General features: G+C 39.0%; 1 protein-coding gene across 1 annotated transcript; it reads left to right on the top strand.

The window, feature by feature from the left end:
* The first annotated feature begins 34,655 nt into the window (after nucleotides 1-34,655).
* On the top strand, nucleotides 34,656-133,990 carry LOC119777212 (teashirt homolog 2). The gene is made up of 2 exons (XM_038276017.1): nucleotides 34,656-35,360; nucleotides 130,206-133,990. Exons 1-2 carry the CDS (start codon nucleotides 35,321-35,323, stop codon nucleotides 133,244-133,246), a joined length of 3,081 nt encoding a protein of 1,026 aa, XP_038131945.1. The 5' UTR covers nucleotides 34,656-35,320; the 3' UTR covers nucleotides 133,247-133,990.
* Nucleotides 133,991-144,179: the final 10,189 nt, after the last annotated feature.

The raw sequence follows: 144,179 nt of genomic DNA, 5'->3' as shown, positions 1-144,179 counted from the left end.
TGCTCAAATTTTCTCGACGTATGTTGATGTCTTCAGCGTACTTCAGCGTGCTCAAGACTTAAACAAAACATACCCATAACTTATCCAATGTATGCCAGTGTTTTTGCCAGTTTTGTTTTTTTGTATGTCAGGCAAACACTGGTCTAAATTGTCAAGGTGTGACAGGGGCTTTAGACTCGGCTTATCGGTCAAATGGAAAAAGCCAAAACCTGATTGTTAGCGGGATAACCCGGTTTTCAGCACAAAAGCGGCTTTAGAAACAAGCCCCCAGGTGACCTCTGAGTTTCCCAGTCAGAACTTTGACATGAAGGATGTTCTTGTCATATTTCCAAACTTCAAACTCTGATAATCCATATTTAGAGTGTGAAAAAAACCCACAATAAGTCATGTGGGTTTTATACTAAATAAAAACACCAGCAGGGTTTGCTAATGGAGCTAACCTTTTAATGGAAGCTTACTACACAAACTTCAACGCCGACCCTTATAGAGCAGCGGGTGTTCATCAAAGCAATGTTGCTCTTTATAGCTAATGAATAAATCCACAGTTTCAGCTCTTCTTTTACAGAAAAAAAAAATATTTACATATTCATTGGAGGCTTGAGAGTCTTTTGACTAAGAATACCAGCAGCAACAGTAAGCAGAAGAGCAGACTTTTTTTTTTTTGCTTACAAATACAAAGGGAAATGACTTGAAAGGAAATAAGCAAATGAATGCAATGCCTCATTAGGCGGGTTTTATTTGACCGTGGCCAATTAGAGAGCATCTGTAATTTAAAACAGTCAACCCAAAAAAAGCCTCCACAAAAGAATACATTTCTCTCATGGGACGCTCGCCTTGTTTTCAGTCAAATTATTTTCCCACCAGTGACATTTTCTATTTGAGTGCATATAAATAATACACAGGGGGATGCAAAAGTTCGGAGTTTGGAGTTTGTGCTTTTAGATAAAAGCATTTGGTCTGAGGGGTTTCATGCAGGTCAAGGATGCACGCTACAGCTGATTAGCCTCGCTTGTTGTTCTGTTTATTTATTTATTTATTTTCGCCATTGCTTTGTGATCGATACCTCTCCCTTCGTCTTAATCAACGACCCGCTGAGGTATTTGCAGGCTCTTACCTCCACGACACAAAGGTGGATTCTGACAACAGAGCTGCAGCTCACAGCTCGACTGACAGCTGGTTTAAGCGCCAATCGCACCTGAGTGCAGATTAGCGTGGAGCTCCTCACAAATAGAGGCGGCCATGAAATATTGATGCAGTGAAGTTGTTTTTTTTCCCCCGTTTTTTTTAGGCTTGTGTGAGTTTGATCCACATCAAAAGATATGACCAAACCAAGATGCCGTCTGCTTGCTTTGCCTTTCAAGGGGGGAGCCTGGTGAAAAATAGCAACATCTGTATTGCTTATACTGGTTGTTAAGCATTGGAATAAAATTTTGTGCAATATGCATAAGCAAATGCTGGAATAATGAGCCATCTGTACATGTGGTCCCTTTCTTGGAGATGCCAAGAACGGCGCCATCTGTGATGCAGCTACCAGCTGTTTTCCTTCTTATTACATGTTTATTAAAAGCTGAAGTTGTCCTCTTTGAGAGGAGGAAAAAGGGAGCACGGGTGGCATTGTTGGTTATCTGATTGCCTCCATCTCCATTAGAAACAGACTCAAGCTCCTCTCCTGGTTCCATAAAAAAACGCTCTAACTGTTTCAGCAGAACAGAGGGAGTGCTAATTAAATACTCCTTTCTTTTTCATCTGCGACTCGCAGGAAATTAAGAGAACAAACACGCGGCTGACTGGCAGCAAAGCAACAAACATGAAGGAGGATGAATGAATCTAATCCGCCAGGACTGGAGATAAATAAATAAATGATGTCACCTACCCCACCTTCACTTAGCCCTTTGGGCTTGTTTTCAAAAATCCCTCAGCGGGGTTCGTGCATCTGTTCTATTTGCATTGTTTTCAATTTTCAAAACCTATTAGCGAGATATCGATCGACCGCAATTGAACATTTATGCACAGCAGGCAACCTACATCCCTCAAGTCGGAATCACATCACATCTGCCATAATTGAGGGTGGCAGAACTGCAGACCACCCTCTGCAACTGTCAACAAATTTCAGGAGCTCAAGCTAAGATGCGTCAGGGATGCATCCTGAGCCCGAGTGATGGACACTGAGAAGGAGAACTGGAAATGTCCATCAGCATCCTCTGCCATGAGCTGAACAAGACAGGTCAGGTCTGAATAGACACTGACAAACCCGGGGTGGACACAACTGTCGACGCAGACTAAAGCAATAGCAAGGGACAAGTGACAGGCTGCTCTGATGCCTTACCTAACTGCGGCACAGGCGCACGGAGAGTCCAGGGCGGTGCGTGGCCGTTTGGACCTTGCAAACCAGCAGGCCCGACACCCTGACCATTTGGAGTAAAGGTAAGAAACACACTGGACATTAATGCTAAGGAAAAAGTATTTGTTTCCTCACAGGTTTCATCTGATCTCTGCATCCTCAGCTCCAAAGCATCTGTCCTGATACCCACATCACTGAGCCTCCATCAGATCATTAACACACCTACTGTAAAATCACTGGAGCACTGGTACCGCTCTGCATTCTATAATACATCATCTAATGTTAGTAAAAGCGAATAAATAAACTAGCATACAGTTAAACTTTAATATGGTCTATTTTCTTTGTCAGAAAAACCTGCAACAGCAGAAAAAACAGCAAAAAAGCCATTTTTTCTTAAAAAAGGTGCATTTTTTCTTGAATTAAGTTAGACACTTTGCCAATGGAACAAGACAATTAACACTTAAAATAAGAAAAAACAATTGCATTGTCTTATTTCAAGTGCATAATATCTAGATACCTTATTTTAAGAGTAAAAATACTCATTCCATTGGCAAATAATCTTATTTACCTGCGCAAAGTAAGGATAAATACCATTAATTTAAGACAATTTTACTAATTTTGAGATTGTTTCTGCAGTGCAGCCAGGGGCCCATCAAGGAAAGTGGGGAAATTTTGAATGTCTACTACTGTATGTAGTTGTATCTGTCTATATGCAAAAGCTATTAAAAAAAAACTACCTTTACCAACATTAGACTTTAATGCGTTTCTCTGTTCTTTCTTAAAAGCCCACTTTTTAAAAACCTGGGCTTCCTGGTTTTTCTTGCTGCAAAGTCATTAACGACATCACGCCATGAAATCTGATGGTCGACTTTGTTTTTGGCACTGATCACAGCCGATCCACTCAGTCTTTATTGCTGCCCCGGAACAAAGAGTGATTGGTTCATTTGAGCTTCGAAAGCTTTGCTCTGGAGTCACTAGGAGAGTTCCTGCTGACCACAACGTTCAATAAAAATAGACTTCTTTTTCCTGTACAAAAGTAATGTGTATATATATATATATATATATTCATTTTTACGCACAAATTTATCTTAAAATCAATAATAAAGAATCTGTTTTTAAATTGTCTTTGGGGGCCCTAAGCAGCTGCTTAGTGCTATTGTCCCTGTCGCTGGGTCAGTTCCCTTCTTATAATCCTGTGGAACTTCGCTGATCTCACATTGGAGAAATTTACCTCTGCATTTAACCCATCCCCTTGAGGAGCAGTGGGCTGCCATTGTGCGGCGCCCAGGGAGCAGAGTGGGGTTAAGGCTCTTGCTCGGAGAGCTAGAGTGGCAGTCTGTGCCGAACCTCAGGATTCCAAGTTCTATGCCCTAACCACTAGGCTGCCACTCCACCTAAATTCAATCATCTTCTTTGTTTTGTGTTGACATCTTGGTGATTGTTTCCACACCATGCAACAAAGCGGTTCACTAGTTCTCTGTACTAAGCTTCTTGTCCATCTTTGCGGCACCGAATGACTGCAGAATTTCTGTAGGTACCATTACTCTGCCTGGTACTGAAAGTCGGAGGTATACAGAGTACAAAAGAATGGAGAGAGAACCGTCCCCTGTGGTGCTCCAGTGCTGCCGACTACTTGATTAGACAGTCGACCCTTCAATCTAACATACTGTCGTCTGTTTGTCAGATAGTTTTGGATCCAGGTGATTGTTGATGCCTCCACCTGGGTCTTTCGAAGTTTCTCACAAAGTAAGTCAGGCTGAATGGTGTTAAATGCACTGGAGAATTCAAACATGATCCTCATAGTGATGTCTAAATGACAGTGGGTTTGTTGAAGCAGGTGTATGACGGCATTAACAACTCCACGGTGATAAGCGAACTGCAGGGGGTCCTGGTAGCAACTTGTCTGCTTGCTAAGGGGAACCAGCAGAAGTCTCTCTAGGACCTTCATGATGTGGGATGTCAGGGCAACAGGTCTATAGTCACTGAGGACTGTTGGCTGAGTCTTCTTTGGCACTGGAACAAGGCAGGAGGTTTTCAACATAATTGAAAAAAGCTAACCTGACTCCGCCAGATGGATTTGCTCCGCATATCCATCTGGACACCTTCCATTGAAGTAATTTTGGGAAGGGGCGAAAATACTGGTTAGCTGATTGGCCTATGTTGGTGATAGACGGGCCAAATAAACCAATCAGATCAACGAAGCATATGACGTACTAACAGAGCGACGACGAAAACACAACCACAAGCCAGGCTACTCTTGCCGAAACCAGTCGGGTAAAGAGCAAAAACATCTTTTCCTCTGAGAAAAGCCTCCAGAGCAGTGTTTTGCTCTTCTTTCAGTGAAGAAACATTCTGTAATTCCGATAAAACTTGCTCGATAGCCACGCTAATGCTATTTTCATCGGCTGAAGCCGCCATGTTCTTTAGACTGAACTGTCGCGCTTCTTGTTGCGTCACACCTCAACCCGCCTCAAAGCCAACGCTGATTGGACGTTCGTTTGGTGAACGGCTCCAAATTTTCTTTAACGGAGAGTCTCCAGACTGATCTGCGAGTGAAACCTTGAAAGCTCGCGAGATCAGGATGGTCTCACGAGGCTAGGAAAAAGCCATGATGCCTAAAATAAAAATTGTATTTTGTTTTAATTAGTGTTGCACCGATACCAGTATCGTGCAGGAACCCGATACTGCACTAAAATGATGGTATCGGTATCGGCGAGTACCAACAAATAGTGCACTGACACCATTTTGAGAGCAAAAAGTTTGTTCAACTATTGTCACCCATACAGGCAGGCAATAAAAAGTTCTACTAGATTCACTTCGTATTATTTTCTTTCCTGCATCACAAAGGTAGGCAGCAGCTTGACAAAGCCATGATGGTGATTCTTTTACATCCAAGTGGTATGCAGTTCTTCATTTATACACAGATACAGATGGTATCGGTATCGGCCATTGCTGCACAGCCAGGTATCGGGGCCAAAAAATGGCATTGGCACAACACTAATTATAAGTTGAAAGAGGACTTTTGTATTTGGATCTTCGGGTCGTCTTTGTCTGATATGCAAATTTGTTTGATGACCTAAAACATTCAAGTTTGACAAAAAAGTAAAAGCCCGTGAGGGGGGGCAAATATTCTTCAGCTCCCTGCGTGTGGTAAAAGGTACGATGAGAATTACAGGCACAGAAGAGTCTGAAACAATGAATTGATATTTATGACAATGCGTCCATTTCTGAGCTAAGTGCATTCACTCTGCTCAGTGCTCAATAAAACAAACAAATGCCCTCCATTCCTCTGTAAACAATTACATGCCAGAGATTGTAACCTTATTGGATCGAGAGAAATGTTTGAAATAAATCATTAAAGCGGCTGACAGCGCATTTATCTTCACTCTTGCTTTAATGCTCTCTGCACAACACAGCGGACGAAGTCAGTTAAGACTCTGAGGGTTTTTTTTTTTTTTCCTTTTCTTTGGAGCAAGACGGGCCCCAGTGTGGCTCAGTGTGTGTGCTTGTGAGAGCACCGTTGCGTGTGTCTATCCTCCCGTGGAGCCATGTTCTCAAAGCTCTTCATTTTGAAATCAAGCATGAATAATTAAGCTATTTCACAAGGCTGCTTTAACAATATATTACATGAGAAGAAATAGGTCAAGCAGGATGATAAGAAAGGGGGTTTGCATGGGCGGTGTTAGGTTAAATTAAAAAGGTGAACATTTCCCCCTTCACGCTTGCCCCATGTGCTTTTACTCAGTCTGCAACCAATTCCTTTTCCTGCCAGAGGAAGCTTATCTGATAAGTTGTGTATTGTACAGCTACGTGGGTCATAGTGTCATCTCACCACAGATGGAGCCCCCTCTGGACATTAGTCTGCTTTATAGGGAGTTTTTAAAAGACCAGAACAAAGCGGCATAGAAGCGTGATGCGTAAGGACGTTGATAGCTGGTTTTCAATTTTTGTTCAGAAACAAAAATCTTAAAAGTGTGACATGCAATTTTAAATTACACAATGCTGCCATTGATATGTTTCAACCAGTTGGAAGTCTTTCCTCAGATTGTGTTTTGGTTGTATTATAGTAGCAGCTAGGCTCTTACCATTGCTCAGCTAATAACGCAGAGAGTCTGCTGTACAGTTTGTTCTGATTCCCTTTTGTTTTTTGTAATTCTTTATTTTCTAAGCAGTGGCTGTGTGTTTCCTGGACGGGGCCGCCTTTTACAGCTTCTTTTTGTATCTCTGCTTCTGTCTCCTTGAACCCCAGTCGGCCTCGGCAGATGGCCGCTCACACTGAGCCTGGTTCTGCTGGAGGTTTCATCCTGTTAAAAGGGAGTTTTTCCTCTCCACTGTCGCCAAAAGCATGCTTAGTGTGAGGGATTGTATTTGAGTCAATGAGTCGATGCGATCAACTGGTTTTCCTTAGATATAAAACTTTGTATCAGTTTGACTGTATGATCTGGTTGAACTGTAAAGTGCCTTGAGATGACGTGTGTTGTGAACTTGGTGCTATATAAATAAACTGAATTGAATTGAATTGAATTGAATTACAAAGTTAACAATACCCACTTTTTTTTAAACTAAGTTAAAACAATGAACACATAATTGCAAGGTCCCAGCAGCAGAGAAAGAGAGGGGATAGAAAACATTAAAAAAGAGGCATCTACATAAACAACAACTAAAGGGAAATCAAAATGAATTTTATAACATTGTTTTCTATACCTGAGAAACCTCAGCAAACTCTGGTTGTAACCCCCCAAACACAAGACGTCATTTATACGTTGGTTTTTAGGCTAAATCTGGTCGATTTGTCATAGTCTTGATTTAGTCCAGGAAAAGTTGTTGAAATTTGGATCTGATTTTGTCCAAATTTAGTCCAATAATAGACGATGAATAGACGTTTCTCTTTGATGATCTAAAAACCACGTCTTTTTCTTTTTCACTTTTCAATTTCCAAATGTAGACGTTGTTTAAATGGAAGTCATGTCGTCTTTTCAATGTCTTTTTAACCGTTTTTTTCTCTTCAGAAAAGGTTTAAAATATCTGACCTCCTTCCTGTATAACTTAGTTCTGATTCTTTCAATCATAGTAGAGACCATCGCCAATCAGTTACCATGGAGACCGAACAGAGACTGGGAATCAGACTTTACTGTCCAAGGTGTCACAATGATTAAGCATTCACTCTTTTTTCTTTTTCTTTAATATTTATCTAAAATTATCTACTTTTTTATAAAAAAAAAATAAATAATTAGAAAACCAAATTTTCTAGTTTTTTTAGGTTTTATCCATTTTTCAAAATATAAAATACTTACAGTTATGGTTCTCCTCTTTTGAGACTCAGAATTTTTAGTTTTCAGTTAGTAGTTATTCTGTTTTGTTGAACTTTGGTTTATTTTCTATCATATTTAAAGCAGTCTTTAGTTACTCTCTGTTGCCCCCCTCTGCTTGTTTCCTTTCCCCTTGACTTCCTTCTAGTCAGTTCCACTAAGCCTAGTAAACAAGCCCTACCCACCAGCGGGCAAAATCATTTTTCCCTGCGAGTGGTCTAGCCTCAATCAATGCCCCAGGCCCTAGAACTGGCGGGCCAATCACAATGCAGAGATGTGTTTTTGATTTCTGGATGGAAAGCGGGAGGGGTGTTGAGGGCGGGACGACGAAGCTGGCAATCACTATTGAACAGTTCTCGTTTGACTCAGCTTTGGAATCAGTTTTGGAAGGATTAGACTTGAAGTTTTCGTTGAAACGTGAGCAGGAAGAGGCTCTACACTCGTTCATTTTCAAGAAGGACGTATTCGGCGTTCCACCAGCTTCCTGTCGCGCTTCCTACGTCACACTCAGTGGCGCTCATTGGTCAGAGCGTTGGCCAAAAGGCACAGAAATGGTTTGAAAAACAACGGGTTGTTCTCATCAACAATCTTCCGATGTCTCATTCATCGGGGCCAGACTAAACTATACATTTAATCTCACATTTAGTCTGGTTTATCAGTCTGGATTATCAGGTAAAGTTCCGCTCACACCTGCACCATTCCTTTGTTCTGTTCGCCTTATATACTCCACCTCTGCAGTCACTCAATGCTGGTTCCTTGTTGTTGTTTAGTTGCTGTTAGTTGCTTCCTGGTCCCTGGCTTCCCACATGAGTTTTCGTTGATGCTTTCTGGTTTTTGGTTCCTACCGTAGTATTTTGTATTTTTGGATGTCTGCCTCAGTTATTTATTTAACTAACAAGAACTCATCTCTGCTTCACTGGTCTGTGCAACCAAACTGTGACACAACTTCATTGGTATCTTCAATTTACTTTTGTTCAGTGGAAAATGATTTTTAACATATTTTACGGAATAATTCATGATGAAAAGCAAAATACAACACGGATCACGATCCATATTTACTCTAAAAGTAATTAAAACAAATTTATTTCATTGTTTTGAGGGGAAATCTTAATTTAAACGTTGGTTTCTGCTAGTGAATCTCATTAGGATTATTAAAAAATAATACAAAGCAAAAACACTCTTTTTTATATAAGTTGAAACTAATTTACACCCTTCCCAACCACTAAAGAATATCTTTAATTGGCTTTACAGCAATCTAAACCTTGAAATATTATTCTGATAATTTATTATAAGTTTTTGATATGGGAAAGCCTCATTGCCATAACCCTAATCACCAGATTCTTCTATATCTCAGATCAAAATTAAAGAAGTCCCCTAAAAAACATTAATATTTTCATTGGTAAAGATAAATGATTATTTTAGGACTAAACTGACCTGTGGTTTAAATAAATTGGGTCTTAATTTTGGGTTATGACACAATAATGACTATATTGGAGGTGAAAACTATATATGTATATCAGGTTTATATGCGTTATAAACATAGAAACTGTTTAATCTTGTTAATTTTTTTGTTATTAGGTTAGGATTCATTTAATTTTGCACATTAAATTTTCATCTCTAACATCAGAACTAATTTTCTCTGCCTTATTTTTTCAATTTATTTTTCTTTATGACATAAAATTAAAATAACTTAATCTGTATCGCTTTTCACGAATATCCTGTAAGACTGCAGTGCATGCTGGGATTGTTCTGCTTTTATAAATGTAACAGACATAAATATATATCTCAAAGTTTCCTTTCATAATTTAAAGAGTTATTTAAATAGTTTAGGATCAAGAACCAAAACAGAAGAGAAGGAGACGACGTATTAACATCTGTCATGAAAAGAGCAACAAGCAGCTGCTTGTCAGCTACAGACATTAGCTACAAACAGTGCAACAAACATCACAATGGTGTCTGTGTCTCCATAGTACCCTATGAAACTGTGGAAACAGAGAGTTGTGACTGATGTGAAAAAGCTGCAACGATCTCTGTCATCTGTTCCATTCAGCCCTGAGGACAAACATGCTGAGTCCCACAAAGCTCCTTTAACGGCACTTTGAACAGCAGCAACACTCAACGGCTTCTTCATTCTCACCAGCTTTCACCTTAAATGTGTTCTTCCTACACAGGAGGGGGGGGGGCATGTTTCTGTGCAGAATCACACATTACTTCTTTGTGTCCAGCGGGACATATGGTGCCATTTCACAGATATCAAGAATATATTTCCAGACGCCACGACTTCCGCATTTATTCTAACGCCTGGTTTAAGATTTTTATCACCCTCATCATCCTACTCACCATCATGATCCTAAACAAACACGTAAAATCTTGTTTTGAATTTGCTCTTTGATTAGTTCTGACTCGGGTTGCCAACTCCCTGCAACAAAAAAGGGACACCTCATGTGTGTGCCAGCTGACCTGATTGCCTTAACCCCTCCTGGTGTGTTTTTTTTTTCTTTTTTTAGTCCCCCTTTATGGAAAAGGATTAGGGCCAGTGGAAAAAAAAAGTTAATTGATTTTTAAATTTTATTTCAGTTTAGTATGGGAAAAAAGTCAGAATTCTGAGAAAAAAGTCAGAATTCTGACTTTAATCGCAGAATTCTGACTGAATTCTGACAATAAAAAAGTCAGAATTCTGCGATTAAAGTCAGAATTCTTAGAAAAAAGTCAGAAATCTGAGACTAAAGTCAGAATTCGGAGATTAAAGTAAGAATTCTGAGATTAAAGTAAAAATTCTGAGATTAAAGTAAAAATTCTGAGATTAAAGTCAGAATTCTGAGATTAAAGTAAGAATTCTGAGATTAAAGTCAGAATTCTGAGATTAAAGTAAAAATTCTGAGATTAAAGTAAAAATTCTGAGATTAAAGTCAGAATTCTGACATTAAAGTCAGAATACTGAGATTAAAGTAAAAATTCTGAGATTAAAGTCAGAATTCTGAGATTAAAGTCAGAATTCTGATATTAAAGTCAGAATACTGAGATTAAAGTAAAAATTCTGAGATTAAAGTAAAAATTCTGAGATTAAAGTCAGAATTCTGAGATTAAAGTAAGAATTCTGAGATTAAAGTCAGAATTCTGAGATTAAAGTAAAAATTCTGAGATTAAAGTAAAAATTCTGAGATTAAAGTCAGAATACTGAGATTAAAGTAAAAATTCTGAGATTAAAGTCAGAATTCTGAGATTAAAGTAAAAATTCTGAGATTAAAGTCAGAATTCTGAGATTAAAGTCAGAATACTGAGATTAAAGTAAAAATTCTGAGATTAAAGTAAAAATTCTGAGATTAAAGTCAGAATTCTGAGATTAAAGTCAGAATTCTGAGATTAAAGTAAAAATTCTGAGATTAAAGTCAGAATTCTGAGATTAAAGTCAGAATTCTGGCTTTTTCCCGATGTTAAACTGAAATAAAATGTAAAAATCAGTTAACTTTTTTTTTTTTTTAGTGGCCCTAACCCTCTTTCGTACCCCTTTGTGTGTGAAATGATTTTTTTAAATATTTCACCCAAATCTGCAATGAAGTAGATAAATATTTGTGAGCGACATTAACACGTGGAAAACAAATTAAAACTTTGCTAAATAAGATAACTATCTTAAACATAAGCCTGTCTTGTTTAACTTCAAACGGTAAAAATTTATATAAAACCATAAATAAATAGTGCACTTTTTTGGTGCAACACCAAACTGTGAAAACTTGTAAACATATTTGTGCCTTAAATGCAATGACTGCAGGCTACAGTTGTAAAACAGAAAAAAAAAAGAATAAGCTCAATGCCACATTATCTGGTGTTAGCCCTACTTTTCCACTTGTATTTCCTCTGAGCTCTTGCAGCAGTGAGGAGTTGTCCGCCCCCAAAAAGGACGTCAGCATTTAAATTACTCCGTTCATCTCCGTACTGCTCAGCTGTCTCCCGCTATCTTGTGCAACACTTGGCAATGGGATGAGAGTATTCTGGATCGTTACATATATGTTGTCAGCTCATTGGTCACAATGCAGGACAGGGCCCGGATACAAGTTTACCGTAAGTTTTGTATCTAACGTGCCCTTGTTCTTAATTTTCCATTAGCTTTTTACTGACTATTGTTTTACTCTCACTGTATCTTTTCCACTAAATATGGGACAAGATTTTATTGGTCATTTTGTTTACACAAGTGTAAAAACAAAAAGAAATTTCATTTGGAAACAGCTCTCTGGACAATTTCATCATTCAATTTTCAAATATAGACCTTATACAACATTAGCACAAATCATACCGGCTTTTATTACTTATTTTATAGTGTAGCATGTTCCAAAAGGCTTTATCAGTTAATTTGAATAAAACAGGGAAAAAAAGTCAACAACAAAAGGTATGAAAACAACTGATCCATGTAAAATTAAACAATCACAGACATTTTTAACAGAAGCAGAGTCTTTCTATAAGCATGAAAATGTAAATTTTAGATGCTGGCCAATAAAATTTGACATTTGGCTAACATCGGACCGATATCCCATAATAATATCGGATCGGGAGATCCCTAGGATCATGCTTTGTTCTTGGAGGAATGATACGCACATATGGTAAATGAGGAAGTGAGGTGGCTAAGTGCCTAGCAGCAAATTATTAGAAATACAGAGGAGAAAGGTCCAACATTCTATTGTGAAAAAAAATAGATAATAAATTTCAAGAGGGATAAAACTGGAACAATGCTAGGAGTACAGTATGCAGCAAATCATTGAAAATAAAGAGGAAAAGTCCAAGATTCCAATGTGAAAAAATGCAAAAAATATTTAACCCTTTAAAGCCCGATCCAAGAATAAAACGAAACAGAAAATTACTTTTTTTGGTTTGAAGTCCTTATTTGGCCTTTTAACAAAATATGTAAAAAGAAAAAACAGAAATACATTTTTGATATTAATAATTTATTACTATGCGATAAGTCAAGATTATTTTTGTGTAGTCTTCTACTGGCTGTTATCAGGTATATCTGATTGTGTACAATAGGATTTTGAGCAAAGTTTTTACCATTAAATTATGCAAAAGGTGTCAGACGCAAAACATTTCAGAAACCGTATGTATCAAATATGATACATTTGGCATTACAGGGTTAATTTCAAGAGGGATAAGACTGGAACAATGCTAGGAGAACAGTATGAATGTCAGTGAAGATAAAGCTGTTGAGGCGTTCAAATATTGAAGTAAACTGTCATGAACTTAGCGCCGATGGCTGGCTTATTTGCTCATTCCATTCACCTGTCTACCTTTGCACCCCAGTGCTTGAGGGAAAGAACAGGTCAGGATCAGGAAATCAGAGTCACCAAGAACTTTCTCACCACTGGCTGGAGAGAACAAGCTAATCTGACCCTGATAAATTGATGAAAGCTGCTTAAATAGAGGCAGGAGCAGGTGGATCAGATGAACAGTGATGAGAAACTGGGCGGAGTTAGACAGGTGAATGGAATGAGTAATTAAGCCAGTCATCAGTGCCAAGATCATGACACACCTAATTGCTTTTCCCATTTTGAAGTACAAGTTAAGGAAAAAGAAAAGAAAGAACATTGTGATTTAAAAGTTTTTAATTTTTAGATTATTTGTAGCGCTAAACCTATTTATTTTTTTTGGGTTTGTCGTTTTTATTTTATTTTAATTAACTTTTTGGTTCACACTTCTTCACCAGGGGTCACAATAATTATGGAGGACTCTAAACTTAGAGAAAACAAACTTACTGTTGTGAATATGTTGTATAAACCACCACCATACTCTCATCATGCAGCGTCTTCATCAAAGCTTTGCTGCCATGACAGATTTTCAGAAGCATTAATCATTTGTTTATACGGTACACGGATAAATCTGATGTCGTCTAATGTTTCCCCTCTTTACTCCTCAAACATAAAGCATGTTCCTATTAAGCTTCCATCTGTAAATTGCTGCATTGTCATCCTGCTCAGATACTTTTTATTTTTAACTACTTGTCAATCACACAGCTGGAACCCGCTGATTTCTTTTTAATAGACAATGAATTTTTACCAGCTCTTTGTTTTTAGTTTTCACAGGCTTTACAAACTGAAATCAAGCTGCTTCTTTTAGCTTTAGGTGTATATTGTCGACACTTCTTTGAATGTTGTGAAACCAGACTTCAATCACAGGCTGTCGGCTGTACATAAAAATTCCTCTTTAGAGTAGAGGCAGGTTGGATTTGTTTGAAAGCTTTCCCTCTTTGATTGTGACAAAGGTATTATAATTAGACTCCCTAATGTTATGCGAATAAAATTCGATTGCGACCGCGTAATGTGAGGAGAGCCGGAGCTAAGAAATGTAAAGCTGTTGCGATGAATTTCAAATGAATAACTGACCAGAGAGGATCCTCTAAAAGGCTTAATGAATGTTCAGGATTCAGAGAGAGCTGGGGAAATGTCCGATGTGAGATGCTCTGTGACGTCTAGCATTTGATAAAGTGCTGCAAAAAAACATAACTGCTCTTATATATTTTGGTTTTCTCTTTTAAAAGGGGTGATAGAATAATTCTATAGGGTATTTGGTCCTTAAGGCCTCTGAATAGGGTGTGTAACATTAGTTGGGCTAAAAATGGCATATTTGCTGTTCTATGAGCCCTAATGCCGCCTGATTTAAAAGCCCTAGAATGAAACGACAGGTTTTCTTCCTTTTATGGTATGGTCATGAATATTTAGATGAGCTGTGAGCTGATTGGTTGGTTTACAACGAGCGAAGCTGCTGAGCAAAGACGCATCATAGCAACAAGCACTCACTCACTGAAACATCAGATTGTTGATATGGTAGGGGGACCAGACGTCCTTTTTTTCCCGGACATGTGCTATTTTTCATTAGCCTGACGTAGTCCTCCTCAATTCTAGTCAGAATATGAGTCTGATGCTGCTCCACAGAGCTGTGATTATGGGGCGTGTTTTGAACGAGCCAGGAAAAAAAATGCCTCTGCACTGAATTGGATAGACCTACAACCAATAAGAGCAACGGAGTGCGTGACGTGTGTTAAGCGACGCAAAGTTGTTGTCAACAAATATCAAAGCGTGCAGTTGCACGCCTAGAATAAGAAGATGAGCCTTGATCGCGTTTCTCTGTTCCTCTTTTAAAATTAATTTTCTGTCGATATCTTCTAGAACAGACCTAATAGCAGAATCTACACACCTCAACTCTCCAGCGGGAGCCATTGTTGTTGTCACCCAAGCGCGCATTGGTCACGTGGTTGATTACGTTACTGTTGGTCATCTGTCCATCATCGTATAAAGCCCGCCCTGACAATTTGATTGGCCCACCAGATATTGTGCTATAATACTCGCGCTACTGTTGAGCAATGCCAGACCGAACTTCCCGACCTCAAACGTTGTGGGCGGGACTAAGTTCGGAATGGCACCCAGGCTAGTTTTTCATACCTAAAAAAAAATGTCCGGTTGAAATTTCAAAATCGTCCAGGATTTTGGTCGACTACAGTGCAGCACGTAGTCGAAACGCACCGGGCATTCCAAACGAGCCGTCAGCTCCGGGGCTGGTCTGGGAACCACGGTGGACGGGGGCAGGGAGCGACGGAGCATCCGAACCCGACCTGGTGACGGTAGCCTGGACACAGGCGGCCCCCCGCCAGTCTTACTGGCCTCTGGCCCCCCTCCTCCAGCTGAGGACGGGCGGCTCATGGCTCTCTGCTGAGGTCCGGTCCAGTCAGCGGCCCAACAGTCGACACTTCATGCAACAACATTCCTGAGTTTACACCAACTTGGGTCTTTGTTTGGATTCGTCCGTTTTATGGTGGAAGTTTAGCATTGTGAGATTTGCAGAGAAAGGAGGTGTCAATGGGGTTTGAACTGCTCTGTACGTCCATTTCACCCACTGAACTATCGTTATTCATCTATGACAATGGAAACTCGGTTTTGCTTTCTATGAACCCTTTAAAAGAGGAACTATTTGTCCACACCTGGTCTTATATGAAACCTGTTAAATTAGGTGCTTTCAAAGTGGGGATCAATGGACACCAACTGTAGAGGCATGGAATACTTTTCCCAATCATTGTAACAGAATTTTAAAGGTATATGGAGTAGATATCAAATAAAGTTATTTCAAGGACGATGGAAATACCACAATACAAAATACAGTCAGTCTAACCAACCCTAATGTACCGCTGATTTTTTGGGGTCCTATTCTTATCAGTACTGACAGATAAGACCAGTATTTAAATAAATAACAAATAAAAAGAAATCTTCCACAATTCTGCATTTAAATAAAGAGTAAAGAGTAAATATCACTGATTACTACTCACCTCTGTGAAAAAGTAATACTTGCTAAAAAACATGTCTTTTGAATTAATTTTGTCAGGACTCCTGTTTTGTGTTTGTGTTTTCTGTGTTTGTCTCCTATCATCCACCAGGAGGCGCCTGGTTGTCCTGCTAACTGGATCTCTCGGACCTTCCCACCCTGGAAGGATAAATTAAGCTTCAAACTGAGCTGGGATTCAAACAGGAGGTTTGGATCCACTTTCCGCAAGAGATCGTTTGAGCTTCTCACTGAGAAAGGGATTATGCTCCACAACGACCCGTTCAAGTACCGCAGGAAATCTGAGTGGCAGTCAGTATCTCCGTTCTCCAACTATCAACCGCATTCTAGGTAAACCCTGTTCCGCCCTCCACCGAATCAGACCAACACTGGAACCACAGCACACAGGCAGGAGTCAAGAACACAACAACTTCACTGGAAACGTGAGTCGGCAACCAAAACCTCTTCTCCAAGTTTCACGGGTCAAATTCCCCACTGAGCCTGAACTAACCGCTGTGTCTTCCCCTCACTTTGCAGTTCCGGTTGAGCAGTGTTCAGAGCAACACTTCTCCCCCTGTTTACTTCTTCAATAAAACTCGTTAAACCTTTTACCTGGACTCTCTGTTCGGTTTTCTGCATTTTTGGGTCAGAATTTGAAATATCATGACAAATTTTAATCTTGTCTGATTTAAAAAAGCCTTAATAAAATAGTCAACATAGTCAGATTGAAGATGTAATGTTACTCCTTAAATGCCTGGTGTCGCCAATTTGCATCATACCTCAGTTTACACTAACTGTAGGTGCAATGTTGAACTTTATAACCTTGATTTAATCTAAGAACTGACTCAGAGCTAAAGACATGAATTATAAGACATCTGAAGTTTTATAGAAGCATAGTTTTTTCTGCTATGAGGGTCCAGTAGCCTTCAGTAACAGCCTTTATCCACCGATGGAGAAAACATGGGGATCTTTCAAAGGATCCATGCTGATTTTTACTCCAAGGGTGGATGGACGGGTCAACCAGGAAGTCAGAGGAAACATCAGAAGCTCAGCAGGCCTCACTTGCCTCCTTTAAGATCAGAAATAGAAATATCTTTCACTGTCAAACAACGGGGAAGTTCGGTTGTCATCTGTCAAACATTCGAAAGATCTGGAAGAAAATAACGTCCAGTGGAGAGCTCCAGCATGAAAAATTACTGATGACCACAAAGAACGAAAAAGGCCCATCTCACATCGCAGCAAAAAAAAAATCCCGATGATCTCAAAGATGCTTGCTAAGAATATGCGGACCGACGACAAAGGAAGAGCTTCTTAGCACTTTCTGCAGCATAAAACTTTAAATATTTTTGACGAGGAACAACATGCAGATGGCGAAACGTGATGGTGGGGGTGTAATAATCTGGAGAGGATTGGTATTTATCCATCTACTTTTGTTGTTTTGCTCTTCTTCTGTTTGGAACAGACAGCTGAGGCTGAGCTGAAAGCTTTTTGTCTGCATGATTCTGCAGAAACAAAAACACTAATGAAGATAAAGACTTGTCTGCAAGGAGAGGCCTATATTAACAGACGCACATTAACTTTATAAAACCACACAATTTAAATCAGCTGTGGCTCAGAGAGTATAGAATAATCCTATATTTCCCCTCCCCAACCTGTTTTGCACACTGCTGGTCAGCTGAATGAAAAAAAGGCTGCTTCTCTGGCTTATAGTAGTAGCCATTCAAGATTTACCCATCTTCCTTGATGGGTCCTTGGCTGGTCCCCTACAGTTCCTTTTCAAACATCAATCTTTGCACTAAAATATTCTTTCTTCCATGTCAAAAAAATGCACGGCCAGGAAAAGGAGGGTCACTCCATTGGCTGGAAGTTGGAGGGGATTTTGCTGGGAGTTGCAGGGAAGTGTTAACCTGACTCCGCCAGATGGATTTGCTCCGCATATCCATCTGGAAACCTTCCGTTGAAGTAATTTTGGGAAGGGGCGAAAATACTGGTTGATTGGCCTATGTTGGTGATAGACGGGCCAAATAAACCAATCAGATCAACGAAGCATATGACGCACTAACAGAGCGACGACGAAAACACAACCACAAGCCAGGCTACTCTTGCCGAAACCAGTCGGGAGAAGAGCAAAAACATCTTTTCCTCTGAGAAAAGCCTCCAGAGCAGTGTTTTGCTCTTCTTTCAGTGAAGAAATACTCTCCGATAAAACTTGCTGGATAGCCATGCTAACGCTAGTTTCATCGGCTGAAGCCGCCATGTTCTTTAGACTGAACTGTCGCGCTTCTCGTTGCGTCACACCTCAACCTGCCTCAAAGCCAACGCTGATTGGACGTTCGTTTGGTGAACGGTTCCAAATTTTCTTTAACGGAGAGTCTCCAGACTGATCTGCGAGTGAAACCTTGAAAGCTCGCGAGATCAGGATTGCTCTTCTCCCGACTGGTTTCGGCAAGAGTAGCCTGGCTTGTGGTTGTGTTTTTGTCGTCGCTCTGTTAGTGCGTCATATGCTTCGTTGATCTGATTGGTTTATTTGGCCCATGTATCACCAACATAGGCCAATCAACCAGTATTTTCGCCCCTTCCCAAAATTACTTGTACGGAAGGTTTCCAGATGGATATGCGGAGCAAATCCATGTGGCGGAGTCAGGTTAATAGAGCGGGGACTATATAGTGAACTTTATAGTGAACTCAGTTAAATTACAGTTCGGACAGATGACCTTGGGTAATACTGAAGGCACTGTTGTATATAGTGCAGCACGCCATGTCATCATTCTTCACCTTCACTAGACGTGGATATATACTTTAGTATATTCTGCTGGAAAATGAGTCTTATATTTCCTTTTTTACTCGGGGATTTAAACTATTTCACAGGATGCACAGCTTTGAGTGGTTACTAGGTGACTGTCAGAAAGTAAACCCAAACTTATTGGCTTATTTTTCTGACTAGACCAATCAGCGTGCTCTCGGGCAACCAGTCGCCTGGAACGCTCATTAAACAGAGCATCGCTTTGGACAGATATGCTGCACAGGTTTCACAAGCAACCCCCTCCCCACACACCCCTCTCTCTTGTTGTGCCTGCGCAATCGAAATAGTTCTAATCTGCACATGATGCACGAATTATTGTATTGCCTGCATGCACTCACTGGCATGAAAAAAAACACCACCTCGCAGGAGACATTTGGGAGATTTGCGATGTCTGAACGAAATCTCTAGCTGAGTGGGTAGCTAAAGAAATTAACCGCTAAAGTTAGCTTGGCATAGCTACTTTATATAGAAGATACTGTTTAAAAAAACAGCATTCTGCACAAAAGGCTGCTAAAGACTGCTGCTGCATTTAACAGACGTAAGGCTGATTTATAGTCAGAAACCAAATCGTCTGCATGTGTGTCGCAGTTAATGCAGATTTGCCCCGCCCCTTCCGTAGACACTCTGCTGCACCAAATTGTATGTGACCGTAGACAGTGCCGCAGACAGGAGGCCTCTGATTGGTCAAATCTACATCCGCTCTGCACTATGCATACTTCCTGTTTGGTACTTTACCAGCTTGTTTAGTTTGTATGACCGCCATTGCAGAAAATGACTCGTGAAGATGGACCAGCTAGAAGAGCGAAGTGCGCGAGAACGCTGGGACCCTTTTTCCACCTGGATCCCTGCTCTTTATACCCCCATGTCCCTCCATTGTCGCACAAACTTGCCCCTTGCTTTTTTTTTTCCCACATCCTCTCGCCTCAGCCGAATCTAGACCCACAGCTAGTTCGTGATTGTCCCTCTTGCGTTGTGGCGTGGAATAAATTAGCGCAGACCAGGCGAAATTTGGGCAATAACCAGCCCTTTAGTCTGTAGTTCGTAATCTGATTTCACCTGATATCATAATTTCATTTTATAGATAGTTTTACATTAATTGCCTTAACCACTAAGTTATTTTAACAGCAATAGAAGATTTCTTTGCACTTCCGGTTTTTGTGATGTCAAAAAAAGCATTTCAAGAAAATCCCATAAGAAGCCAAATGCCTACTGGAGAGTTTGCCAGAACCACACATCTGTAATGAAAGGAAATGTAGCCTTTTCACAATTGTTCAGTTCCTGATGACACACTGAAAAAGCTTGACACATTTCACATCAAATTTTCCTGGATACAGTCTGAATTCCTTGTTAAGAGCACATGAGAGCTCATATTCATCCAATTAAATTTGTCTGAAACGCTCGATCGGGAGGAGACAGGCACAAAATGTCAGAGACGAGGAAGAAAGGGAATAACACAGCTTAATTGCTGCATTGTCCTTCTCCCGAATGCAACAGCTGAAAGTGAAGACAATTTCATCTGGTGCCCTTACTGCATTAAGACACATGTTAGAAATTAAGGTAGTCTTTAAAAAAACAAAAAAAACTATTTGTTTGCATCTTGAAAATGCAAAATAAAGACATCAAGCACTTAAGAAAAAAAGTTCCTATGAAATCTTAGATAAAAGCCTTGATTAACATAAAATGTTTGCATTTATTCAGGAGGAATGTTGAAAAAACCACTTCCTTATGTGAATTTTCTTGAAATTGAAAACAAAATTTAAAACCAGGCTGCGCTGTTGCCTTGCAGCAAGAAGGCAAGAAGTTAAATTCCTAGCACATGGTCTTTCTGTATGGACTTTGCATGTTCTCCCTGAGCATGCGTGGGTTCTCTCTGGGTACTCCGGCTTCCTCCCACAGTCCAAAAACATGACTGTTAGGATAATTGGCTTCTCTAAATTCTCCTTAGGTGTGAGTGTGTGCGTGAGTGGTTGTTTGTCCTGTTTGTCTCTGTGTTGCCCTGTGATGGACTGGTGACCTGTCCAATGGACACCACTTCTCGCCCGTAAACAGCTGGAGATAGGCACCAGCACCCCTCGTGACCCTGCTTGGGATAAGCTTGATAGAAAATGGATGGATGGATCAATCAGCCTGGAGGAAATTTGTGCCAAAGCCGCTAAGTTGGTTTACTTTGGCCGTATCTCAATATGCGTACTTGTGTGTTCTCAGGCTTGTGACACGTCAGCCTGAGCACTGTTCCAACTGACAAGTGCTGAGTTCGGCTGCATCTTTCGAAGGCCGGTGTCAGGGTTTCGTTGTGGTTTGAGGACCCAAAATGCAGAGGCAGAGAGGCTGAGGAGATTTCTTGCAGTTTAATGGGGCAAAAGAAAACAAAGGCAGGGATGCAAAAATCCAACTAGTAATCAAAAGCAAACCAGAACTATGGAGACATCTGGGGAAACCAAACACGAGGAGCCAGGGAGAGACGAGGTAGGTGGACAACGGCATGGGAGGACAGCAAAGACAAGGAACCAACAAAGAGTGAGAGCAGAGGGAGAGCATATATAGCTGACAGAGACAAAGAGAGGGCTAACGAGCTGACAAGGAGCAGGTGTGAGAGGAGACAACGAGGGAGCCATGGGGAAAGGAACACACACACAAGAGGGCAACAGAGAACAGAAAAACATGAGAACTAACATACAGGTGCTGGTCATAAAATTAGAATATCATGAAAAAGTAGATTGATTTCAGTAATTCCATTTAAAAAGTGAAACTTGTATATTATATTCATACATTACATACAAACTCATATATTTCAGATGTTTATTTTGTTTAATTTTGATGATTACAAATGACAACAAATGAAAATCTCAAATTCATCATATCAGAAAATTAGAATATTGTGAAAAGGTTCAAAATTGATGGCCCGTGGTGCCACACTCTAATCAACTAATTAACTCAAACCACCTGCAAAAGCCTTTAAATGGTCTTTCAGTCTAGTTCTATAGGCTACACAATCATGGGGAAGACTGCTGACTTGACAGTTGTCCAAAAGACGACCATCGACACCTTGCACAAGGAGGGCAAGACACAAAAGGTCATCGCTAAAGAGGCTGGCTGTTCACAGAGCTCAGTGTCCAAGCACATTAATAGAGAGGCGAAGGGAAGGAAAAGATGTGGTCGAAAAAAGTGTACAAGCAAGAGAGATAACCGCACCCTGGAGAGGATTGTGAAACAAAACCCATTCAAAAATGTGGGGGAGATTCACAAAGAGTGGACTGCAGCTGGAGTGAGTGCTTCAAGAACCACCACACACAGACGTATGAAAGACATGGGTTTCTGCTGTCGCATTCCTTGTGTCAAGCCACTCTTGAACCACAGACAGCGTCAGAAGCGTCTTGCCTGGGCTAAAGAGAAACAGGACTGGACTGCTGGTGAGTGGTCCAAAGTCATGTTCTCTGATGAAAGTAAATTTTCATTTCCTTTGGAAATCAAGGTCCCAGAGTCTGGAGGAAAAGAAGAGAGGCACTTCATCCACGTTGCTTGAAGTCCAGTGTAAAGTTTCCACAGTCAGTGATGGTTTGGGGTGCCATGTCATCTGCTGGTGTTGGTCCATTGTGTTTTCTGAGGTCCAGGGTCAACGCAGCCACATACCAGGAAGTTTTAGAGCACTTCATGCTTCCTGCAGCTGACCAACTTTTTGGAGATGCAGATTTCATTTTCCAACAGGACTTGGCACCTGCACACAGTGCCAAAGCTACCAGTACCTGGTTGAAGGACCATGGTATCCCTGTTCTTAATTGGCCAGCAAACTCTCCTGACCTTAACCCCATAGAAAATCTATGGGGTATTGTGAAGAAGAAGATGCAATACACCAGACCCAACAATTCAGAAGAGCTAAAAGCCACTATTAGAGCAACCTGGGCTATCATAACACCTGAGCAGTGCCATAGACTGATCGACTCCATGCCACGCCGCATTGCTGCAGTAATACAGGCCAAAGGAGGCCCAACTAAATACTGAGTGCTGTACATGCTCATACTTTTCATGTTCATACTTTTCAGTTGGCCAACATTTCTATAAATCCTTTGTTTTTATTGGTCTTCAGTAATATTCTAATTTTCTGATATGATGAATTTGAGATTTTCATTTGTTGTCATTTGTAATCATCCAAATTAAACAAAATAAACATCTGAAATATATGAGTTTGTATGTAATGTATGAATATAATATACAAGTTTCACTTTTTAAATGGAATTACTGAAATCAATCTACTTTTTCATGATATTCTAATTTTATGACCAGCACCTGTAAATCTAGAAATTACAACAAAAAAAGGAATTAAACCAATAAAACTAGGAAACATAGAGCAAAGTAAAGCACAATAGAAACAAGACCATGACAGCTGGATTCGTCTGCCGATTACATCACAGCGTGACGCCGTAGCCTGTTCGGGTTGGAAGACTCCTCGTTATGAGGCAGACAAACGCAGCCTTCTTTTAGCCCATTTTAAAGGATGGGTCCGGTGTATCCTATGTAGCCTTGGGTATCCCATGATTCATTGCGAGTCCAAGCAAACCGCCTGCTCAGAGGAAAAAGGGAAATGACGACAAACCACTGAATGAAAAGAGTTATGATTTATTATTATCTAGAGGGCATAAATAACAGGAGGTGACTTCAGAGCTACCCAAGTTTCAGAAATTGACAAGTGTGAAACTATATGCAATATGTGTATTTGATGTTTCTTTTATTATGTATTTTATTTCCTCTTTTTAGCACATATAGCAGAAGAGGACAATAAAATCCAATCTAATCAAATCTTAATGACGATATAAGTAATGAAACACTTTATACTGTTGATTCATTTTGGTTGTGACCCCACTGGTCCAGTTAGCTTATCCTGTATTTTAGAAATCAAGCCAAAAACACTCTAAGAAAATCTTCATATCAGTACTACTTGGTCGGTTTTAGATACCACCAAATCATGTTTTGTTTTAAATTTCCTTTTCCAAAACATCTTCTTTGTGTCAAGGTTGGGTTTGGTTTGGAGGACCCAAATGCAGATGCAGAGAGGCTGAGGAGATTTTTTGCAGTTTAATGGGGCAAAAACAGTAAACAAAGGCAGAAATCCAACTAATAATGAAAAGCAAACCAGAACTATGGAGACATCTGGGGAAAACAAACACGAGGAGCCAGGGAGAGACGAGGTAGGTGGACAACAGCACGGGAGGACAGCAAAGACAAGGAACCAAAAAAGAGTGAGAGCAGAGGGAGAGCATATATAGCAGAGAGAGACAAAGGCAGGGCTAACGAGCTGACAAGGAGCAGGTGTGAGAGGAGACAATGAGGGAGCCAGGGGGAAAGGAACACACACAAGAGGGCAACAGAGAGCAGAAAAACATGAGAACTAACATTAATCTAGAAATTACAACAAAAAGGAATTAAACCAATAAAACTAGGAAACAGAGCAAAGTAAAGCACAATAGAAACAAGACCATGACACTTTGCTTGCAAAAATAATGTAATAAAATTAACTCCGTATGCTATTTATTGTCTTTTCTATCAGTTCATAAAACAAAATACATAATATATATACATACATAATACATAGAACACATAATAACATATGTAGGATTTATGCTGATATCCTAGCAATATTTAAAACTGCAACATTGGTGTCAGAAGTAAAAAAAAAGTTGTATTGACAGAACCCTACTCTGAAACTGACCAGATTTTATTTCTTTAAAGCAGACTGGTCTGCTCTCAGAAGTGAAGTGTGAAGGTCAAGCAAAGCAAATAATATTTTCTCACCCTGAATGACCTCTCAGGATAAAAAACACATTTCCAGTAGGCTTTGAATCTGTCCCAGGATGCCCTCTGGACACAGAGCAGGTGGTGAGAGACACAAGGATGATAAGATGTCTGGAAATGTCTCCCACACTCTGTTGCACCATAGATGCACAAAGCTGCGCCTCCACAGATCCTTCCTTCCAGATATTATAACCTGATATAATCCTTCTCTCAATACGCCCTAAATTATTACAACTATTACAAACACTGTGACTTATGTCTTAAAAAGATTCATGACTTTTTTTTTTGTTTGCTTGCTTTTCAACATCTCTGGAAGTGTTGCTTCTACTATTATGGCAACTTCTCACATTTTTCTGTTAATTTTTTGCTGTTTTGCTATTTTTAACTTCAACATTTTACATTTTTATACCTGAGTTTTTTTTTGTTTTGTTTTTTTTCTACTGTGCAGCTTAACGTCTACACTTTTGTTCTTTATAATTTATTTGGTCATTTGTTTAAGTCTTACACTGGGAAAAAATCCAAATCTAGATAAGTAATTTTTTCTTAAAATAAGTGAATTTTTTCTTGAATTGAGGAGGTAAAAGAGACATTTTACCAAATGGAACAAGAAAAATAACTTTTAAATAAGTCTTATTTCGAGTGCATTTTATCTAATGATCTGATTTTAAGAGCAAAAATATTAATTCCATTGGCAAATCATCTTATTTACCTACTCCAATTAAGGATAAATACACTTAATTTAGGACATTTTTCCTTATTTCTAGATGTTTTCTTTCCAGTAGTGTATGTGTTCTGTCTACTTGTTTTTGTCCCTGCCACACCCACATTTCCCCAATAAAGGTTGTTATTATCTTGCCTTACCTTATCTAGTTGTTTTATTGTCCTTCTCTTATAAACATAGAACATAAAAACCACATCTACATAAACATATTGGCAGCTATTGGTGTCCTGACTCACTTGCCTCAATATGACAACACTAACAAACAGTGGTTACTTGAATGTCTTTAAACATTTTGGTACAGTTTTGTTTTTAGCTTACAGTTGTAACTTTCTGACGAACCCATATGTAAGGGTAGCCACTCTGTTAGCTTTAAAATAGAAGATTAAATGGAACTTTAAAGACTGTTTGTCAGATTGAGAGGAGGGTTTGGAGGAGCCAAATGCAGACACGGAAGCTGAAGTGGTTCTTTCAGTTTTAATAATTTAAAAAGGTTGCAACTGAGGCAAAAATCCAAAAATAACAAAATGCAGAAAACCAAAATCTGGAAGACGTCAGGGAAAAAACACACATGAGGATCAAGAAACAAGGAGGAACTGCACAGGGAGAGTATATATGGGAGACAAAACAAAGATTGGGCTAATGAGCTGAAAACAAACAGGTGTGAAGGGAAACACCTAGAAGGGAGCTACTGAGATTGAGACATGGGGGCAACAAAGGGTAAACAAGAAAAACATAAGAACTCAAAAATAACTAGAAACACAAAATGAAAGCAATGAAAATTAAAAAAGAAAACTAAAACAGATTCAAAACCATGACATTGTTAGGTTGAGGGAAACTTCCCTACAGTAAAAAAGAACTAAAGACTCGCTCATCTTGCTAACTATCAATAAAAGGTCGACTTTGTTTGCACTTCAAAGCAACCAGAGCAATCTAATCTAGAGCGTCCATGAAACGCCCCTCATAACAACCGCTCACCCTGATAAAGATGCATAAGCAGCTGTAAATAAATAAAGTCCTCTTTTATTACAGCTGCATAATCCAACACTGAAAGTTTAGATAAAGTTCTCAGCAGTTTACTCTGGAGATTCATGTTGTTTGTTGATTTTTTTTTTTTTTTTTACAGTCCTCCTCATAAAGTCATTTCCAGGATATCAGGCACAGCCTTAATTGAATGGAAAGTTCTCTTGTCTTTATTATTTTGATTATCAGATAAAATAACAGGCTAATATTCAGTAGGTAGTGGATTAAATCAAGAAACATTTACTGATCAAACCCAAAGCTTTCAGTTACATGTAAAGAAATTATTAGGGATGACTCAGTGAAATGTTTTATTAACATCACATTTTCTTTCTTAATAAATAAATGTCTTTAAAGAAAATGGTAGATGTTAAAAATATACACTTCGGTGTGAAATCAATGTAGATAAAAGTTCATTAGCGAAGATAACTGTCAATAATAATGCCTGCATAAGTGTCTGAATTTATAAGTTTAAGTTGGTGTGAATATATTGAAGATTTGTTTTTATTTCATTTTCTAAACTCATACATATGTGCATTTAACCTCAGATGTTTCTCCACCTTTTTTCAGTGATGTTTTTTCCCCCTCTTATCAAAGATGGCTTCCTTCCAACGGGTTACTTCACTGTCACTAAACATATATGCCTTATTGTCAATAAGTGGGATAGATTTAAGAGTATAAATCACAAATGTTAGGTTTATGGGTACGAACCTCAGATTTACCAGTATGACGTATCAATTTTCCAATTTATAAGTTAATATTTATAATGTAGTAAGTTAAATATTTACAAATACGGATCATAAATTTATAAATATAAATCAAAAAGTAGGATTATAAATCAAATCTATAAGTAGAAATCAAAAACCTATTACTAAAAATTATATACAAATCACAAATTGACGAGTACAAATCTACAAATCTACAGCCCATGATGAAGAGATTTTCTTACATCCCAGTTGTTGGGAGTAACGCACCTGAAGACTTTTCCCACTCAGCAATAAATTCAGAGAAAAGGAAGAAACCATCAATTGAACATTATCCCTGTGTCCCAACATCCGCCCTAACCCCTAGATCCCCCGATTAATTATATAGAGCACGGACTTTTTAGTGAACTCAGTTAACTGACAGATGATCACTACTTTTCACTCCCAGTTGGTCATGTGACTCCGGCTCCATGCATAGTTCCTGCGCCATCTTTGATATTTGTCACTGCTACAAATAACTGGGGAGTGGCTGCTTAGTGCTTACGGTATTGCGCATGAAATCCAGAAGTTTTTTTTCTTTTTTTTATTGATAATAATCAGGTTACCTTTAAGAAATTCAACAAACAAACTTTATGCATTTGAAATAAATAAATACATGTATTAGTATACATTTTTTCCCCCAAAATATATTTATTCAAATTTTAACAATTTAAACAAACATCTTGAACAATATACAGAATGTAATCACAGCAATATTTACGTTACTGTTCAATTCAAAATAAAATACAGACAACAAACTGCCTCATACAACATTTACTCCAATGCGACTGATCACATTTCATACTTAGCCTCTTATAATGAAAATTAAAGTGGAGAGTATTTGTCCTCCAATAAATTGTCTTTGGAAACTGCGGTTCACTTGTTCTTCAATCACTTGCACTTTTTATTTTTTTTTTATATTCAGAGTCTTAACATAATTAATGGAGGAGTTCCAAATAGATTCAAACAGGTCCTGTTTGTCCTTTTATATATATATGTTTTTTTCTAGAGGGAGGACAGATAACATCTGCTGCAGCCATTGGTTTATTCTCGGTCTGTGAGTCTTTTTCCAAAATATAGATATACATTTCTTCGCAATAAGCAAACTTAAGTTTATAAACACTCGTTCATTTTTTGTGTAAATATGTTTTTCAGGGAATAATCCAAACACAAACAACCTTGGCTCAAAAATGATCTGTTTAGAAACTATGTTTTCTATAGCACCTTGTATTTCTTTCCAAAACTGTATATTTTCTCTGCAAGTTCTGAGTTTGAGCCCCAGTCCCACAGCCTGCCACTCTGGACCCTTAACCCCACACTGCTCTCCGGGAGCCGCACAGTGGCAGCCCACTGCTTCCCAAGGAGATGTGTTAAATGCAGAGGTGAATTTCTCCAGTGTGAGATTAATAGAGTTCAATTATCATTATTATTATACAACAAATCCCACGTTGCAGATAAATCCCCTGAATCTGGGATATATCTGCTCGTCTAGCGTTCATGGATGATCGCTACTATTCAAGATGTATTGTTGCAAATCACTACTTTTTTATCCACTAGACGTTTCGGCACTCATTTAAAATGGCGTAATAGTGCCCTATATAGTGATTAGGGCAGATGTTCGGACACAGCCTGCATCTTTGCTTGAATTTAGTTTTTAAAGCTCCAAACTTCAGATACATTACCGCCACCAACTTCAGTGTATAAATTAGTGATTTATACACGGATTGTTTTCAAAGTTGCTACTTTGCAACTTGTTTTTGTAACTTCAAACCTTGTATTTTGTTGCCACAGGTGGGTATATGCCAGCAAGGAACAATTACAAATCCTAAATTTATTCATATTTAACATCTACACATAAGTTTTTTTGACAGTTATCTTCCCTTATATCCTTCACATCGTCCACTCTGTCCAACATCGGAACATTTTAGGCTTTAAAGGTGCGTGCTTGTTTTTTGACAGTCATCTTACGCCATATAAATGAGGCCCAATCCATTTTTTTGGAGTCAGAGAAGCGTCTCTAATGAGAGTGAGGAAATCCACAGGTGCCTCCCTCCAAAAAAAAAACATTAACAAGAAACATCCTAACGCAGTCAGGTATGCAAGCATGTGTGTGTAAATAAAGCTCATCAAGACTCAAAGGATGACAGACTCCGCCATCTGCACATGGATGCCATGCATGAGTGACTGGTAAAAAGTTTTACATGCCAGTACTGATGAGAAAGTCTTTATTTTTTTATTTTCACAGCTTGAGGTGTAAAGGTGCGGAGAGGCAGATGTGGTGAGGCTACGGCGTGGGTGTGGGTGGCAGTGGAGGGAGGCCTTTCATGGGAAGATAAGGTGAGGCGGTGGTGGGCACAGCTGTCACGGCGTGCGTATGCTTTGTGTACACACAGGGTGTTAGGAGCTGTCAAACAGGTAAGGCCTGAGCTTAATCTGAGCCATGATTGATCGAGCGAGTTCAGGTGGAGTTCACGGGAGGTCTCCGGTATCATTGGCGAAATGAGTGACAGACACAAAATAGGGTGATGGAATATTATCAGGAAGCCATTTGTAATGCGGGGCGAGCCTGGATCTCTGAGGGGTGTTGTCTCTCTGAAATGAAGTCATCCATCACCTCAGCTTCATATTTGATTAGGTCATGAGAGGCTTTTAAAAGAGGAATAGAAGCTTCATGGGGCCAAAGCCACTGATGGAGGATGTGGATTGAAAGAACGTGTTGAAAAGAATGTTATTTCAGGTGTAAAAAGGTTGAATAAAACATGCTTTTAGATTAAAAGAAAGGTGTGAAGTACACTATAGCATGGGAAAACAACATCCATTTTCCTTTACTGCATCCTTTCTTTGTCACTTCTAGTAAAGGAGATCAAAGATTAGTTTTTTACCGAAGAGCAAAACCTGATTTATTTTTTAATTTAATAATCTTACGTTTTTGTCTGATTTGTAACATAGTAAAATAAACAGTTTAAATATTATACTCTATTTGCAGCACCAGCGCAAGAGTTACCATTAATGATCAAATATTCATTTTGGTGATGTGCTGATTTATTTAGAATAAACTGTAAGTATAAATATGGTTCTTGAAAATGTGTTGCAATGTCCAGTTTACCTGAGGGGGGTGGGGGCACCACACAAAATAACGAAACAAACCCAGCCCCCCAAAATACAGGGTAACAGTTTATCCTCTTACACCCTAAGGGGGTATAAATAAATTTCTGCCTGACAAAAACACACAAAAGTAAGTAACTTATAGCCTCAAAGCTATTAGATTTAATAAGAAACTTTTGGTACGTCTGTAAAGGTAAGATGTCATAGAATGGTTTTCTGGTGTCAGCACCATTGTAGCTTTGAGCCTGCCTGAAATATTAGGGACAAAATACAAAATATTTTGCATTTTTTGAACCTCGCCAAAATTTTCTTTGAAATAAACATTGCAAAACACTACCAAAATATTATTTATAGCACAAAAAAGTAGTACAGACTTTCAAATCTAAATGTTGTGTAAAAATATACCAAATCTGGACTCAATCAGATGAATCATATTTATTTTAGAATGGTATTAGTGAGAAATTTCTTAGGCGGAGAGGCCATTTTGGCACATTTATCCTTAAATGTCACCAAACTGTGCCAAATATGTTTTTTACATCAATACTGGGGGTTTGGTAAAACTACGAGGTCATGTAGCAGCTGGACCCGCCGGTGGGTCCGTAGGGTTCACGGGGTTATCAGATATTATTCAACAGTTGAATCAGATCGGGTATCGTTATCGGATTGGATCGGAAAAAAAATGGATCGCTGCATCTCCAAGATTAAGTGAACAAACTTTGTGTTAGGAATCCAGTTTGTGTGGTCTGTTTGTGTCTTTCCTTTTTTCCACCACTAGGAGGTGCCCTGTCTTCTTTACGCCTCCCTGCACACCTGCGGCTCATTGGACCATTATCTGGAGGAGTATTTGAGCAGTGGGCTGTCACTACCTCGACGCCAGAGTGTTTGCCAGTTTTGGGTACTCTAGCCAAGCTGAGATTAGCTGAGTCTAATCTAGTGTTGCTCCTCTGAGACTTATGTACTTTGTCTTTGTTTCTTCGGCAGGAAGACTTCCTGTTTAACTGGATACCTGGACCTTCTCCCCCTGGAAGGTAAAGCCGAGTTCACACTGAGCAGGGGAAAACCTCCACATGATCCATTCAAGTTCCCATCAGAAATCCGAGTGACAGTCTGCTCCATTACTCATCCGGGTCCAACGTTTGTCTTCCTGTCCACCCTCCAACGTGTTCACCATTCTCTGGATTATCCCACACAGACTGGATTCAAGGAGTGACAAGGCCCCCCTCAAACGTGAGTCCCTCACCAGCATTATCTACAACATCCAAGATTCCTCTGCATGTGGGTCAGATTCATAAAACCGATCATGACACTTTGCATCTCTGGAAACCTCAGATCTATCTGTCTAAATATGACTGCTGCTAAAAGTAAAACATCTAAACTTTAAAACCATTGAAAAGATTAAAAGTTAAAATACAAAATTAAATTTGTCCAAAGGACCTGTCAGTATGGCATTACATTTATGTCATAACCAACACGTGCAAAATAAACATACTCGCATGTATGTTAAACTACTTCTGCGCATGGTTTATCTACCGCCGCGCGAGAAACTTCTGCTTCAAGAGGAGAAAATCTCTCTCCGCGCGCCCCAGCTCCTCTACGAGCGCTCGGAAGCTTACCTCACGTAGTGCAAACGATAGAGAAAGCGCTGCGTCACTGTCCCGCCTCGAGCCGTGTCTTAACTGACGAGCTGTCTCTATCTTTTCTCTATCGTTTGCACTACGTGAGGTAAGCGGAATTCACAACCCCCAAAAAGCACAATTATTTCTCATGGAGTAGGGCTATCTTCGAATAAACAGACGTAGAATGACGAGCTGTCAGTCAAATGCTTCCTGACACTACTTCCTTTGAGATCGTGTCTGCAAGGCCCAATCAGGAGGAGGCTTACAGTTGTCTCCGCCCAACCTGTCAAAACCACTTTTCCTCCGCACGAGGAGAAAATCGGTCCGAGCGCGGAGATGCTTTCAAGAGGGCAGCCGTCTTCGAGCGTGGATAGAAAATTGTGCGCGCAAGGAGATCCCTGGCGCGCGTGGGAGAGGCTGGCGCGCGCGGAGAGAGATTTTCTCCTCTTGAAGCAGCAGTTTCTCGCGCTGCGGTAGATAAACCATGCGCAGAAGTAGTTTAACATACATGCGAGTATGTTTTTTTGCTCGCGTTGGTTATGACATAAATGTAACGCCATACTGTCAGTGGTGGTTTCTGTTCCACTGCGTTTCAGCTTATGTTGTAAAATGTTGTAATGTCTTTAGGACAAGGGTCATAACAAGGAGCCTTCCTAGAACTGGTGTTCTGTCAGACCAGCATACCCATAGTCAATACGCTTGTGTAAGACGTCAGATTTGCATTTATTCTTTTAGTTTTGTACGAAAGATAGACTTTAAACTACCTCAACGGGCGTTTATCTATTTGGTCATGTACAAAAAAATAAAAAAATACAAACAGTTTAAGGTCAGATCGCCGTATGCTTCCAAAAACACCAGAAAGTAAGTAATTAAATTGTTTTGTTGTACATGAATAAAGGGATACATACCTGTTGAGGTAGTTTAAAGTGTCTATTTTCTTCATACAAAAATAAAGGGATAAACTAAAGGGATAAGCGGGTATTAACTATGGGTATGCTGGTCTGACAGAACACCGTCATGGCAGCAATTTAGCACCTTCTGTTTCCACTTTTTCCCTCCACCTTATTTTCTTTTAATATGGTTGATTACAGCCGCCTGTAAACTACGGAGCCCCCTAGGGGACATGGGGAATTTTTCTTTCTTTTGCGTTCCCTCACAAAAGTATTGCGTTACCTCGCAAAACCTTTTGCGAAATTTTTGCGTTCCCACGCAAAACATTTTGCGTGAGCTCTGTGGTTATACAGTGCAGACACTCAAAAATCGCCAGACAAACCAAGGAACTTCTGGTGATCATACTACAACGGCTGTTTTGGAAAAAATACACCTTTATATAACTTTTTGTGAATGAAGTACACAGAGATGCTAGGCAGATGGGAGTTCTTTATGAAGTAAAATAGGATGATATTAATGGTTAATTATAACAAAAAATTTCTAAAAAAATAAGTAAAGGTGTATTTTTCCAAACCAGCTGTTGTAGTGCGATTACCAAGAGCCCCTTAGTGTGTGTGGTGATTTTGGAGTCTCTGCACTTTATGGCAGTGGAGTTATTGATTTTTATTTGCAACATGTTGCTGCTTTTTTACCATTTGCAGACGGCCCCTAACCACTCGCCTGGCCGCTGCCTGTGCATAGAGATCAATGTAATACATCCAGCTCAGAAAACGGCTTGTTTTTCTCGAAAATAACGCTTTTTGATGCTTATAATACGTAGTCTGTGCTATCAGGTCATGAAAGAGGTGGCATTTGTGTTTCAACAACCAGTTATTGATCCCGGAAGTCTGAATCTGTGAATATCTTTCTAACTTGACCGAAGTAAGGTTTTTCGCAAAAGGTTTTGTGAGGTAATGTAAAAGGTTTTGCGAGTTAAAGCTACAGTGTGTAACTTTTAGCGACATCTAGCGGTCAGACTGCAGACTGCAGCAACATGAACATCTCCCCCCCACCGCTTCTCCCCCCCAACAGTACGGCGAGCGTTACGGGACAAAATGTCTTCCACGACGTCCGCATCACCTACCTTCTCAAGTGATGAGGTTTGTTTACATAGATAATTTTACAGATAGTATTTCATTAGTCTGTGTAGGGTATAGATTTCATGTAGACTTAAGATAATAAATATACCCGTTATTTTTTCTACATCGTTGTGACGTTTTGGCGATCTCGCAATCGCTAGTTTGTTGGCTCTGCGCTGCCGTAGCGCAAAGATGTCTGCCTCCATGGCTGCGAGACCCGCTCCTATGTAATTATAAATAACGAATTCTAAGGCAACGCAAATATTAAGGTTAAGAGGCTGAGCTCGTAGATGATGATAAATAACATAGTTATCTATAATATATTACATTTCTGACTGTATATCCCTGTAATTATTACACACTGTAGGTTTAATGCAAAATTTTGCAAGGTAACGCAATACTTTTGCGAGGGAACGCAAAAGAAAAAAAATTCCCCATGTCTCCTAGGGGGCTCCGTAGTAAACAGCCAGTTTATAAAAAAAAAGAAAAACAGGTCTTTGGAGACTATAGACTAACGGTGCCTCTCTTGCTTTGACACCATATTTATTTAGACCACACTTTGTCCTTCCACTAAACTTTCCTTTAATATGGTTGCAGGATTTTGTGTACAGCCACCATCTGTAGTGATGTGTTCAAATGTTTCCAGATTTCCTAATAAATACTACCGGGCTCGTATATGGAGTTGTTAATCTATATCTTATTCCTTAAAAATGACTAAATGCTTTAAATATTTCTGCATTTTCCACTTTTAAAATAAACCAACTTTTATTTTTTTTATAGAGTAATTTCCTCAATTCCAGCCTAATGTTCATAGAACAGGCGTGGGATTCATTCATGATTGTTGGCGGTCCTTCAAACTTCCTCCAGAGAGCAAAGCGGAAGCTCTAAAGCAGGAAAAAAGCAGAGTGACAGAAAGCAGCGCTCTTTTCTCTGGCCTCTGTTCCTTTAATAAACTCATGCTTATCTAGTGTAACAAATGTCTCGCTGCCATCATCAAGTCCAGGCGAGGAGGGAGGAGTTTTTAATGTTCAGTTTGTTCTAAGGATCGATGTCTGCTGGCATCGCCTCTCCCCCTTCTCCGCCTGCACCGTGCGTAATAATCCAGCGAACCATTAACCACTGCGCCTCTTTGCTTCCTTCTTCTTACGCGCAGATTTTTTATCCACGGAGGCAAGAAAACAAGAAGAGCAGAACCAGCTCTGCTGCGGACTGACTGACTGACACACGTCGATCAACACGCAAGGCACTGATGGACAAAAGCGGATGGTGAAAAGAGCCCGGAGGAAGCGGAGGAAGAGGAAGAGCCGCGGCTGATTCATCCGCTCCTCGCTTCTTTTGAAGGAAAATAAACAATCCTCGGATTCTTTTCTTTCCAAAAAAAAAAAAAAAAAAAGGACAAAACAATAAAAAGAAAGATCGAGGAAGTGTGAGAGGAGCAATAAGAGGCAGACTGCGCGCTCTGTGCTCCGGGTGCGTGTGAGTGCGTGAATGCGTGGACTGTCGCTCACACCGCATTCAGATTTCACCTGGACACGCAGAGAGCCGCGACTCCAGAAAGAGGAAGAAAAGCAGAAATGCCGCGGAGGAAGCAGCAAGCGCCCAAACGGGCGGCGGGTAAGAAACTACTCTGGCTTTTTTTTCCTTTCTGTGTGGAAAACCGCTTTTTAGCAAAATTCCAACTTTAATCCAGTGGGACCCTCCGCCTGCCTCCCTCCTGTGTGTCCCAGGACCCCCCCACTCCCCCCAGCTAAGCAGGAATTTGGTACTTTATTCAGGACAGAGTTATATAACAGTAAATAACCTGAGCGCAGACTCTGAACAGCTGTCTTTCCTCCAGATGGGACCCATCAGGGGTCCTTCTTCTACCACTTTGGGCCCCTGAGGTCCGAGGTGTTGGCTGCGCTCAGCAGAGGACCAGTTATTCTAACAAATAACAACGAGATTCCCACCGTATGCTCAGCTGGACTTAAAAAATACAAATTTATGTTTGCCATAAAACAAAAAAACAGGTATAAGGTAACCCTGTGCGCGTTTAAATGAAGAAATACGGGAAAAACTGATTTATATTATATATTTTAGGATATAATATATATATTTTATATTAGCTTAATTAGAAAAAACTTGACCTAAAGAAACATTTTACAACCTGCTTGTTTTTAATGGTTTTATATGATCAGAATAAGCAGTTTTATCCAATATAAGCCAACCTTAACCCAGCTGTTCATGGTGCTTCCCAAACTTTTCTTGATTAATTTTTAACAAATTTAAGAAAAAAAATAAACTTTATCAAACCACGTCTCATTTAAATAAACTCCTTTAACTCTCTATTGAAAAAGTCTAATCATTATAACCATCCTCATTGTCAGTACCTTTTAAAATCGTTCATTTCTAGCTAACTTCAGCTGTAATTACACTGAACCCCCCATAGAGGGCGCATCTCTTAACTTTTGGAGCCAGTGCCTCAACAGTGATTTACTTCCTGACTTTGGTTTTTGCTTGAAAATATCTCCGAATGATGTATGACAAGTGTAGTTGCTTTTCTTTTAGCCAGCTGACTGGCAGTGAGCAGCAAAAAAAAAAAAAAAAAAAAAAGTAGTAATCTTTTCTACATCTTGTAGGAACGATTTAACGGACATGTTTTAGCCGTTTGGAGGAAATTTGTGTTATTATGAGACGTGATACCTGGGCCGTGTCTAAATAAGGGTTAAAAAAACATCCATTGTTTGTTTTTTTCATTTTTAAAGCTACAAGCAGCTACGGGGTATTGCTTATCCCACTGATCAGAAACTTTTTCTCACCTTTAAAGGATCGTTTAAAGAAAAAAAAGTAATCTCTGTGTGTGTTTTTTCGTTTTGACCCGCATGAAGTGCAGAGGAGGGGCTGAAAGATGTGCTGCTGCCACTGTATCCATAGCAGTTGAACTCTGTATGAACTCTTCATAATCTTATGGACAAATGGAGAATGGGTTGCACTCCCTCACACACACACACACACACACACTTACTGGAGGTCTATCCAGGAGAAAAAAAGTCAAACACACCTCCACAACATACAGGGGGGTTTGTTTTCCTCTACAGAAGGTCACATCATTTGCTTGTAGAATTCATCACCTTCATCCTCTGATGCTTATTCTGTGATCTCCTGTTTACTCCGACTGAAAAAAATGCAGAAAAAAAATGACAAACCTCAACATAAAACCAGCTCTTTCATTTCCTGTACTCCCTTTTTATTTTTTCCTGAAAGTTCCCTTCAAACAAATAGCTTCAGCAGAGACGGAGCTGCTGGATTAAACCCAGATTGATCAAGGGCATTCTGGCGCTATGAGGATGCAATTACTTGGTCATGGTGCGCTGAGGAGTTATCAGTCTTTATTACGGCTGCGGATGTAGCAACCAGATGGCGATTGTTCTCTGCCAAATAATAGCATCTCTTCACAGCCGCTTAAGATACCGAGACCCTTATCTGGTCGACACACTCTCCGTTTACGCGCATTTAAACGGTAAACATTTCTTCTTCTTTTTCCCACACCCGAGGCTCGGAAAAGCCTCCTTTTTTCCCTGCGAAAACAATGCCCCCCAGCTTTTATTCTGAGAACTTTTGAGAAGATGCCTAAGTGATCCCTTTACACGCTCTCAGCTGCCTTTCGCCTGTACTCTGGTAAATGTGTCAGCCCTACAGAGAAATAAGCCTTCCAGAAGAGTTTCTTCATTGTTGAGGTAATTGTCTCCTCTTTGACAGGCACATTCATCAGTGGCTTAATGGTCAATCAAAAGTTGGCAGGCAGAGTGTTTTCATTCTTTCCTATCCACTACATTAGGAATACTTAATCAAAATGTCTCCCGGTAATGGCTGTGAAGAGTTCATGACTGACTGATCCGTTGTCTGTGGCGATAGAAAATTAACAGCTCGGCACCGGAGAGATGTGGGCCCGCAGATAAACAAATTGTGCATTAATATTTCATCTTCAAGACCTGGGATGTGCTATCAAGCGGTGGAATATTCCTGGGCTGTGTTGTCATTTTTCTCTTGTCCTTTTTTTTTTTGCCCCCCCACCTCTCCTGTATACTTGAAGGCTTTTTGCAGCTGTAACTCATTTCACTTGATGACTTTACTGGGGTTACAGAGAGTGACGACAAATTGATTACCTGGCAGAGCAAGAACGGATCGAGGAGAGGCGCGGGCTGACAGTCATGTTATAATAATATGTTTAATGATGTGTGGAGAGGGGAACAAGGAGAGAGCTGTATTGGAATAAGAGTACGGTGCAAAGAAATAGGTTTCATTTTATTTATATATTTATTTTTTTGTTGTATTTTTTTTAAATCTTTCCTTTTTTTGTTGTTTTTTTTGGCCAAAACAATCACAAATCCATGTTTAGACATTTATCATCAGGGATTCCAATTTGCTTGTTTAAGACCAGTGCCAATACCGATTAGTTTTACACAAGTTTAACCGATCCCTGAAATGTGCTGCCAATTTTTTTATTTTTTGGGACATTTAAAAACTCAGTTTAACAAAAATATTAACAAAAAAAGAGACTTATTAACGATAGCAGAAAAAGGAGGGCAGCGATGAAAGCCATACAATAATTAATCAGCGATTGTGTCCACGTATCGGCCGAACTTGATAATCCAAAAAAACATGCTAATATCGGCTAAAAATATCGACCGGCTAATGCGTCTGTCTGTTTCTAGTCGGAACCTCCTAACACCATTGGGTCTTGGGACACTAAAGATTAACAGATACAGCATTTTTTTTAAATACCGATTACTTTACCATCAGTCTAACGATCCCTGATATGTGCTACCAATTTTTTATTTTTTGGACAATTACAAAACTCAGTTTAACAAAAAATATTAACAAAAAAAGAGACTTATTAACGATAGACCGCAGAAAAAGAAGGGCAGCGATGAAAGCCATTCACTAATTAATCAGCGATTGCTTGCATGTATCGGCCGAACTTGATAAGGCAAAAAAGCATGCTAATATTGGCTAAAAATATCGACCGGCTAATGCGTCTGTCTGTTTCTAGTCAGAACCTCCCGCCACCATTGGGTCTTGGGACACTAAAGATTGACAGATAAAGCATCCTTCTTAAGGCCGACACCAATTACTTAACCATCAGTCGAACGATCGCAGATATGTGCTGCCGATTTTTTATATTTCAGGCAAGCTCAATTTAACAAAAATTGGTAAGAAAAAAAGAGACTTATTAACGATAGACCGCAGAAAAAGAAGGGCAGCGTTGAAAGCCATTCACTAATTAATCAGCGATTGCTTGCATGTATCGGCCGAACTTGATAAGGCAAAAAAACATCCTAATATCAGCTAAAAATATCGACCGGCTAATGCTTCTGTCTGTTTCTAGTTGGAAACTCCCATCACCATTGAGTCTTGGGACACTAAAGATTGACAGATACAGCATTTTTTTAAAGACAGATACCGATTATTTTACCATCGGTCTAATGATCGCAGATATGTGTTGCTGATTTTTTATATTTTGGACAAGCTCAGTTTAACAAAAATTGGTAAGAAAAAAAGAGATTCATTAACAATAGACAGCAGAAAAAGGAGGGCAGCAATGAAAGCCATTCCATAATTAATCAGCGATTGCGTGCATGTATCGGCCAAACTTGATAAGGCAAAAAAAGCATCCTAATATTGGCTAAAAATATCGACCGGCCAATGCGTCTGTCTGTTTCTAGTCAGAACCTCCTAACACCATTGGGATTTGGGACACTAAAGATTGACAGATACAGCATTTTTTTTAAAGACCGATACCGCTTACTTTACCATCAGTCGAACGATCGCAGATATGGGCTGCCGATTTTTTATATTTCGGTCAAGCTAAGTTTAACAAAAATTGGTAAGAAAAAAAAAGAGATTCATTAACAATAGACAGCAGAAAAAGGAGGGAAAGCCATTCAGTAATTAATCCGTGAGTGCGTGCACGTATCGGCCGATGCCGATAATGCAAAAAACAAAAAACATGGTAATATCGGCTAAAATGTTGACCGGCTAATGTGTCTGTCTGTTTCTATTCAGAACCCCCCACACCATAGGGTCTTCTGGACACTTAACATTGACAGATACAGCATTCTTTTTATAACCGATACCGATTACTTTACCATCAGTCGAACGGTCGCAGATATGTGCTGCTGTTTTTTCGTATATTGGACAAGTACATAAATCAGTTTAATAAAAATTGTTAACAGCAGAAAAAGGAGGGCAGCGAAGAAAGTCATTTGCTAATTAATTACCGATTGCGTCGACAAATCGGCCGATATCAATAAGGCAAAAAACCACGCTAAAATCGGCTAAATATCAGCTGGCCAATACTGACCGATACAGCGTTTTTTTAAAAGACCGATACCGATTACTTCACCATCAGTCGAACGATCGCAGATATGTGCTGCCGATTTTTTATATTTCGGACAAATACATAAATCAGTTTAACAAAAATTGTTAACAGCAGAAAAAGGAGGGCAGCGAAGAAAGCCATTTGCTAATTAATTAGCGATTGCGTCGACAAATCGGCCGATATCAATAAGGCAAAAAAACACACTAAAATTGGCTAAATATCAGCTGGCCAATACTGACCGATACAGCGTTTTTTTAAAAGACCGATACCGATTACTTTACCATTAGTCTTAACGATCCCCGATATGTGCTGCCGATCGTTTTGAGGCCAATTGTCTGTTACCTTTTTTTAATTTCTATTAGGGATGCACGATATAATCGGCCCCCTATCGGTATCGGCCTGTATCGGCCTTAAAACTGAATATCGGACATCGGCCACCCCACCGATATTTAACCCGATATTTGATCAGCTTCTGAGTTTCTAAAGTGTAAAAAAAAAATAAAAAATACTACTTCTTCTTCTTCCTCAAATACTTCTTTCTTACAGACTTAAAAACTTCTAAAGACGAGGGAAAAAATATTGATACATTAAAATATCACAATATCTTTATATGCTGATATATTGCCATTTAAAAACACAATATTAATCTCTTTTACTAATGAAATATTGCTATATGTCATTGTTATGCTACGAAATCCCCCGAAAATTCACCAAATTTTTCCATATTTTTATATGTTGATATATTGACGCGGTATCGATCTATTTTACTAACAAAATCTCACAAGAATTTGCAAAATATCACGAGAGTTTGTAACAGAACGATGAAATTTCACGAGATTTTGAAAGTAAAATAGATCGATACAGCATTTTTAAAAATCTGTTTGATATCAGCATATGAAAATATATTTGAGTATATTATTTTTCAAAGTGTCAGAAATGGATAACAAAACTGCTATTTTAATGACTACTTATTTTTGTCCAGCTTTAACATCGGTATCGATATCGGTTATCGGCTACATGAGTTTTAAAATATCGACATATCGGATATCGGCCAAAATCCCAATATCGTGCATCCCTAATTTCTATTCACATAACAATGACACAATGACAACAAATGTTGCATAAGTCTTAAACAACAACTCAACCTTTATTAACAAATGAAAGCAAACATTAAGAATTCTTGTTTAATAGAGGAAGCAGCAATGCGTGCGTCTTGCGTCTAACAGGATCTAAAATTAATTGGCTGCTACAACCCATACTCCCCCCCCAACCAAAATTTGTCATGAAATGAATCTATGTAATATGAAATAAATATATCTAACTTTAACCCATTGATAGAATATCTGATTTAAATATTAAATATGCAATTATATTATATAAATGTCCCATTGGAGAATTAAAATTAACATATAAAATCATGCATTCCATATCTATATGTCATTCAGTCTTTTATGCCAAGTGTATTTGGATTGGAGAAATGAGGTTTTAAGGCCTCTACATCATCAATGGGTCTGATTATACCTGACTTATATAATCAGACCCATGTAGTGAATAAAAAACGGTTAATAAATCGCACAGAAATGCTGAATTTATCACAAATGATATAAAATACATTTTGTATTTAACTTATTCAAATTGTTTTTTTTTTTAGTATTTAAATGGTTTAAGTTGACTTTAATGAGTTTGACTTTAGTTTCACCACAGGTTAATAAAAAATAATAAATGATTAATTACTCTACTATTGTAAATATATATATGGAGTGAAATAAACTACATGTTTTTTTAGGGGGGTCGTTTTTCTTGGGGTCACAGGCTGAAATGCTGCTAAAAGCCCCCCCCAACACACACAAAATCCCAAATACTTGTTAATATTTGTGAATGCTTGCACAAGTACAGGCCATTTATTCACAGATCTAGCTCCTCTGCAAACATGCTCTGTATGGTAATTTAAAATGCCAATTACTCAGCGGTGCAGAATGGGCAGTGCTAAAGCTTTGCTTTATTACAGGGCAGGCATCACAAAGCCAGAGGCTAACAGGATGCCGAGTCCAAGATGGAATCTCTGTATCAGGTTTATATATGGCGTAAACACCGAGCCGTATAAGTGCTCGGGATGCATTTTTGAGTGAAGGGGGCCATATGTTATCCTATGGTCGTGGGAGTACTCTTTTTTTTTTTTTTTTTTTTTTTTACAATAGCTCCGTGCTTCAAGCCGTTAGCCCAATTTGCTGTTAACAAGATAAATTGGTGAACAGACAAAGGCATTAAGTGTTGCAGTGCCAGCGAGTGACTGACAGCAGCTTGTGGGAATTGGCTTGCAGAAACTCCTCCTAAGTGGTTTGTTCAGGGAAAAAACATCCTAAGATCAAGGCAGATGTTGTTTATCCAGTTTAAGTAGAAAAAAGTTGGCTCGGGAGGAGAAAATCTATGGAAAAAACGTAAAGCCTTTAAAATATTAGAATGGAACTTATTCAGGAGGCTCTGCTTTTAGGTTCAGGGGTTTATTGATGGTCAGAGGTTTGCTGAAAGGAAAGGAGATAAACAATTTCTCTAAAGGTTTTTTTTGTGTCCTTTTTTATTCTTATTTAAAACTACCGTAAAACCCTCTACATACCGCCTCTTTATTTTAGAGGGTTTAATGTTGCACTGGAAAAAAGTCATTATTTCTTAAAATAAGTGCATTTGTTCTTGAATTTAGAAGGTAAAAGACATATTTTGCCCATGAAACAAGACAATTTACATTTAAAATAAGAAAACACAATTACATTGTCTTATTTCAAGTGCATTTTATCTAAATATCTTATTTTAAGAGTAAAAATACTCATTTAATTGGCAAATCATGTAATTTAACTACTCAAATTAAGGGTAAATTCACTCAATTTGAGTAATTTTTACTTATTTCTAGATCGTTTTTTCAGCGTGATTTAAAATCCTCGCTGCTGCTGAGCGAACTTTTCACTCATCTCTGAATAATTTTCCTTTAAGAGACTATTTATGTCCAATTTCTTTCTTTAATTCAACGTATTTGCTTGAATAAAGGCCGGTATGACATCCTGACAAAAAACAACAAGTAATCAAACATATATTTATATGGTTACATTTAATTTTTTTTATTTCATTTTTGATTATGAGACAAAGATGCACATGTAATAAATGTAATTAATTAGCTTTAGCTTTTCTGTTTATTATGAAGTAATTGGGAGTCTAATAAAATGAAATTAGCTGGTTATTAGTCCCAGGTTACTAGCCTGCAGTCTGCTGCTTAACAGAAACACAGCTAATAGCTTCTCTCCTGTAGTTTTTATCTTATTAAGAGTCGCTAATAGTGCCGATTTCTTTTTCTTGTTTTAATACACCTTTATTGTCGGTGTATAATTGATGGGAAATATTGTATTTCTCATAAAGGAAGGAAGGATTTGCAGTCGTCCTTCAGCCAGCTGAGCGGCAGCGCGCAGGGAGAGATGCATCGCTTTCTCCTCCTTCCATTCAGACCAAACTCTGAATGATATTTCATACTCGTTAATATTTTCCATCAGCCTGACCAGTTGAGGCTCATTACTCTGCGTTCTAAAACAGACCGTGACCAATCACAGCGCGGCAGGTGGGCCCCATAATGCAACAGAGGTGGCTCTAGACCAGATTTACTAGAGGTCCAGGGCGGGACCAGTTTTTATTTTTATCTTAGGGTCACAAAAATAAAGAATGAATGAAGAAACAGGGAAATAGTTTATTATTTAAATTATATTAGGAGAGCCACAGAATCAAAGACCCACCAGTGGCTCTTCACTGCATGAAGGGAAATTTCCACATCCTTTAGATTAATTGAAATTTTATGTTCAATTTTAATATTTGCATTTTAGGCTTAAAAAAATGTTAATCTTACCATATGTAAAATTGAAAATACCTACTAAAAGTTAAAATAATAATTGGAATATTAGGTCCAATGTACTTTCAGAATTCAGGATTATTACATATTTTTGGGTGTATTTAAATAGAAATGACTGGTTTTAATCAAATCATAATAAAAACGGAAATAAAACTGATAAAACTGGCAACAAATGAGACTATTTCTTTTCTAAATCTGGTTCAAAATAACATTAAACAGAATAGAAACCGAGATCCCAGCTCAATATGACTGAAGTTAACAAATTCATTTTGATATCATAATTAAAACAGATCTGTAAAGACAGAAAATAAATTGGTCTAAGAGAGTTATCAGTCACCATGTCTGTTCCAGCAAACGTCATCATTAGGATTTTTTTTAGCATTATGTCTTCAGTATGGGGGCCATAACAGGCTGTGGCCCCTGTTGGCCCCTATCCAGAACCGCCAAAGTCTCTAATCTTGACAGTCAGGATTGCTGTTGCAACAGAGCAATGTTTGATTGATATTCTCCTTTATTACTCCCTGAAAAACCTGCTTTATATTGTTTAAATCAGCAACTGGCTGCTATAAGAACTCTTCTTTTAAACAGAATAGGTTCTGAATGGTTCTAAACTCTGTTCTGAACCCCAGACTTCATCCCACCTTTGAAATCGGGCTCCTTTCCGGGATAATATGCAGTGAAGGCGGGCTGGCCATAGGAAGCAAAAAATGACAAATAAGAAGCATTAAAAATATTTGGATTAACATGAAATAAGAAGCAAACTTTGGTTCTCATGCTCTGTTAATTTGAAATGAACAGGAATAAAAGCGCTAAAACATTAGTTTTAGTGGCCTTCGACTGAGTTTTCTGAACATTTTTGGTTACTTTCAGACCAACTTTTATTTCATTCTTATATATTTATTTAACATAATCTTATTTTAATTGTAAATTTTTCGCACCTTTTTCCAGTCTTATCAAGATCAGAGATGCTAGTTCAATTAGCACACAAGTAAACACAAAATACACACAAATAATGAATTATTATTTGTAATGTGCAAATAATTTGGAAATCTAAAGTTAACAAATTTAACAAACATTTTTCTTTAGTATTGATATCATTTCCATACAGCGGATGAGTATCAATGTCAATCAATCAATCAATCAAATCTTTTAGATTTTTTATAGGCTACGTTTGCCTTCGAATTTATTGGTTTTAATGATTGTCTTTTTACTCTGTTTTTAATGTTATGGTCTTTTAACCTTGTTTTAATTTTCCCTTTTTAAACGGTAGCACTTTGAGATTTGAATTCAAATGTAAAGTGCGTTACAAATAAAATTCATTATTATTATTATTATCAATGTTGTACAGAGTATCTATGTTTTTTAGTGTATCGATATTTCTCAGGGTATTGATATTTCTCAGGGTATTGATTTTTTTCAGGGTATTGATATTTCTCAGGGTATTAATATTTTTCAGGGTATTGATATTTCTCAGGGTATTAATATTTTTCAGGGTATTGATATTTCTCAGGGTATTGATTTTTTTCAGGGTATTGATATTTTTCAGGGTATCAATATTTCTCAGGGTATTGGTATTTCTCAGGGTATTGATATTTCTCAGGGTATTGATATTTCTCAGGGTATTGATATTTTTCAGGGTATTGATATTTCTCAGGGTATTTATATTTTTCAGGGTATTGATATTTTTCAGGGTATTGATATTTCTCAGGGTATTGATTTTTTTCAGGGTATTGATATTTTTCAGGGTATTGATATTTCTCAGGGTATTGATATTTTTCAGGGTATTGATATTTCTCAGGGTATTGATATTTCTCTGGGTATTGATATTTTTCAGGGTTTTGATATTTCTCAGGGAATTGATATTTCTCAGGGTATTGATATTTTTCAGGGTATTGATATTTCTCAGGGTATTGATATTTCTCAGGGTATTAATATTTTTCAGGGTATTGATATTTCTCAGGGTATTCATATTTTTCAGGGTATTGATATTTCTCAGGGTATTGATATTTCTCAGGGTATTGATATTTTTCAGGGTATTAATATTTTTCAGGGTATTGATATTTCTCAGGGTATTGATATTTCTCTGGGTATTGATATTTTTCAGGGTATTAATATTTTTCAGGGTATTGATATTTCTCAGGGTATTGATATTTCTCTGGGTATTGATATTTCTCAGGGTATTGATTTTTTTCAGGGTATTGATATTTCTCAGGGTATTAATATTTTTCAGGGTACTGATATTTCTCAGGGTATTAATATTTTTCAGGGTATTGATATTTCTCAGGGTATTGATATTTCTCTGGGTATTGATATTTTTCAGGGTATTAATATTTTTCAGGGTATTGATATTTCTCAGGGTATTGATATTTCTCTGGGTATTGATATTTCTCAGGGTATTGATTTTTTTCAGGGTATTGATATTTCTCAGGGTATTAATATTTTTCAGGGTATTGATATTTCTCAGGGTATTAATATTTTTCAGGGTATTGATATTTCTCAGGGTATTGATTTTTTCAGGGTATTGATATTTTTCAGGGTATTGATATTTTTCAGGGTATTGATATTTCTCAGGGTATTGATATTTCTCATGGTATTGGCATTTTTCAGGGTATTGATATTTTTCAGGGTATTGATATTTTTGACAACTCTAAACTCTGATCACACCGGCACATTTCCTGACCACAAAAAACAAAACAAAAAACAAACTAAACATCCGAAGGATGTAAAATTCTGTAGCCAGTGTGAATGGAGATTGGATTTTTTCCACAGTAAGCCTGAGATTTTTATCTTCTACAAAAAAATGGTTTAAAACTGCGAGTTCCAACAAATCTGTAAAATTTACGCTTCTCTAGAACAACTCTACCTGGACCTGTTATATCTAATCCCATTTTAACATCTTACCACCAATTATTTCTATCTTCAGATGCATTTCAGTTTTTCCTGCATGTATTATTGTTATTATTTCTACCATGCAGATCAATAACAGATTTCGTCATTTGAATTTATTTCATTTACCTTAAAGTCCAAACTTAATCCACGTTTTTAGAGCCTGATTTGCTGCAGAGATTGAGGGAAACGCAGGTTAATCACATTCAGCGGGGGTCATTTTAAGAAACACATCAAGTTGACCCATTTCCTGATATTACTCAGATCTTTTGTTGTTGAATTTAGGATCAAGATGTTTTTCTTGAATTATTTATTTTAGTTTTCTCATTTTCTTTCTTTTTTTTTTTTATTAGGGAGGAATCTTAACTTTAGGAACGACTGCAGAGCCAATGTGAAAAGATGATACCTTTCTTTCCTTTTCATGTTTTAATAAATCAGAATTTGGGGAGTAATAAATGGGGGAAAAAACCCTCAAACCGTCTTGGCCTTGAAAATCCCGTCCTGTATTTGTTGCAGCTGAGGCAGTTTTTTAATACATTTCTTTCTTATCCCTGCGGAATAATCTGCTTAACAACAGATCACATCCCTTCAGGTTTGTTCGTCTATTTCTCCGTCTTTTTTTTGGCTTTAAGATAACTTTAAATAAACTAACAGAGGGGTTGTTATCATTAGCAGTCATTACATTTCTGTGTTTTCTCTGAGCTTCATCTCTCTGAATTCATGTCAACGGGGCAAACGCTTTGTTTTGATCAAATCCAGCCTTAGAATTTTCTGTAGCTTGTGAGCAAAAAAAAAAAGCCAACTTTACACTTTGTTGCAATGCTTGCAACTCTCCAAGTTTCAGGCGCTCCCATAGAGACGCTCCTTTATAACTTTCTCCTCATCAGCTGGTTTTGTGTCTGCAGCAGGAGAAAAAAAGAAAGGTGCTGCAAAGAGCAGCCTCATGTAGGTGACACGCTTAGATAAGCCTGGTTTTGTTTAATGCGTGAGGCGGACCAGGCGGTCTGCCGTCCGGGTGATAAGAAGCGAGACTCCCATGGCCTCCGACGCAGCAATCCCACTCACTTTTCTGTAAAAATAAACAAAAAAAAAACGCAAAAAAAAAACAAAAACGCCCATTTATGATGGGTCTAGAGGCAAGTTTCCTTCTCCGTGTTGCACCTCTCTACAGCAGCCGCTCATTCACCTCTCCTTCCCTCTGAGACCTGTACTAGTTTCCAGGCAAATGACACAATTTGATATGCCGTCGGAGGTGATTCATGTGGATAATGTTTCCGTGTGATCATTGCTGCAGAAAAGCCACTATTTCTTGTTATGTTTTTCCTTTTTTCCCCCTCCCTCTCTCTTTTTACTCATTAAGTCTGACAATAACTGGAATATTGGGAGAGTTTATTGCGGGGAGGCTGAAACTCATTATTTCTGCAAGACATTCCAAGTACAAAAGAAATTATGTTATGGTATTTTGTCGAGGTCCCTACAGATATAATGATTTACAGAGGAATATGGGGAGGAGACTTTATAGCTTAGATGGTTCATTTATGTGGATTTAGAGGATAAGAGCGCAAAGAAAGCTTGCAGTTAATACAGTAGCGCAGTGGGCCTGCTATTGATTTCCACCATGCAGGTACGATGTGTTTTATGGTGAAACTATGCTTTGTGTTTTTTTTTTCAAAGATATGCATTGTCCTCTACAGTTTAAAGCTGGGTAATTCACGTCCTTAGCGGTCATGTCAGCACCTAATCTGCGTCCGTACAAAGCAGAGACGGTTTAAGTGAAAACATCCGTCTTACGGTGACCGACATGCATAGTCAGGCAGGGGCCATATGGTTTGGAGGTTTTCTCGAAAACAATCAGGGCGGGATCAGGTTAGCCTAACCGGAGATGACTTTTTGAAATAAAAGTCCTAAGGAGCTTTAAAAAAAGGGGGAAAAAAATCAGGGCTCTCTGATTTCAGGGGCTGAGTTCCTGTTCGGCTTTCGGGTCGAAAGGAAGAACGAAACATAATCTGGATTTTAATCTCTGAAATAAGCATGGCTGGTTACCGGTATGAAAGTATGCCAAACATACGTCGTTCTTCCCCTTCAGAGAAAGTTTTCCTTGGTGTTTTGATGTTGCTTTGAACTGCCTCCCCCACTCTGAGGTAAGGCATGTAGAAAGTAAAAAAAAAAAGGAAAATGAGGATCATGATGACTGTGGAAACTCACCTGTAATGAAAATATGACCTCCCTGCAGGACAATAAAGCCATATCTGTTACAGTTTTGTAGCAGGTGAAATAGTGATGTTATATTATCCCGTTTATTTATTTTGCATTAACAGACAAATGATGTCAAAGACAAATTACAGCCTGCAGCTAAACACACACAAAGCATCCTGATTTGGGACTGTTGATTTTTTTTATGGTCAGAGAGAATACTATTAGCTCATTTATTAGCTTTTACAGACGGTATATCTGCAGTTCATTTATACTTAGAGCTTTTATTGTGAAGGTTTGCTGCAAGTGTCGACTCAGTTCATTTGATGAATTTATGTTATTTTCAAATTAGATGCTCATCAAATTGAGCGATTTCGGCCATAAGCAGGCCTGTGGTTACAAAGCTAGTAAGAAGTAAAACAAATAAACAAAACCGCACGATTTGAACAATAGTGAATTACTTTGCAGCTAGTGGTGTCTGGTGGCAGTGGATTATATATGTATACAGGGGTTGAAGTTAAGGATTTTTACCACTTGCCCTTTGGGCAAGTGACTTTCACATTTCATTTGCCCAGAAACAAATTTTACTTGCCCAGTATAATGTTAAATAAATATAGTTCCTAATATTCATAATAGTATAATATCCTTCCTGCACATTCTTTTCAAACAAAATTTTGCTTTAAACTGTTGTGTGCTTCCAAGTAGTAAGCAGTTCCTGATATATACACACACACATCAATTTCAAACAGATGGTATCGGCCAATACTGCACAGCCAGGTATCGGTATCAGGGCCAAAAAATGGCGTCGGCGCAACAGTAGTTGTAGCCTCCCTGAGCACTTAGATTATTTTACATCACTGTTATTAAACAGAAATGTAAAACAAATTAGCTTAAAATCAAGCTAATTAGATTTTCAAGTGGTTATTCTAACAGTCACAAAGGTGAAGGCTACAAGTTTGCTGTCCTTCTGTACTGCTTGCTAGCCAGTTGGTGTGTCTGCTAAGGCTAATGCTAAAGCTGAACAAACCAAACATTTAAGTTAACCAGTTTAAAAGGAAAGTAGCAACCTCTGTGTGGTTTCTGAATTGTTTGCTTCCCTAATTTGGCTTTAAAATTTGACAGAGTTTCACCCTTGTTTTGCTTATTTTTGCCTCGTAGCTCGATCGTGTAGCTATTAGCATTAGAAAATGCCTTAAATACATCTCACATGATGTCGACCAATTATATCTATTGGTGCAGAATCCTTTATGTCAACGCAAACGTCGTAACCCTAAGTAAATATTTATCTATTTTGGATCTGTCAAAATACATAAAACTATTATTTTTATATATTTTTCCCTCAGTAAAACTGATTATTTTTCAATACTACATGATCTGTTGTTGTTCTTTTTTTTTTTTTTTTTATGTGTGGTGTTGACGGAAAACCTCTACCTATTATAAATTGGTAATAATCTTTTACAGTTTTTTAGCACACCTCAGTCTTACACATTTCTTTTACTCACTGCAAATAGCGTTACCGCTTGAACCTAAAGATGATGAAGCACTGAATAATGTCATAAAGTGAAACTTTTTTTTTGGGAGGTTCAGACAGGATGATAAAAGGCATGAGGAGATCTCTGCTAATGATTCGGTGCTCTGTCAGATCAGCATACCAATATACTGGTCAGATCACCATACACTTAAAAAAACCCGCCTAAAAGTAAGTCATTAAATAGTTTTTATTGTACATGACTAAATGGATACATATAGAAGTAAATCTGTGTCGCTGGGATTTGAATTAAAAATGTCACTAAAATTTAAAATTTAAATGCTGTATGTTTGTACTTACTGTTTCAGTGTTAAAATATATTCAGAACACATTTTTTACCTAAAGAAATTCATTGTCATTATTTCTACACAGTTGAAATTTCATGTTATTTTCTCTTCAAGCTTAAAATTCACATTACTATTTCAAAGTGATAAAATTTTCAATACTTATTTTTCAGTTCAATTTTTCAGTGTTAAAAAAATCTGCATATAAAAAAATTCAACCTTTCAAAATTCAAACTCAATATTTTCAGCCTCCTGAGATTCAACTGGCTCTATTTCACCGTCTTAAATTCGGCGTCTAAATTCAGTGTAAAAAGGGAAGGGTTATTTCAGGTCACAGACATTAGCAATGGATTGTGGCATCCAATGCTTACCGTTACGTTTTCTCAGTCACGTGACGTGAAGCTTGCGGCGCTCATACTGAAGGAAAACTAGAATGACGGAGCCGGTCATCATATTTTCTGTAGTTGAGTTAGCGTTAGCTTGCATGAACGGGTCCATGATGCTGGTTTTCCTTCCGTATGAAGGCACCACAAGCGTTACGTCAAATGACAATGAATTTTTTTTTTTAGGTCAAAAATGTGTTCTGAATATATTTTAAAACTGAAACAGTAAGTACAAACATACAACATTTAAATTTCAGGGGCATTTTAATTCAAATCCCAGCGACTCAGATTTACTTCCATAGATACATGCCTTTGAGTTAGTTTAAAGTCTATTTTTCGCACAAAACTAAAGGGATAAACGGGCACTGACAATGGGTATGCCGTTCTGACGGGGTATGCTAATCTGACAGAACACCGGCTAATGTTGCCTTTTTGAATTCTCAGTCTTATTCTACAATCAGCCACAACAAATTCAACTTATAATATTAATCTCCACAACAAACTTTGCCATTTGAAACCATTTTCTAAATTCAATGAACTGTTACTAGAGACAGGTCGATACATTGGCCAGATTTTTTACCGATATCATTCGATTTGTAAATTAATGTGACTTACTGTTTAAACCGAGGCGTGTGCATCATTTGTTATGACCTCGGGATTTGTTTTCTTTTTGTAAATGAATGAAGAAAAAGCAACATTGTTCAAAAATTGGCCCCAGAAATTGGCAAAGTAGTAATCTGCATTTGCCCTAAAAAAAACACTGTATTGGTTGATCTCTAGTTGTTATTCCACATTATCCATGACTCTTATAACACATTTAATCAAAACAAATAATAAAACACTATTTTAAAGGTCTTTATAACTAATTATTAATATATTTTATCCCTTATATTATTTTACCAGAATTTTTGTTTAAAAAGAAGGCAAATATATAATGTTTTTTTTTTTGTTGCATGAATGCATTGATACCCTGAGAGTCTCATCTTAGCCGATGCCTGCTGCTAGAATGAAACTTTACCTGACACACAAAATTATTTTATGCTTCCACTAATGAACTTATGTGACATTTCTCTTTAATACACGAGCGCCTAAAGATGGAGAAAACATTAATCTTAAGTTATCCGGCGGTGTACCTGATTTGCTTCTTATTAAATCCTTAATGAGCCTCAATTAAGATTTATTATGCAAATTAACCCTCAGCTGCTGCAGACTGCGGGAGCAGGAGCTGCGACAATACAATATTGTGCTAATGGCGTGATCTGTAACAATTACAAAGGTAAACTGGCGTCGCACTGCATGCTCCCCGAGTCTCTGGGAGGTCAGATTGCTAAATATGCAGTCAGGTGCTGTGAAGGTTTGGGGGAAAAAAATGATGAGGTGCATTTCTTAATATTGATTTAATATGGTTTGCATGTATAACATGCAGTTTAGTCTAAACAAATATAAAAAACAGTGAAAAATATATTGTTTTATTGTGACATCATAAATAAGCTCCCACCCAGTCTGGGTTTCTGATCGCTATGGTTACCACAGATGATGAGCTGGTGGCTAGGCTCTGTTCTGCTGGATGCTTTCCTCTGTATGAAGTTGTGAACCTTGCACCTTTGTAACTTCATTTAGCACCAGGCTGATGGCTTTATGACAGTTTTATGGCCGACGTGTTTTATGAGTCGTCATGCAGCACAATTACACGGAAGCTAATTTGATGAATCCAGTCAATGTTCCACCTGTGCTGTTCACCTTGATGGCCTCTGATCGTCCGTCTCTCTCTTCGGGGGACAAACGGAGGCTTTCACTCTGTATAACCCAGACACTCTCCGGCAGCAATAAAAACATCCCCCACAGTACACCTTTTTAATGCCACCAAACTGCCGTCGGTTAAAACTCAGACCAATAGTAGAGATCAGCAGCCAGTCAGAGCAGAGCAGTTAATTAAAGGTGACACCACAGAAACCAAAAAAATTTTTTATAAAATGTATTAAAACTTAAACATCCCAATTTGTTTTCTATTTATACCATATCTGGAAATGACTGTAATAAAACAGGGTTTTATGGTAGATTTGAATTCATACTAAATTTTTAGCATAAACAGAAAGCTGTATCCAGATGCTGCTGGATCTATTTATGCTCTAAAAATCTCTTTTGTTTCTGTTTATAATCACCAGAAATATCAAATAAAATATATCAACTGCCCCACAATCGACCCCTGCTTTCTACCCATTAACATTGACAATGTCATGCTGTCTATCTCTCAAATAAGTATTGCATACGTATGTAAATGTCCCTCTCCTTGTGCCTTTTCTGTCTCATTTTTTAGACCATTAAAAGGAGAAGCATCTATGTGAAATAGCAAATAGGAATAGAGTGACAAGCAGCTTTAAACTGTTTCGCCTCCTTCGTGTTTAAGAGTTGGTTGGTAGATTATTTGCTTTGGTTTAACTAATGTTAAGTATGTATGACAAAAGTTTGTCAAAGTTCCGCCATAGACCCTGATTATGAGTCGATCTAGGGGCCATGTTTGCTTTAGAACCTGGATCAGGGGTAACCAATTAAAAATCAGCGGGGTACAAATAAAGAAAATTAACCAGTAAAGGTCTGGAGACATTTTTAATTATTATAATCCGTTACTTAAAAAAGCACTTAACATTGAAATAAAATGAAGTTCTTATGCATCCATGTTATACATTGACTTTTTAGATAAAAAATATTAAAACAAAATATGAATTTTTTTTTTTTTAAGTAGAGAACAACAAAAGTTTGGTTTATAGACAATTTCCTAATTCACATATTTTATAAAACACCTGAACAGACCGTTTGTTTTTTCTTTTTCTTTCTTTTTTCTGTCTTAATGTTGGCAGTGGGCTTTAGGCTTTAAACCTGGGTTTAAATGGAGACTAAGCCATTCTCAAGCACGTATCAAGGTGCTCATTTTGAGCCTGGATATATATTAATTTTTGATTCTGTTCATGGTGGAGAATCCTGCTTCACAGCAGCAGGTTGAGCCAAACATCCTCTAAATGTGTAGGGTCATCTTTGAGCACGCCATTTCACTTTTCTTTCACCAGTTCACCGCAGTTCTTCCAGCAGTCCACACTTTCTCTGCTCTTTTTTTGTCATCGTCTTCTCCTTTTTTCCCATCGCCCGGCTTGCCACAGGTTTGCCTGCTGTGTCTAAAAGTAGCAGCAGCAGCAACCCAGACTGACAGCAGCTCATTGGCTCACGTGCAGCCTGGTATTAACAGGAGAAGTGGGGCAAGTGAATTTAGACACTGTCGTCAGACATGCAGTAATTTATGAATGTTGCTGATTTGCCAGCAGGTGGGTCTGGATCTTGACTGCGGTCCGCTAATCCGTGACCTCTGACCTAGAGCCTGGGTGGAATCATTTACCAGGACAACGCAAGAAAACTCCCACCTTTAAAGCAACAATTATTAACTTTTGACCCAATTCTTAGCTTATTTTGAGATATATTAAAAAGGGTGAGAATTGGCATGGGTGTTGCAATATGATACGATATCATCCCGATATTGCTATATTATTATATATTGTGATATTTTTCCTAGCTATCGAAATTAAATGTATAAATATTGTATATTTTCATGAGAAGGTATCGATCAATTAGTTTTGTTGGTATCCATGCTGTTGGAGTGGGGGTGCTGCGCTGCACAGCAAAAGCACAGCTCTATCTGCCAGGGTAGCGGTGCAGATGAAGCCCATTTTCCCTAATTCTTTTAGGTACATTTTTTTTTTTTTTTAATCAATATTAGGAACTAAAAAACATTCGATGTTAAATTGGGCACCCAAAAATCACCATCTATCAGCAAATCGTTTTTTTCCTACATCCCTAATATTAAATGTTTTTTTCACGTCAATACGCAGCACTTGATGCTCCATGGAGGCGGTTCTTCTCAAAAACTTGCCCCGAGCTCCCTTTAAACTAGAGAGCTAATGGTGTTTGCAAACAAATCAGATAAGGCCCTTACCTGATCAGACATGTTTTTGGTTCTCTGAGGTAGTATTTAATCTAGAAGGGTAAACATGGCCTTAAATTTTACAAGGAACTCCATGAATTCTCAATCTGCTGGTGTAAAGTGGTCTGCTATCAGATTCCCAAACACAAAGGGAGATTGGTTCATTTTGTGAGAGTATAGTTTACCTGGATGCTTTCAGTTCAGTTTCAGGTCAGGTTATTTATACAGCGCCAATTAACAACACGTCACTTTACAAGGCACTTTACAATTCAACCAGATCATACAGTCAAAGTAATTAAAAGTTTTCTATCTAAGGAAAACCAGCTGATTGCATCGACTCATTGACTTAAAGTCAATCCATCACACTAGGCATGCTTGTAGCAACAGTGGAGAGGAAAACTCCCTTTTATCAGGAAGAAACCAGTAGAAGCCTCAGCATAAGAATGAAGCAGAATGATGAAAAAGGGGTCCCTATGTCCTCCAGAAGTCTAAGCCTATAGCAGCATAACTATAGAGATAGCTCAGGAGGGGCGCTAAACCTTGAAGTTACAAGATTAGCAAAAAATATATTTTATATTCTGGCACTGGCAGTCTCACCACATGCCTCATAAATGCTTTATATTCATGTTCAGTCACAACAAACATATACCAGGTAGTGGGAAATCCCAGAACCGTGGGTTTGAGGCGCTCGTTAGTTGGGCTTTCCACCCCTTAGCTTACGTTTCCCTGCTCTATAAATGGTTATTAAAAAAAACTCTTATTGAATTGATTGAACAGATTAAGTTTTACAGCGTACCTTCTCGCTTAAAAACATCTTAAATTTACTTATTGTGTTGAAATAATTAGGTAATGGCCAACTGACTGGCTGACGTTAAGATGTTAGCCAGAGATCCCACTCCTGACAGTGCAGTCGGCTAATTGTTGGAAGAGTGACCACACAAATGAAGCTTTTAGGAGTATGTTCTCGTTTAAAAAACATATTAAAACTTATTTTGCAACAAAAATAATGTATCAATCATTGCCACTTGGAATGATAGAAAGTAAGAGGTCTTTAAGTGGAACCAGAGCTTGATTAAAATGAAGTTATCCTGCTAAATGTCTCTTTGAAAAGGCTGATCCCACCAGATTTTGTTAGCCTTGTGAGGCCATCCTGATCTCGCGAGCGTTCAAGATTTCACTCGCTAATCAGTCTGGAGACTCTCCGTTGAAGAAAATTTGGAGCCGTTCACCAAACGAACGTCCAATCAGCGTTGGCTTTGATTGAGGTGTGACGCAACGAGAAGCGCAACATTTCAGTCTAAAGAACATGGCGGCTTCGGCCGATGAAATTAGCGTTAGCGTGGCTATCGAGCAAGTTTTATCAGAATTACAGAGTATTTCTTCACTGAAAGAAGAGCAAAACACTGCTCTGGAGGCTTTTCTCAGAGGAAAAGATGTTTTTGCTCTTCTCCCGACTGGTTTCGGCAAGAGTTTGATCTAACAATTGGCTCCTCTTCGTCGTCGCTCTGTTACGTCATATGCTTCGTTGATCTGATTGGTTTATTTGGCCCGTCTATCACCAACATAGGCCAATCAGCTAACCAGTATTTTCGCCCCTTCCCAAAATTACTTCAACGGAAGGTTTCCAGATGGATATGCGGAGCAAATCCATCTGGCGGAGTCAGGTTAATATCTTGTTGCTTTGCCTCGGTTGCACTGCCACCTAGTGGCTGGACGTTTAAGGGTTATATAAAAGTAAAAAAAAAGACATTGATGTTTTTCTAGAATTTTTTATTTATTTTTTACATTTAAGATTCATTTTACCGTATTCTGAATCAGTACCAGTTTAGTGTAATATAATATTGTAATATCTGATAGAAGCGACTCTTTCCTACACCAGTGACCAAGCTAAACATATGTATTGAAATTGCATGCAATTAATAAAATAATAATAATAAAAAAAAGTGCTATAGCTTTCTGGATATATTTCCATCCTATTAGCTTTAATCATGTGTTGTGTAGTGAATTAAAGAGTCGCATATTTCCCATTAATACAGCACAGTAATTTATTGTTTTTCAAAAGGTTTCTTTTGCATTTATTTAAAAAGAACATTCTCTCTATGGAAGCTGTGGTCTGAGAGGTAAAACTTCAGCTTCCTAATTAGCAGAGCTTTCAAACACTGACTGCCTCATTTGATAATTTTTGTTAGAAGCAAACAAGCTTTAATGTCAAACTGAATGTTAAGTGACGAGAATTAGTTTTTCTCCATAGCAGGGGGTCCAGTGGATCATGCACTCTATTAAACACATTATTATTCGGCCCCACGAGTCTCTGAGGTGCATTTTTCCCTGAATCCAAACTAAAGACTCCAAATGAAACGAGAGTTGACACTTAAAGGTACTTTTTTTGACATCACGTAAGCCCTAAATACAAGCATGGCTAACATTAACTGAGAGGTATCTTTATTATACCTGGTGGCATAAAGCCGACACATTTTTGCGAAGGTATATTTGGAAATTTAAGCCCCAATTTTTCTTTTTTAGTGCATTTGTTAAGAAGTGTGATGTGCCCCAAACACAGATATGTTAAAACTTAATAAACAGACATTTTTTAATATTCCTTCTCAGATTTTTTTTCTTTGTTCCAGTCTGGATGCCAAGCCCAAATGATGTCTGAGACCCGGTGCGGCTGGGTGTTAAGAAGCCTCTCCTTAGGGCTGTGCTTGCCTGTTTGTGTCTGCAGTATGTGCTGAGCTAGTCTGTTGAAACAACTTAATTGATACTCATTAAACAGCAGTGACAGCTTAGGTGTCCGTGATGAATGTAGAATAACTCTGTTGTACTTACAGCTTGATTAAGGAGAAGCACACAACATGTCGGCGTTGTGTAGCCCATGGCTCGGACTGCGTGCTCTTTGCAGCTACTTAAAAGTGATTTCTTGTCAGCTGTGCTACCTCCAAGCCAAATTTTTGCAGTTAAATCTGAAGCAAAAAGTGAATAAAGCAAACTACTTCTCAAACTCTACTTTCTAATATAGCGCGGGTTTGCATAGAGATAAAAAAAAAAGAAAAAACAGATTTTCTTTTATTTGATTTTGATTTTTAATAGATTGGACTGCAGACTCCCAACACCTAGCAGTAAACTCCATCTTAAGAAGTGGGATATGATGACTTTTTTTTGTGTGTTTATGCAGCTCCGCTCTGGCATTTTCATACAATAATAAAGTCAATGGATGTCAGGCGGATGAAAAATGTGTATCTTGCATTATTTCGGTTAGAAATTAGAGGCAATTGGAATTGGTTCAAAATTGACTGTCTTTGTAATGAGTGCATGACGAATGGTGTAATTTAGAGAAGAAAATGAACGCCGGGAAACCAAAAATATTATTCCGCAGCATTTTATATGCCATGATATTCCATGAAGATGAACTAATTTTACTAAATACCCCATAAAACCTGCTCATAATAATATTTTTCACCTCATCGTGGTTCACACAGTGAAGATCAGCTTATCACATTGATCTGATTTGCCTTATCTGTTGTCTTTTCTTTTTACGACTTTTTGCTGTATTATTAGAATCTTTATGAGCCGCGTGTTTTCAAGGCCTGGGTGGCTTTCTTAAAGCCGAAGCAAAAAGAAACTCTCCTTTCTGCTTGGAGAACACATGAAAGACGGGAGGGGGGGGATTTCCACAGGGGATGGATTTACAACTTTATCCTCACATGATTAATATTACACAGGGAGGTCTTTGTACAGGAAGCAGCATGTCTAATTATGGCCCAACTGCGTCTCGACTGAGAGCAAACAGTGTGCCGAAGGCTGGCGGTGGTTAGCGCAACGCCACGTCACATGCAACGGTTTTAATGCAAGGGCGTGGGGTGATGTCATCCGCACCCAGATTTCACGACGTCGAACCAGAAAAGAACCAGAAAACGCAGCTGGTGAGGCCTTTAAATAAAGTGCATCCATGTGGCATTAGGGCTTTTGGCTTTACTCTCTCTACCAAACACATGATGATACCCCGTGACCTCATGCATGATAACTGTAGTCTGTCTACACGGTTAAGAGCAGATGCAGATTCATCACCCTCCCTGTTTTTTTTTTACAAGAATTCAGGGACTCTTGGTTCCTCCCACGATTGCCTGTTGGTCATATATCTCAGGACCAGACACTGAAGAGGTTGCTAGCCAGACCAGCTATAAGTCATCCTGTCCATCAAGATGGGGCCGTGTTTCTCTTGATTTTCAGCTGTTACTTGTAATCCAGAACAGCATTCTTAAGATTAACTGAGTGACATTGAGGCCTCAAAAAAGCAAACTATAATAGTGCGATATGTTACCGCCATATTTTATGGCTCTAAGTGTGGAAGGCCAAGTGTTTTATATGTGTGTGTGTGGCTGTGTGCACACAGATTGGATTAAGGATCTAAGGAGCCTGCATCGGCCCTCAGGGAGTGTGGAAAATAATGGCGTCGTGTTGCTGCTGTTTTTCATTAAGGTGGTAATGATAATGCAGGTGTACGCTTTACAATAAAACCTGGCCAGGTCTGGTCATTATCAAGAGTGTGCCTTGCATGTGGAGGAAAAAAAAAAGTTCTTGTTTTTAGAGAAATTCTCTTCAGGATATTGCAGGATTTATTAAAAGTATGCTATAATGGTAATTCTCCTCTTCTTTATTCTCTTATTTTTATTTATTTATTTTTATATGGGAGCAAAAACTAGATGAGTAGATCCTAAAACAACCCAGTTGGATTTCATTTGCTGATGCAACCTTGTTTCAATTCCTATTTAAAATTTTTTATCTGGTTTGTTCAAAGCTGTTTCTCTGTTTCTCTGCTGGTAGTTAAGTGATTGGTCAGTAATGCTGAACTCGTTCTACTTCAGTTATCTAGGGAAAATCCCCCTATCCTTTCTTTTTCAGGCGCTGTAACCTAGAGTTAGATAATAAATGTGTCAGTTCTCTTACCTATTGTTTTTGACGGTTGTTTTCTGTTGGAGCACTGGAAAAAGGATCTAAAAACAAGTAGAAATGTCATAAATTAAGTGTATTTACGCTTAATTTGAGTAGGTAAATGAGATAGTTTGCCAATGGAATGAGTATTTTTGCTCTTAAAATAAGAAAATTCGATAAAATGCACCTGAAATAAGACAATGCAATTGCACTGGAAAAACGATCTAGAAATAAGTTAAAATTTCCTAAATTAAGTGTATTTACCCTTAATTTTAGTAGGTAAATTAGATACTTTGCCAGTGGAATGAGTATTTTTACTCTTAAAATTAGATAATTAGATAATTTGCACTTGAAATAAGACAATGCAATTGTGTTTTCTTATTTTAAGTGGAAGTTGTCTTGTTCCATTGGCCAAATGTCAGTTTTTCCTCCTCAATCCAAGAATGAATGCACTTATTTTAAGAAAAAATGACTTATGTAGATTTCAATTTTTTCCAGTGTGTGTTTTCTTATTGTAAGTGTAAATTGTCTTGTTCCACTGGCAAAATCTCTCTTTTACCTACTAAATCCAAGAACAAATACACTTATTTTAAAAAAAACAACTTATCTAGATTTCGATTTTTTTCCAGTGAGCGATATTCCTTGATAAAAGCCTTTTTTCTACCATTAAACACTACAAAATGAGTAATAAAAGTGTGTTTGATTCATGCTCACATTGTATTAGGTCAATATCGGTATTGGTGAATACTCACATATCAGTATCATATTGGAAATTAAAAGGATGTTTTGGGGCATCCCTAATAAACCAGTTTACAGATGGCACGTATTTTGTGTCTTTGTGTTTTCATTGACACATTTCTCAGGAAACATTTCAAAGACTGCATTAAGTTAGGAGCCCAAGCTTACCTTAACAATCAATCTGGGAATATTGATTCAGGTCTTTAGAAGTTGCATAAAGTGTTGGTTCTGGACCTGTTTTATCATCATTCAATATGTTAAGAGAGCAATCATTGTCAAAGTAAAACAAAAAAAAATCTCTTAAGCTTTCTGTCCATAAAACATAAATGATTGAACATTGTAGCCCCATTTTCACTACCCTTTTGAAAGCATGCAGATATCGGTCCGAGCATGGTAACCGAGATAACAGATGAGTGTAAATGGCACAGCTGAACTGTACCGTGCCAGACACGACCGAACTTCTGTTCTCAGCTCTGGCTCAGTTCTCATAACAAAGAGCGCATGAGCAGACCCCGTCATCTCCTTACAGTCAGCCTCCGTAATCAGGAAACTTCCAACATTCATAAAAATACTAGCTTTCCTACCGTGCTACATGATTTCCAGTGAGGATTCTGCTTAGCAGTGCGATTTACCTCAACTCCTGTCCTTGTTTCCTGCATCTGGAAGCCCTGATTAGACGATCGTTTGTTGTATCCACTTCCCAAAAGCTGACTTTGTTAATGAAATTCACTTCGCCTGACTCTCCGCAAACTTCCTGAATGTTACGGGTGCCGCCATGTTGGTTTGCTTCCTTACCTCTAGAGAGCAGTAGTACCGTAGTTCGTCACTAGGGGGCGAGGATCTGCGTCAGCGTAGTCTGTAGGTTGTCAGGAACCGTGCTCGGCACGATTAACTGATCCAAGCTTGGCATGGATCGGTTTTCAGAGGGTAGTGTTAATAGGGCTTATGTCTTCAGCACATGGACCAGGACCAGCTAAACAGGGGCACTAGCGATAGACGGTGACCAACAAGTCAAAGTTAAGTTTGAGGTCTTGGGTCTGTCAGACTCAAAGTTCCCCTTGGCATCAGTGGGGCTAACTGGTAGGATTGGGTTTGTTAGGAGTCTCTCTGTGGCAAACAATGGAGCTCTTCTAAAATAAATGCTGTTATGAACTAAAAGATTGCTTCAATGACAGAAAACATCACACATCACCCCCAAACACCATAGGTCATTTAGACGTTTGTTTTCAGGCTAAATTTGGTCGGTCCATCATAGTCTTCATTTAGTCCAGAAATACTTGTTTAAAGTTGGGCTGTGTTTGGTCAGCCTGATTATGTCCCACTTTAGTCAAATTAAAGACGTTAGAACACAATTTTTAAACGTCTATTCAACAATCTTAAAACTACGGCTTTTCACCTTTTACTTGTCAACCAAATGTAGGTGTTTGGACGTAAATCAATATTTTCCATGTCTTTTCAACCAATTTTTGCCCTGTGGGTATTGGTTTTATAGTGAATATTCTTGAAAAAAAGACAATGATATGTTTAGTGTGTTCTCTTAAATGAAAAAAAAAGACTTGCAAACATGCAGAGCATTTGAGGAAGGAATCTTATTCAAAACATGCAAATGACTAGAGAATACACAAAGGATTCAGGAACACACTTGATCAGTTTTCTTATGCCGTATGTTAATGTCACCCGAGACATTTCTTCGCAATGTTAGTTTGTTTTTGTTTTTTTTGGCTGGGTAGATTTTGCCTGTGATTAAATATCGATTTACACGAGAGGCGGCGAACCAATTTAAAAAAAAACGACAACGAAATGTTGTTCTTTGAGTGACAAAACTTTATCAAAAGCCGGTGCGACCGATGTCAGAGAAGTCTTTCTGGCGGCTTTCAAGGATGATTTCAATATGTCTCTCCATTCTTTTGAAGAATAGATGTTTGTCTTGAAGTGTGTTTGTGCGTGTTTGTGTGTGTGTCTGCGTGTGTTTGTGTGTGTGTTTGCGTGTGTGTGTGTTTGCGTGTGCATGTTTCTGTGTTTGCCTCCCAAACGTCAGTGATATAGAACCGACTGTCAAAATAAGTCGTGTTCAATCCAAAAACCGCTTAAGGTGTCAAGGACACGTTTTCCTCCCTCCATATCCCGACAAACATTGAGTCAGCAATTGTCTGTTGTATTTTTTTAAGTTGTGGTATCTCTCATGCCCCCCCCCCCCCATACTCCCCAGGCCATTTGGAAGAGTTGAGAAAGTGGTAATTTTCTCCGTCTGTAGGAGGTCAGTGTTGTCGCAGTCGGCAGAGCTATTCAGTGAGAGGAGAAGCTGTTGGGAACCTTAAAGACGTTTTTGTCCGGGGGAATCGGTACTCTACTTCTATCCTCCATGCCTCTCTTTCTTCTCTTTCTCCTTTTTTTATGTGCTAAAACCTATAAAACCCCACACATGTGGGATTATACACTAGATTTTTCTTGACTTTTTTATTTGACACACTCTGAATCTAACCAGCTGTTGAATTAAACTGGTATAAATACCGTATCTTTAGTGTAAAATGTGTCCATTTTGGACGCCCTTCCCCTCAGTTTATTGCCATTTGTCCTTCTGTCAAAGTAGTTCTCGTTATATTTAGCTCGTATTCAGTCTGAATATCTACCTGTCCTTCCAAGTCCCCGTCTCACTCTCTGTGTCAGTGACGGACATGTCATCGCTGTGCCGTGTTGTGTATCCGTGGTAACTGTCGCCTGGGGCCCACTCATCCCTAAAATGTAGCAGAGGTCACGTGCAGATCATTGCTTTTGCCGAAGGCCCTGAGTTTAATACGGAGAGACCCGGGCAGGACACAGTGCTGCTGCGGTTGGTCCGTGGTGGATCTGGAAATAAAAGCACAATCCCTGCAAAACCTGTTTTTTTTTTTTACTCTTGAGAGGAACAGTTTGCATAAAAAGTGAGAAGTCAGATTTAGAGAGATCACAGGATTCATAAAAAAGCCTTTTAATTCTGCTTTGTTTTTGCACTTTTTGTTGGAATGAAAAAAAAAGGTTGTAATTAAGACAAGATTGTCAACATGGCTTATAATTAGTAGCTTTAGCAGAGGAATAGAAAACAGAATGTATTGGACGAATTGAAATGTGCTAAAAACAGTCGCTTCATCACTCAGAATTCCTATTTTTTTTAAATACAAGGTGAAAATACATCCCACCCGGCTGCAGAAGTCAATTGTTTTTCACTCCTTAAGATTTATGAAGAACCATAATCCTGGGCTGGTTCAAGAGCAAGATATTTACATCAGATGGGCAGTTACGCTCCTAATAAAATGAAACCAGTTAAGACCAGCTTTTTGGAGCTAGTTTCCCTTAAAAGCATTGTTTTTATTTTCTTTTTATGAAATTGTGAACCTTTTACAGTTCTTGAATAAGTAGACCCAGGTTTCTCGTCAGTGTATTTCAGTTTAGCGGGCCTTTACTGTAGCTCATTTCATCACAAACGCTGGTTACACTCAAAGTTTTAAAAAATAACACAGAAATTAAGCCAATACACTGACTTCTACCAACAGAAATTGTGTTTTTAAACACATTAACCTCCTTATTTGCTTAAAAAAAGGGAGAAAAACGCCTTGAAAATGTGAATCCTGTACCTGATTTCACCTAATTTGTTGGAATTTTTTCTCCATTTTAAAAGTTCTGTCTCTAGTGTGGTATCAGAGTGCAGATTGGGCCTCCAGATCATAAAAATAGTGAGAAGAAGGGATCTATCTCAGGTAAAAGCCTTTACACCAATCATTCAATGATAAACAAGCAGGTGTGCAGCTCAGGTTTCTGTGCAGCAGGAGCAAACTGTAAATTTTTTCTCTCCACAGAGGAAAAGTTGCAGGTATTTATGCAGTTAATGTGGATTCTTAAAGTAATGGGTAAAGTAGTTTAACAGATTTTTTTTTACCTTTGTTTGTCTGTCAAAATGACCTGGAAGAAGTTCAGCAACATCTGCCTCCAACACACCTAATAGTGGGTAAAAAATGACACTTGTCCTAATGGAGACGTAGATACCACAGCAGGTACTGTTGGCCTGTGTTTATACGGAGTGAGTTTTGTTCCATTATTATTGCAAACACAGAACACATTGTAAATAGGAATTTTGAAAAGAGACTTAATTAGAAAACAATTTTGCTGCTGTTTTATTATATTTTTCAAGTTTTTATTTTTCCAAACCTTTTTGATTTTGTTTTTCAGATTAAGCTTTACAAATTGCCTTTTTTTTTCAAAAGATGTTCTACAGATCACATTCTCTTCAAGCCAAATACAAACGCTCGCTCTTAGCCAATTGAAATATTTTTGCAAACATACAGCAGACCAATAGAAATGCAACTTTGCTCCTCACTCCAGAGGAAAGCCCCGCCCCCAGGGGTGAAGAGAACGTAATCTGTAAAATGCAGTTTGAAAATAATACAGTTGATAAAGCTTAATCTGAAAAACATAAATTTGAAAATGTCATTTATATCTGTACAAAAAAAGAAAAAGAAAAACATGTTTACTGTTCTTGTTTTTCCCCTTTTATTTCTAAAGTGTTCTTATTAAAAAATAATGTTACAAATATCACTCCATACTCAACCTCCTGCTGCAGATTTGGTTATGCCAAAATGCATCTTTTTTCTGCAGTTTTCTAGCCGTAAGCTGTCAGAATTAAATCCTGGAGGATCAGTGTCGTGCTACACTAGGATGTTTCCCATTCTCTACACACCGGTTTCACATGACTGCCTCACCGGCATGCAGTTAAGCTAACATTTGAATTAGATGACTTTTAGGTTATGTTCTTCTTATATGGTTCAAAATAGTTTGTAAGCTTTAAGAAATTGATATGAAATTCACTCATTATGTTGCTAATAAACCTTTTCAATAAGTCAAAAGCTTTCCAGACAATCGTCAGTTGATGTTTGTTTAATAAACTTGTTAAATAGATATATGTGTATATAGATATATCTATATGTACATAAACATATACTTGCACACATGCATATTTAGGATGTGAGGTTTTCTCTTAAAAATCTGATTATGTGCCAATTTAAATATTTTACGAACACAGCGTATGCGAAGTAGCAAGACCTTCCGGGTCACTTGTCAAAATTAAACAAAATTGAAAGTGAGAAATCATTATCCGTATTTCCAATTTTATTTAGTGACAAAAAATTTGAATTAAATTTTCTTCCTTAAAGGTGAAAAAACACAAAAAAAAAACAACATACGGGTGTGTTTTTGTTTGTTCATTTTGGTTTTTAAAAGGAAAAACAAACCAACCCAATATGCGCTGACCTTAAACGCTTGGGTCAAATATTGTTATATTTTATTTATCTGTATCCATACAAAATACGGTCGCGAAATACTGAATATTAAATAATTGATGGCTGCTTAATAGCCTCAGGTTTTATACAAAGCTATATAACATATATATATTTCTATATATATTAAGTTTCTGTCTAGGTTTTCTATGCAAACAGATTCTAGAGATGTCTGGACATACGACTGGAAAGATTTAACATTTAACAGAGGAACATAATTCACACTGAGATTCTTTGTTTACCTAAAAATGCTTTCATCAAATATTCAATTTAAAAAATTCTTGAATCAATAAAATATTTCAGGTTTTTGGAAATTAAAAATACTCATCTTTACTTTTTGTATCATCTGCTCCATGAGAAAAGAACCTGTTTGTTCACCAGGTAGACTTCATAATTCAGCCATACACTATATATTCTCACATACTGATGGAGATAAACAAACCGACTGCCTTGTAAACTTTAACGTTTTTTCCATCTGAACATAAGTTAAATATGCAAACTATAAGCTCATTTGCATCTTGCAGAGTTAGGCTGGTCTTTCCGTCCCTGTGGAGAAGCTCCTTGTGTTTCCCCCGCTGAGCAGATTGTTATAATCCCTGAGCAGAATGTCCTCCTCCTCTCCCTGTGTGAAAACGCTCTCGATGTGTGAGGGCTCGGTTTAAATTGACTTTAAGGACGGGGGCCTCCTGACTCTCCGGCGCTTCCGTTGATCTTCGGCCGCTGGCTCAGTGTGTCGAAGCAGTTTAATTTTCCTTAAGCCTTCCCTGCTGCATCCCTGCACTCCGCACTGAGACGAGTGGCACTTGCTGGAGCGCCGTATTAGTATTTACCAAGTGTGATAGCAGCATTTATCGCTGTATTCGGCGATTTATGACAGAAAGGAGCAGACAAGTGAGTGTGACTTTTACTGTGGTACTATATGAACAACACCTCAAAAAGAGTATTCATATCCCTTGAACCATGTTGATTTTTTTGTTAGAATCTATTTTATTGAGTTTTATATGATAAATTAACATAAAGTGAGGTCGAATGAAAAGGATATGTGGTTTTTATTATTTACAGCACCTTCTAAAGTCAGATTTAGCTCCAGCTAGAGCTGACAGTACTTTAGTGTATGATTCTCCATTAGATTTGCACATCTAAATACAGACACTGTGTTTTATTTACCATAGAGTTGGTCTAAACACTTATTATAAATACAATTCAGTATGCCGAATCATATTGTTTACACAATTTTAAGAGATTTTATTATTCAGTCTTAATGTGTGGAGACTTTTATTTTACTGTAGCAGTGCTATCAGTGACATGTAGCAGAAACCATGTGAATTAGTGTAGATAAGTAAGTAAGTAAACTTTATTTGTATAGCACTTTTCACAGACAAAGTCACAAAGTGCTTCACATGATAACATAAAAACAACACAAGTAAAAACAGATAAAATGCAATAAAAGCTATAATAAATAAGGGAATAAAACAACAGGCTATGTGCTTTGGAAGGCTAGTGAAAACATGTGTGTTTTTAGCTGTTTTTTAAAGATGTCCACCGAGTCCAGAGAGCGCAGGGACAGGGGGAGTTCATTCCAAAGACGGGGTGCCACCGCTTTAAAGGATAGATGGACTCAGTGGGTAGCAATGCGCCACTGAGAAGGTTCTGATTTCGATTCTCAGCCCAGTGTCTTTCTGCATGGTGTTTGCATGTTCTCCCTGAGCATGCGTGGGTTCTTTCCGGGTACTCTGGCTTCCTCCCACAGTCCAAAAACAGGACTCTAAATTCTCCTTAGGTGTGTGCGTGAACGGTTGTTTGTCCAAGGTGTACCCCGCCTCTCTAGGGTTGTCAAAAGTATCGATACTGAAACGTTGTATCCGGATACAATACTCGTTTTTAAAAGTATCGATACAGTGCCACCACCAGTGGCACCTAAACAGTCATTCATCTAAAGTGCAGAATAGAGGACAATGCACTTTCAGAACACTGTGTGATTGAATAATTCTGTGCACTTTTCAGTTTCAGACTTTTTTTGTAACAGGTGCAGCTGCTGACAATTATTTTTGTTTCTTAACCGGTTTGGCTAGTGTCATTGTTATGTGTGCAAAGCATAGCCAAGGAAGGAACACTTCATTTTAATTTTATAAGTTTTTTTATCAAGCTTGCTTAATATTGTGCACAGCATACAACCTTTATTGTATTTATTTATTGTATTTTATTTATTAATGAAAATATTTCTGTAGAATTTTAGAGTCTTTGTTTTTATCCTTGTGGTATCGAAAATGGTATCGAGTATCGAATATTTTCCTTAGTATCGGTATCGAGTTTAAAAGTTTAGTATCGTGAAAACCCTACGCCTCTCACACATAGACAGCAGCCCTTGCGACCCCAGCAGGGATGAGGGTGACGGAAAATGGACGGATGGAGGTTGGATAGAGAACATCTGTAAATGTTCTGACCTGGAATAAAGTCTGACCTTTGACCTTTCAGCCTTCTGCTCCACCTTTAGGGTCTTTGTCTAACAGGTTTCCAATCTATTTGGTATAATTTATAGACTCTCTAGGGCAGGGGCAGATCCACGAGGGGGGAAGGGGGGGCCACTGCCCCTCTGTTGTAAAAGCTTCCCCCCCCCCTTTTATGTCCCTTTTTCAATCTTCAATATAAACATTGATTTACACAAAAAGATCTACTCTAAGATTTAAAACCTTAACCCTTTAAAGCCCGATCCAAGAATAAAACAAAACAGAAAATTACTTTTTTTTGGGTTTGAAGTTCTTATTTGGCCTTTTAACAAAATTTGTAAAAAGAAAAAAACAGAAATACATTTTTGATACTAATAATTTATTACTATGCGATAAGTCAAGATTATTTTTTGTGTAGTCTTCTGCCCTCTGTTATCAGGTTTATCTGATTGTGTACAATAGGATTTTGAGCAAAGTTTTTACCATTAAATTATGCAAAAGGTGTCAGACGCAAAACATTTCAGAAACCGTATGTATCAAATACGATACATTTGGCATTACAGGGTTAAAACATTCCCAGTGCTGTACCTAGAAGTTGCATTTGTTTTGGGAGAAGTTTTTTTAACTTTCATATAAGATATTTGTTTCTCATGTCTCCTTTGCCCCTTTATGTTTCCCTAAAAGTTTCTAAATCCTCCTCTCGTCTTTTTTTTTCTTTTCTTTTTTTTATCACTGCTAAAGAAAAATAGCCTGGGTGCCATTCCGAACTTAGTCCCGCCCACAACGTTCGGGAAGTTCGGTCTGGCATTGCTCAATATTAGCGCCAGTAAGCTCGCACAAAATCTGGCGGGCCAATCAAATTGTCAGGGCGGGCTTTATACGATGATGGACAGATGATCAACAGTAACGTGATCAACCACGTCACCAAAGCGCGCTTGGGTGACAACAGCAATGGCTGCCGCCGGAGAGTTGAGGTGAGTAGATTCTGCTATTAGGTCTGTTCTAGAAGATATCGACAGCAAATTAATTTTAAAAGAGGAACAGAGAAACGCGATCAAGGCTCATCTTCTTATTCTAGGCGTGCAACTGCACGCTTTGATTTTTGTTGACAACAACTATGCGTCGCTTAACATACGCCACGCACTCCGTTGCTCTTATTGGTTGTAGGTCTATCCAATTGAGTGCAGAGGCATTTTTTTGTTCCTGGTTCGTTCAAAACACGCCCCATAATCACAGCTCTATGGAGCAGCATCAGACTCATTCTGACTAGAATTGAGTCGGACTACGTCAGGCTAAAAGCGAAATGCTGCCACCATCATTTTGTTTGTTTTGTTGCTTTACATAAAGCTGGACTCTGTTTGGTAATATGTAGATTTCTGAAAGTTTTTGCTTTGGATTTTATTAAAGGGAATCAGAGTAAACGGATTCAGCATAACTCCGTACTTTGTTGTCCAGTCACACGTTTAAGGATAATAAAAAACTTTGTGAGAAACTGTAGGTAATCCTTTTTAGGGATATATAGTTTGATTATTTATCTGCCTTCCAACCATCCAGCTCTTTTGTTTATGTGTAATTTCAGCCCCCCCCCCTGCTCCTTTATGTCAGTCTGCATGTTTCCTACATGCTCCATGGCTGCTCTCCCGCCCTGGCAGCGACCCAGCTGAAAAGTTCCGGTACTGTCCAGACGCATCCTTCAGGGACCTCATCAGCCCCCGAATTTCCTTCCCCTCACGCCTGAGGGCATCCATATTCTTTTCCTCCTCTGATTTGGGGAAAATGATGAAAGGCCGGCTCCCCCCCCCACCCCCCACCACCACCACCAATCTCTTATTTCCTGCCAAGGTTGCCTGCATTTAATTGCAACGTAAATCTGCAAAAACCGGATCCATTCGGCGCGTAGTTAACATCATGACGCGTGGAGTGAACTAAAGGAGGTCGGTGATATAATGTGTTACTGTAAGAACTTTGGAGTGGATCCCTGTTTAGTGAAGCGTGTGTTTGAACAAACTCATTAACTGACTGGAATTCCACTGTAGTCTGTATTTACCTCCTGCAGAGCGCTTCCTCCGGCTTTTCACAGGCCTTTTCTTTTTTTTTTTCCTTGAAAGATAAATATCACATCCCCTGTCAAGTTATTGGGGCTTGATGAAATTATGGAGATAGCTGCTCTGGTTTGAAATAAACCTGTGATTACAGCGGTGGGTGGGTATTTTCTCTTAAGCGGAGACGGGAAATGAACGTTAATGAAAACAACAGTAATAAGCCAGCTCTGTAATTATTGGCATGCTTTGATGACGCCATATGTCCTCCGTGCACACACACTCTTTCTTAGCTGAACCTGTGGTAGGGATCGTGCCTCCTTCAGGGCGGAGACGCCCAGCCCCGACGTAGGAGACGACTCCTCGTTACCGAGACGACGCCAAACACACACATACACAGAGCCCCCGCTGCCATAGAGAGGAGGATCATCTCCACCTCTGTCTGGATAAGGAGTGGTAGCGCTGCGCTCGGAGAGGAATGTTCTCCTGCCCACAGCTGAAAGGCAATCCCACGCTGATCATTATTCACGACCCCGCCGTTTGTTTCCGTGCACACTAACTTCTTTTTTATCCCTTTAAAGCTGAGGAACTGCAGCAAACAGGAGCCGCTTTGATTGGACGGTTAGAAATGATGCATCGGTGTACGGCCCCTTTTTTTTGTTGCTTGATTAAAAGTGTCAAATCTGAAAACACAACTTTACATTAAAAAAAAATTTTGGTTTTAAGAATTTTTTTAAGAAAGAATTTTTAAGAAATAATTTTTTTGTTTTTAAGTCCTTATTTGCCCTTTTAACAAAATATTTAAAAAGAAAAAACAGAAATACCTATTGGATATTAATAATTTATTACTATGCGATAAGTCACAATTATTTTTTGTGTAGTCTTCTACTGGCTGTTATCAGGTATATCTGATTGTGTACAATAGGATTTTGAGCAAAGTTTTTACCATTAAATTATGCAAAAGGTGTCAGACGCGAAACATTTCAACTTAATGTGTTTGTGAAACTGTTGCACGGGGTAAATTTTGCATCTTTCTTCTGTGTGTGATTAAAATGGACTTCTAGTATTCCATAGTTAAAATTAAATTTCATAGACTACGTTCTGCATAGGGATGCACGATATTGGGATTTTGGCCGATATCCGATATGCCGATATTTTAAAACTCATGTAGCCGATATCGATACCGATGTTAAAGCTGGACAAAAATAAGTAGTCATTGAAAATAGCAGTTTTGTTATCCATTTCTGACACTTTGAAAAATAATATACTCAAATATATTTTCATATGCTGATATCAAATTGATTTTTAAAAACGCGGTATCGATCTATTTTACTTTTAAAATCTCGTGAAATTTCATCGTTCTGTTACAAACTCTCGTGATATTTTGCAAATTCTTGTGAGATTTTGTTAGTAAAATAGATCGATACCGCGTCAATATATCAACATTTAAAAATATGGCAAAATTTCGATGACATATAGCAATATTTCATTAGTAAAAGAGATTGATATGGTCGGCTACATGAGTTTTAAAATATCGGATATCGGCCAAAATCCCAATATCGTGCATCCCTATCATTTACATTAGAGAAACATTTAGAGGAAAAAAGTCTGTTAAAAAAGGATATGATAAACAGAAAAATCCGTAAAAAAACAGCAAAGTCCTTCCAGAAAATTACCGGGACCTTTGCTCGGTTTTTTTTAGTTTAGCTGTCCTGTCTGCCTCGTTCTTTGTTAAATCTGGTACAGTAAGCATGTCAGTACTGATGCTGCTGTCGTCCGACATCCAGAGGCTGCATAGTATCCAGAGGTAGGCAAAGGAAGGGGGCAAAATCACAGTAGCACTACTTCACTATACTTTTACTGCAGTAAAAGTAAAGTAAAAATATTTGGTAAGAAAGTCACTCAAGTATTGAGTGACTACACTGTTAAAACAATCTTGAGGGAAAAATTCTTTAAAATAAGTGTATTGACTCTTAATTTGAGTGGATAAATAAGTAATCTATCAATAGAATGAGTATATTTAGGCTTATTTTAAATTTAAATGGCTTTTTCCATTGTTAGTGTCTCACTTACCTGCTCAATTCAAAATGCACTTAGTAAAAAAAGACTTAGATTAAATCTTGTAAGTGTAATCCTGACATTTAGATTTTTTTTATCTTATATATGTTTCTTGTATCATGTTCATCACTTCAACATGCCACTGCATCTGCTCTCTAAATCAACTTGCCACTTGATTACTTTTCAAAACGAATGTAATGAAACAAGAAAAAAATAAAGTTACTTACAAATTCTGATATTTTAAAGAAAGGAAGAAATCCGATGTAAGAAACTTTTTCCTCATTACTTTTTTTTTCAATGTAAGAATGTATAAAAAAAAAAGTTAAAAAGTAAAAAGTAGTCAAATTTAACTCTTCTGTAAACATTTAGTTGAAGGTTTGCAGGTTTGCAATCCCAGAATTCAGTTCTTCATTCTAGTCGATACTAAAGGGGATGTATTAGGTTGAAGTCAGGGCCTCCTGCAGTCTATGGATAACAGGACACCAAAACAACGAAGCTTGAGAACAAATAACAAGTCTCCTGTTTCTAAAAACATGTTTTTATGTAATGAAGTTACTCACGTAATGTAGCAATTATGGCGTCTAGCTTGCACTAGAAAAACGATCTAGAAATAAGTAGATATCCCTTAAATTTTGTGTATTTACCTTTAATTTAAGTAGGTAAAATGAGATAGTTTGCCAATGGAATGAGTATTTTTACTCTTAAAATAAGATCATTAGATAACATACACCTGAAATAAGACAATGCAACCGTGTTTTCCTATTTTAAATGTAAATTGTCTTGTTCCACTGGCAAAATGTCTCTTTTATCTCCTCAATCCAAGAACAAATGCACTTATTTTAAGAAAAAAAAAAAACCTAAATTTTAATTTTATACTGTGTTTCTTTTTTTGTCTTTTAAGCTTATTTGTACTCCGTTTGTTAATAAATAAGGCCTCTCTGTGTGTATTTACCATTAAAACATCATGTGACCAGGATCACGTCCTGTGCATGCATTCAACTGGTCAACAAGCAAAAGAAATGGAGGCGAGCAAATATGGGACATCCAGCATAGATGGAAAAAAAAAAAAAAAGGTAAAAGTCTTAAATCAAGTTTAAAAAGACTCAAGAAGATGTGTAATTAAGCTCAGTTGGCATGATGAAGTCGCTGTGCATTTGACACCCGAGTACATTTCCTAGCTGGTACAGCTTTTAAGCCCTATCCACAGAGGTGTCTGTTTCCTTTAAAGCATTGCAGGACAGTCAAGTCCTGCAATGTTTATTTAGTAGCTGCATAAATGGCCACCATTTTGCTTTCTGGGAGTCCAGCTGTACTGCCTGTTTATATCAGCCAATCGCACCCGCTGCTGGGTTTCTATTTAGGCTCAAAAATGACAATCACTATCGGAACAAACACTTGCACAATAAATTTTATCATAATCAACTGGAATTTGGTGTTTTTGGTATAGGCATATATATGCACCTTTAATATAAGTAAAAAGTCAAGTGCAGCAGAACTGCTCCTGAAAGTACATTTAGTTTAAAAAGTTACCAAGTAGAAACTCTGATAGTAGCTCCATGCTGTATGAAACGTCCTTGTTTTAGTTTCATTTCTTTACCGTGCAGCTTAAACTCCGCACAGATAGAGTGGGCACGTATCACTCTGACCCAAAACACACTTTTCCTGCTGACGAGTGCAGCAAAGTAGTTTGCGTTGCCAACAGCCGGCGCCTCTCGAGCCCCAGAGTGCAGGTTATATTTTGATGTCCTCTGTGCATTTATGTAATGCAATTTATGAAAATGAATACAGTTCATGTAGCTGCAGAGGATGAGAATTATGAGTGTAATGTTTTTCATGCTTTACCAGGCCAACAGTTTATTGTCTTATTCTTTCACTGCAGGTGAATAACTTCCTCAGGCCTCGCAGGTCAAGTCGTGTTGGGCTAGAAGGGCTTTGCGTTTGGCCATCTGGTAAATACAGGCTTTAAAAGAGGACAAGTAAAACATAAGCTCTGCGGCGGGACAAGGTCCAGTTAATTGTAAACAGCTGCAGGTGATATCACCCCTCAGACGGAGGAGAAAAAGGCACAAAGAGTCCCTCAGGAGATCTCCCCTCTTAAAGGGAACTAAAGTCGGGTCTGGCCTACTAACAGAAACATAAAGCTGACTTTCTTCTTTTTTTAAATGTTTAACAGACATTTATTGCAAATGAAAATTTCCATTAAAAAGTAAAAATTCTGAGATTTTTTTGTAAAGCTTTCAGGAAACGGTTCCGGCTGGTTCTGATACAAGAACATCATTCTAAATATGGCAAACCATTTAAAGAATAAATGCTAACACCTTACAATACGTCTCCCCTATAGGTGGCTTATAAGTAGCTTATAGATATTTTATGAATTAATCTGTTAAACTTTTATAACTCATCTGTAAAGGTCTATTTTTTACTGATTAAGGATAATCCAGAGATTAAAAAAAATCTTCCCAAATAGGGAGCCTAAGCTGTTCAACTATATATCTAATCTAGTGATGCTTATAGTCAACATTTGAGACTAAGTCTCAGACTAAGACATGCATAATAAACACTTAATACTGAGCTATAAAGTGTTTACAGATTCATTAATAACATATAAAAAACTATTTCTTTGTGACCTAAAACGGAAGGTTTATGGAAGTGGTACTAAAATCTGTTTATACATCTTATAAAAAAATGGCAAAGCTGTGTCTGAATGTCCACCATAGTGGTTACACCATTTTAAATGAGTGTCTGAACATCTAGTGGATGAGAAAAAATTTCCCACAATGAACCTTGAAAAGTAGTGATCATCCATGGTCACTAGAAGAGCAGATACATCCCAGAATGCTTTGCGAGGAGAGCTCTTCTTTCAAAGCGTCATGGGATTTGCTGTCACAGTGACCCTGTTGCTACACGATCCGTACCGGTAGCACGATCCGTACCATCAGCTCATTTGCACCTGCGCGAACAGAATAACTTCCGGGTCGCCAAAAAATAATGTAATTACGGTACTGAAAAAACTTTATTTATATCCATAAATAATTAAAGAATACTAAACTACATCGTAAAGACAATGTTGAAGACTTTTCTGGAAGAAAAGCTTTTTAAATTCAATCCATTGTATTGCTTGATGTCATTTTTCTGGAATAAAAATCCAAATTTTCGGGAAATGTTCCCTTATCAATGAAAAACTGCAGGTCAAGAAAGGTAGCAAATGAATCCATTGTGGGATCAGTACTGCTGGAGTGCATAGTTAAGTACAGAATAAATCAAATATTTAAACAAATTTAAATATATACGCTGTGTGACGTATATTTGCACATGCTCAGAGCAGTCAAAGTAACTATCACAAGGCGATTGAACTTTTTTATGTATTTCTGTTTTTTTATTTTTAGAAAATGCAATATTGACGAAAATACAAAGATATACAAAAAGAAACCCATGCCTCTAAAAAATACAAAAGAATAAAAAAGTAAGAAAAAGGAAACATTGCCACCGGAAGTTATTCTGTTTGCGCACACGCAAATGAGCTGATGGTACGGATCGTGTTACCGGTACGGATCGGGTAATGACAGACCCAAGGGCTGTTGCTACTCGACAGCGGCGACAAATAACAAAGACGGCGCCACCACAGTGCGGGGAGGTGGAGCTACGTGACCAATGGGGAGGGAAAAGTAGTGATCATCTGTCTGAACGATCAGTTAACTGAGTTCACTATAAAGTCCACTATATAGTCCCAGCACTAAATAGTGATTGAGGGATTTAGGGGTTAGAGCGGATGTTCTGATAGCCAAAATTAAAAGGTCTTAATAGTTCAAACTTTTTAGCTTTTATAGCAGCTATTAGCATGGTTAGCGGTGTGTTTTTGAAATTCCTCAGAATAGCGTAGCACACTACATTCACTCTGAGATTACTAACAGACTGGAAAAACTGTTGACAAACTGGCAGCTTTTCTCTCTGTTATTAACCTTTGAAAATGATATTTTCATTTAAACCACCTATTATTTGTCAAGTTATCTTAGTTAGAATCACACTGGTGATACGATTCGTTTCTTCTTCATTAATGAGAGTCATCCTTGCCAAAAAGTGCTGTTGTCAGTGTGACCTTACTGTTTATATGAGGAATTAATCGATTGTAAAAAAAAAAAAAGGCTTATCAAAATTTTTTGTTTGCCTACCAGTTGCCAGGTTTATTAATGCTAATGCTAACCGTAGCAATATTTAAGTTACCTGTAAAGAAGGAAAGCGGCAACCTGCGTGTATCCAGATCTATCAGCTCATTCAATTCAATTCAGTTTATTTTTATAGCGCCAATTAACAACACGTCATCTCAAGGCACTTTACAGTTCACCAGATCATATGGTCAAATTGATTCAAAGTTTTCAATCTAAGGAAAACCAGTTGATTGTATCGATTCATTGACTTGAAGTCAATCCCTTACACCAAGCATACTTGTAGCGACAGTAGAGAGGAAAAACTCCCTTTTAACAGGAAGAAACCTCCAGCAGAACCAGGCTGAGTGTGAGTGGCCATCTGCTGAGGCCGACTGGCGTTCCATTCATTGACACATTCATTACAAAATTCAGGGCACAATAGAGAGCATCAATAAAATATTGCTCTGCTGCAGGTGCTGTCTTGACTGTTAAGGTTATAGAAATGTACTGTTGCATTATGGGTAATTCTAGTGCAAATATAAACTCTTTTTTTGCCCAGTCTGTTTTAGACCAGAGTCTCAGCTTGACCAGGCAAATTTAAGACCCATGTAGCTCAGTCTGACTAAACAGGCTAACGTCCTGTATTGTTATTTAGTAATTTAGCATTTATAAAATTAGAGAAATAAATAATGGAGGAAAGAAATTTAGTTTTAAGGTAATAGCTACAAAGTTAGCTCATCCCAGACAGGAAGTTGCGCACTCGCAGTTGCCTGCTCTCCTCCGGTACTGTTTGCTAATTACCAGGCTAGCTAATGCTAATGCTAACTAAACCAACAGTTTAAACAGTTTAGAAGTAAAGCGGCCCATTTTCTTACTGAAGTAAGCGGTAATGTTTAAAAGCTTGACCAATGTTTTGCTTTTTTATTTTTTGGGGAGCTTGATTTTGATAATTGTAACGCCAAGAAAAAGTTTTTTCTCAGAGCTATCACAGAGCTAATACGCAATAAGGACACCTGAGCTCTGTCTAAAGTGATTTCAAATGAGAATATCTATTAGTGCTGTTGTGTTGACTTTGGTATCATAATTATTATTTATTTTCTGGACCCATTAAAATGGATAAAACTGGTGTTTATAGATTTTTTTCTGTGTGAAAATACTAGCATTCTTTTCAGGTTCTGTAGATGTGAAATCGGAAAATGTTTGACCTTTAAGTTAATTGATATTGCGTAATTTATCAGGAAGAAATACATCAGATTATTTCAACCTGGATTAGTGAAATGCTTTGGGTTTGGGGTCCATTCCTGTGCTGTGACACCATCGCGTCCACAGTGATGGCGGGACGCTATTTGGAGAAGGGCTGTCACAGATTTGGCTCTTTGAGTTACTGACCCTCTTTGATAACCCCCCCCCCCTGAACGACGGTGACATAATTCACCCTCAAACTTTTGACTGCCACCGCGATGAGCCAACTGTCCTCGCTGAATATATGGGCGCAATTTTCGAAATAGGTTTTATAGCGATCCTTGGGAGAGGAGGGCGAGAAAAGCGATATTACTGACTTTATCACTGCAGCTGAGGAGCATCTAACACTTTCATATCTCTCTATTCCTCCACTGTAGAGCGTTGAAGGATCACAGCGCACACAGACATGGCGAGATTTACTGAAACAAAACCTAAATGAGGACAAAAAAAATATGTCATTATCACAGCAATGCTGCGTTACCCAGTTTTTTTATCTCCCAGCTTACATGTTTTCTCCCTATATTCACTTCTCTAGTTGCACCATCAATATGAAGTTCCTCATTTTGTAAATACATCTTGTGTAGCGTCTCTCTGTGTGTGACGATTTACTTAGAATTAGTATTCATGTACAGTTCTTCATGTCACTTATTAAAGGAATAGTACACCCAAAACATGATTAGCCTTCATTTTCTACTCACCCCCATGCTGAACAACACTCTGGAGTACTTTTTTGATATCTCAAATGCATCTGGAGATCTGGGAGGCTTCTTGCTGTCTGCTGACATTCAAATAATGGAGGTCTATGGCGCCCGAGGCAGAAAGGTCCATAAAAGTCCACAAAAAACGTGTCAATATTCCTCCATACTGCTCGTCCAATGTATTCCAAGTGTCCTGAGTGGGTAGCGTCCAGAATTTACTCGAAACGAAGTAATTTAGAATGTTTTTAGAGCATAAACAGTAGTGTATAGGATTTCCTCAAAGCGCGCACATGCGCGCTCACGACGCTACGGAAGCCGGCAGACCAAACCAGCGCATTCAGCTCGGCAAAGAACTCATGCTCTTCCTCAACACTGAAGTCCTCAGACATTTTTCTTTCGTTGTTTCTTTCTTTGCACAGGTAAACAGCACATTTCTTCTTCTACGCTTGCATTATTGGCAGAGCAGACGCTGAATGCGCACTTTCATCTGGTTTGGTCTGCCGGCTTCCGTAGCGTCATGAGCGCGCATGTGCGCGCTTTCAGGAAATCCTATACACTACTGTTTATGCTCTAAAAACATTCTAAATGACTTCGTTTCGAGTAAATTCTGGATGCTACCCACTCAGGACACTTGGAATACATTGGACGAGCAGTATGGAGGAATATTGACACGTTTTTTGTGGACTTTTATGGACCTTTCTGCCTCGGGCGCCATAGACCTCCATTATTTGAATGTCAGCAGACAGCAAGAAGCCTCCCAGATCTCCAGATGCATTTAAGATATCAAAAAAGTACTCCAGAGTGTTGTTCAGCATGGGGGTGAGTAGAAAATGAAGGCTAATCATGTTTTGGGTGTACTATTCCTTTAAGCCGTCGCTGTACCGGTTTTCTGCTCCTATGGTAATATCTAATGTAATTCAAGGAAATGTTACTTTTTCAATCGAATCTGTTTCATTTTCAGTGATTATCTCTGTATCCATCCTACTGTGACAGTTATGGCTCAAAATTAGTGGAAAATAAGTGAATGTAGCTTAGTAATGGGACTTGTTAAAGCAGCAGGCAAAATAATGACTCATCCTGTCTATAAAAGGCACCTTTAATCCCATTTGATTTTTTTTTTCTTTTACTCTAGGGCTGCACTTTGCCAGCGTAATATGAAGAGCTCATTGTGAAAGTCTTTTTTTGATTTCATGTGTGGGGACTGGATTTAAACCTGTAAGAATTAAATGTACTGAGCCCTGCTATAATGCCATCCCATAAAATAGATTTTGACCCAGCCTTTGAACAATAGGAACACTGTTGCGTTGCCGTCCAACGGCTGACGCCACTCCCTCTTTGGCTCACGCTGAATACTCTCCTTTAATCATGGGTTGGGTGGTAGCTGGCTGGAAATTAAAAACAGAAAAAAAAGAAGAGCCTTAGTTGGTTGAGGAGTGGTGGGCAGAGCGAGGATGGGGCTTCTGTGACTGGCACCGATCAATCATGCTGTGAGGGGAAGCTAATGAAGCAGGCTATGCTTTATTAAAGGGTTAGCGGGGGAAAAGATTACAGCAGGGCTTTTGTTTCCCAGAAGCTCCAGGAAGAGGGCAAGTCGTAAAGCAATCAAGGTGTTTACTCCGAGCTGAGTCCTTATTATAGGATCCAGGTGTGAGCTAAAACTCTTGTCTTGTTGGAGCATTCAGCACTCTCTACACTCATTCACCTATTTTAGAACACTGATCCAATGTTCAAAGCCCTTCTAGATATTTAGTTTTTCTATTGATTAGCTGGAAACAATTATCGGCACCCCTAAGAATAGATAAAATGTTTTTAATCCACTGTTTCCCTTTAGTATAACATGGTAGTGAAATAAAGTCCTTTCCCTATTACACAGTTTTCAAAAGTAGGAAATTCAACAGTTTTATTTAGAACATATGCTTGTAAACTACTGCTCTAAATGTGCTTTTTTTTATTTTAGGCATGCAGATTTAAACCATGAGGCCCCTTATATGCTCCTTCTCTCTGCTCCTCTTGATTCTTATGTTCCTGTAGATTCTTTCCTACTCGTGTTTGGACCTGTTTCTCTGAGCTCACTTTAAGGGTGGAACCCACCTGAGAAAATAAACTGCCTGTGATTGGCTGCTTTTCAGGAAAGCCCGCCTCTTGATTACTGTTTTCTTCTTGGTTATGGCCAAAACCTGCGGTGGCGACGAATGGAGCTTAAAAGTTAGCCTCTTACCCTAGCATTTCCAAAGACATTAGCAATTCACGGTATTAGAAAAAAACAATACAACAGGACTTTTTTGAAGTTTGAAGACATTTCGCTTCCCATCCAGGAAGCTTTTACACTTGAAAATGTCAGAAATAGCATTAAGTTCCAGGCTTTAAAGATAGGACCAAAAACAAAGGCTTGTTTTGGCTTAGAAAACATGGAAATTGAAGCGGATACAGGTTTTCCAAGCCAAAACAAGCACTTGGGCTACTATATAAAGCTTCAAACGCTTACTTAACTCTTATTTAAACACCAGACCTAACAGCAGCTGTTAGCTAACAATCAAGAAAGGGTCAATCTGCAGATTTATTTTAGAGGGGTAACTACATTACTTCTCAATCTGCTGGTCTAAAGTCTGTTATCAGTTTCTAAAACAGAGGCTGTGACCGAATTTCCGCCCTAACCCCTACATAGGGCTTTATATACAGGTTAAAAATAGTGGACTAGAAATTTCCCCTCTTTGCGATCTAAAAGGGAAGGTTTATTGTAAAGTGGTACTAAAAGCGGTTTATACATCTGTTAAACAACGGCAAAGGCTGTGTCTGAGTGCCCACCCTAACCACTACATAGGGCCCTATGTAGTGGTTACGCCATTTTAAATGAGTGTCCAAATGTCTAGTGGATGAAAAAATAGTGGACTTGTAATTCCCCACAATGCACCTTGAAAAGTAGTAATCATCCATGGTCACTAAATGAGCAGATATATCCCAAATTACCTTACGAGAGCTCTAATCGCAAAGCATCATGGGATTTGTTGTAAGGAACACTTAATAATGAGCTAAAAAGTGTTTACAGATTAATTAATAACATATAAAAAACAATTTCTTAGTGACCTAAAAGGGAAGGTTTGTTGTAAAGTGGTACTAAAAGCAGTTTATACATCTTTAAAACAATGGCAAAGGCTGTGTCTGAGTGTCCACCCTAACCACTACTTTGGGCCCTATAGTGTCAGAATGTCTAGTGGATGAAAAAATAGTGGACTTGTAATTTCCCACAATGCACCTTGAAAAGTAGTGATCATCCATGGTCATTAGACGAGCAGATATATCCCATAATGCTTTGCACGGAGAGCTCTCCCCGCAAAGCATTATGGGATGGTGCAGGCAAAGTCCACTATATAGTCCCCACTTTATTGAGAGATTAAGGGTTAGGGCGAACGTTCAAACAACCATAGTGAGTGTTTACTTTAGCGTAGATCCAGTGTTGCTAGTTGCTTTGAGGGGCGCTACACCTAAATGTTGCAGATCTAGCGCCCCTGGTGGCTAAAAGTTACATAATGTTGCTTTAAATAGGAAAACAGGAGAAATCAGATAATTTGAACAGGTTTCATGTGAAATGTTAAAATAATGTTATCAATTATTTATGTCAATTTTTTTTCCCTTACTTTGATTTTTCCCAAATAAATCAAAATAAATAAAATGTCCTCACAGGTTTATAATTTTCCTTTTTTTTGGGGGGGGGGGGGGGGGGGGGGGGGGGGGGGATTGTGCAGTTTTAAATGATTCACATCTTGCGTTTTATTTATTTATCTTTCATACCTCTAGTAAAGGTTTCAATAAATAAAACACGCTAAAGCACCACTTTTTGGGGATTAAAACACAGCAGCTGTGCTGTGGTCAGACGGATGCAAGCTGTAGATGGATTTTTTTTCACCCTCCGAGCCCCTGCCGTTGTTTTGGCGAACGAAAACACAATCCTGATTTAATGCAAACACCCGTCGGATGAAGTCAGTAAAATAACCGTATTCTGAGGGAAATATGAGCACAATGAGACCGTGGCACTCTCTCAGATAGTTTGAAAGACAAATGAGTAGCAAGGGAGTGAAAAATGCAAAGCAGATGTTTTTTTTTTTCACCGTTTTTAATGGCAGCGAGACATTACTGATGCCATTAGAGACCTTTTATGGCTTCTTTTAATCCCCTGGTCTGCCGGAGGAAAGAAACCCCTGGTGATGCAAAGTAGCCTCTTTTACTTCACAACGACAATTTGAACCTATTTCCAAACCACTTCCCTAATCTTCCGCGGGGTCGTCTTCTGTAATTATTCCTCACTGAAATCAAAGGTAAAGAGGCAGTGAAATAAACTCGTGCAGAGTTTGTCTTCTGCTTATTTTGACGTCTTGGTTCATCTTTTCAAACATGGTGGCTTGAATTTCCCAGTTTGATGGAGGCTATCTGCTCTATAGATCACCCCCAACCTGTAAAACTCAGAGCGGCGCTTCCAGGGGTCTGGTTAGGGGCTAAAAATGAGGAGGAGATGAACTTTATGGCTCCATCTCACAGTCCAGCCGTCAGTATATCAACGGAATCGTGCGGTTCTGAGTGCTTCGTGCGTCCGTGTGTGTGTTGGAACACTTGGCCCATAAATATCCTTACCACCATCCCCCCCCTTCCCCCAAAAGGGGCCTCTCCGATGGTGATGGCGAAAGGATGTCGCTGTCTAGGTGATTGAGTGCTGCTGGTCCTGGCCCTGGGCACATCCCCGCGCTCTGGGCCCAAGTGGGAGGCCTGCCGCTGAGCGCTGGCCTGGAGGGACCAGCCTGGAGGCGAGTCATCAGCAAGATGTGTCCCTCCGTCTGTTCCTAAATGGAGGGCTGGCTGCGGTGGCATCAGAGCGGGCTTTGGAAAGTCTTTCATTTGTTGAGATGTCTGAAGCAGGCTGTCTGCATGTGTACTCGGCCTTTTTGAACTTGTACCTCGTCTCTTCAAGCCGTCGTCACCCTCATCAGTCAGAAATCTGAAATAATCAAGGCGCAGTAATTAGCCTCGCATGCTGCATTGTAATTGGGGGCAGAAGGAGGTTGCTCAATCTATATCCCCCCCCTCCCTTGTTTGGTAATTGCAGACTTTAATTTGCCCTCTGTTTAATATTTTTTTTTTCTTCATCCTCTTAAGCTTTTTTCCCAGAGATGCTGGTGTTATTTTAATGCTGTGCCTTTCATCAGTCATCACAAGCAGAAGGATTTTTTTTCAGAGAGAGAGAAAGGGGGTAGAGTTCGCTTTGGAAGCCCACTGTCCTATTCCCTTTTTGGGGCTTGGGCGCCGTCAGCCCCATCCCTCCGCTTCACCAAAAAGATCCTTGACACTGTCCAGGTCCGTCCTACTTGGCAAGAGGGAAAGCTAGAGAGAAAGGCAGAGTTTATTTCCTGTTCTTGTGAATCATATATCAGTACAATTCCCCTCTGTGCTGTTTGGCAACGGTGGAATGACGGGTGTCATTTATCATACGGGCTGAAAGAGGCTGTGGGAAAAGGGATTTGAATTCTTCTGGAAGTGTGTGGAATCTCCTTAGCGGTGAATCATTAAACGGCGGAGGAGTTTTTTTTTTTTCAACGGGGAGATGAGTAACTCGTCGCCACGCCGCTTTGTTCTGCCGTCTCGCCGGCTGGATCAGTCATTAAACATCTCAGAAATAAGATTTACCCCACCGACTGTGAAGGGACGAGGCATTTTTTCCCCCATAATTGGGGATTGTGTCCTGAGGAATTCATTAGGACACTCCTTTGACTTAGTCTGATGCAGATCCCTGCTTACTGTTTCTGTGAATCATAGCTGAGCTAATTTAAATTTACAAATGTCATTAGGGCTGCTTTTGTCGGCTGTAATGACATTTTTTTTTCTTCCCAATATTGTTCTTGTCTTTCTGTGGTGAAAAAGTTTTTTTTTTTTTTTTCTTGTCAGGCATTAGGCAGGTGACCAGTAAAACTGCTTGTCACTATCCAATCCGTCCTGGAAGCATGATCCGTACCATCACCTCATTCGCGCATTCAGATATACATCCGAGTCGCCCTATATTTTATTGTTTTAAAGATATCAAAATGATGTTTTCTCTCCTCCAAAATAGTAACCGTACTAAACCAGGGTTCCTACAGCATAAGGCAAGTTAAATTCAAAACTTTTTAATGCCACACAAATTTAAGACCAAATTCACAAGAAGCACAAGAAAAACCTGCTTGCGACACCTTTACCCAAAGGTTTATTTTAACATAAACCACTGCACTAATGTTTCAAATTTTGAAAAGCTTCCCATACAGGAAGAAAGCTAAAAACACACAAATGACAGATATATTTTAACAATTATTTAACTGAATTCACAAACTTTGTTTTAGCAGGGAACAAAACCAATCAGTTTTAAAGCCCCAACATAACCAGTGCTAAGTCTTTTTGCAGCTATTTTTCTTTGTATGGTTTTCTTAGTATGTTTGATTTGGTGATAAGTGGAGGCGTTGCAGAGACAAGGGTGGAACTAAACTGAGAAATACCGGCTGTTTCTCTGTAACTCCATTTTGACGCTTTGAGTTTCGCGCTTCGCATGTGCGACTCCACTGCCTTAATTCCCATCGTTCCGAGCTTGAATGACTTCTTGCACAAAATCCACTGAGCCTCATGTATGTTCCCTGGTTTTAGCCATGGAGAAAACTCTTGGCTGGAGACAATTTTGGTTACATTTACACTTGCTCATATTTTCCAGACAAAAAAGTTAATGGTGCATCTCCCAAATGTCCCGGCCGCAACAACGCTTTATTGGTTCCGCAATCGGGACGGAACCAATAAGGGCGAGCCGTTATTGTTTTTTAATAATAAAAAAAAATTGTCAATTTTAACGTTTTATTTAGATTACAAAAATAAATCATAATGAAAATAATCCTATTTATGATGTTTTAAAAATTAAGACCTACGAAAGACTAATTTAAGACATTTTAATACCAATTAAGGCCTTAGTTTTATTTAGAAAAATTCAATGCCTTTTAAGACTTTTTAAGGACCCGCGGGAACCCTGTAAACTATAATGTGTTAAAGGTTAATAATGTATTATATAAATGCCTTAAAATCCTTTCTGTTTAATCAGCTGTCTCTGCACCGGAAATGGGAGCCTACGCTGTTTCTGGGAGCTAACTTTTTCGGCTGTGGAGTTAAAAATAAATCTAGTCTTTTTGAGTTTCATGTTTTACGTTAACATTATAGTATATAGTGCGTAATCTAAAAAAAGGAACAACTAAAATGCAGATAAACGTGGTTTAATCATATTTTGCCGAACTGCTCTGAGCATATCCAATGATGTCAGAAAAGCAGTTTAACGGAGAAAAATGTAAAAAGCATCAAAATTGTCTCAAAAAAGTCATAAGACATTTTTTACAGATGTGTTTTAGCATTCTTTAGTGAGTTAAGGATAGAAATTAGTAGTTTTAGTACCATAATTACATCATTTATGGACACCCGGATGTATATCTGTTCGCGCATGCGCAGGTCGGATCGTGCTTCCAGGACGGTTGGGTAGTGGCGTTGCTCAAACCTTTCTGTCATGCTGTTATATTTTACTATGGGCTTAAAGAAACCATTAAAAATGACAGAGAATATCTGTTCACAAATAATAGAATAGCTTTACCGTAGAAACTAGAGGAACTGAAGATTGTTGCTGGCTATATGTTAGCTGATGATAAAGCTAAGATTAGCATATGTATTTTTCAAATTCCTCTTGAATTATTCATCTATTTAAATATATTTAAATGAGAGTTGACAGCATTTGATCCTCTTAAGTATCACGTTTTAAACCTGAACTGGAAAATTTTTAAATTGCATAGAGGAAATATTTTTTCCATTGTTGTTGAAAGCATCAAACACCATTTGTAAAAGAAAATTCATCCAGAAATGAAAGTTTGAGAATATTTTCTCAGATTTTTGTTTTTTTCAAATTTTTTCTTTCAATTTTCTTCTCAAATAAAAAAAAAAATCAGAATTTATATATCCACATTTTCTGTTTTTAGATTTAATTTTATGAATATTTTTTTCAAATGTATCTTAACAGGCTTTCCCCTAGTGACTTTGACAAACTTTATTGTCATTTTGTATACACTGAGTTTATACAAGACCAAATGACATTGCTAACAGCTTCCAATAGTGAAATGAGGGATGAGGGATGAAAACAGGTTTCCATTGGTCTGCATGAACTTTCAGAACAATTTATTTATTGATTGAAGTGAGTGTCTGTATTGGGCTTAAGGTGAAGAGAATGTGATTAGTATAATGCATTTTGAAAAGACGGTGATTCATGCACACTAGAGGGTTGAGTTCACTATCAAAGTCAAAAGTAGGATTTTCCTCTGTCAGAACCCTGACTCTAGTCTCAGAAATCTGCTTTTTTTCCCTCAGAATTTCCATTTTGTTAATAAAAGAGCAGAACATGAGTAAAGAAAAGAGACTTAGAAAAACTTTATAGTCGTTTTGTATGCACAGAGTGTATACAAAACGAAATTTTGATGCATGCAGCTTTTTACCAGGGAATGAGCAGTTAAGCACTGAAAGGATGATTTCAATTTATAAAGTGCAGCAGTGATCCAAATGCAAACAATGTGGGAGAAAAGGGAAAAGGAGTTTAAAGACATAGTGCAAAAGGTATTTATATGGAAAGGTTCAGCGCTATGCAAAACAAAATGCAGTAGGATTGCATGTAGTGCAAATATGATGTCTATAAGTGAGATGCAGAGTCTCGATTTGTGACTTTCAACAGTTCATCAGAGAGCTTGTTTATTGTCCAAAACAGGACAGTTCTGGTATTTAACTCCCATAACCGATATTTGCCATCAAGAAATCATTAAATTGACATGTACTTTCTAAAAGGTGCTTAAACGTTTCTGTCGGTATGTTTCAGTAGCGGTTCATGGTGAAACTGAATGCATTCCGATAAAACCACACACACAAAAAAAAACTTGTCATATAAAGAAACAGATCGGAATATTCTGATCACAGCTAGCCAGAGCCATTAGCCACTCAAGGCAGAGGTGCTGCAGGTTGACATGGCGTGCAATTACAATTACAATTTCATTCTGATCTGGCAGAATCCGTTTGATAGTCTTTTTCTTTTCAGATTACTTATGTCCATGTAAATGTAGATAGTGAAGGCTGGTTACCATAACGACCTATATGTATAAAAATCTTCCTAAAGTTAGCAGCGTAGATTCACTCTCCTTTGCGTCTTCTTTAATGTTGCTCCTTTCCAGTCGGAAGGCGACATTGTTTAGCTGCTTCTAACCAATATGATTATTGGGACTTTATTTAGAGTTTCCCTTCTACCAATCAATCCCTTATAGATATTTCTCTCCAAGGTTTCATTTTTTCAAACACTTGTTGGTTCTCAATTCACAAGGACGTGAGTACGGACTCGTGTCCTCGCCAAGAACACAGGAAAGTGTGGACGCTGGGAGAACGGGAGAACGCAGCATAAATATGGGTCAATGAGAACAGAAGCGTACTGATGACATCACCACATGCTCGGCTCGTCTGGAGCTGCATTTCATCTCCTGTTATTAATAGTCTTTAGATAATAATACATTTTTACTTTTTTCATTTAGTGGGGGAATAATAATGAGCACAGTCAGATAAGCACAAATTAAATGAACATTTTACCAAAAAAAAAAAAACGCCATCAGAGCCAGCGGAACTTCGCACACGGCTATGCAGAGAGAGTGCCGTTGCAGATGGACTAACGTTAGCCCTGACTGCGGTTAGCTTCGGAGGTTCGCTGGTTGCCGCTGTCCTCTCAACAGCGGACCTTTTTTTATATTACGCATTAAATCAGTAAATGGGTCATGTATTGAAGCTTAAAAGTAAAATATTCTCACTTCAAATGATATTAAAACGTACTTTTATTGGACAAAGGCAACAGAATAGAGAACTTTTAACTTAATACTCTAGAATGGACAAGTCTGCTCTGATGCATGCTGGGTAAAGAGGGAGGGGCGAGAACAACATCCGGGGACTTTATCCGTTCTCGGTCTAAATTACTAAAGCTGAAGCTGATGACGTTTCAAGAGCGCATGAGAACGCACAAGTACGCATATTGAGAAACCTTCCTTGTTTGCCCAGAGTCCAAGGAACAGTGCTTATTTCTTTCGCATGCACGGGTTAACGCCACCTAAAGGACTGGAGTGAGAAAATAAGCATCTTAATCTCATAAAATGTAATGTGACCAAATGAGTATCCCTCTTGTTTTGTTGAATTATGAACTACTTTAGAACAGCCAAAAGGTTAGCCTCGTGAGACCATCCTGATCTCGCAGATCAGTCTGGAGACTCTCCGTTAAAGAAAATTTGGAGCCGTTCACCAAACGAATCGTCCAATCAGCGTTGGCTTTGAGGCGGGTTGAGGTGCGACGCAACGAGAAGCGCGACAGTTCAGTCTAAAGAACATGGCGGCTTCAGCCGATGAAACTAGCGTTAGCGTGGCTATCGAGCAAGTTTTATCGGAATTACAGAGTATTTCTTCACTGAAAGAAGAGCAAAACACTGCTCTGGAGGCTTTTCTCAGAGGAAAAGATGTTTTTGCTCTTCTCCCGACTGGTTTCGGCAAGAGTTTGATCTATCAATTGGCTCCTCTTCGTCGTCGCTCTGTTAGTACATCATATGCTTCATTGATCTGATTGGTTTATTTGGCCCGTCTATAACCAACATAGGCCAATCAGCTAACCAGTATTTTCGGCCCTTCCCAAAATTACTTCAACGGAAGGTTTCCAGATGGATATGCGAAGCAAATCCATCTGGCGGAGTCAGGTTACCAAAAGGTACCATCTGTACCAAAAAGCTGCAAAAAAAAGGCAGATAATCTTACATTAGCTGCTTATAATCTTATAAACGAACCTCTCTTTAAAAAATCCAGAACTGTCCCTTTAAGGTTGAGCTTTATAAACATTTTGTGCTCCTTTAGATTTTTCTCTTCACTTGACAGGGACGGTTACCACTTCCTGCATTTGGAGCTGGGTGATCAAAGAAAGCCACTTTTTGATAAGGCTGTCACCAGCTCCTCAGCTGCACCAGGCAGAAATAAACGTGTCAAGCTTTAACTTATCCTCGGCAAAACATACTCCTAACCCCCGCTGCTCTAATTGAGAGTAACTTTCAGAAACCTGTGAAAACACATGCAAAGCGAAGTAGATCATAAATCAGGCTATAGACAGCCCCACCCTGCCCACAGCTTCCCCAAAGGAGCTACTGCTTTCCATGAGCTGGCTGGAAGTCAGCCCTCTCCTCATTATAGTTTTGTACCCGCCATCTTTTTGTCTGTTCCCATCGAATGGATCGTGTCAATAAGCTATTTTGTAGGGAGATGGTGGAGCTGTCCTCTCTTGAGCGGATCACAAAGTTAAACGTGCTGTCAGCAAGTCCTCAGCTAGAAATAGACGTGTTGAGGTTAGCCGGAGAGGCACCACCACCCCCTGCTGCCCAGCAGACTGTGGAGCCATCAAACAACACCAGCATGGATCAAATCTGAGCAGAGAGGTGTAATGAAGCACATTTTCAGGTTTCAGAGGTGTCGGAATGTGCCATGAAACACAGATGACCCCCTTTTTTCCTTTCTTTTTTCTTTTTTTTTTGAGTTTATCACTGATATTGATGTCGTTTGGGGGCGTAATGCTGCCTGAACCCTGAGCGTGCAAAGCCAAAGAGGCCGGGTATGTCGACACGTTAGCCTGCCGCCGCCTGCTAAAGGAGAGCACGGATGCCCCTGAGGTAAATGAAAACATTTGGTTCTTGCCAGACCTGCTCACATCTCCGCCGGGCCACATGAGCTGGCATGTGACGCGTGTACTGAGGAGAACCGGAGACCGCAGCGGTGGCCTACTTCTTTTCTTCCACACAGGCCACAACCCACAGACACTGCATGAACACGTTCTTTTCTGCAACGACGCTGACAAAGGGCTGACCTGCATCCCAGTCAATTGCAGCTTTCTTTTTTTTTAATTTATGGGTCTGTTTTCTTCCTCAGCCTGAGAGTTTAGTTTTAACATCGTCGGTTTGCTTCTAAGCTTCACAGAACAGAACAGAGCGTTCTCGTTCGCTCTCCTTATATCCAGCCATTGTCAGGAATAGTCGTGACACCAGGTCACCATCTCGTATATCAACAACTGCAATTACCAGACAATCCACATCTAGGTCCCACAGGGAAGTATGATCGCAATTAAAATCACAGGGCAAATGTTAATTAAGTAAACTGCTGAATCTGGAAACAGCAGCTTTACGTTTTCACTGCTAACCCCTGCGCGGTTCTTCCTTAGATTCTGCTTGTAGAAAGCATGTTTCTCAGCCTCTGTTTTAAGTTATTGTAATAGTAGACAAAATAAGAAGCTTTTTTCTTTCCTTTTTTTATTGAAATGTTGTAAGGTTACACCTGCAAACCTCAAGCATCTGTTAATAGAAGGTGATGCATTTGCACAACAGAAGATAGTGATCCTGGAAGTCCGAGCTGAATGTTGGGTGGGGATTTCATCTAAAGTTGTTCCAGTTATCGAAGACTGGATTTTAAAATTGGGTTCTCCAGGAAGGCTGCTGTAGGGAATATATTTTCCAAAACAGCATTTTCCATTTCTTTAGCTTAGAGTTGCAGCTAGAAATCAAGCGATACAATGCCGATTATTTTGACGTCAGCAGAACAGGTTCCTGATATATGCTGCCGATATTTTTGGAACGACTCTTAAAGGAAAAGTCACATTCAGAATTCAAACTTCTGAAAGTACTTTAAATATGAAATTATGACATACTGTTCAATAAATAAGTGTTTTTAATTCAGAGTAATTTTCATTTGAATGTGCTTTACTGGAGGCATCCATGTTTGTCAAAGAACACTACTGCCACCTACTGGTTAGTGACGTCACGGTGCGGTATCGGCTGTTGATCAAGTCCCAGTGCTGTATCTGGTGTTTGTCACAACGCGCTATTATCCAAGTCATCTTGAAAACATTCTTCTTCCAAATGTTGGCTACATATCACGGGTTTTTTCTCTGGCCTGAAGTTCGATGGCAAATCCTCCCTCTTCAAGTTGGCGATCCAATGACCAACCCGTCCGTGGAGGATCAGGAATCAGAAAGGTGGAATAACTTATTTTGTGTTTTATGTTTACCCAATATATTCCAACATCCAGCTGCCATGCACGTGGGCATTGTCAGTTTCACTATAGCTCTGGTGAATTTCAATGGTGAAGTCCTCTGGAAATCTTCAATAATTGTTGTTGACTGCAGATTTGTCTGGTAGTTCCCATTGATTTTGCTTGTAAAGCGGGGAGAATGGCGCTAGGCTTACCGCTAACGTGGCGTCACTGCTGGAAGATGTCACTGACATCAGACAAAAAAAAGACCGGCTGATAAATCAGTCTATCTTTAGTCTAAGCCACTTTGTATAACTTTAATTTGTAATAAAAACCTGATTGTTTTGTATCACAGCTTTCTGTTGTTGGTGTGAGGAGCCTTAAATGTTGGATTCGAAGTCGGCCTTAAAGTTCTCTGACTTTCTGAGTCAAAGGTTTAACTTTAGAGGCTGTTTCATTTGCTGCAGGAGGTCTTTAGGGTATGTCAACTTTGCCTGCGTTCCTAATGGGACTAATCTAAACCCTTTGAACTGTAGTTTTGCTTGTATGTTTAGGTTTCTTGGCCTGTTCAGGGTTTCCTCCAAGAAAATTACAATGGTGGGCTAGCATAGAAGAGAGGGCAGGGGGGTCATGGGTATTAGAATGCAACGTCTTTAACTTTACTTTATGCAATAATTTACACTGCATAGATATTTTACCTAAAAAACAATAACCAGAGGTAGAAGCATTAAGAGGTGAATAAGTAATATAAGCTGTGATAAACTGATGTCACTTTGATCCATGGAAGCCCACGCATTTCTTAGACTTAGTCAACTTTTATTGTCATTTTATATACACTGTTCTGTTGGAGGTTTCTTACTGTTAAAAGGGAGTTTTTCCTCTCCACTGTCGCTACAAGCATGCTTAGTGTGAGGGATTACATTTGAGTCAATGAGTCGATGCAATTAACTGGTTTTCCTTATATAGAAATCTGTGAATCAATTTGACTGGATGATCTGGTGAAACTAAAGGGCTTCAAGATGATTGGTGAATTGGCACTATATAAATAAACTAAATTTAATTGAACTAAATTTCGTTTAGTGCATTTTTCAGACAGTAAATGAACATTTCCATTCCATAAAGTGCAGCAGTGATCAATTGTTCTTTTATTTGTGAAAAAAAAAAAAAAATCCTAATTTTCAAAAAAGGAAATCAAATATCATAAACAGAAAACTTGACAATGATTGTTCAAATTAAGAAACACTTTTTGATTAAGAATTGAAAAAATTAAACCTTGGAAAAAAAATTTAAACAAAGAAAAGTTTAAGGGGAAACTTTCTTGTTTTGTCAGATTTGTATAAAAAAAATTAAAATAAAAAATCCATGAAGAAAGGGGAAAAAAATAAAGTTTGAGAAAATAGAATATGAAACTTGAAACAATTATATCTGATAAAACAACAAAGATAAACACATTTTTTGGTTTGAAGTTGTATTTCTATTTATGTATTTATATATTGTTTTCAAATATCTTTTTAAAAACAGTTTTGTTTGCTTGCCGTAATTATGGATCAAACTTTGCGCCATACCTGGTCTGGTCTCTTATTTTCCTTTAACAGACTAAGCAGTGCTCCATGAAGCGTCCAAAGCTTGGATTAGTGTTTAAACTCCAACCTGCCTCCTGGTAGCTGGTTGGACTGCCGTTTATTTAGGGTTCTCATAATAAACGGGGCTGAAAGCCAATGCACGGCACACTCTTCCTCATTTTTAAAAGTAAAAAAAATCCACTTTCTTGTTTCCAATCACCAATAATCCATATCAAATACATAAGAATGTGGTTTTAACGTCACAAAACAGGAAAAGCTTCCAGGGGGAGGAATATTTTAGCGGGACGTTGTAGCTGTGAGCGTTTTGGTGAATCCAAGGACGCTCTCCAGCTGACTGGATAAGACTGCAGTTCACCGGGTTATTAAATCAGTGGGAATAACAGGCCAAGTTCTGGCCGTTCTGGTGATTGATGAGGCGAGCTTTATTTGCTGAGGCGGTGTGTTTTTTCCCGTGTAATTGTCTACCAGATGGCTTAGCTAACTGTTCTTAAATGCCTTCAGACCTGCAGGGGTCTTAGGTCCTAACATTCTCCCTTCTAATGACATTATGCCTGCAAACACTGAACTAGTTTTTTTTTCGTACACTTTTTCTGATCTCTAATGTTCAGGATCAAAATGTCTGCGTAAGGAGTTTAGCCCCAATTATTTCCTCTGTAAGATTCCTGTTTTTAATTTGTCCAAAGGAGATGTTTTGAAGCCGCTCTGTTGGTGAACTCCTTCTGTGAAAATGAGCCCTCTCAAATTTTTTAGAGCAGATGAGAGAGAAGAGGAGGAGGGAGAGGAAGAGGAGGGGGGGTGGGGGGTGCACGCTACCTGTGAGGAGTCAGATTGGAGGGAAAAATGGATCTAGGTGGCAGCGCGAGTCATCAATCACACCCCTCAAGGGGAGCTGCAGCTAAAGCTGCTCTGAAGTGCTATCTGTCAGCTGCTCCGACTCCAGCTTGGGCGGGTGTGTTTGGAGGGGGGGGTAGCATATCGCCACCCATCAGCTAGCACCGGCACAGAACTGCCATGTAAACACATGCAGGTGCCTCTGTCAGAAATAAGCCTCGTCCCAGTTCACAAACGAGCAGCCCGCTCTCCTCTTCCTGGCCATCTTTGTTCTTAGAAAGAAGAAAAAAATCAAATCTCTCCACAAGCTGCACTTCCTGTAATAGATTTTGGATTGCTACCACTTGTGGGAGAGCGTTCTGTGTGTGCGTGTTTTTTTTTTGCACCGTCTCCTCCCATCGCAGCCCCTCTGAATAAAGCCACCAAGTGCTTCTCCGCCGACGTTCGGGCCTCATCTGTCGATACCTCTCAAGATGGATCGTCGTTCTGCATGCTTATTGATTCGGCGCAGGCACAGAGATATAAGTATCATTTGTCATTTCTGGAAATATTTGGAGTTCTGGTTAAAACCCAGAGTTATATGGGGGGGTGGAGAGAGCTGTGTCCCCCTTGGGGAGGGGGGGTTTGATGTAGGGGGGGTGGGGGTGGGGGGGGGGGGGGGGGGGGCGACTTGTCTTGGCTTTGATGAACGACTGCATGGCTTTTTGGGGGTTTTTTGGTTTTTTACTTTGAGCTCTGGGGCTTTTTTAGCTGCTATTTGCTTTCACCACGGTCCAAGAAAAACAATGCGATGGGTCTGCGTCGTCCTGTGGAGGAGTGCACCGCAGCGAGCAGGGTGGTCCGGGGGCAGAGGAGTCAGGGAGGAGGGGGGGCCTTGGACGCTACGAGCTGCTCTTACAGAAAACGCAGCAGGGTTCGAAGGCGCCTCTGCGCTCCCAGCTGACAGCCTTTAGAAAAAACACGCAGCCAATTGTGAATATTCCCAATCTGCGGCATAATGATGAGCAGATTTTACCCTTCAGAGAGCCTTCAGTGGGGGGGGCAGAGTGCAGTAACAGTAGCTCCGGCGTACCCCCCCACCCTGTGGCTTCGATTATGTCCCGTTTCAGGCTTGAGGCCAGCAGCGGAGCTGGCTTCATTACTTTATGGATCATCTTTTAAGACCGTTTAAGATCAGCTTGAGCTTATCGTCCGCTAATGACAGAGGCTCCGAGAAGTTCATTATGTTTAATTCGTTCAGCAGGAGAGGCAGTTCTCACAAACGTAGAGGTGTGAGGAGTCAACAAATGAAACACGGGAAAGAAAATAATAATTATTCTTTTTTTTAATCTCTCAATGCAACTTTCAAGGAAAAGTCCGGTCATTTATCCGGTTTTTATACCTAAAACTAATACGTTCTTTTGCAGTGAGTTAATGAATTTAGTGTTAATCAGTAAAACAATTAAAATTATAAATTTTGTCACGATCACAAAAACTATCTAAAAATGAGTAAAACATGTCCTAAAATATCAAAAAATGTCTTAAATTAAGTGTATATACCCTTAATTTTAGCAGTTAAATGAGATAGTTTGCCAACGGAATGAGCAATTTTACTCTTAAAATAAGATAATTAGATAATATGTACTTGAAATAAGACAATGCAATTGCGTTTTCTAAATTTAAGTGTAAATTGTCCTGTTCCATTGGCAAAATGTCTCCTTTACCTGCTCAATCCAAGAACAAATGCACTTATTTTAAGAAAAAATGACTTATCTAGATTTTGATTTTTTCCATTGGGAGCGGCCATTTTTGCCTAAATATAGTAACCCCTCCCTCCCACCATCGTTCTGCAGTGACGTCACGGTGCGGTAAGCCTAGCACCATTCTCCCCGCTTTACAAGCTAAATCAATGGGAACCACTAGACACATCTGCAATCAACAACAATTATTGAAGATTTCCAGAGGACTTCACCATTGAAATTCACCAGAGCTATAGTGAAACTGACAATGCCCACGTGCATGGCAGTTGGATGTTGGAATACATCCACACCTTTCTGATTCCTGATCCTCCACGGACGGGTTGGTCGTTGGATCGCCAACTTGAAGAGGGAGGATTTGCCATCGAACTTCTGGCCAGAGAAAAAACCCGTAATATGTAGCCAACATTTGGAAGAAGAATGTTTTCAAGATGACTTGGATAATAGCGCGTTGTGACAAACACCAGATACAGCACTGGGACTTGATCAACAGCCGATACCGACTTCTTTGACAAACATGGATGCCTCCAGTAAAGCACATTCAGATGAAAATTACTCTTAATTAAAAACACTTATCATTCAAAGGCATTGAATTCTTCAAAATAAAACTAAGGCCTTAATTGGTATTAAAATGTCTTAAATCAGTCTTTCGTAGGTCTTAATTTTTAAAACATCATAAATAGGATCATTTTTATATCTAAATAAAACTTTAAAATTGAATTTTTTTTTTATTATTTAAAAAAAAAACGGCTCGCCATTATTAGTTCCGTCCCGATAGCGGAACCAATAAAAGCGTTGTTGCAGCCGGGACATTTGATGCGGCATTAACTTTTTGTCTGGAAAAAAGCAAGTGTAAATGTAACGAAACTGGCTATCTAGCCAAGAGTTTTCTCCATGGCTAAAACCAGGGAACATACATGAGGCCCAGTGGACTTTGTGCAAGAACTCATTCAAGCTCAGAACGATGGGAATTAAGGCAGTGGAGTCGCACATGCGAAGCACGAAACAAAAAGCATTGGAGTCGCACATGCGAAGCGCGAAACACAAAGCATTGGAGTCGCACATGCGAAGCGCGAAACACAAAGCGTCAAAATGGAGTTACAGAGAAACAGCCGGTATTTCTCAGTTTAGTTCCACCCTTGTCTCTGCAACGCCTCCACTTATCACCAAATCAAACATACTAAGAAAACCATACAAAGAAAAATAGCTGCAAAAAGACTTAGCACTGGTTATGTTGTGGCTTTAAAACTGATTTGTTTTGTTCCCTGCTAAAACAAAGTTTGTGAATTCAGTTAAATAATTGTTAAAATATATCTGTCATTTGTGTGTTTTTAGCTTTCTTCCTGTATGGGAAGCTTTTCAAAATATGAAACATTAGTGCAGTGGTTTATGTTAAAATAAACCTTTGGGTTAAGTTGTCGCAAGCAGGTTTTTCTTGTGTTTCTTGTGAATTTGGTCTTAAATTTTTATCAAGTGTCATTAAAAAGTCTTGAATTTAACTCGCCTTATGCTGTAGGAACCCTGATTTATTGAACAGTATATAATAATTTCATATTTAAAGTACTTTCAGACGTTTGAATTCTGATTACGAGCGGATTTCTCCTTTAAAGTTTGAGTTGAGATTGTTTGGGAGTTGGAATGGAGGTGGGTGAGAAGGAAAAGTGTTTAACAGAGGAACATGTTTAACAGCAACAAAAGAGGCGAGAAGAGAAGACAAGACCCAGACATGTGAATGACAAGTAATTATTTCCCTTGTCCATCAAACGTTGTTTTGAAGCAAGGATGCGATCAGACATGATATGAACTATTTCAAGGCTGCAGATGAAAAACGCCGCAGCAGCAGTCATTCATAAACATGCACGCTCTGCTGGAAGCAGACAGGAGGTACCGCCACCGGTCCTCCGCTGCTCCACGACCAGCCAGGGTTCACATCCCGGAAATCTGACCACCAACTGCAGGCCTATCTGACAGGCCATAGTCAATACCCGTTTATCCCTTTAGTTTAGTAGGAAAAACAGACTTTAAACTACCTTAACGGGCATGTATCCCTTTAGTCATGTACAAAAAACTATTTAATTACTTACTTTTTGGTGTTTTCTGAAGCGTATGGCGATCTGACCTTAATTTTTTTATTTTTTTGTACATTACTAAAGGGAAACACGCCGCCAAGGTAGTTTAAAGTCTGTTTTTCCTACAAAACTAATAGGATAAACGCAAATCTGACATCTTGTGGTTACGTATTGATTATGCACTGCAAAAACGATTTAGAAATAAGTAAAAATTTCTTAAATTAGGATTGTATTTATCCTTATTTTAAGTAGATAAATGAGATAGTTTGCCAATGGAATGAGTAATTTTACTCTTAAAATAAGATAATTTGTAATGGATTACTGTAGTGGAGATGGATGGACCCAAAGACAACCCGCAAACAGGTCAGTGAAACGTTAACAGTCTTTATTTAAGAGAGAGGGCGGCACAGACTCCCGGGAAGAACGATCAGGCTCAGCGACAGGCAGCTCCTATAGACAGAGTGGTGGTTAGTGACCAGTGGAGGCAGGCAGATGTTTGAGTAAGGAACTTGGTCACTAACCTGGCTACAAGAAGGCTCGGTTGGGCTCAGTCCGGTTTCAGGAGAGGAGAGAGTCCGTGCTGGGGAAATCCTAGGTTTGGTCCGGGTCTTGACGAGGGGGGAGTCCGTAAATCCAGCAGAGGTATCCAAGGGGGAATCCAGGGGAAGTTCCGAGTCCAAATCCAGTTCAATATCCACAGAAGCAAACACAATTCAAAGGGGCAGGCAATCTCGGTAACTCACAGGCAGGCTGGGTCAGAAACACGGTTTGGCAGTCCAGATCTCTGAGGCTGACGAGCAGGGCTCAGGCGGGCAGACAAAAATCCAGAAAGGGGGTAAGGCAGGCTCAAAAAACTGGGACAAAAACAGGTCGAGGTTCAGACAGGCAGATGCACGTAAGGAATAGGCTGGAAGTTCTCACCAAGAGGCTTGAGACGTTCTGGCACTGGAGGCAGGAGGGACAGAGCTTTTAAGCAGGAGGGGAGGAGAGAGAACAGGTGCACTGATTGCAATTAGCAGCTCCAGAGCCAGGAACATTACAGAGCCCCACCCTCAAGGGCGGATTCCAGACGCCCTAGGCTGGTCCGGGTGGGCCCTGTGGAAATCCCTAATAAGGGACTTGTCCAAGATGTGGCGGGCAGGAACCCACTGACGCTCTTCGGGCCCATAGCCCTCCCAATCAACGAGGTACTGGGTACCACGACCCCACTTACGGGACTTCAGGAGCCTCCTAACAGAGTAAACCGGGGAGCCATCAACCAGGCGGGCGGGCGGTGGGGGCGTGGAGGAGGGAACCAAACTGGAGGTTTTGACAGGTTTGACCCGGGAGACATGAAAAGTGGGATGGACCTTCATGGTGGGAGGGAGGCGGAGGCGTACTGCCACCGGGTTGACCACCTTGGAGATGGTGAACGGTCCGACGAACCGCGGAGCCAACTTCCTATTGTCGACCTTCAGGGGAAGGTCCCTGGTGGAAAGCCAGACCCTGTCTCCCACCTGGTACTGCGGGGCTGGAACTCGCCGGAGGTTAGCTGCACGGACCTGATTTTGGGAGGCCGCGTGTATGGCTCTCTTGGCCCGCCTCCAGGCACGCCGGCACCTCATGGCAGAAAGGCGGGCAGAGGGGACCCTGGACTCTACCTCCTCAGTAGTGAACACCGGCGGCTGGAACCCGTAAACGACGTAGAAGGGGGAGAGACCTGTAGAGCTGGAAGGGGTGGCGTTAATCGCGTGCTCGACCCAGGGCAAATTCAGAGCCCATTTAGAGGGATCAGACTGGCAAAAGAGGCGAATCTTGGTCTCGACCTCCTGATTCATCCTTTCAGATTGGCCGTCAGTTTGGGGGTGGAAGCCGGAGGAGAGGTTAACGGAGATGCCGAGCATGGCACAAAACTCCTGCCAATAACGGGCCACAAACTGGGGACCCCGATCTCACACAATGTCAGAAGGCAGGCCATGTAACCTAAACACCTCCTTGGCCAGGATCAACCCCATCTCTTTGGCTGAGGGGAGCTTGGGTAAAGGGACCAAATGGACCATTTTGGAGAAACGGTCCACAATTGTGAGGATAACTGAGAAGCCGTCGGAGGAGGTGAGACCAGTGATGAAGTCCATAGAAAGGCTGGACCAAGGCCGAGAAGGGATGGGCAGAGGTCGAAGCAGACCTGACGGAGGGCGACGGGAAGCCTTAGCCTGATTGCTCTCTTGGCCCGCCTCCAGGCACGCCGGCACCTCATGGCAGAAAGGCGGGCAGAGGGGACCCTGGACTCTACCTCCTCAGTAGTGAACACCGGCGGCTGGAACCCGTAAACGACGTAGAAGGGGGAGAGACCTGTAGAGCTGGAAGGGGTGGCGTTAATCGCGTGCTCGACCCAGGGCAAATTCAGAGCCCATTTAGAGGGATCAGACTGGCAAAAGAGGCGAATCTTGGTCTCGACCTCCTGATTCATCCTTTCAGATTGGCCGTCAGTTTGGGGGTGGAAGCCGGAGGAGAGGTTAACGGAGATGCCGAGCATGGCACAAAACTCCTGCCAATAACGGGCCACAAACTGGGGACCCCGATCTCACACAATGTCAGAAGGCAGGCCATGTAACCTAAACACCTCCTTGGCCAGGATCAACCCCATCTCTTTGGCTGAGGGGAGCTTGGGTAAAGGGACCAAATGGACCATTTTGGAGAAACGGTCCACAATTGTGAGGATAACTGAGAAGCCGTCGGAGGAGGTGAGACCAGTGATGAAGTCCATAGAAAGGCTGGACCAAGGCCGAGAAGGGATGGGCAGAGGTCGAAGCAGACCTGACGGAGGGCGACGGGAAGCCTTAGCCTGATTGCAGGGGGAACAGGCAGAGACGAACTCACCGACGTCTTTGGCCAGAGAAGGCCACCAAAACTGAGATCGGATGAGCCGAATGGTTTTGTTGATGCCAGGATGACCATAAAGGCGAGAGCTGTGACAGAGATCAACGACTTTGGGTCTGAGGTGGAGAGGGACAAAGAGCCTGTCCTTGGGACAGGCCTCGGGTATCTGTACAGACCCTAGAGAGTCCCTTACCTCCTTCTCGAGCCCGAGGCGGGAAACAGCACACCTTACTGTGTCTGGCAGGATGAACCCCCGTTCTTGGTCGTCGTCTACCTCCTCTGCCTCGAAGAGCCTGGACAAGGCGTCGGGCTTGATGTTCTTAGGACCCGGCCTGTAGGAAAGGGTGAAGTTGAAACGACTGAAAAACTAAGCCCACCTGGCCTGTCTGGGGTTTAGTCTCCTAGCAGTCTTGAGATATTCCAGGTTGCGGTGGTCAGTCCAGACCAAGAATGGAAGCTTGGAGCCCTCGAGCCAGTGCCTCCACTCCTCGAGAGCCAACTTAACCGCCAAGAGCTCCCGGTTGCCCACATCATAATTCTGCTCTGATTTTGACAACTTCCTGGAAAAGAAAGCACAAGGGTGAATGCGGCCATCACCGGACTCTTGGCTAAGTACAGCCCCTACCCCAGAACTAGAGGCATCTACCTCCACGATGAATTGCCTCTCCGGGTCGGGGGAAACGAGGATAGGTGCGGAGGTGAACCGTTCCTTAAGGCGTTTGAAGGCGATTTCTGCCTGCTCGTTCCAAATAAATTTGGCCTTGCTAGAGGTGAGAGCGTGGAGTGGAGAAGCGACCTGACTGTAGTTGGTAATAAACCTCCTGTAGAAATTAGCGAACCCCAGAAACCTCTGGAGCTGCTTACGGTCAACCGGGGTGGGCCACTCGGTGACCGCTCGAACCTTAACTGGGTCCATGGCAATTTGTCCAGGGGACAAAACAAAGCCGAGGAAGGAGGTTGATTCTGTGTGGAAAGCACATTTCTCTGCTTTGACGTATAGCTGATTCTGTAGGAGGCGGAGAAGGACGGAACGGACGTGTTGTTTGTGAAGGGTGAGGTTCTTGGAATAGATGAGGATGTCGTCCAGATAAACAAACACGAAGCGGCCAATCATGTCCCTGAGAACCTCGTTAACCAGATTTTGGAAAACTGCTGGGGCGTTGGTAAGACCAAAGGGCATGACCAAATACTCATAATGGCCGGTAGGAGTATTGAAAGCGGTCTTCCATTCATCACCCTCCCTAATACGGACCAAATGGTAGGCATTACGAAGGTCCAACTTAGTGAAAACTTTAGCCCCTTGGACCTGATCAAACGCCGTGTTCATTAGGGGGATAGGGTAACGGTTCTTCACCGAAATGTTATTAAGCCCCCTATAATCAATGCAGGGACGAAGGGAGCCATCCTTCTTCCCGACAAAGAAAAACCCTGCCCCTGCAGGTGAGGAAGAGGGGCGGATGATGCCCGCACTTAGGGAGTCATTAATGTAGTCCTGCATGGCTTGGGTCTCAGGAGGGGAAAGAGAATAGAGGCGACCTCTAGGTGGGGTGGTGCCTGGTAACAGATCAATCGCACAGTCAAAAGGACGATGAGGAGGGAGACTCGTGGCCTTGGATTTGTTAAAAACCTCCCCCAAGTCATGGTAAACAGATGGGACCTTGGACAAATCTGGGTAATAATCATTAGTCTTACCCTCAGCGGAGTGAAGAGGCTGGGCGGAGAACAGACATAATTCAGAACAGGAAGGAGCCCATCCCGTCACCTCGACCCGTCGCCAGTCAATCTGGGGATTGTGTTTACGGAGCCAGGTGGCGCCCAAGATAACAGGAACCTGCGGGGAGTCAATTATCATAAAAGTCAGCATCTCCTTATGATTACCTCCCATCGTTAGCTCCACAGGTTCAGAGACGAGGCGTAACTGGTTGAGTTCGTGACCATCCAGGGCGAGCACACTGCGGGGGGATGAGCCAGGGTGGAGTGGGATACTCAATCTTCTGGCCAAACCTTCATCCATGAACTCAGTGTCGGCTCCTGAGTCGATGAAAACTGACAAACTATGGGATTCAGAGGAGAAGGTTAGAGTGGCTGGAAGTAAACGGTCAGAGGAGACGGCCAGTTTGGTGTAGCTCAGTAGGGATCCCCCACCCCCTACTGAGCTTTGTCTTTTGCTGGACAAGACCGAGCTCGATGGCCATCCCCCCCGCAATAGAGACAGAGTCCCTGCTGCTGTCTGCGCTGGTACTCATCTCTTGACAGGCCCACCTTGCCCAGCTGCATAGGTTCAGGTTCAGAGGGCTTAAGAGAAACCGGAGATGAAACAGGGGGGGGAGCCGAGAACCGAGGATGGGTTGTGGGGTTAGAGCGACGTTCCCTTCTTCGCTCCATTAGACGGAGGTCTACCCTAGTGGCAAGCTCCTCGAGCTGACTTAGGGTCTTAGGGTAATCCCGGGTGGCCAGCTCATCCTTAATCTTGTCATTAAGACCATGAATAAAAACATCCATGAGGGCATATTCATTCCATAAACTCTCTGCAGCCAGTAAATGGAAATCAATAATATAATCAGCCACTGATCTATCCCCCTGTCTAAGAGATAAGAGCCCCCTAGAGGACTCCCGGCAGGGGAGCACGGGACTGAACACCCTCACAAGCTCTTTGGAGAAGTCATCATACGAGTGGCAGATGTGTGTATCATTCTGCCACTCGGAGGTTCCCCACAGTCTGGCTTTACCAGCCAACAGGGAAATAACATAGGCGACCCTAGACCGGTCAGTGGGGAAGGAGGATGGCTGCAGCTCGAAATGTATCTCACACTGTGTGAGAAAAGCCCGACAATGCTCCGGATCGCCAATAAAAAGCCCAGGCGGAGAGAGACGGGGCTCTGACGGAAATGACGTCACCGGAAGTGACGGGGGACTCGGAGGAGCTGCTTGCGGAAGTGGAGGCTGTGGGTTAGCCTGGTTTCGGAGATGATTGAGGATCTCCGAAACGCCGGCTTCTAAGTCAGAAATAGACTTTTCTACCCCCGCGCGCCACTGATCCCCGGGTGCCGGGTCCATGTTTTCCATTCTTTTGGCCAGAACGTACTGTAATGGATTACTGTAGTGGAGATGGATGGACCCAAAGACAACCCGCAAACAGGTCAGTGAAACGTTAACAGTCTTTATTTAAGAGAGAGGGCGGCACGGACTCCCGGGAAGAACGATCAGGCTCAGCGACAGGCAGCTCCTATAGACAGAGTGGTGGTTAGTGACCAGTGGAGGCAGGCAGATGTTTGAGTAAGGAACTTGGTCACTAACCTGGCTACAAGAAGGCTCGGTTGGGCTCAGTCCGGTTTCAGGAGAGGAGAGAGTCCGTGCTGGGGAAATCCTAGGTTCGGTCCGGGTCTTGACGAGGGGGGAGTCCGTAAATCCAGCAGAGGTATCCAAGGGGGAATCCAGGGGAAGTTCCGAGTCCAAATCCAGTTCAATATCCACAGAAGCAAACACAATTCAAAGGGGCAGGCAATCTCGGTAACTCACAGGCAGGCTGGGTCAGAAACACGGTTTGGCAGTCCAGATCTCTGAGGCTGACGAGCAGGGCTCAGGCGGGCAGACAAAAATCCAGAAAGGGGGTAAGGCAGGCTCAAAAAACTGGGACAAAAACAGGTCGAGGTTCAGACAGGCAGATGCACGTAAGGAATAGGCTGGAAGTTCTCACCAAGAGGCTTGAGACGTTCTGGCACTGGAGGCAGGAGGGACAGAGCTTTTAAGCAGGAGGGGAGGAGAGAGAACAGGTGCACTGATTGCAATTAGCAGCTCCAGAGCCAGGAACATTACATAATTAGATAAAATGCACTTGAAATAAGACAATGCAATTGTGTTTTCTTATTCTAAATCTACATTGTCTTGTTCCATTTTGCAAAATGTCTCTTTTACCTCCTCAATTCAAGAACAAATGCACTTATTTAAAGAAAAAATGACTTATCTAGATTTCATTTTTTTTCTAGCACCGGCAGCTTCACAGCTCCTGGAAGTTAGTTTAAACCGATCATCTGGAGGAATCTAAGAGGAGATCTGCATTCGTAGGCCTTCCTTCCTTTGTCTCTGTGTGCCTGAACAGAGAGGACAGGCTGCAGAGCCTCTGTTTAATCCCTTTGGAGAACTAGTGCATGAATTGATACGTCCTCCTTTCTGAACAGCTCCCCCCCCCCCAGGATCTTGCTAATGTCTTTCCTTGAACTTGAACAAACAGCCTGTGCGTGTAGAACATACAAGACAGATGTTTGGGATTACTCTCACCTCATTGCTCTATTGTGTGCACTTTAAGGGAGCTCAGCTGATGTGGAATGCCACTCATTCAGCTTCTGTGCTTCCTGAAGGGCTCCTCCTGCTTATCAAATTGCCATCTGCACTCAAAGCGGCGCAGAGCTGCGGTTCCTGAGAAAAGAGACGCTGGGAAGACGGATTCAAGAAGCCTTTATGTTCCTAAATGTTGATATAAGCTGAGGGGATGCAGCGATGGTTTCGATTCTGAGCTGGTTATTCCGGTTTCAGCTCATTTCAGTTTCCTCTGATTATTTTTCTTTTAAAATGAAAAAAATATATATATATATTACTTTAAAACAACCTAAGGTTGAATTAGGGAAGTGATGAAAAAAAAAAAGATTTTCCAACTAGAATCGATTCTCATAATAATTCCTAAAGATCATTCATATAATTAAAGATTTATTTAAAAAAATGTTTTCTTTCCACTGTCCTTACAGCTGCCATTAACCACCATTATTTTATTGTTTATACTTAATGTTTATATAATACTAGTATTAATATATCGTTGCGTAGATATTTATTTCAGGTAACAGTGAAAAATATGTTTTTATCAAACAGCGATCCCGTTACAAGAATCCATTTTAGAATTAGAATCAAATCTGTTTTTGAAATTTGAATCCATAAATTATGGAGTGAATTTTCTTCCAGCATTTTTGCAGACTGAAACATGTTTTATATGAAAATTTTATTTAAAAAAAAGTATGCCAGAAATGAAACTTTGAAAAATATCTCGATTAAGCAAAAGTTTTTTAGTAGTTTTAGTATTTTTACATTTTTTTAAACATTTTTTTGTTTCAGATTGTGTTTCACAGATCACATTCTCCTCACGTCTGGGGGCGGGGCTTTCCTCTGGAGTCAGGATGGAAGTAGCATTTCTATTGGTCTGCAAAGTCACTATTGAATTACTTAGTTTAACTCAGTCATGAATGTGTTCTGGCAGCACACTGAAAAAACGATCTAGAAATAAGCAAAAATTTCTCAAATTGAATGAATTTACCCTTAATTTGAGTAGGTAAGTGACATGATTTGCCAATTGAATGAGTATTTTTACTCTTAAAATAAGATATTTAGATAAAATGCACTTGAAATAAGACAATGTAATTGTGTTTTCGTATTTTAAATGTAAATTGTCTCGTTTCATTGGCAAAATATGTCTTTTACCTTCTAAATTCAAGAACAAATGCACTTATTTTAAGAAATAATGACTTATCTAGATTTAGATTTTTTCCAGTGCAGAATCCAAATGCTCTAATATGATGAATTATGAACTTTGAATGAGCTAAGCGAACATTAGCTTCACTCTTTTATAGCTCAACAGACATTTACTATCAGTTTAAATCTACTGTTAAGCATTTTCCCTCTTTTCTACATCACTGTGTTTCTAAAGTTGTCAGTTGAAAACTGTTGGATAGGAGGTTACTGGAAAAAATCTAAATCTAGATAATTTTTTCTTAAAAGAAGTTCATTTGTTCTTGGATTGAGGAGGTAAAAGAGACATTTTGCAATGGAACAAGATAATTTACACTCAAAATAAGAAGACACAATTGCATTGTCTTATTTCAAGTGCATTTTATCTAATTATCTTATTTTAAGAGTAAAAATACTCATTCATTGGTAAACTATCTCATTTACCTACTAAAATTTAGGGTAAATACATCATTTAAGAATGTTTTTACTTATTTCTAGATTGTTTTTCCAGTGTATCTTGAAGAGAAAAGCCATCATACTGGAAAAACAATCTAGAAATAAGCAAAAAATGTCTTAAATTAAGTGTATTTACCCTTAATTTGAGTAGATAAGTGAGATAGTTCAGTGTATTCTCATTATAAGTTCGTATGAAATCGTCAGAAAAGTTATGCACCGTAATTTCGTACGTTTTACGTTTTTTTCGTCGCATTTCGTAGTATTTTTACGTCTTGCCCCGAGACAAGATATCCTTGCGCATGCGCATCTTATGCACCATTCAATAACATAGAATTTAAGGTACAACTAACCCTGACCCTAACCCTAAGATACAAAACAGCAAGCAACGTAGTTAGAGACATGAAGAAGTAATTATTGCTCTGTTTTTCCCAGTTTTACGTCCGTCCGCAGATCTGCTTTTTTCGTCTGTCTGGCTGCGCACTGATCTGTTTTTTCGAGGAAAATCGTCTAAAACGTACGAAATGCTGTGCATAACCTTTCTCACGATTTCATACCAACTGATAATGAGAATATGTTGGATAGTTTGCCAATAGAATGAGTATTTTTACTCTTAAAATAAGATAATTAGATACTATGCACTCGAAAAAGACAACGTAATTGTGTTTTCTTATTTTAAGTGCAAATTGTCTTGGCAAAATGTCTCTTTTACTCCTCAATCCAAGAACAAATGCACTTATTTTAAGAAAAATGACTTATCTAGATTTTGATTTTTTTCCAGTGTAATGTTACTACACTTGAAAAACTATCTAGAAATAAGTAAAAAAATTTTCAATTAAGTGTATTTACCATTGATTTGAGTAGGCAAATGAGATAGTTTACCAATGGAATCAGTGTTTTTACTCTTAAAATAAGATAATTAGATAATAGTCACTTGAAATAAGACAATGCAATCATGTTTTCTTATTTTAAATCTAAATTATCTTGTTCCATTGGCAAGATGTCTCTTTTATCTCCCCAATTCAAAGAAAAATGCACTTATTTTAAGAAAAAATGACTTTTCAAGATTTTGATTTTTTGCAATGCTCTGGAAAAACGATCTACAAATAAGTAAAAATGTCTTAAATTAAGTGTATTTACCCTTAATTTGAGTAGGTAAATCAAATAGTTTGCCAATAGAATGAGTATTTTTAATCTTAAAATAACATAATTAGATAAAATGCACTTGAAATAAGAGAATTCAATTGTGTTTTCTTATTTTAAGTGTAAATTGGCTTGTTCCATTGGCAAAATTTCTCTTTTACCTCCTCAATCCAAGAACAAATTCACTAATTTTAAGAAAAAATTACTTATCTAGATTTGGATTTTTTTTGCTGTGTAGCCACGACCTGTAAGCACGTTGTGTGCTATCAGTGTTGCTATCACTGATAGCAAAAAAGACCATAAATGCAGGCGTTAGCCGATTTATATTGCATTTAGCAGCCATGTCTTGAGATTACGTGCATCCTTAACTACCGGTAGTTCCTCCTTTTTCCTTTTTGTTGTTGTTTGAATCACTCATTTATAAATAGTAAGTTGAGGAAGAAAAAGCAATGTTAGCTCCAAGTATCTGGCAGACATGTTGGTATTGGCCCTAAAATAAAACCTATATTGCTTGATGCTAAATCTCTTCTGGCGGTCTTTTTTAAATGCCTTCTTTTATGTCTTTCTCCTCTCAGCCTTTTGACCATACAGATGTAAAAACAGATGAACCCGACTCATTCTGATATTGTTGAGGAGTGACATTATCTTTTTAGCAGAGCACTTATCTGCTCCGGCTGCCGTTTGAAGCTGTAGGATGCGGCTGTGGGACACGGGGCCTGGGATGCTGCATCTTTAATTACCATTGATATCGCAATAGTAAGAAGAGAGGGATTGGAGGCGAGGCGGGTGGGGGGGGAGGGAGGAGGAGAGAGGGGAGAAGACCCGTGTTCACTTTTTAATTAAGGCTTCGTAGTGTAACTCGTCAATGTACATTATTGGAAGAATGAACGTCAATGCCATTGCTTCTTCTCCCCGTCCTTTATCTCTGTCAATGATTCAAAGACATGATTTATGGTTCGTCTCCGTCTTTCAGGATCATCCATCAAGCGCCGACTCTGCCGCAGCGCCACCCGTTGTAAATCATTCTGAAAGCCTGTCACTCATTTCCATTAGCCGTTTCTCTGTCGCTCCGGTCTCCGCCTCCTCCCCCCTCCCTGTTCTCCCCGTCCCCCCTCCTCTTCCTCTCCTGTCTCCTCCCCCTCGGTGCTTCACCTACAGCCGCTTAGGGTATCAGTTCCGTTCGGCTGCTTCGTCCGCCTACCTTCTTTTCAATAAATTAACCACTCTTTCCCATGCAATGAATAAAAAGGCTGCGCGGCCTCCTCCTCCTCCTCCACCATTAAAGCCGAAACACCTCAGAAATGTCACACCCGTCGACCTGTGGGCTAAATAGGGATGTAGTGCGAGGCGGAAAATATTTTCCCTTCCTCGTTTGGTTTTATTGCATTTATTTTACTGTAGACATGAGGATATATATATATTTTTTTGCACTGTACTCAACTTAAACACGCAATGGAAACATTATTATAGCTGTGATTAGTTCATGTAGTAAAAACGCCGTTAAGTGGGCTTTGCTGCTATTAAAACACTGTTTTTTTTTCCTCTTTAAACTCCATCAAACAATGAATGGAGTCTTTAACCAGTTTTAATAGAAACAGGTCTCATGAACACAAATAATTGGCTCAATGGAGCGACTGTCAATCTCTGGCAGTGCTTTATTATGCCTTCTCTGGGGAGCCCAATTCACTGACTGGCTTTTTTCATTCTAATCAACATCCAGATATCAACGTGGCGGAATCACCACAAACAGCGGTGGCGTTTTTTTTTTTTTTTTAGGGGAAACTTTCAACTATTGGGTGCCAACACATTTAACTGTTTGGGCGGCCATTGTTCTCTGAACGGGCTGTCAAAGTGACAAGGCGAGGCGGGCGGATCCAGAAGTTTTGCACTTTTCACAAAAAAACAGCGGGCACTAATCATTTCACAGAGGACACTTGACAATTTTTTTTGTTTGTTTTTTTGGTTCCATTAAAATGCAAAGAAAGGGGAGGGAAGCATTTTCTCTCCAGATCGGGTTGGCTCGCTTTCTCTCTCCTTTAAACATTTTTTTTTTTTTGCTAGGAAGCATCTCAGCCTCTAGAAGCTGACAGTATCACGCCTCAGCTGCAAAACTCAGCCCTCTGTAAGCCTCATTGTATCTAATGAAGGGAAAAAGTAGCAATCTTGTATTAATGAACTCGGAGCGTTAAAAAGGAACAGAAATGCTTCCATTTGCGGAAAAAAAAAGAGTAATAAAAAGTGCATGTAAGAGAAAAAAAAGAAAGGCTTCTGCTGGAGCCCGTCCAGATGCTAATGAAAAAGCAGGAGGGAAGAGTTAGTGAAATGCAGATTGTTTTCATATACGCACGTTCTCCTGCAGCTGGGCTATCAGATTTATCAGGCCTTGACCTTGATTAAGGCCTGTGTTGTTTGGGAGGGCCCGCATTTAGAGTTCATGCAAAGTTTATGATGCAGGGCCTGCGAGCGCTGTGTATACATCTACAGCTCTCTGGGGGGGGGCTGAATGCAGTGCAGCAGAACGCGAAGGAGGCGGGCTGCTTCATTTGGTCCAATATAATGAAGTAATGAAAACACAAACGGAAATAAACATTTGAAGGCAGTTAATCAGAATTCTTGCAGCGGTGTTTAAGCAGAAACAGGGAAGCCTCTTTATTTAGTTAGCGTTAAAAAAAACTAACGGCGCGTTCGGTGGCGGAAGGCCATCGTACCTTTCGCTCATAAACAGAGGACGAAGGCGTCACGCGTTTGAAACTATAGCCTCGCTTTCCGTCCCGCTGTCATGCAAACATTTCCTGACTGACATTCAATCAGGGGAATTTGAACCGAAAGGCAAGATGGTCTTTTTTTATTAGCACCGCCCTGTTTGCTCGACTGGTCAGCTCCAATATGCGAGGTGCTCCTGAGTGGCGTGCAGCGAGATGATGGCTCCGCTCTCTGATAAGGGTGAACGAGGGGTAAACTGCTGTTCTGCAGAAAGGAACCATCAGACCTCATCATGTCGCCGGCAGAGAGAGCCGTGTCAGGGGCTGTTCAGGAAGTGAGAGGGACTCAGGTCCTGCTCTGGAGCTGGAACTTCATCTTCTGATGCTTTACAGCCTCCTCTGCATTCTACTAAGATGGGATGAACAGGGGACAAATAGGTTCAAACTATAGGAATTTAAATGATTAAATTGAAAAAAATGACCTTGATTCTGCAGCTTTATGCTGATTGTAAGTGGATCTGAAGACATGTGCCTCTTTGGATTCTACTGCAGCAAGTTTGAGCCAAGTTTTATTGTCATTACACTGTCACAAGTACATAGGAACGAAATGAATTCACTGCATTTAACAGTGTGCTGCCATTGTGCTGCACCCAGGGAGCAGTGTGGGCTTAAAGGTCTTAGGGTCTCAGTCAATGTCCTAACCACTAGGCCGCCAAAGCATGCATTAGCGTAAAGATCTTGCCTAAGGACCCAAACTGGCAGCTCATTCCCCCCAGCTGGGATATGAACCCAGGCTTCCTGTTTGCAGGACGGATGACTTTGGCCAGCCAGCCTCTATTTCTGCATTTAAAGGCATACTATGCAACATTTTTCAATTAATTAATGTGTTCCATAACGTTTTGGATGATTAAATGAGTCATTTCAGATCAAACAAAGGTTTTCTCGGCCACTCTGGTGGTCTGTAGGGGAACTACCATACTTGCAATTGCAGGAGCCCTCGGCCCGCACCCACAGGCTCAGAAGTCTCGTGCATCGCGAGAGTCGGTCTTGCTTTACGGCGAGAACTGCTACACGCCCCCAGTGAAAGGCATGCTCGTTGTTAGCGCACCGGGATATATGTGCAGTTATCATGGCGGAACCAGCGAGAATTTTCAAACTCAAACAAAATAGTCACTCGTTGCGTTCGCCTGTCTGCCAAGCTCTAAATAACCGCGCCTGGCTTGACGGAGAAACCAGGAGAACAGCTGAGCATATTTACGACAGTGCACTTTTACTTTCGCCCTCTGGGGGGAGCCTCAATGGAAAATCAACACCGGTTGCATAGTATACCTCTAACCCATCCCCTTGGGGAGCATTGGGCTGCCATTGTGCGGCGCTTTGAGAGCAATTGGAGGTTAAGGGTCTTGCTCAGAGACCTGCTGTTACGGATTATGTTATATAATACTATCCCGGATATGTTCGGCCATCTTTTTAGCTGTATGCATTTGATAAACTGATTATATTCCAGGTGTGCCTGACCTCAGTAACCATGACGACAATGGCCAAAGTCCTACAAAGATTTTCATTTATTGTGATTCTTAAACAATTTGTGACAGATTATTGTATGAGGTCAAACTAAAAGCAATTTTGGTCAAACTGTTGCCCTTAGATATGAATTTATTTTTACTTCCAAATCATTACAGCAGAATATGTTTGTTTATCGGTGCTAAATGTCTTTGAAGTGACACACGGTAGCATCCTGCAGTGGCCACAGCATTGGTAGTTGGGCGATTGATTGACTTCACTGATTATTCAAATGTTGTTTATAAAGATTTTATTTTTGGATAATTAGTTGATATATACTCCTACAGCTTCGATAACTCAGAGGGACATCAGTTTTTGCTCCTGTATGCAGGCTGCACTCAGAACCAATAGACTAGCTTACTCTGTAATACCACTAGCTGTAAACATTTGAACTGTTTGCTGCAAAACACAATTTTCCTTTAAACTAAGATCACCTCCCAGAGGAGATAATTGACATAAAGGATTTTAAAGCTATATTTGTAATTTTCCTGATCATCTGGATCAGTTTATAAAAAAAAAAAAATTTAGTGAGATATATTATATCAGATAAAATTGGTTTTGCGTGTTTGTACGAAACTGCTTCCGGTTGATCGTAAAGCCGTATGTTCGGAAGAGAAGCTCGAGAAGGAGAAATAGCTAGAGAATGGGAAAATGCAGATTTCAACAAAGGTGCTTGGAAAACGAGGAATTCGGGACATTGCTGCAGCCTGATGACGGTGAAGATGAAGAATTTTACTGTGTTATATATATATATGTATGTATATATATATATATATATATATATATATATATATATATATATATATATATATATATGTATATATATATATATATATATATATATATATATATATATATTAGGGGTGGAACGGTTCACAAAATCCACGGTTCGGTTCACAGTTTCGTGGTCACGGTTTTTGGTTCGGTATATGTTGATTGTTAGCCTGACAAGTTGGTTGTGTTGCTGTTAGCATAAACAAAACGTGTTGCACAATGCTTGCGCACAGTTTTATCCACAACTTTCTTTCCGCCGTCATCGTAGGTCACTCTAAATGCAAAGTGGTCCCATACAGCAGACCTATAAAGTGCTGCGGGCGCTTCTTCCAACTCGGTTCTTTCCCACTCGCCATACCCACACAATTCTCCACAACAACTGATTTTTTTTCTGCTACACCCGGCTACGCTGCTTCGCTTCTTCTTCTTGTTTAGTACTGGTGGTTGGCTTTGGTCGCAGTACCGCCACCTTCTGCTCTGGAGTGTAAACGCTTCGCCTTTGAGAAAAAAGAGCAGCGCATGAACCGAACGAAACACACGCGAACCGAACCGAGACAGTCGTACGGTTCGTACGGTTTTCATAAAGCATTCCATCCCTAATATATATATATATATATATATATATATATATATATATATATATATATATATAGATAGATAGATAGATAGATAGATAGATATATCTACATATACATATATGTCGATGGCATTAAAATAATTTCTAAGTGCATTAAAAAGCATTAAAGTAGAGTTGCTCATTCCTGTATAAACCTTGTTATGAGTCAAACGGTGAATTAAATCCACTGGACAGGGAGGGACTGTCGGACATATTGGCTTCTTCCTCCGCTGAAGATGCTGTTTTCAGTGGGAAGCGACGCCAGGTAGCGTCATGCAGCGTGCCAGTTTAAAATGATGACTTAGGTGCTGGAGTGCGGATTGCCTCGCTCTCCCACTGCTCACTTCCAATTAGACTGAGGGCCCGACTGATGGGAGCAGAAGCTTCTAGCAGCTATGAAAAGAAGCAGCGTCACCGTCTGACATCATAGAGAGGAGTGGAGGTGCTGCTGCCCTCCGTCGCTCTCTGACTTCCACCAGAGACCCCAGGATCCCCAGCCAGGCCTTTGGAAACCTTTAAACACACAAACAAATGCTAACTGGAGCTAAGTGTGCCTAATGCTAATGTGTTAATTGTGTATTCCAGGGTTCTCTGTGTTTTTAGTTAACACAGTGCCGGTTGTGAAAACACTTTTGATTAATTGCCATAATTATTGTGATAATTTTTGCCCAAATGAACAGCCAGATGGCAGGATATGGTGTCATATTTGCGATCTTATCGTATTAATCTGGCTGGGGGTCCATCTGAGCACATTGTGCCATTTGTTGTGTTCACAATCTGTCCTCAACTTGTCCGTTTATTTTTCTCTTCTTTTTTTTTCGGAGCTGCAACTTTTCATTTCATTATATTAGTCTATTAAATATTAAAGCTGGGAGGGGGGGTGAAAGCGAGGCATTTATCTGCATGAATAGCTTGTGTTTAGTGAAGTACGTAATGCGCTTTAAGTAACATCTCCTTCATGCATACAAAAATTAACTTAGAGAGTTGTTTCCATCTCGCGGTTTTGTACTCAGAGCTTCAAAAAGATCCAACAAAACCACTTTCTAGAGGCTTGTGGCTGCTTTTTAAACCCACTTCACATGATCTTAATCCTTAAATTGTTTAGTTTTCCCAGAATGCATAGCGTTAAAACCAATAAAAGTTAGACCTACAGTTTTTATGGAGGTATATCTGGATTTATTCAGTGTGGAAGTGTCAGAAAATAATGGCTCATGCGGGATGTTATGATGCGCTCCCGCTTTCAAAGCAAGTCAAAAAAATCTCTCTCTGTGGTATCAATTAACCCCCAGACAAATTTGATGGCTCCGTCGTCGCGCCGCAGTGTCCTTGGGCTCCAGGAGCCTGCTTCCTGACAGGGAACAATCAAGAAAGAGGTGTTTACAGATCCTTAAAGATGGCTCTGGGGCTCCGAATTAGGTCTTCGCCGTTTCTCATGTGATTCGGCGCAGAATTAACTTCAGACGTGTCATCAAGGCAATCATCAGGATGTCTGACAACGCGTCTGTTGGATGGTGACGGCACGCATCTCGCCGAGTTAGTCAGATATCACTGTCAAATGTTTACACCTGGTGGCATGTGATTCTCGTTCTAATGATAGAAGAAAACGCATCGGGACTTTTTTGTTTCGATTTTTTTTTTTCTTTGGAAACACGCCATCCTGCACTGAAAACTTTGTTTGGAATAATTCTTTTCACGCCTTTTGACTGACATTCCAGCAGATGACTTAAACATTTCACAACATATAAACTGGCTGTATAATTTACACACCAGGAAGAAGAAACACAGTTTTAGACTTTCAGAGACAGCCTGGAGAGAGAGCGCTGATCCTGACCTGTATTGTCGGTGTGCATTCTGCTCATCCAGCAGGCCTCATTTCCCCCCCACCCTCCCGCTCCTCTCTTTTCTTTTCTTTTTTTCTACCTCTCTCGTGGCATAAATCCGGGAGATGAAAATGTCACGGAGCAGGTTCATTTTGCAAAGAGGTTTTGATTGCCATGCTCGTGTAATTGATTGTTCCAAGGACAGGGGGAAATCTAGAAATGTCATAACAGTCCTGCTTAGGTTGGTCCCACCGCTAGGCAATCAATGAGAAGTAAAAAGAGATATTGATTCGAGAGTAGCAAAAACTGTAGCTTGAGACAAGCGGAGAGCGGCAGGGAAAGTGGCACAGACGCTCAGACCTGTCACCGGCACCTATGAATTACCCAATCTTCTCTGAAGATAGTGTTACATGGGATGCGCTCGGAGTCCTGCGATGCGGGTTTGAAGCTGTCCCTTAGCCAGGCCCGTCAGAGTGCTAACTCTCTGTGGCCTGTCAGATTAATGAAGGAAATGTTGACCTTCCAGTTGCTGCTTGTTGATGTTCTCACCATTACAAAAGTTTTGATAGAAGAAAGAGAGCTCTCTTTCACAGCTGTCAGCCATTCTTACCGGTGTTCTGTCAGATGAGCATACCTATACTCAATACGCATGCACAAAACGCCAGATTTGCATTTATCCCTTTAGTTTTGTATTAAAAACAGACTTTAAACTACCTCAACGGCGCTGAAGCGAGCCCCAGATGCACTGATTTTTACCTTTAGTCATGTACAAAAAAACTATTTAAGGTCAGATCACCATACGCTTCAAAAAACACCAAAAAGTAAGTAATTACATTTTTTGTTTTGTACATGACTAAAGGCAAACACGCTCGTTGAGGTAGTTTAAAGTCTATTTTTCGTGCAAAACTAAAGGGATAAACGGGTATTGATTATGGTATGCTAATCTGACAAGACCCGCGGCATTACTGTTGCATTTGTGTAAAGAGCCATAAAGCTATCATAAGCTAGTGTGTTTTATTTATACAATCTATCTGGAATTATCTTTAAATTCATATTTTCACATTTTGAGGAGAACAAGACTTATAAAGAACTCATTCTGGCCCCTTTTATTCCCATTTTCTTTCGTACTCACAGTAATTTAACTCCTTTGTACGTCTGTGGATATTGCGTTAGCAACATTAGCAGTTAGCCATGATTTGTTCCCCATTGTTTTAGGGTCTGCTTTGAAACAGCAACCACATTCTGTGGAATAAGTACGGCGTTCTGTCAGACCAGCGTACCCATAATCAAAATGCATGTGCAAATCATCAGATTTGCGTTTTCCCTTTAGTTTTGTATGAAAAACAGACTTTAAATTACGTCAACAGGCGTGTATACCTTAAGTCATGTACAAAAAAATAATAATTTAAGGTCAGATCACCATACGCTTCAAAAAACACCAAAAAGTAAGTAATTAAATATTTTTTTGTACATGACTAAAGGGAAACACGCTCGTTAATCTAGTTTAAAGTCTATTTTTCGAACAAAACTAAAGTGATAAACGGGTATTGATTATGGGTATGCTAATCTGACAGGACCCGCGGCATTACTGTTGCATATGTGTAACGAGCCATAAAGTAATCATAAGCTAGCATGTTTTATTTTTACAATCCATCTGGCCCCTTTTATTCCCATTTTCTTTCGTACTCACAGTTATTTCACTCCTTTGTACGTCTGTGGATATTGCATTAGCAACATTAGCAGTTAGCCATGATTTGTTCACCATTGTTTTAGGGTCTGCTTTGAAACAGCAACCACGTTCTGTGGAATAAGTACGCCGTTCTGTCAGACCAGCGTACCTATAATCAATATGCACATGCAAGACGTCAGATTTGCGTTTTCCCTTTAGTTTTGTACGAAAAACAGACTTTAAACTACAGTCCCTTTAGTCATGAACAAAAAAACAAATTTAAGGTCAGATCACCATACACTTCAAAAAAAACACCAAAAAGTAATTAAAAAAAATTGTACATGACTAAAGGAATACACACCTGTTGAGATAGTTTAAATTCTATTTTTCATACAAAACTAAAGGGATAAATGGGTATTGACTATGGGTATGCTCAACTTTAGCAAACCTTCCAGGACTGATGTTAATACAGAAGGAGAAACAAAATCATCCTTTTTATTATAACTTTTCTGATCTGAAGAGTGAACCCATATAAAAAATAAATAAAAATAAGCCACTTTCACGCCCTGGATTTATTCGGCAGGTTTTAACCAGAGGTGTCAGAAATATTCATGTTTATTACTCAAGTAGAAGTAAAAATCCTACTGTTTAAAAATAATTTTGTAGAAGTTAGAGTATCAACTGAAGCATTTTACTCAAGTAAAAGTGTAAAAGTACCAATTTTAAAACTACTTTAAGTATTAAAGTAAAAGTAATGCAAGAAAAATATTAAGGACAGATGCTTTACTGCATATTATTCGTAGTCTACAGTTCTGAATAACTTCCTCCTACTTAATTTTCTTTGTATTATAAGAAATGATAACCGTGTCAAATTTAACTTTACATAAAACTATTTATTTTTTATTTGTTGAAGTACCTCATTTGTTGCAACTACAAAGAAATTCGTTGTCAGGAAACAAATTATTTTGATGGTTTTCTATTTTTCTACATATCAACAGGCAAAAGCAACAAATATAAGGTTAAATGAAATAAATTCTATTTCAGGAGTAGAAAGTAGAGATAATTGCAAACATATTTAAGGAGTAGAAGTAAAAAATAATTACTCCAGTAAAGTAAAGATAGCTACATTTTTTACTGAAGTAAGCTAACAAAGTATTTGCAATTAGTTTCTTGACACTTCTGGTTTTAACTTCATCCCAGCACGCACATTTTAATAAAAGAGTTTCTAATTCACCTTTTTCTCAAGAGTAACTCAATGACAAACTGAAAATGTAAAAAAGATTCACTCAATTCAATTTCATTTGGAAAGTAAATCCAATAAATTATTTTTTTAAATTTTATGTTGGGTTATAACACTTGAAAATCAAACCACTGCTTATGCGTAGCAGAAATTTTATGCTGAAAATTTTGGGGGAAGTAATTTAACATTTAATGTATCACCTGGGGTTGGGAATACCATCATAAAAAACAGTTTTAGCACCTTCCAATAATTCCTAGGAAGGAATTATTATGTGAAATCTTTTTTTAATGTATTGTCATCTTTTTGTAAAACTGATCACTGTGTTTATGGACTTTTTATTTCTCCTGGGCCCTCTTCAAAGTAGAAAACAGAAAAGAAGACGGTACACATGTAAGGCTCCTGAGTGTTAATCTTCATAAGCTACTAACTACAAAAAAAGCTGCTTACACTCAATCATATTTTAGAGTCAGAGCATTTGGTAATAACTCTATGGTTTACTGTTGGAGAACTGCAGCAAATATATATCACTAAATAGGTATTTGGACGGCCTCTCAGGTGGACCTGGTGTGAAACATTATGCTCACTAGGGATGCAAAATATGGATAAATTAAATTATCTAAAGTGGATGGGTCCTACTAATCAACTAATGATTAAGGGAAAATGTTTTATATCATGCTGAATTTAAAAAGTACAATTTTACTGAATGATCTGGTAGAATTATGAAGTGCCTTGAGATTACATGTGTTTTGAATTGGTGCTATATAAATAAACTGAATTGAATTATATTTCAGTAATTTATTGTGCCGCCTTTAAGAAATACTGAATGAAGAAAAACATGTTTCTTCTGCACAGTAATAAAAACTATTTATGAGATGTAATAAAATGGGAATTTATTAGGATACTAAATTAAATAAAGAATTAAAAAATATGTGAGGAACAGTATAAACAGATTGAATGCTGTCAGACTATTTAGCAATTTGTTTTAAAGAAGTGGTCTCAAAAGCCTCGTCCCGTTCCAATGAAATTAGCGGGTTAACGCGTGTTTTTCAAACAATCGGCATTTCCCTTCCCACTTGCAAAAAATGCTGGGTCTAACCCCTCACTGCGTGGCCTCTGTACCACTTCAGCTGTGACTCTGGTGACACCATCACACTGGGTTAGCGTTGATAATGTCACCATTATGGCAGACATCAGGAGAGTAAACAATGGAGAGTCACATCGAAGGAAGCCAGTGCGTAATAAGTGTTTTTTATTGTTTAGCTCTATCATCTGTCCAAATCCCTCTCACCAGAGCTATTTATCAAATGAAAACTGAGTTTTTTCGGCTTTTTAGATGAGACGTGTCTGGGCTGACACGGCATGCCGTACGTTACGTCCAATGGTTTCGCGTAAATTTGACCCGGGTAAAAACACATCAGCGAGCTGTCCCCACTGCCACTAAAATCCGATTGTTCCCGGGTTTAACCAGGTTTTTCAGCCAGTGGGAAAGGGGTATCACTGCAATATAGTCCTTTATTTTTAGTGTTTGTTTGCTCTCAGAGGAATGTGTAAAGTGCATTATGTATGCCTTGTGATTTAGCTGATACCTTAGCCAATTCTCCCCTTTAAAAGAGATTTAGAAGTTCAATGGGACTTCCTGGTTAAATTAAAGCTGGATACATGTTTTTAAAAAATTGAGGCTTTCCCATCTACCATGCTAATTTCTAGCATGTCTTTTCATGCCACTTTACTAATGTTTTGCATTATACCTTCCTCTTTTCTATCATCACATCTGCACCTTCTGAGCACAGCAGACAAGTTATGCTGCTCCGCCATGCAGCACAGCTAATTTGGAGCTATTTATCTGATAACTTAATTATCCACTTTATATTATATTGATATAAATTTTAATTAATTTATATTAGAAACTAGGGATGCACGATATTGGGATTTTGGCTGATATCCGATATGCCGATATTTTAAAACTCATGTAGCCGATAACCGATATCGATACCGATGTTAAAGCTGGACAAAAATAAGTAGTCATTGAAAATAGCAGTTTTGTTATCCATTTCTGACACTTTGAAAAATAATATACTCAAATATATTTTCATATGCTGATATCAAATTGATTTTTAAAAACGCGGTATCTGTCTATTATACTTTCAAAATCTCGTGAAATTTCATCGTTCTGTTACAAACTCTCGTGATATTTTGCGAATTCTTGTGAGATTTTGTTAGTGAAATAGATCGATACCGCGTCAATATATCAACATATAAAAATATGGCAAAATTTTGTGAATTTTCGGGGGATTTCGTAGCATAACGATGACATATAGCAATATTTCATTAGTCAAAGAGATTGATATGGTATTTTTAAATGGCAATATATCAGCATATGAAGATATTGTGATATTTTAATGTATCAATATTTTTTCCCTCGTCTTTAGAAGTTTTTAAGTCTGTAAAAAAGAAGTTTTTGAGGAAGAAGAAGAAGTAGTATTTTATTTTTCTTTAAGAGTTTAGAAACTCAGAAGCTGATCAAATATCGGGTTAAATATCGGTGGGGTGGCCGATGTCCGATATTCAGTTTTAAGGCCGATACCGATAGGGGGCCAATTATATCGTGCATCCCTATTAGAAACAGAACCACATAAAGTTAATTCTGCAGTCTAGTTGCCATTAAACAGTGTAAATAATCCCTGTTAGACTCTAGATCCATTCATATTTCCTCCTAAAACGCTTCAGCCCTGGCACTACTTTGCTGGCACTTTAAGGCAGAATGACCAGCATCGCCCTCTACTGGACGGCGGCAAAAAGGTATTGCTAAAAGAACTTAAGCTATAAGAACTAAATCCAATTGAACTAATTTTAATCTAAAAACCATTAACAGACAATTAGTCATATGTTTATTATTTGTTTACATCCAGATGCTGACTGATAAGCAAAATGCAAGCGAATATCTACTGTTGCTACTTGCTCATCCAGGAGCAGAAAATCCTGCAACATTAATGACTGGATGTAATCAACTGGTTTTCCTTAGATAGAAAACTTTTAACCAATCTGTTCGGGTGATTTGATTGGACTGAAATAAAACAAATTTAATTTCTGTAACTTTGTTAGAGTGATGGTATCATAAACTATTTGAAACCTAAAAAAGGAACATCTTAGGGTCGTTCAGCAGGATAAGGATCTAAATCTTACAGAATCAACAGAACAATGTTCACCACATACAAAGTTGGCATTTATTCACTGAGTTCTCATTCAATCCAATGGAGTTCAAAGAGACTAAGGAAGGATCGAGTCAATCTCCAGACAATCAAAGATCCATTTAGTTGTTTTAATCTGGTGAAATGACATTTAGCCTGGCCTTTTGGCAAGGAGGAGGGGCAAACAACCGATAGTTGTTGTATGAATAAACACCCTGATCTACCCAAATAGAATTTAGTTTTGTTTTTTACTATGTCAGACTTTTTTTCTGTCATAAAAGGTTTTAGAATTACCGTTTAGACTTTTTGTACATTTTTACAAGGGAGTGCCAATAAGTGTTGAGGGTGTTGCACATAAAAAAATCCTCTTTAAATAGAACCACTTACTGGAGGGGAGTGGAGATGTATTCTGCAAAGATACTAATGCTTTACACTTGAGGTATAAATATGTTGTCATGTAAGCTTTTAGCACCATTCCAGTTGAAAATGCAGCCATGAATCTGTGATTTTTTTATGCAGCTCGCTAGTCTCTCTGGATGTAGAGAAAAAGTCTTTTGGCCCAGAATCAGACTGCTGCTTCTGTAAATCCAGGCCTCTCCGTGCCAAGAGTCTGTTCTAACGGATAAAGGTTATAAACACTTCAGCCGTCTGATTTACAATCGACACCTTAGGTTTTTTGACCTTTGCATATCTCTGTCTGAAGATATAAATTTGTCGTGACACAGATTGGAGGCTTTACAGCAGTTTATGACATGCTAAATCTCAGGCAAGCATGCCAGCCTCTTGTTTTCTAGAGCCTGGTTTGGAGAGGAGTCTTCTTACTCGGCTTAATTTTCAAAGAAGGCATTTTCGTTCCATTATTTTAGGGAGAAATATAAAAAAATATATCTATATTGGGTTTTTCACTTCTGTCCTATTAGATTGGTGCATGAACGGCCCTGCTTTGTGAAGTTCACTGGTGCTTTCGTTGCTACATTCAGCGGTGATCTTAGGTCGTTGATCTCTGTCATCGTCTTTGAGTCTGCTTTCGTGTTTGCGATCAGTGCAGCTGGGGCTTGCTTCAGCGCCGTGGTAGATCAAACAGTGGCAAAGCGCTCTTGGAAACAGTGTGGGAAGCAGAGTCAGACATGGGGCTTTCTCAGAGCAATCCCTTCCAGAAGGTTAATTGGTGCCTCTGGATGTCTGCAGCTTAGGGCATCTGATAGGAAACCCCAGAACAGCAGGAAGGGCGGCTGTTAATCTCCGTCAAGTCAACTCTCACATACCAAGAATAGGACAAACATATTAATATCGAAATAGTTCATGTGACTGGCTTTTAACAAGAAAGCCATCCTTTTCTTTAAGAAAAGGCAGTTATGGTTTAGTCACATGTTGAACTAAAAGGCTTTAAAAAGTCTCACAGAATTCTCTATGACCCTTTAGCTTTTCACATTTTATTAAAACCAGAAAACCTGTGATATCATTGTTACTTAAATGGACTTTATACAATGGACCAATACAAAAAAAAAATGCTTTATTGGTGTTGATGTAAGAAGAATCCCAGGTTACACACGGCCTTGCCCTGTGCTGTGTAAAAGTTTCATTGAAGTCAGTGTCAGAATTTTAGACTCACTTCAGATTTTCTGGGGGTTTATTTCAGACTAGTGGAGTATAAGAACTAAAAACTATTGCCCCAGTGTTTGGTTCTGGTTCTGCAGAGAAGATTTAATCAAGTAGACCTAGACAAGTAACCTTCTGTTGAAGTAATTTTGGGAAGGGGCAAAAATACTGGTTAGCTGATTGGCCTATGCTGGTGATAGACGGGCCAAATAAACCAATCAGATCAACGAAGCATATGACGTACTAACAGAGCGACGACGAAAACACAACCACAAGCCAGGCTACTCTTGCCGAAACCAGTCGGGAGAAGAGCAAAAACATCTTTTCCTCTGAGAAAAGCCTCCAGAGCAGTGTTTTGCTCTTCTTTCAGTGAAGAAATACTCTGTAATTCCGATAAAACTTGCTCGATAGAAACGCTAGTTTCATCGGCTGAAGCCGCCATGTTCTTTAGACTGAACTGACGCGCTTCTCGTTGCGTCACACCTCGACCCGCCTCAAAGCCAACGCTGATTGGACGTTCGTTTGGTGAACGGCTCCAGATTTTCTTTAACGGAGAGTCTCCAGACTGATCTGCGAGTGAAACCTTGAAAGCTCGCGAGATCAGGATGGTCTCACGAGGCTATAAATGCAGGGTCATCCTGAAAGAAAAGCTGTTACAGCTGCCAAAAAATGACACCGGTTTAGATAAGAAAAAGCTTCATTTTTTCGACTGGCTGACTGAATCTGTTTAAGCCTCTAGATTTGCACAGGTTGATGGGAGATAATTTAAAAAAGCATTTCCTTTTTTTCATTTTGGTTTAGAACTATGCATTTTTTAATAATTCACAGGGAAACCCACAAAATGTGATATTTGTGGTTGTGATGTAAACTCCAAGGCACTGCGTTTAAAAATATTTGATGGGCATTAGAAAAAAAGGCACCACCATATGGGACATTCTCCTCTCTTTGGTGGACGTTCACTTTAAGGGATAACTTTGAAGAGGGAGGACATCAACCTGGAGCTTGTCACCGCCATTTCTGTTCTCCTTCTCTGTGAATACTATATATAAGATTATAAATAAAACATATGTCTTTGCTCTTGACAACTCTCTCCCTTAGCATCAAGAGTGTTTTGGGCCGCATCCCTGATCTCATCCGGCCAATCAAAACAAGCCGGTGCAGCCGAGGAAGGTCACAGCGCGTCTATGCTTATCGTGCACGTACACAACTGTGCGTTTGTGCTCGCTCTCGTTCACTGTGAGGGCCTCAGTTGGCCCATGTTTGTCTTTGAAAGTCCGAATCCCATCTCCATTTTCATCCATTAGCCGACAACCAGTTCATCTTCAGGGTTTCTCTCGAGGCACTTGTGAAATATTGATACAGTGGAGAGAAAAAAAAGAGTTATTTTTCAAAGAACGATGGAGACATTCTATGGGCTGCCCCATGCGGGATGCCTGAGTGCTCGGCCGCAGCCATCCCCTTCACAGAGTGTCTTCTATTCAGCAGAGAAATATTAACCACATGAAATGCATAAGTGCCTGGACAGGACTGTTATGTCCTATTCATATTTAACACAGAGCACATCTGCCATGTCTCTCTCTCCTAAAATGCAAGTTTTTTTCTGCATGGCTGTGAGGTGGAAAGTATCTGAAAAGATGTGCGACAGCCCTGACAAACTGCATTTATTGGAGGATGTTATTAAAAGATACAATGCTGTGAAAAAGCCTCTTTCTGACTCACACTTGACAAAGATAACATGACCAAGTAGATTAGGTTAGATTTGTGAATTTGAACCAATTGTCAAAAAAAAAAAAAAAAAATACATTTCAATATCTAGTAGTGATTTTATTTTTTAGGTGGAAAAAGTTATGTTAACCAAACTGAGAGGAAATATTGTTCCTTTATTAAATCATGATTTATATTTTCATTGACCACATTTTCCCTTGTCTTCTGTCCAACCTTCAGAATAAAGAAATCACTGAAATAGCATTTGTCTGACATACGGAAGAGGATTAGGGCCACTGAAAAAAAAAGTTAACTGATTTATTTTTTATTTTATTTCAGTATAGTATGGGAAAAAAGTCAGAATTCTGACTTTAATCTCAGAATTCTGACTTTTTTTTTTTTTCAGAATTCTGACTGAATTCTGACAATAAAAAAGTCAAAATTCTGAGAAAATAGTCAGAATTCTGAGAAAAAAAGTCCCATACTCCCATACTATACTGAAATAAAAAAAAATCAGTTAACTTTTTTTGTTTTGTTTCAGTGGCCCTAATCCTCTTCTGTACTGACAACATGAAGTTGGTTTGAATAATTAGATAAACCGCCTCTCTTATATAAAAATAGTGTCAACATGAGGGTGGAGGTTGGTTGAGAACCCAAATGCAGAGACGAGGGAGGCAGGAAGGAGTTTTTGTAGGTTTAATGGAGTTAAAGGGCAAAAAAAAAAAAAAAAAAAAAATCCAAGAATCAAACCCAGAAGAGAAGAGAAAACAAAGATGGGGAGCCGAGTAACAAGGAACCAACACTGACGAACTGCACAGGCAGAGTATATATGGGAGGCAGAACAAAGACTGGAGTAATCAGCTTATATGGAGCAGGTGTGGATGGAAGTGACTAGAAGGGAGCTAAGGGAAAGGAGACGGACACAAGGGGGCAACAGAGAGTAATTTAAGAGTGCTTAAATATAACACAAAATGGAAAATGAACCAAAGATCAACAAAACAGAATTACATCAAAGTCCAAAAGGAGAGAACCATAACAGATAGAAGAAAAAAAAATAAAAAAAAAATACACTAAGTCAGGCTTCCTCAATTATGGTCTTTGAGGTGTAGTGTCCTCTACTTTGATGAATTTTGTTTCATTATTTTTGCCAGCAACGAACACATTTTGTAAATTAAAAATTCAATATAAACATTAATCCAGAAACTAGACATTGTAAAAGGTTTTAATCCTAAATAGGTTTTGAGAGTAAATTTGCTGTTTTTTCAGATTTATTTTCATGAATTGCATTCTTTTCAAATTGTGTTTTATAGATCGCATCAAGCCCAATACAAAAGCTCACAGCAGACCAATAGAAATGTGCCTTCATTCCTCAACCCAGAGGAGAGCCCGCACCCAGAAGCGTATAGAATGTGATCGGCAAAATGCAAATTGAAAAGAATGCAATTCCTGAATCTCAGACTGAATATAAAATATTTGAAAAAATAAAATTTTAAAAGTAGATATATAATTTTCTTTTATTCTTTTGTATCAAAAGAATCAAAAATAATAAATAAATCTAAGAAAACAGCAAAGTTGCACTTAAAGTAGTATTACAGAACTTTTAGTTTTGTTACATTTTTGGCTCCATTTTCTTTTTGCATTTTTTTAAATTACAATTTACTAAACATGTTCTTTGCTTGTAACAATGCAGGAACAAAATTAGCTCCATACAGGTGCGGCAAAAGGAAAATAAAAGTATTGAAATCTGTAAGGGGAGAATATCCATTTGTATTATCGCCCCAGCTTCCATATCATTGGCTACGTTTCAACAAATGCAAACATACGACAGAAAAAAGGTTGTCGTGATCCATATGAAGGCAACGCTGCAGCTGGAGGAAAAAATCCTGCAGTGCTGAGTCAGAGCCTCCATTAATTGGATGATGGGAAATGTGTCAATTAGAAATTCTGTTCTTTAATTATCTGTTAATTGAAGCAATAATGTTTGTGCTCCAAGAGTTGGGAGAACAAACATGTGAATAATGAAAGAAGTAATTGCTCTTTATGAGACTGTCAGGGAAACAGAAAATAACGACATGACAGATTGCCAGTTATCTTCAGAAAGTTTGTACCGTACACTCCGATAACTGATTCAGTTTATCGACGAGCCGTAGCACATCAGCCACATATTTAAACCTTCACTGTCAAACCAAATACAAAGATATGGAATCTGTAGCAGAACGTGAAGTTCTGCACTGCAAAAAATGGAAATCTAAATGAGTAATTTTTGCTTGAATTAAGTGCATTTTTTCTTAAAATGAGGAGATAAGTGGAATTCTTTGCCAATGGAACTAGACAATTTACATTTAAAATAAGAAAAAAAAATGCTTTGTCTTATTTCAAGTGCATATTAACTAATTATCTCATTTTAGGAGTAAAAATATTCATTCCATTGGAAATCATCTTATTTATCTGCTTAAATTAAGGGTAAATACACTTGATTTAAGAGGTTTTTTACTTATTTCTAGATGTTTTTTGCAGTGTGTGTCCTTCTGTGGTTCATGCGGCCCTATGAGGTTATTTCTGGACTGATGCTGAACATTAGAATAACTCATTCCTCACATGTAGCTTCAGGGAGGAGGAGCTGCTTCCCAGAAAAGAAGGCTCACATTTCCCTCGCAGTTTTGAGGCATCTATAATCACAGTGGAAGAGGTCATTTGCAATAACATTTAACAGGCCCCAGAAGAATCAATTTCCTTTTGTCACTCAGTAGCCAATGATTGTTGTAAACATCTCAACTTGAGGCCAGGAAACCCTTGGACAGAGCATTAACTCGATGGCTGGTCGTGAATCAAATGGTCCTGTTACAGCAGCAGCAGTCTGTTAGTAAAAGCATTATGTTAAACTATGCTTCGGCTCCCCGAGCACAAAGCATCTAACGTTATAATGTCTTAAAAAGCTATTTACACCATACTGCATGGCATGTTAATATGTACAGAGACCTCTACATTCGCTACCAACACAAACATAATGATATAAAAATGCAGTAGCATGATCTTGCAATGAAAAAATGGACTAAATTCATAAGAATTCCTCATATATATAAAGTGTCCCATGTTATTGGTAGCGTCTTGGCTATTCTGATGAATATAAAGTACATGAAACTAAAAGCTTTTTTATGGAGTGTCTTTTACAGCTAATTTGTAATCCTATCTCTTGTTACCTTAGACGTTATTATGATTACAGCTGAAAGAATAAATCAGATTAATCGATTATTGAAATAATTATCAATTAAATCGTTAATCCATCTATCACTACCGGGTGTCTGATAACTATTTCAGGGTCAGTCTACCGTGTGCTAACAGCAAAATCAACAAGAACAAATCCGTATTTTTCAAATTAATCACTGAAGACATCCTAGATTTTCCTGAAACCCTTGCTAATAAGAAAACATGCACTTATTTAAGCATACATGCTGTCTAATGTAAAGATATAGTGGACGGTCTTTGAGCTTTGAATTTGGGGGGGTGTTACTCATTGGTTGTGCCACGTGCCAGTCTTTGTGGTGTGCTAACCTAATGCCAGTGCACATGCTCTGACTTTACAGGCACACTTCTAGTTTTGATGTGTCCGGTTAAATTCGGTTGTAATGCCGATTTGTTTCTCGCAATGATGAAAGATCAGGTGGGATAGACTTTAGTAGTTATTGAAAAGGTGGCTTAGGGGTCTCTTAGCTACATTTCAGGAGGAAAAGCATCCACTTTACATTTAATCAAACATGGCTCTTCATGACATTAATATTAAAGAATATTAAATGGGTTTGGTTTTAGTTTATTTCTAATGACATGGGACACTCCTAGATGGCTTCCAGAGGCACTTACCTTTGCAGTCCCGAACCAGTTTCCGTCATGCTTATCCCGAGCTAACCTGACTCCGCCAGATGGATTTGCTCCACATATCCATCTGGAAACATTCCGTTGAAGTAATTTTGGGAAGGGGCGAAATTACTGGTTATGTTGGTGATAGACGGGCCAAATAAACCAATCAGATCAACGAAGCATATGACGTAACAGAGGAGCCAATTGATAGATCAAACTCTTGCCGAAACCAGTCGGGAGAAGAGCAAAAACATCTTTTCCTCTGAGAAAAGCCTCCAGAGCAGTGTTTTGCTCTTCTTTCAGGGAAGAAATACTCTGTAATTCCGATAAAACTTGCTCGATAGCCACGCTAACGCTAGTTTCATCGGCTGAAGCCGCCATGTTCTTTAGACTGAACTGTCGCGCTTCTCGTTGCGTCACACCTCAACCCGCCTCAAAGCCAACGCTGATTGGACGTTCGTTTGGTGAACTGCTCGAAATTTTCTTTAACGGAGAGTCTCCAGACTGATTAGCGAGTGAAACCTTGAAAGCTTGCGAGGGGTGGCAAAGACTGGCCTTCCTATCTAGTTACCCCCCTGAACAAATGGAATTATTATCTAGAGTGATAATTTCCAGACTCTTAAACATGCTCTTTGAATTTTGCAATAAAAGTTTTTATTTTTATTTTACATATTCAAAATGCTTATTTATTTAGAATTGTTAATTTTGTAAGAGAATCCTTCTAGATTAACCAAATAAATTTAAAATATTATGGATAGATTAATTGATCACTAAAATAATCAATGGTTGCATTCCTAAATATGACTCAAAGGCCTATTCCTCAAAAGAAGAAAAGACTAGAGAACAGAACGGAACATTTGAGTAAAGTTGATTTTCACTCATTAGGGAATTGCTAAAGAAATTGCTGCTCTCATAAGCGTGACCACATGTGCTGTCAGGGCTATGATTTATAACTTTAAAACAAAAATCCAGGACAAGAAGTCGTATTTATTGTCTCAAAAAAATTAAAGAAAAGGGAGGTGGTGAGATTTGTAAAATGAAACCAACAAAGATCGAGCTACTTGTCAAAAAAATTAATAAACGTGCAGGAAAAAATGCCTTGCGACCTCTGCTAGGTACAGTTGATGATATTTGGGTATATTGACCTTTGACACTTCTTTGTATGATGGAGGGTACTGTCAGAACATTATAGATAGACAGCAGTGGACTTTGCCAGGAAACCGAAAATGCTTCACCTCTGGGTCAGGATAATGATCTGAAAACATAAAACCAAAGTACCGAAATCAGGGAGGCCTAAATTGAATGTTGTGAGCCAAATTTTGTATATTAATGAATACATTCTTTGTCTCTTTCTTCTTTTTCTAGTTTACGAACCAGATGAAGACGCTCCTCTTCAGGATTCCATTACAGAAGAAGATGGGGAGATCGAAACTCAAACTGAAGAAGAGGGCTCCGAAAAGACCAGCCCCAAAGCATGTGACGACAGAGAGCTGGACAACAAGAGCGTCAACACCTACAGCAACCAGAACTCCCCCGTCAGCGTCCTCTCCAACCAAGAGTTGGAGCTGGAATCTCGCCTCAGCGACAGCAGTGACAGACTCTCAGACTTTAAAACGTCTTCGCCGCCAGAGAGCCAGAGAGACGAAGAAAGTCGAGGTTCAAAACATAAAGAGGAGACGGGCAGCAGCCTGGAGAAAATGAGGGCAGCCTATGCAAACTTTCTCTCTGACTCCTACTGGACGGGAATCGGCGTGGACTTGAAAACGGGCAAAAATACCAGCAAAGCCAACTGTGACAGCACCAACGGGAGCAGCAAGAATGAGTTTGACTGGCACCAGGATGCGCTCTCAAAGACCTTGCAACAGATGCACTCGCCTAAACCAGCTACCAAGCCCAACCTGTTCAGCTCGGTCCACCTGTACAGGCAGGCGTCCAAACCATGTGGTTCAGTGTTCACAGGAGCCAGCCGCTTTCGCTGTAAGGACTGCAGCGCCGCCTATGACACGCTGGTGGAGCTGACCGTCCACATGAACAAGACCGGACACTATCAAGACAATAACCACAGCAAGCAAAGTAACTCCTCTGCCTCATCATCTAAGTCTCGGAAACGTAATTTGCAAGACATGGAAGGGAAGGAGGATGCGCAGAAAGTTTTAAAGTGCATGTTCTGCGGTCATTCGTTTGACTCGCTGCAGGATCTAAGCGTGCATATGATCAAAACAAAGCATTACCAAAAAGTGCCTTTAAAAGAGCCTATCCCAGTAATCACACCCAAACTGCTGCCGCCGGCAAAGAAACGGGTGTTTGAAACAACAAGGCCCTGCTCTCCAGACTCCACTACCGGTGTGTCAGGGTACGCCGAGGCGCAGCGATCCGCCACCCTTTCCAACGCCAACAACAATCGCTACGGATATCAGAATGGAGCCAGCTACACATGGCAGTTTGAGACATGTAAGTCTCAAATTCTTAAATGTATGGAGTGCGGAAGCTCTCATGACACACTTCAGCAGCTCACCACGCACATGATGGTTACCGGCCACTTCATCAAGGTCACAAACTCTGCATCCAAAAAGGGGAAACAGCTAGCGCTTGACCCCCTGGCTGTGGAGAAGATCCAGGGTGTTGTTGAGCCTGCAGCAAGCGATACGGAAGGAGAAAAGGTGTCCCTAAAAAGCCTCTCCCCTAGAAGCAACGACAAAGAAAGCCAGGGGGAAGGAACATCAGACAAAGCAGAAGAAACAGAAACGACAGATGACAAGCAGGAGAGTGAGGATCCAAAAGAGAGCAACGGGGCCTTTAAGTACCCTTATCTCCGTGAGGAAGACCTAGAACAAGAGTCGAGTGGGGGAGGGGACATCCTCAAATCTTTAGCCAACACCGTGGCTTCAGCTATTAATAAGGCCCAAACAGGCACCCCCAGCTGGAGTGCCTACCCGAGCATTCACGCTGCCTATCAGCTCTCTGGCATCATCAAAAACACCCCTCTCTCCTCGTCGTCTCCCGTTCAGCTAAAGCAGACATTTAACCACAAGCTGAGGCCGATCGCCCCGAAGGGGAAGCTGTACCACGGTGCTTTGGGAGTCGAGCTTTCCCAGGGGCTACATCAAAACGTGGACATCAAAAAAGAAAAGGTTGGCATTAACGACGGTAAAGAAAGTCAGAGTATAAAGTTTGATCTGCTGGAGAACGATGACAGCGATTGTCAGGATGATTCCTCCTCCTCTTCAAAGCTCGATGCAGACTGCATGAATGAAGGAAGTGAAGCGATCAAAGGCAAGTTGAGCCCAGATTTCTCTGACAGAGGCAAGACGCCGAGCCCCGCTGCCAGCAACGGACGCAGCACTACATCAGAGCCTCTCAGTGACACTCCAGATATACTTGGCATCAACCCTCTAAGTGCGCTACAGTCAGTTCTGAACAATCATCTTGGCAAAGCAAATAAGCCCAATAACTCAAGAGCGGATAAATTATCTGCACACGCCCAGTCAATCTTTGCAGAGTTTAACCGTAGCAGCGAGAAGCCACCTTTAATGCTTGGAAGTCCTCCAAGAAACAGACCTAATAAGACTTTCCTCATGATTAATGATGACCAACCAATAGATCTGACTAAATCTAAGCATAGCAAGGCGAACACTTTGTTGCTAGGGCCTTCTACCCCAACGCCGCAGAAATACGCTCTGTCTGACATCGCTGACATGGTTAAGGTACTTCCTAAGGCCACAACACCAAAACCCTCCTTACCATCAAGGATTCCGACCATGAAGCTGGAGTCAGACGTCAGACGCTTCGAGGACGTGTCGGCCGAGGTGTACTCAGTCCACAAACGCAAGGGCAGGCAGTCCAACTGGAACCCACGACACCTTCTAATCCTGCAGGCTCAGTTTGCCTCGAGCCTCTTCCAGACGTCCGAGGGGAAGTATTTGCTCTCAGATCTCGGCCCTCAGGAAAGGATGCACATCTCCAAGTTCACCGGGTTGTCAATGACAACCATCAGTCACTGGTTAGCGAATGTAAAGTATCAGCTGAGGAAAACGGGAGGAACCAAGTTCTTGAAAAACATGGACACCGGCCATCCGGTGTTCTACTGCAACGACTGCGCTTCCCAGTTTAGGTCACCAACCACGTTCATTTCCCATCTGGAATCCCATCTGGGTTTCCAAATCAAAGACATGTGCAAAATGCCGGTAGAGCACCAGACGAAGGTGGAGGAGCCGGAAATGCTGAAGGCCCTCAGCGTCAGAGCCACCGACTCTCTGGTGTCAGAGGAGGACATTGACTCTAAGTTTAAGTGTAAGCTCTGCTGTCGGACATTTGCGAGCAATCACGCGGTAAAGCTCCATTTGAGTAAAACTCACAGCAAATCCCCAGATAACCATTCACAATACGTGGAAATGGACAAGGAGTGACGTTTTGTATGGATACTCTTTGTATGGAACTTTTATCCCTTTCTTCCTTTTTTTTTTCATTTTATTACACGGGTCAGATATTTCAACCAGTTTTTTTAATTTAGCGTTGTATGGTCTACATCATCATGACTTTTGGCAAAAAAAAAAGAAAGACACACTGGTTCAAGACTCTGTGAGGAAACACTAAAATACTTTTTGCACCCAGCTCAAAGGCACCACCAGTAATGAAATGTATTACTGCTTGAAGAAACATAAATGCTGATGTTTGCATGCAATAGCCCTGGCTATGACTACTATTTATTTGTATATGTCAACTTTCAATTGTATTTTGAAGTAAAACAAAAAAATAATAATAATAATGAGCTAATTGAACTACTTGTACGAACTCTGTGACACAGTATAGCTGCGCAGATGTGCAGTTTTTGAAGCAGGTAGCCCGAAACATCATCACACACGGAGAACTGTAGAGTGTATCGCTATATCAAGATGTTTTGTGCCGCAACGATAGAAGAAGAACATTTTAAAAAAGCACTTTAATAAATGTTTAATCACCGGTTAAGACGCAGATTATGTACATTTCTCTAAAACAATTAGATTGTTTGGAAGCCAGGACGTTTCACATGTACATATATTTTAGGAAAACATAAAAAAATAAAGTCAGTTTCATGCAACAGTGAGAACAACATGACACCTGTGATTACCTGCACCTTTTTTTACTTATTCAAATAAAGAGTTAACATTTGATAACGGCTTGTTTTTGTGTTTTGTTAATTGCATTTGTCGTTTCCTTTTTTTGCAGATGACGTTATGACGCTGCAAAGATTTTATCAGTCACTTGAAAACCAGCATTTAACAGTACAGACCTCAGAGTGCTCAAGTAAAAGTAGCACTGTTTTAAAATGTCTACTGGAGTTAATATAAAGCATAGCTATCAAAGAGATAAAAAAGTAAGAATGGAAAAGTATTTGGTATAAAGGCTACTAAAGTACTGAGTAACTGTTTTACTATTTAAAATGATGCAATAAGATAAATCCTAAAATACAAATTCACTAAAGTACACTCACTCACTAAAGTATTCATTTATATATATATATGAAGTGAAGTAGGTCAATTAAAATAATTTTATTATTTATATTTAATTATCAATTAATTTTATTTTATTATTTTTTTATTTAATGGGTTATTGTTCATTTCCTAACTCAAAAGTTTAATTAATATTTGAATCAAGCCCTGGAGACAAACAGGACATACAACCATTCACGCACACACTCACACCTAATCTAGAGAAGCCAATTAACCTAACAGTCATGTTTTTTGGACTGTGCGAGGAAGCCGGAGTACCCGGAGAGAACCCACATATGCTCAGGGAGAACATGCAAACTCCATGCAGAAAGACCCCGGGCCAGGAATAGAACCCAAAACCTTCTTGCTGCAAGGCTGCAGTGCAAAATGTGACATTTTAGTACAGTCTCTGTTGTTTTAATATTAAATTTAACTGCTAAACCGTTTATGCACTGGAAAAAAACAATCTAGAAATAAGTAAAAAGTTCCTTAAATTAAGTATATTTACCCTTAATTTGAGTAGGTAAATGAGTTAGTTTGCCAATGGAATTAGTTTTTTTTTTTCTTAAAATAAGATAATTAGATAATATGAACTTTAAATAAGATAACGCAATTGTGTTCTGTAATTTTAAGTGTAAATTGTCTTGTTCCATTGGCAAAATGTCACTTTTACCTCCTCTATCAAGGAACAAATGCACTTAATTTAAGAAATAATTACTCATCTAGATTTCGATTTTTTTCCAGTGTGACGTGGAGGTCAAGGCAATCTTGGTGCAGTTTACTTCAGTAGAAACTCACCTTTATACGACGGAATATTAGCACTAGGCTAGAGATTTTTTTTTTTCTATTTCAAGAATAAAGTTACATAACCAGAATAAAGTCATACAATTTCGAGAATAAAGTCATAAAATTACGAGAATAAAGTCGTAACATTATGAAAATAAAGTCATAAAATTCTGAATATAAATTTTTTAAATTATGACAATAAAGTAAAATTACGAGAATAGATCATAAAATTATAAGAATAAATTTGTAAAATTACGAGAATAAAGTCCTAAAATTACGTGAAAAAGGTTGTATTTTATGGCAACTCTTACATGGACTTTCTTCAGTAAAATGAGGAATGTTTAGCATCATGTTAAGTTATAGTTTGTCATTGGTTTGATAAATAAGGACATTTTTTAGCATTAGATTGGGCAAGATGTCAAAGTGGACTCTGGTTGCTGATTGGTGGAGCTGATTGCCCGTCATCTGCTGGTTGGAGCTTGAAGTTTTCCTTCTGAAATGGGTTGTGGTGTGATGACTAATTATAGAAGGAGATAATGATTAGGGCAGTGGGCCCCCTTTCAATTAGAAAGAAAAAAATTTACAAAGACAACCACAGTAAACCATATTGCAAAAAAAACTATAAAAAAAATACCCTTAAAAAAATCTAAAAATAAAATAATAAAAAGTACCTTTTCATTTTACAGTCTAACAGAATTTATCATTACCATCAATATTTACTTCTCAAAACTGGCAATTGCCGCAATTATAAAAAAAAATTGTACTTTAATTCTGTTCCACTTTGTTTTGTAGATTCATTTTGAAATATATTTTGAAGGAGAAGCTGTAGCTGTCACCTTTAAGCACAAGAATAGAAAAAAATTTTGGTGCAATTTAAAATCTGAAGAATGAAAAAGGTTGGTTGGTGTGAGCTCTTTGATCAAACCTAAAAAACGAAGAGGATGTTCTCTCCACAAAGTGTGACTCCAGTCCTACATCATTCCTTAAAGGATGCTAGCGTTAGCTCACCTCGCTGTCGTCACTCCTGCGAGGGCTGATCCCAACAATCAGCAAAATCAGCACTGGAAAAATATAAAAATCTAGATACGTAATTCCTTCTTGTAATAAGTGCATTTGCTCTTGAATTGATGATGAAAAAGAGACATTTTTCCAATGGAACAAAATAATTTAAAATCAGAAAGAGCAGTTGCATTGTCTTATTTCATGTGCATGTTATCTAATTATCTTATTTTAAGTGTAAAAATAGTCACTCCATTGGCAAACTATTTCATTTACCTACTCAAATTAAGGGTAAATACACTTAATTTAAGATTTTTTATTTTTATTTTTTTCACTAATTTCTAGGTTGTTTTTCCAGTGAGGAGATGCTGCTGCTAGTGTAACTTTTTACCTTTGGTGTAAGGCAGGATGGCTAACTGCTGTTACTAATGCCGCATCCACATAAATGTGCAACCATACTGGTATAATTCTGGTGCAAACCATCGCAAAAAGAAAAAAAATTCTATTAAAATGGATCAGAGTGAGAATGCACCAGTGGTGCAGGGAATACACATGCAACCCAAGTTCAGACTTCAGTCTTAGAAGCAGCCCCATGGTGGAAAGGTTCGAGTCCTGGCCTGTTGACCTTTGCCCCATGTCTTCCTCCTCTCTCTGATCCTCTTTAAGCTTTTTTTCGTCAAAAGATGATTCAATCTGAATTTAATCACATAAGTAACACTGCTAATTATGCAAATGTTGCTAAAGCTACATGCACACACATTAAAAATAAAAAAAATTATTTGTAAAATATCCAATTATAACTACTTTAAATCATTAAATATAACAAAAACTAAGGGTGGAAATTAGCTGCCGGTTCTCTAATGGAGTAGAAGCACCTGAGTACACATCTGTAACCTTTATCAGATTTCTACTACATCTAAATAAAAGAAGAGTTCGGTTTGTTGATGTGTTTAAGGACTGATAAAAAGTTGGAATTCATTATTTTGATAAATTTAATAAACAGGAAACAAACAATTTTTCTGGATTTGACCTGCAAATCACTGACCAGAACTCCTTCACTGGAAAAACGATCTAGAAATAAGTTAAAATTTCCTAAATGAAGTGTATTAACCCTTAATTTTAGTAGGTAAATTAGATACTTTGCCAGTGGAATGAGTATATTTACTTTTAAAATTAGATAATTAGATAATTTGCACTTGAAATAAGACAATGCAATTGTGTTTTCTTATTTTAAGTGGAAGTTGAAAATGTCCCTTTTTACTCCTCAATCCAAGAATAAATGCACTTATTATAAGAAAAAATGACTTATCTAGATTTCAATTTTTTCCAGTGTTACAGTCACTCACCACTTGTTTATTGCATCATTAGATAAAAGCTACGATCTAAAGTCAACTTCTTCCTCATCTCATCTTGTTTTCATTTCCACAGAGAAGTTCCTGCATGGAAGACAAGGGCCGCCATCCTCAACGGCACGCCACCATCCTCTTTCACCTTACGACTTTTAGATACTCTTGAAAGATCTATCCTCCTGTCAGACTTTATTGCTTCCCTGTGAACGCTGCAGCCGCTGCCACCGCAAGATACTATCATAACAATTAAACATATTTCCTCCAGCTCTATTATTTCAAAGCTATTAAAAATAATTGCCTCCTAAATTCATAAACATTTTATGCAATTCATCTATTTTCAAGCAATCAAGTCCTCAATTACCTCCACCCATCAAACTCTGTTTTATAACAAGCAACTGACATTTGATGGTAAATGGGGAAAAGCACATGGGCTCTGTGGTGATTTGAATGCTGTGACACCGACTTGCCCCCTATTGTTGGAAATGAGGAGGCAATCACGTTGTTCATCAGATGACTCCTAATGCAGTTAAAGTATTCAGCTATAATTCCTCCCTGCATTTATAATTACTGTCAAAGACCACACACCTCAGTGAGCAGATTAAAGCTATAAATTATTTAGTGCCTTGAAATAAGAGAATGCAATTGTGTTTTCTTATTTTAGGTGTAAATTGTCTTGTTCCATTGGCAAAATGTCTCTTTTACCTCCTCAATTCAAGAACAAATGCACTTATTTTAAGAAAAAAATACTGATCTAGATTTCGATTTTTTCCAGTGCATATATTGCAAAAATGACTTACACTGGAATAAATCTAAATCTAGATAAGTCATTATTTCTTTAAATAAGTGCATTTGTTCTTGAATTTAGAAGGTAAAAGACATATTTTGCCAATGAAACAAGACAATTTACATTTAAAATAAGAAAACACAATTACAATGTATTATTTCAAGTGTATTTTATCTAAATATCTTATTTTAAGAGTAAAAATACTCATTATATTGGCAAACCATGTAATTTACCTACTCAAATTATGGGTAAATTCACTCAATTTGAGTAATTTTTATGTTTATCGTTTTTTCAGTGTAGAAATAAGTACAAATTTCTTAAATTTACCCTTATTTACCTTTATTTGAGCAGGTAAATAAGACAATCTGCCAATAAGATTAGTATTTTAACTCTTGAAATAAGAAATTGTAGTTGTTTTTTTGTTTTAAATGTAAATTGTCTTGTTCCATTAGCAAAGTGTCTCACTAACCTTCTCAATTCAAGAATAAATGCATTATAAGAAAAAATGACTTATTTGAAGTGCATTTTTTAACACGCTAAATATCCTGCAACTAAAAAAAACATGCAATGCAATAGAGAAGAACATACTTTTTACTTAAACATCCAAAAAAGAATGTTTGGGATCGTAAGGAAATCTTTTTTCCAAATAAAATGATCCTGTTATGATGAAATTAATGAGATTTTAAATCTGCAATAATAATTTAAAAAACATGTCAAATATACACTGGAAAAAAATCAAAATCTAGACAAGTAATTTTTTCTTTAAATAAGTGCATTTGTTCTTGAATTGAGAAGGTTAAATAAACATTTTGACAACGGAACAAGACAATTTACATTTAAAATAAGAAAACGCAATTGCATTGTCTTATTTCAAGTGCATTTTATCAAAATATCTTATTTTAAGGGTAAAAATACTCATTCAATTGGCAAATCATTTCATTTACCTACTCAAATTAAGGGTAAATACACTTAATCTAAGACATTTTTACTTATTTCTAGATCATTTTTAAGTAATTGTTTAAAACATAGTAGTTTGATCTGCTTCTCAAATGAACACACATTCCTTTTCAGGCTCCTAAACAAACACTTCAGCTGTAACGTTGCATAAAACCAGGGAAAATTGGCCCATAATTCTCAGTGTGCTTTATATTAATTGATTTAGGATGTTTGGATATAAACGCTGTTAATTGCACCATTTATAAAGCATGTCACGGCTAATTACAAAGCACAGTCAGCCTCCTTTGGGCGCACAAAGGCCCGAACACAAACCCAATGCCATCAATAACAGAATATACTGTTCAGAAGATACAAGGAAAACAGATCCTTTAGTAGCCATAGAAAACACTGCGACAAATGTACGGAACGCTGATACTGTCAAATAAATTTTTTTTTAAAGTTTACAGAAATGCATCAAATAACACATGCATTAGTCAAAAACTAAATACAGTGATATAATGATTGACTGCACTGCACTTTTCTTAAAGTGCATTTGTTCTTGAATTTAGAAATTAAGTGAGATACTTAACCAATGGAACAAGACAATTTACACTTAAAATAAGAAAAAGCAACCGCATTGTCTTATTTTAAGTGAATATTATCTAATAATCTTATTTTAAGAGTCAAAATACTCATTCCATTGGCAAATCATCCCATTTACCTGCTAAAATTAAGGGTAAATACCCTTGATTTAAGACATTTTTACTTATGTCTAGACCATTTTTGCAGTGTGATCTTTCTTATTTAGTTCTAGCCAATGTCTTATATTAGTTTTATTCTCTTGATTTTTTAAGAAGAGTCATTATCGGTATTTCTTTTTTTATTTATTCAAGTAAAAAGTGTCTTTACGTGTTCAGAGTAAGTCAAATAACTAAAAAAAAAAAACAACCTTTGAATGTACAAGTACACTAGAAAAACGATCTAGAAATAACAAAAAAATTCTTAAATTAAGTGTATTTACCCTTAATTTGAGTAGGTAATTGAGATGGTTTGCCAATATAATGAGCATTTTTACTCTTTAAATAAGATATTTAGATAATATGCGCTTTAAATAAGACAATGCAATTGAGTTTTCTTATTTTAAGTGTAAATTGTCTTGTTCCGTTGGCAAGATGTCTCTTTTACCTCCTCAATCCAAGAACAAATGCACTAATTTTAAGAAAAAATTACTTATCTAGATTTCTATTTTTTCCAGTAACATTTTTTTACGTTTAACTTTTACTGTCCACATATTTTTTTATATATTATTTTTCACCAACAGTGCTTTTATTCAGCTGCAGATTCACTTAAAGAGCTCTTCAATATGACATTTATTGGTTAGTTAGTAGAAAAAGCAAAGAATGACACCAATCTACGGTAGACTAATATTGTCAAAATGCAAAGTAAAACATAAATGATTTAATCAACACAGATTTGTTATAGAATATCAAAAAAGATGTAATGCATGACTAATCTGTTTTATTTTGTCCTATCACATCCAGAAAAAAATCACATATTTCGTTTTATGTGATTTTTCATCTGTTTTATTCTCTCTTTTTTGATTAGAGTCATTATTATAGGTTAATACTTTGTAGATATTTAGTTTTTTTCGATGATAAAAAGGAAAATGCAAATTAGGACTGGTACAGTTCTTTTCTAGTTCACAAGTAAGCAAACTTAAAATAAAGAAAAAAACTAAGAATTTAAAGGCATTTACTTAAATTTTTAGGAAATGATTGGGTATATCTTAGATATTTGTATTTTTCTCTTTTTGTTGTTTTTTGGGGGGGAAAGATATATGCCACTGATTTAATGCAAACATTTCACTAAATATTTAACCTGAATAAACAGACACATAAACAGTTTATTCTCCTGCTACCCTCCAATAATTACTTGCAGTTAATGCTTCTATTAAATTTTGGTTTTTTATGTTTTTTTGTCCGCTAAAAGTTAAGCCAGTCATTGGCTTTTCTAAATATTTATTTATGTTTATCTCCTGAATAGAGAAAGCTTTTAGATGGCGTTAACTCTCTGCACATTTTGTTACTGCAAGCATAGAGCAATATAAAATATTTATTTTTATATATATATACTTTTTATGAATAAAATTTTAAAAAAATCCATTTTAATAAAAAAAGCTGTTGTATTTTTAGATGTTATTGTTTTTTTTATTATTATTATTATTTAAAAAATAATAATACATTTTTTCAAATATAAATTTTTTAGCCAAAACGGCCTGTTTTTTTCTCAATTAGTTTTGAGAATTTAATTCTTTTTAAATTGCGTTTTAGAGATCACATTCTCTTCACTTCTATTCAATTCAAATCAGTTTACACTGGAAAAAATCGAAATCTAGATCAGTAATTTTTTCTTAAAATAAGTGCATTTGTTTTGGAATTGAGGAGGTAAAAGAGACATTTTGCCAATAGAACAAGACAATTTTACACCTAAAATAAAAAAACACAATTGCATTGTCTTATTTCAAGTGCAAATTATCTAATTATCTTATTTTAAGAGTAAAGATACTCATTCCATTAGCAAACTATCTTATTTACATACTTAGAATAAGGATAAATACACTTAATTTAAGAAATTTTTACTTATTTCTAGATCGTTTTTGCAGTGTATTTACATAGCGCCAAATTCACAACACATGTCATCTCAAGGCACTTTACAGTTCAACCAGATCATCCAGTCAGATTGATTCAAAGTTTTCTATCTAAGGAAAACCAGTTGATTGCATCGACTCATTGACTCTTCAGCAATCCCTCACACTAAGCATGCTTGTAGCGACAGTGGAGAGGAAAAACTCCCTTTTAACAGGAAGAAACCTCCAGCAGAGCCAGGCTCGGTGTGAGCGGCCATCTGCTGAGGCCCACTGGGGTTCAAGGAGACAGAAGCAGAGACACAAAAAGCAGCTGTAAACGGCGAACCCGTCCAGGAAACACACAGCCAGGCAGATAAGCTCCAAGGCAGCTCCCATGTCAGAGGATGAAGAGAGCAAATCCAGTTAGTCACAGTCAGAGAAACAGGACTACACTGGAAAACAGGCCGATCTCAGGCATCTATAAACAAGGGTGTTGATGGAAGCAGCACAGCTGATGTTTCCTCCAGGATGGCGTCAGTTCTAGGGGCGGGCTTTCCTCTGGAGCGAGGAGCAAAACCACCTTTCTATTGGTCTGCATGAACGTCAGTGACAAGTCAATTGGTCAGTGTGCATCAAGAGGGATCCTTGGTACTGGGCTTGACGTAACGATAATAGAGAAAGAAATTCGCATAGCTCAATATTAAACAGACAAACTTAAGTAAGATACAGAAAAGAACTAAAAGAAAAAAAAAATTATAGATTTTTTTTATTGAGTTTTTTTTTTGGATTGCATTTTCCTCAAGTTTCCATTTACAAAACATCTTCTTTGCTTAAAATAGTAATGAAACAAATTCAATCTGAAACCTACTGAAAGCCTGTTGTATCGAGGAGTGGGGGCCTGGTGGTTTGGGCATAGAGCTTGGAATCCTGAGGTTGTGAGTTTGAATCCCACTCCCACATACTGCCACTCTGAGTCTCTAAGCAAGACCCTTAACTCCTGATTGCTCCCCAAGGGGATGGGTTAAATGCAGAGTGAATTTCTCCAATGTGAGATCCATAAAGTTAAATAATTATTTATAAACAACACTTTTATGTCACTTTCAAATGTCTAAATAAAGACCCTTATATTGTAATATCAACATTTATTAACTAAGTATTTAAGTTTTATAATAAATCTTGAATTTTGCATTGTTTATAATCTACAGGCCATATTTGGGGGATAATAATACAATTAATATCATGTAGGAAGTCTACATTAGTGAGCATACCTTATTGATGATGTCTTAAAGGTATACTATGCAACCGGTGTTGATTTTCCAGCGAGGCTCCCCCCAGAGGGCGAAAGTAAAAGTGCACTGTCGTAATTATGCACAGCTGTTCTCCTGGTTTCTCCGTCAAGCCAGGCGCGGTTGTTTTGAGCTTAGCAGACAGGCGAACGCAACGAATGACTAACACAGTGAAAGTATGAACAGCAACACAGAGAGAGAGAAACCATTCCAATGTTACTTACAATCGCATCAGCAGAAACGCGAGGTCCGCGTCAGCCTTGCAGCCTTCTTTTTATTTTAGCTCTCGCCATTCAGAAAAAGCTTGCCCGACGTTTACCCGTGTATGACTCCTCTCTCTGTCCGGAGCCCTTTTCCTCTTTCTTGCCTGCTCCGACATGGGCTTTCGCTGTTTTCACGCTGGTTCCGCCATGATAACTGCACAAAGATCGCCACTGTGCTAGCAACGAGCATGCTTTTAACTGGGGGCGTGTAGCAGTTCTCACCATAAAGCAAGACCGACTCTCGCGTGACTTCTGAGCCTGTGGGTGCGGGCCGAGGGCTCCTGCAATTGCAAGTACGGTATTTCCCCTACAGACCACCAGGGCGGCCGAGAATACCTTTGTTCAACCTGAAATGACTCATTTAATCATCCAAAACGTTATGGAACACATTAATTAACTGAAAAATGTTGCATAGTGTGCCTTTAAAACTTCTCAAATGTCCCACAGCTTGAAACAAAACAGAAAACTATTCAAATTACATTCTTAAACCACTCTAAGAGCGAATAATCAGATTTTTCACATTATTCACGTGGGTTTTCCCCGCTCTGCACGCCGAGTAAAACCCAGCCTCACTAAAACTGACGGCAGCTCACATCTGCAAGTCCTTTGTCGGTCTGTCATTAAAAATACTATGAAATAATGATAAAGTGTACGCTCCGCGCTTGCACTGGCATGCACGGGGCTGACGGTGATGTGCTGTAATAGGGCAAATGTGCATCAGAATTTGTCTGCTTGGATACGCAGCGAACGTTTAACAATGAGCCTGACTTAGCCGTGCTTTAGCTGTGCCAGACAGGCATGGATTCACTGCATCATCTGGCATGTAAACCGGAGCTGGGGCG

This window comes from Cyprinodon tularosa, unplaced genomic scaffold (genome assembly GCF_016077235.1).
Source record: "Cyprinodon tularosa strain WSP-4 unplaced genomic scaffold, ASM1607723v1 ctg99, whole genome shotgun sequence".
NCBI classification, from domain to species: domain Eukaryota; kingdom Metazoa; phylum Chordata; class Actinopteri; order Cyprinodontiformes; family Cyprinodontidae; genus Cyprinodon; species Cyprinodon tularosa.
Note: the sequence above shows the minus strand (reverse complement) of the source record. Positions and strands in the feature narration are given on the sequence as shown.

Bases quoted from the DNA above. Each gene is read 5' to 3' on its own strand.
- LOC119777212 (XM_038276017.1), top strand. From the start codon at position 35,321: ATGCCGCGGAGGAAGCAGCAAGCGCCCAAACGGGCGGCGG. The intron at 35,361-130,205 runs GTAAGAAACTAC...TTCTTTTTCTAG, and splicing joins AGCGCCCAAACGGGCGGCGG to TTTACGAACCAGATGAAGAC.